Below are 144,179 nucleotides of genomic sequence, written 5' to 3'. Positions count from 1 at the left end.
ACTGGTTGCCAGCCGATTGCAGGCGTAACTATCATTTGGAGTCAAATTTTTGTTTCGATGTCAAGGGTCAAAATTTAACATATTCCCCCTAGAATTTACAATAAATTGTATGAAAATTTATGCACACAATGGCACCAAAGTTCTGCACTGACCTACTGCACTGAAAAAACATACGTAAAAAAAACATTGATTATTTTATGCAAGCTATTTTTTTCATTTAGCATCTGGTTGTCTTTGCTTTAAATAATATTAGCGAAGCCTTATTGTCGGATATTGTTGAGGTATTAAGTGCAGATAAATGAATGCAAAATTTTAATAAAAAGACATCAACTGAAAATGTAAATAGTGTTAAATTTTCTCAATACAAACAATTGACCAGCAGTGTATGTGTCTCAATGTCAGTATTTTGGCCATTAAAAAAATAATTAAAAAATTAATTAAAAACATGAATTAAAAATAATAAAATAAAGACTGAAAGACGACCGAGGATCATTTCAAATATACCTTTCACTTAATTCATTTGTAAAAAAATGAAATTTATTAGGCAGTATGAGGACGAAATTAAGAGAAGCAAGTGGAGTATTAAAATCACACACACAAAATTTTGAAGCTTGTCACATGATCAAGTGCATGTAAAGTTAAAATACAAGAATAACTTTGTGACATTATGAGAAAAAAATTGTCATTTTACGCGAGTAAAGTCCTCATATTACGATTGCAAATACGTAGCCGGCTTAAAATGAAGACTGTTGAGAAGCTCGTCAGATAAATGTGAGAAACCTGCACGCGCTGAAATTGTCATTTTTCAATGTGAAATATTAAAATATTTACAAACGGCTTGCTGGTCTTTGACAGCTGCGGAAAACATTAATGTGGGATTTTTACATGCACTAAAGTAAATTCACAATTTTAACCTTATAACTTCATTCTTGTAATATTACAATTTCATTCTTATGTTATGACTTTTCCTTATCATATTACAAATAAATTCTTGCATTATTACTCCTTTTTTCTTGTAATACTACAACATTATTCACCTAGCGTGACAACTTTTTTTCTGTTCCTAGCGATCTGATTCCATTCTGGCATCATTTCAACTTTATAAGTTTTTTAATAGCACAAATTTTCATCATAATATTTGAACTTGTTGCTGTTTTTTTTACTTCTCATACTGCTGCAACTTTATTCTTGTGACATTCCCCGTGTTATCTTTTTGTTTCAATTTATTGTGGCACTAATATTGCTTCCTGCTTTGTTCCTTATTGATTCACTTTTGTACGTAACTCAGCCTGAAACGGGGCAGCCGTGTGTCTCCATCCTCAAGTCACAATTCATTTTCACTCCCTCGACACATTTCCCCATACGAAGCGAATGTTTGAGAAAATATGAACGTTCGCTGCTAAAATTCACCGTCTGTGCCACCAGGCAGGGTTACTTCAGGTCAGAACCGAACAGCCAGCCAATCGCAGTTACGCTTTCTTAGTACAGTAAAGCCTCGGTTCTCGAACGTCCTCGTTTTCGAACGAAAATTTCAAGATTTTTTTGCTTCTGTTTTCGAATGAAAATCAGTAATCGAACGCCCCTGACAAAACCCGGAAATAACATATTGCGCGCGGCTAGACCAGCTGACCCACGACGTGCTTTGTTGTGAATTCCCAAGCCGCCGAAAAAACCCGGAAATAAAATAATGCGCGCGGCGCAAGCAGATGACCCAGCCACGACGCCTTTTGTCATTGTCAATTTGAACGCCCTCCGAAAAAAAAAAATTGGAAATGACATAACGCACTTTTGTTATTCTGTATAACGCAGCCTCGTGTCCCGGTAGTGACTGTTGTTTTTCTTCTTATCGAGGACTTTAACCCCCAATCATGGCTCCAAAGAAGGCAAGTTGCTTGTTTAAAGTTATTCTGCACTTTTGGAAATAAAAAAAGTTTCCAAGGCTGGGGGCCGAGTCGCTACAGATACGGCAATGCACTCCCAGCCTAACGTACTCTACTACTGAAGCATACATTTTAAGCAAAAAATAAATATATTTAAAAAATTATGTTATGATATAAAATATTTAAACGATACATGTATTTCTACTATGCAGTTTATTATCAGGAAAAGCTAAAAAAATGCTTTAAAAGCCCATTTTTTTAAGGCTTGGACCGCATTATTTCTTTTCCCATTCATTGTAATGGGAAACATCGATTTGGTTTTTCGAACAAATCACTTCTCGGACCGTTTTCTGGAACGGATTGTGGTGGAGAACCGAGGCATCACTGTATGTGACGTCACGTGACTAAGAAAACGTAACTGCGATTGGCTGGGCGTTCGGTTCTGACCTGAAGTGACCCCGCCTGGTGGCACAGACGGTGAATATTAGACAGCGAATTGTAGCCAGTTGAATTGTGAACATTGAAAAGTTACACTGAAATACAACGATTAAAAATGTTTACAGTTCAAGTTCAAATCCCGTTTTCTGTGGCATTTCAAATTCAAATCCTGGTGGCACATATTTATGTCCATAAATATGCCCCCCCCCAAAAAAAAAAAAAAAGAAAACAAACTCAATTATTGAAATATTTAGGAAGCAAACAAGAAGTTATTTCTAACTAATGCTGAAACAGAAGTATGGTCGCATGGGTTTTTACGCTCGTGGCAATGTATAAAACGGTGGAAAACTTGGTGCTTGTAAGACTTTACACGTGAGCATCCACACTTTCAAGCGCCTTTCGTATAAAACCCGTGTGAGGCAAAGTTGACGACGAGCTGGCTCATTCTCCCTCTCAAGCTTCACAGGAACATTGTGAGAAAACATGCGTGAACATTTTTGAAGCATTTATGTCAACAACAGCAAAGTCTGTCACAGCTTCTTTGAAAAAGTCACTTTCGTCGTTGCGCTGTGTAGTGCACAGTTTGTGAGGCGGATCACAACCGACTCGACACCCCCTCCCCCAACGAGAAACAGAGCGGCTTTGGAGAAAATACAAGTGCGGCGCCGGATCAAACGGCGCCGTAAAGATAATATGCACATTAGATTGCAAAGTGAGGCGTTGATATACTGCACAGTGAGAAGGATATATACAGTGCAAGGAGCTCGAAGCTCGGATTCACGGACTGGATCGACGCGGGAGGCGGCACACTTGCACGGCGGTCTGTTTAGTTAGTCAATTCTTAAAATAGAGCAAACAAAGCCGTGTTCATATTGTCATACCAAATTTTACAACTCCTTTGTTAGCGGGAGATGTCTGCTCGGGGGCTGCGTCTTCCTGCACATGCTTTTTGATACAACCACACCCGAAAGTGCTGGCACAGGATGTGGACACCTGGACTCTTGGCATTTTTCTCTTGCCAAGTTGCATCTTGTTTTTGTTTTTTTTTCCCCCCCCGTTAATTTTTTTCCAAAGTAAAACATCTGTTTCCTTCAAAGCATAAACAAGAATGTCAAAGGACGCAGTGTGCTGTGGTTACCTGCTTACAGAAACGTTTATTTTTATAGTTGCTATCGTCTGTCATCAAACGATTCCTTTGTGATCAAAAGAATTTAGATACACAAGGTAAAGAGAGAACATGTCAGTGCATTTTGTTTGGGGCTTTGGTTAGCTTACTCGTTATTCCAGGAGCTCAAGTCTTGTACTTGTTGACCTTTGAGAGGTTGCAATTTAGCTGTTTGAACTGTGGTTTTGAATCATTTCCGCTTTGTGTTCCGAGATCGTTTCGTGACATTTCAACACTGACGCAAAGCTGACGAATGCAACACGGGCCGTTCCTTTCAGGAAATTGATTGGGATCTTCTTCGCCCCGTGGATCCCTCTTCAAGGTTTTGAGAGGAAAAAATAACATTACATTACATTACACAATCTTTAAAAACAATACAGTATCTTTGTTTGAACGCCATAAAATGATTCCCATACAGAATACCGCAATTCCTGGCCTAAAGAGCGCACCTGGTGATAAGACACGGTACACAGAAAGAGTTTAACACTAGCGCGGTGGTGCTAATGCTAACGCGGTGGTGCTAACACTAATACGGCGGCGCTAATGCTAACACGACGGCACTAACGCTAACGCGCCGGTGTTAACGCTAACGCGGCAGAGCTAACGCTAACACGGCGACACTAATGCAGTGGTGCTAACGCTAATACAGCGGCGCTAATGCTAATGCGGTCGTGCTAACGCTAACGCTAACGCGGCGGCTGTGAAAAAAGTCAAGGCTTGTAGACCGGGAATTATGGTAAGAGAAATGCAAAATATCTGTTCTAGGGTCAAACGTGTATTCAATAATTATTAGTTGTGCCGCAGATGTGCCTCACAGATCTTTTTTAAACAGTGTTAATTATCACGCGTATGAGTATTAATAAGCTCCATCAAAGACGCATTTACTACATACAGTATTATGGTTTCTTATGATGTAGGACTTGAGTGTATTGTTGGATTGTCTGCATAGAGGAAATGTTTTAAATTGAAACCACTTTGGCGTCGTTACCTTGGCATCACAGTGCTTTTAGGAGTAGCAAAGGAAATGTACATAAATAATAGCTAGTAGATAGATAATGGATAATGGTTTTGCTGAGGAGCATCCAAAACAGCGTACATCAACGGTATTTACGGACTGCTTCAGCCTATTCAGCCGAAGCCGTGAAAAGCTGAAGTGAAGACTTCGCTTAAAACTTTCATCTCGCATCCTGAACTAGCAGCTCACTTCCCCACTGACCGCCGTTCAACGAGATGAATGTCGAGGTTTGCCTGCGGTCGTGAATCTGAATGGTCTCGATGCGCCAGCCCTGTGATTGACAGGTAATCAGTTCACGATGCACCCCGCCTCACAGATCCCCCCCTGGGATAGCCTTCAACCCTTCGGGACTCTGTACAAGATCAACAAACTAGATAATGGATGCATCAACCTTTCGATCCATTAAAATAGACTGTACGTTATTTTGTATTTTCACCCAAGCACATGCGCTAGCAGGCAAAAGCCCACCGCTAGCTTTGTTGTTTTAATTAGCTTTGACTACTTTAGAATAATACAGTAAAACTCAGGACAGCAGGGCGGAATAAAAAAACATTTTATACAGTAGAATGTTAATAGTTGAACACCCCTGAAGTCCAATTTGCTAGGTTTGAACACAAAAAATAAATGCAAAGAATTAAAAATATTATCAACACAAATATTGATCGTAAAATCAAAAAATATTTTAAAATATGTTTTTTAAATGAGCAGGATGAACAGTTTACAGTCTCGGTAATGAGTAAAGTTGTTTCAATTAATCAATCGATTCAATGAATTGTTTGTTTTGTTGACACTGACGTCCCACCTCGGGAACAAATGTCTTTCCTCGCTGATTCTTATTAAAAGTTTGACACTCCACTTTGGGCCACGGTGGGCCTGGATAGAAAATACCAAAATACGCAAACTTGTGACTGTCCTCACTGGTGTTTATGCATAGAAATCGACTCTTTCTATGGATTTCCACTTTGTCTCAAAGTTCACTCCTGTCTTTTGGAATTGCTACTGATTTATTTACACATCTCATCGTAGCACTGCGCAACTTTAAAAGTCAGTTTGCTAACAATGACTGCTAGCTTACTCATTATTTGGTGTGCAGGTGCTGACTAAATCATAGCTTAAATCTTCCATCCATTCATTTTCTTGGCCGCTTATCCTCACGTGGGTCGTGGGAGTGCTGGAGCGTACCCCAGCTGTCAACGGGCAGGAGGCGGGGTACACCCTGAACTGGTTGCCAGCCAGTCGCAGGGCACATCGAGACAAACATCCACAATCACACCTCGGGGGAATTTAGCGTGTCCAATTAATCATGCATGTTTTTGGGATGTAGGTGGAAACCCGGAGAAAACCCAGGCAGGCACGGGAGAACATGCAAACTCGACACAGGCGGGGCCAGTATTGAACCCGGGACCTCAGAACTGTGAGGCCAACGCTTTCCAGCTGAGCCACCATGCCGCTAGCTAAATTTTTCTAAAAATTTTGGCATGTATTGTATCGCTGCCCCTCTGGAGAAATCCGCCACTGCTGCAGTCCTACAATATGGAATTTGACAAATGATTGGGAGAGAAATACTTCTGAAATGACAAAATACAAAACTTAAAATTCCAGAAACAAGGACGAGTTTTAACAAGAGGTGTTAAGATAAGAGCGACGTGAGACTAAAAGAATAAAAACTAGAAGTTGTGTTAAGTGCACTCACGATGAAAGCAGCACGATGCTCGCATGGCAAACGTATGACAGTTGTGTGAGGCACAACTCCTACGTGACGAATCCAATAAAGGCTTTTACGATGGCAACGTTTTGACCCAGAAGATGATCTCTTGCATTTTCGTTATTTTCTCTGAGAACTATTTTATGACGCCGCAAAAACAATGACGAACAGGCTCTTCGGACTAGTCCTGTTTTGTTCGTTTTTAGGGTCCTTCTAGTCAAGTATTTGGGATCATTATGCTGACCTCCGACTGAGTCCAAGCTTTCTGACACTGAGCATCGTAATTTCGCTTCAGTATACCTTGATAGCCGTAAAATTGAATTGTACCCTGCTCAGATTCTAGACACCCTGCGCCAGATGCAGTCAAGCAGCCTGAGAACGTAACCGCGGATCTGAAAACATGGAGCTGCCCCCCCAAAAACCTCAGTTTTGCCTCATCTGTGCAAACGACCTCAACCTCTTTGTTGCTCGTTATTTGAGTAACCGCGGGGTTTTTCTTTTCTTCATTGAAAGGGTGCCAGCAGTTCTCTCCACGTTTCTGTACGGTTCAATACAGTATTATTGCACACAACCTAAATTATTATGCTAAAGTTGAAGCAGTAAAGCTTGGCTGTGACACAAAACGTAGTCATGTAATTGTCATACAGGAACCAGAAGGAAGAACTAGAGTTTCCCAACGCATTTAAGTACAGTATTTGATCAATTATCTTGTTTGGTTTATGTCGTAAGTGAATCATGTGTACAGACATTCTAACGACTTTATACTATTTAAAGTGGACAGGAAGCATTGGAAAGTAATAAGGTTCGTTTTTGTTTTGTGTCGCTGCCTTCCTGAGTTGTGTGACCTTTCCATGTGTTAGTGTGCTGCGGGAGGAAATACCTAAACACATTGTTGTCTGACACAAAGTAAGACATTGTTTTCGTATGTTGTTTTTCATCGATAGGAGGCAAAGCTTTGAGAGGGCTCGTTTTTTGGACATCCTATTTTGTCCACTGTATAAAACCTGCTTGTCCACTGTATCCATGTATAAAATCAGTCTGTACACAAATGTAATGTTTTTCCCCCCAGATTGGCGAGTTTCAGTGGAAACAGCTTTTTCCCTGGCTTTTATCCCATTGTCTTCGAGAGGAAGTCTCCTCCGACTCGGACGGGAGGCGAAGAGCAACAAGAGTAACGGCGAGATATGTGACAATGAACAAGGTGTGCCATAGAAGTTCAAAGACTACCTTTAGTGTCATTAACTAAAACTTCAAGGTTTGGGCCTTTAAGAATTCTCCTGGAGTCAAATCGGTACAGAAGGTACACCAGCGTGATGATTTTTTTTTTTTTTTTTTTGGGGGGGGGGGGGGGAGCAGGAACTGTCAGATGCTCTGGACATCATGAGCAGCCCCCAACTCTCCCCTCATCTTGTGCACTGAATGAAGCCGAAGCTGCAGGATCTCTTTGTAGCCATGTTGGGTCATCGCTTCGTCTGTATTGAAGCGAGGAGGAGAAAGATGGGAAATGGGAATTTTAATTTGCAGTTTAGATTTCAAGCAGCGTAATTTCCGGCCTACAAACCACGACTTTTTTCACACGCTTTCAACGCTGCGGTTTATGCGGTGATGCGGCGCTAGCGACAGTGCGGGGTTAGTGCAGCGCTGGCGTTAGCGCACCTGGTTATAAGCCTCGGTACACAGAAAGAGTCGCGCTAACGTCAGCGCAGCGCTCGCGTTCTGTAGGCCGGGAATTACGGTATAACGTTCGCGAACACAGTCCTGGGACTTTTCTGACACACCTCGTCTTATTCACTGATGGGGGAATTTCGTGAAACTATGCCGTGCATAAACCGAAGAAAGGGCAGGCTCGAAAAGGACTGGAATTCACAGATGGCATCAAAGAAATGCATTTTCTTCTTTTTTTCCACTGAGGTCAATTCATTTTGCTCCCGCCACCATCTCTTGTCATAAACCCTGTTTTTGTTAGGCACAAAATTATCCAAAACATCTTCTACAGTGTTGTGTCAAAGTGATGTGCTGGCTACTATATCAAGAGTTAGGAGAGCAAACAAACGGTGAAACAAATTCCTGGTTTGGAAGGAGGCCATTGTTCCTTCTATCACTCCGACTGCTCCCCTTTCCCGCACGACGTCTCTGATTGTGAGAGGCCGTCCTCATCTTCTATAGCGGGCGCCTCGTCACTTTTATCAAAGCATTCCGACAAATCTTCCTCCTCTTTGCTTGCTTGCTCCTCCTCTTCCTCGTGAATGGCTGTGATTGGGTCGGATGAGGCGCTGAGACAGTTGGGTTCCTCCTTCAGGGCATCCTCCTGGGCCTCTGCGGAAATGACTCTCTTCCACATTTCGTGGTTCTCCACAAGGTGCTGTGTGATTTGGCAGAACACTTTTCTCCTGCTTTCCTTCTTGGCCTTTTGCCTCTCTGTAAGACAGAAAGAACATGACACAAGGTTTAGATCATGAAATTCCAATGACCTTCTTTGTCGGCTTCGTAGGGTTATCTGCTTCACTGAGCAGTACGGTCTGGGGATGGCAGTGGACAGGCGAGTTGAAAGCCCTCTGTTGCTTGGCAGACTGGAAGATGAGATGCTAAAAACCTCCAATTAGCGATTAGTCGAGGTTAAGATTTAAATGTCAATCATCTTCTTCTTTTCTTTTCGGCTTGTCCCGTCAGGGGTCACCACAGCTTGTCATCTTTTTCCATCTCGTGCACCTTCCTCTCTAACACCCACAGTCCTCAAGTCCTCCCTCACAACATCCATCAACCTTTTCTTTGGTCTTCCTCTCGCTCTCTTCCCTGGTAGCTCCATCCTTACCATCCTCCTATCAATATACTCACTGCTTCGCCTCTGGACATGTCCAAACCATCAAAGTCTGCTCTTGTCTCCAAAACATCCAACTTTGGCTGTCCCTCCAATGAACTAATTTCTAATCCTGTCCAACCTGCTCATTCCAAGCGAGAACCTCAGCATCTTCATTTCTGCTACCTCAAATTCTGCTTCCTGTTGTATCTTCAGCGCCACCCTCTCTAATCTGTAATCTTAAAATTTAAACGTCAATGAAGAGCATCAACGAGGGCTCGTCGACTCATTGGTTCAACCCCAAGAGGAGAGCTACCATTTAGGAGAGGAATTCCAAACTCCATAACGCCATATGTATACAACGCACAAGAAGAGTTCTGTTCAGAAAGGATTAATATGTTGACCTCAACAAGAGGTGGACAGAGAAGAATTTGAGAATCGCAATTTACTGGACCCCACAAGTTGCCTGAAGCAATTCCGCTCCCCTTAAAGCAGTCTGACCCCACCATAAAAAACGTGTTGTCACTTCTTGTCAAAGTTAGGGCAGCAATTTTTTTAATACTTGTCCATTTAGTTTACATTGGACTCCCGCTATTCACGGGCAATACAAACGGGGCTCGACCATGAATGAATTTGATGCCCGATATAATTGAGTTTTAAGAAAAACAATTATTGAAGAAGCAGGGACAGACCGTTAATCGCTGATTGAAACCTTTCCAGGGTTGCCCCATCCCCATACTTAACCGCCATTTAACCACACTTTCCAAAAAGATCTGGGTTAGCGTCACTAAAGACTAAATTGTCCATAGGTGTGAACAGACGTCTGAATGGTTGCTTGTCTATATTTGCCCTAAGATTGGCTGGTGACCAGTCCCCGGGTTTTCCCCTGCTTCCTGCCCAGATCTTAGTTGCAGGCTCCACCTCACCCCGCAAGATGAACTGGGATTAACGATGCAGAAACTGGACCAATCAAAAGATGCATTTATTTCCCGAGTTTCAAATGAATGAAGCAGCTCGACTGTGACCTGGTTAATTGAATTTCCTGCACAATCAGATTGAACAGGAAATTAAACACAATAACACAATCCAGCTGCCAATTAATGAATGGCAAGGCAGTTATTGAAAACTTACTTGCAATAGAAGTAATAACTGGCAACGTAAAACTCACAATAAGCAGATTGCAGAGGAACATAAACGAATTTGTGGTTTTACATACGGGAATAGTCAGAACCAGGAGATGCGGCTTCCTTCCCCAAATCTTGCTCTTCCTCGTCCATATTTTGTCCCTCTTCTTCTTCCGGCAGGTCGACCCAGTCACCCGGCATCAGAGCGGCCGAATCGTACGAGGAGCAGAGGGGTCCCACGATATGAGTGATGAACGACTCCTGTAGTTTTGCGAGCTGTGGTGCTGACCGGTCCATGAATGGGCTGATGGGAAGCCCCAGGCTTGCTTCCTCATCCCCCTGGAAAGGTGAAAACTCGTATTACCCGAGGTTCGCCCAAATGTGGGGAAACAGTGTGTCTATATACAGTCTGCCTCACAATTTTTAATCCCAGCTCAGACTGCTTTATGAAATCTGGATGTTCTCTCATGCTATCATGGGTTCTCGGGGGCGTGGCCAGGTCTCCAGCAGCAGCATTGATACGAATTAGGCCAGCCATATATGTTGCCTTGTACGTTGCATTATCAGTGGACAGTTCTTTTCTGTCACGAGCAAGCGACAAGGGGTAGGACCCAAATGCAGGACCGAGGGAGGGACATGATTTTCGAGGGTAGTTTAATTACGCCAGGTGGGCCGTCCAAAAAGGCAGAAGCACAAAAAAACACAAGGCAAAAAGGCAAAGTCCAAGACTCCAGAAACGAAACAAAATTTGAAACATGAATAACGCAAGATTTGACGAGTGGCACAGAAACGCTGTAAGTTTTGCGTCACTCTTAAGCGTGCTAGTAAGGATGCTATTATGTTATATCCATCCATCCAATTTCTTAGCCGCTTATCCTCACGAGGGTCGCGGGGAGTGCTGGAGACTATCTCAGCTGTTAACGGGCAGGAGACGGGGTACACCCTGGACTGGTCGCCGGCCAATCGCAGGGCACATCGAGACAAACAGCCGCACTCACAATCACACCTAGCGGCAATTTAGAGTGTCCAATTAATGTTGCGTGTTTTTGGGACGTGGGAGGAAACCGGATTGCCCGGAGAAAACCCACGCAGACACGGGGAGAACATGCAAACTTCTAACGGCGGGTCCGGGATTGAACCCGGGACCTCAGAACTGTGAGGCCAAGGCCACTGTGCCGCCAGCTATTATGGTATACCATCATCATAACACTTATCCTCACAAGGGTTGCGGGAAAGCTGGAGCCTATCCCAGCTAGCTTTGGGCTAAAGGCGGACTACACCCTGAACTGGTCGCCAGTCAGTCGCAGGGAAGATATCGACACCATCACTGAGCGGGAATCGATGCCACGCTGCCCGCACCTAAGGCAGGCATGCGTACCACTACATTATCCGAGACAATTATTATGTTACATACTGCTATGTGAATCATTTGTATAAAAAAAAAATAATAACAAATGAATCAAAACATTCTACAAGGATGCAAAGCAACGCATTGGCTGGTTAAAACTACAGTCGGTAAATCTTCGTAAATGTTATAAGATAATGTTAATTTCCCTATTTTATACTTCTTAGCTTTATGAAAAGCTCTTGAAAAATCCATAATGAATTTTTATAATTTAACATCCACCCTGCACCACTAACAACCCAAAATACAACAACCGTACATATGTTCGACACACTGAATCACGTGGATTATGATTTGAAAGGACGCGCCGCACGCCAAAAACAATTCAAAGTTCTGGAGATGTTTGTCGTTCATTTCTTTGCTCACTTTGTACTCTGTCAACAAAGACGTGCTGCACAATGGCTGCGTCTTCATATAACCATTATGGCTCCACGTGAATGGAAAATATTATTTTTTTTCCCCAATGCGAGATAAAATGAATCACATTATTATTGAAAAAGGAGGTATTATATTCTGAAGATTTTTTTTTTTTTAAGTGGAACCATCCTGCATCCTTTCCTCACTTTCTCACCAAAGACATGCTTCCATATTGTCACTATTTTATTTCTAGTTATTCAAATTTTCAGGTGAATTGAGTTTGTCCTGTGCTCAGACTGCCACGAGTTATTGTTTGCGCTACTCATTTAATGTGAAGCATTTAGTTTTTTCGTTACGTCAGTGAATTCAGAAGCAATTAATATGGAGAACGTAAAGGCGAGGGCTTGATCGCTATGGCAACCAGAAGCCTGGATTTCATCACTGCACACACAGACACACACACGGCTCACGTTCGAGCTGCGTTGTGTATAATACACAATATATAGTGAAATATATGGTGGGTAGTATTGGATATTAAAGTGGATTGCAGGGGATCATTTCAATAAAAATTGATTTATGCGGCCACTTTATATCTGTTGGATCAAGGACAACATACAGCATTTGGGTCACTTGAGTTCAATTATTTGAAGAGAAAAGTGCGTGCTGTACTGGATCTACGTCCTCCGCTTTCTTAACAACAACAACGATGTTGTGCAAACTAAGTGGATGAAAAAAAAGCATTTTCACCGCTGTGATGATGACAACCTCACAGGGTTGTAGTAGAAGACTTTACAAATGGCACTAAGCAAAAAATGGCACAGAAAATATGAATACAAGGGGGCATACTCGAGGGGAAAAAGGTAAGAATGAGAACGGTGGAATGTATGTACCGAGGAAGTGACTTTTACCGGCCATGTTAGCGCTGTGCTAGTGTGTTGCAGGCGTGTCTCAGTGATATTTACAGGTAAGTTTTATTTTAACCGGCGGAAGTATGTCTTATGACCATATTTAGTCATGTATGCACAATTTCCTCGTGTCCTCGCTCTGCTCTGTATTCAGATGTGTCCTTGAGTGATATCCGCAATTCTGCACGAAGGCTAACCTTGCTGAATTGTATACTGGACACTTTGTAATAATCCATTGCCAGCTAGAACCCATTGAGACAGAAACCCTTTGTATAAGTGGAAAGCCCCGATGTCATGCCACAGGTTTGATACCGCTCACAGTACGGTCAAGATAAAGGATGTGACCTTTGCACTTGTGATCTGCTCTCTCCAGCCATTGTCTGTAACTCATAAGTGCACCGGAATATTCCTTAAGTAAATGCTTCAAAGAAACTGTTCATCGTCTCCAGCCTTTATTTGGATCACCAACATTCTCACTACCCGTAATGAAATGAACATGCGGAGGGAAAAAAAACAGCCTCCAACACGGCCCTTTTAGCGTTAGCAATAGCTTTAGCGCGCTTTAAATTCTGAAACTGACTTTCTTACGTGATTTTAAAATACCTGTAATGTCATTTACTCCAATAAATCAAAACAAAAATATTTAATGTATGTGTAATGAACTACGTCTGAAATTTGCCACAGTCACGTAGTCCTTGATACGATTGGTGCTCACGAAGTAGCCCTCAGCCTCAAAAAGGTCAGTGTTAGCGCCGCGCTAGCGTTAAACTCTGTATACCGTCTTTCTTTGTAAATATCACGCGTTTCAATGTGGGCATTTGCGGCTTTTTACACAGCTGCCGCGTACCGTACGTACCAAACGGTATTTCTTTTACAAATGTTCTCGGTGAAGCTTGTAACCAGGTGCGCTCTGTAGGCCGGGAATTACGGTAATTATTCCGTTTATCAATATATGTTGATGCCATAGATAAATGAAGGTATTTTTTATTTAAAGGGGAAATCCAGTGCACCCGGAGAACAAACAGGTCAAAAACCAATGTTGGGTCCAAAACCAACGTAAGTTTGCAGCTGCTACCACTTACCCACACACGAAGCTTTTTCTTTGGAACGTCTACCCTCAGGGATTTTCTGTAACAATTTATAGAGTTTACTGTATTTTACGACAATAATGCCTTTGTTCAGTACATTAAAAAGCAAAATTGTCTGAAAGGGCCATTTGTAATGTAGTGCTCTTGTGCTAGTCATTAATCAATTCACAACAACTATGTGACTGACTGATTAGTGATTTGTACAGTGTATAGTCCTCCTTTTGCTCTAATTCAGTTATACATACTCGAGTTTATCATCCTGAACAGGAAGTGGTAAATAAAAAGGTCGGACTTATCTCAATCATAAGTGCTTTTTTTTATTTATTTTAATCATCCGTTGCTAAGCAAATAATCACATCTCTTTTGTGCTCTTGACTCTTCATCAGCCAACTGAAGTAAACCAATCAATGCGGTTTTTGCTTGACGGCAAGATTTGTTTCAAGCCATATTCAAACAAAAATAGATTGGAAATGAATTTGTGAGCCTGCAGGTACATTTTATGTCCCTCTCTGCAAAGGTAGCAGTTTCACATAGTCTTAAGAATGTATGTGTACTCACCAAACACTGCATTAGATATACAGTGAAGAAAATAAGTATTTGAACACCCTGCTAAGTTCCAAGTTCTCCCACTTAGAAATCATGGAGGGGTCTGAAATTTTCAGCGTAAAACAGAAGGACTTGATGGTTTGAAATCACGCATGGCACGGAAGGTTCCCCCTGCTGAAACCAGCACATGTCAAGGCTCGTCTTAAGCTTGCCAATCACCATTTGGATTATACAAAGGAGTCATGGGAGAACATTTTGTGGTCAGATGAGACCAAAATGTAACTTTTTGGTCATAATTCCACTAACCGTGTTTGGAGGAAGACGAATGATGAGTTCCATCTCAAGAACACCATCCCTACTGTGCAGCATGGGGGTGGTCGCATCATGTTTTGGGGCTGTTTTTCTGCACATGGGACCGGACGACTGAACTGTATTAAGGAGAGGATGACCGCGGCCATGTATTGTGAGATTCTGGGGAACAAGCTCTTTCCCTCAGTCAGAGCATTGAAGATGGATCGTGGTTGGGTCTTTCAGCATGACAATGACCCGAAGCACACAGCCAGGAAAACCAAGGAGTGGCTCCGTAAGAAGCATTTCAAGGTTCTAGCCAGTCTCCACACTTAAGCCCAGTAGAAAATCTTTGGAGCGGGTTGAAACTCCGTGTTTCTCAGCCACAGCCCAGAAACCTGTCTGATCTAGAGAAGATCTGTGTGGAGGAGTGGGCCAAAATCCCTCCTGCAGTGTGTGCAAACATGGTGAACAACTACAGGAAACGTTTGACCTCTGTAATTGCACACAAAGGCTACTGTACCAAATATTAACACTGGTTCTCTCATGTGTTCAAATACTTATTTCCTGCTGTATCACACAAATAAATTGTTAAAAAAAAATCATACATTGTAATTTCTGGACTTTTCTTTTTCGATTATCTCTTTCACAGTGGACATGCACCTACAATGAAATTTCAGACCCCTCCCTGATTTCTAAGTGGGAGAACTTGCAACATAGTAGGGTGTTCAAATACTTATTTTCTTCACCGTACCTGTGTAGTCGTATTATATCTAATACAAGAGCTGTATCAGAAATTCTGCCGTCACTAAGAAGCAACTTATTTTTCAAAGGTGTTAATAGTATTTCCATCCATCCATCTATTCTCTGAGCTGCTTATCCTCACGAGGGTCGCGGGAGTGCTGGAGCCAATCGCAGCTGTCATCGGGCAGGAAGCGGGGTACACCCTGAACTGCTTGCCAGCCAATCACAGTGCGGCATAACGAGTGTTATTTTCCCCTTCGTTATTGCACCGCATGGGGGTCCTCCTGCGATTCTTCTTTTCCTTTCGGGCTTGTGGCGTTCGGGGTCGCCACGGCGCGTCATCCTTTTATCGCTCTCCTGCACCCTCCTCTCGGGCACCAACTGCTCTCATCTCATCCATCAACCTTCCCTTCGGTCTTCCTCGGGCTCTTTTGCCCGGCAGCTCCGTCCTTCGTCATCCTTCGACCAATATACTCACTCTCTCGCCTCTGGACGTGTCCAAACCATCCAAATCTGCTCTAACCTTTGTCTCCAAAACATGTAACCTTGGCTGCCCCTCCGAAGAGCTTATTTCTGTCTCTCTCCAACCCGGTGACCCCCCAGAGAGAACCTCAACCTCTTCATTTCCACCATCTCCAGCTTCCCGTTGTCTCGTCTTAGCCGCACATCATTGCTAACCTCATAAAAACTTTGCCCTTCATCGTAGCAGAGATTTTTCCGTTACATAACACACCTGACACTTTGCTCCTCCCATTCCACCGAGCACAGATTTTTCCAAATTTCGCAAATAAGATACAGTATGTGAAATAATGTATGTCATGATGTACATATCTGCAATAACGGCTAATTATGAACATTATGGATACCGTAATTCCAAGCCTTCAGAGCGCACCTGGTTATAAGCCTCACCCAGTACTTTTGTCAAGGAAATACCATTTGGTACATACATACGCCGCAGCTGTGTAAAAGCCGCAAGTGCCCACATTGAAACACGAGATATTTACAAAGAATGACCGTACACAGAGAGTTTAACAGTAGCCCTGCCATGCTAATGCTAATGCTAGCGCTGCGCTAACAAGGCCGGTTAAAAAAAAACCTTCCTGTGTGACGGTCTGAGCGCTCCCCCATGCTGAAAAGTCTCCTTGTGATGAATGCGCATGCGTTGCTAACAGGGGAACTCTGGGCACGTAGCAGACGCTTACTGGGAAATCTCCCGGTCTCATCGTTCCCCTTCTTCTGGAGAGAGGGAGCTAACATATGCTATAACCTAACCCTAACCTAACCTTATAACAAAAGTTGATGAAAAAAAAAAAAAAAGATATACACATATATGTACGTTCGCTGTGTTCGTCTTTCTGAGACGTCCATAGCGAACATGAACACTTGGCGACAAGTTGTAGAATGGCACAAGACTGCCCGGAAGTTTACAAAATATACGCGCATGCGCATTACTTACAAAGAGTCTTTGCCGCACCGGGAGCGCTCAGACCGTCACACCGGTTAAAAAAAAAAAAAAAAAAAAAAAAATCACTGAGACACGGCAGTTACACGCTAGCGCAGGGCTAACAGGGCCGGACCGGTAAAAGTCACATCCTCGGAACGTATATTCCACCGGTCTCACTCTTACCTTTTCCGCTCGAGCGCCCCCTTGTGGCTGTTAGAAAAAATGCACAAATTACCGCATAAACGGTAGGGTTGAAAGCGTGCAAAAAAAAAAAAAAATCACGGCTTATAGGCCGAAAATCACAGTAAATACAGACACAAGCGCATATTTGGAACATACATTTATGCATAATAAATTGTCCTCCTGGTATTTTTTTTTTTATTTGTCCACTGATAAACAAAATGTTTCTATTTTTTGATGGTGGTCTTATTTTAACTGTGAGCGACCAATCAATAAAATTTCATTGTACGTCGGTCTCGGAATGAATGATTTATTAATTAATTGCATCAAGTTATCCTGTTTTTCCTGCTAAAACAAGGGGTCCTCAGTTCATGACAGAAGTTACTACTGCCAGAATTTTCATGTATTTTATGTTACAATGTGTCATTCACAAAAGGTATAGACATTTTGAAAATATAACCTCTAGGACATAAATATACGACAATGAAACTAAGAAAGCACGTCTGTCCTTCATGCTTCAGGCTCGTCGTGAACGGAGAGCCCCCTGTATTCTGAAAAAAAGTACTAAATATCTGATCTACGGTTAAATACGATAAAAGAATCCACGGATTGCGGAGATTCAGAACCATACTTGTTCGTAGAACTCATTGACGATGCCCTCAGTCCACTGCAAGTGCAGCTCCTTACACTTGAGCGGTCCGTTGACATCGGCGAGCTTGATGCACATCTGGCACACCAGCAAGCGGTCATTCTCGTTTGCCCAGTCGATGCCAGACGCTCCGTCGTCGCCCACCTGGGCGGGCACACGGATATGGACAAAAAACGCAGGTAATCTCTGACGTTACTCGGGTCACGTAGGCAAGATTAAACGGTTATCTCCAAATTGAATAACATTGTCCAAAAACGTGTTTTACCTTGGCGTTAAACTCTGCCAGGAAGTCAAAGTGCTTTTTCAGGTCCGTGGCCAAGATGGCTTCGATGACGAGGAATCGGAAGCGTTTGAACTCGACGTGTTCGAGGTTCACCAGGAAGTTGTACTCCGGACGAGACATGAAGAGGTTCCACGCTGAAGCGGCGTGGTGGTTTTCCAGGACGGAGCGGTCGTTGTATAGGAGAGCCTACGGTGGGCAAAGAAAGAATTGGGAATAACTGGGAATAATATTTAGCGCCTGATAAGGTTCGGCATGATGGGTACGGCGCATCCATCCGTTTTCTACAGCGCTTGTCCTCGTGATATAGTTTACTTACTCCATATTTGCAAGGACATTTTTTATACAATGTATTTTCTTTATTATTCTTAAGCTATATAAAAGTGAGTCATGACTTGAATAGAAGAGAAAATGCGGGTGCCAGGTTAGCGACTGAGAGACTCAAAAGAACTTAACGTGTGTTTTTTTGAATGTTGGAGGAAAAATCCATGCAAGCACGTGAAGAACATGCAACCTCTACACAGGAAGAGATATTTGAACTCCGGACCACAGAACCTAACCACTATATCCATCCATTTTCTTAGCCGCTTATCCTCACAGGGGTCGCAGGGACTGCTGAAGCTTATCCCAGCTATCAGCGGGCAGGAGGCGGGGTACACCCTGAACTGGTTGCCAGCCAATTGACCCCTCCGTGGATATTGCGCAATCCGCGTCACTGACCAATCAGAGGCCAGAGATCTGCATAACCAAAGCCCGTTTTTGCTCCCGCCATTTTCTCAGACAACATTGCATGGTCCAGTATAGGGTTAGTTAGCGTTTTATCGCGTATTTGGGTTCTTTAACAAAAAATATGGTTAAGAAGTGTAGTCACGGACTTTGTAATAATGACGACAGGTATCCTGAAAGGCTAGTTGGTGGAGTTCCATTCGTACCCTTTCCAAAACCGAAGACCCAGTACGAAAAATGCCTTCGATGGATCAAACTTTGTGGAAGACCGCACGTGGCGTGATGTCACTTCAGGAGGCGTGGTTAAGTGCAAATGTAAAAATGGCAAATACAATACAATACATTCTTAACTGAGAGAGACGCCATGCTTCTGATTTCATTCAATCATTCACACGTAGGAATGTTATGCTAGCGGAGAACGTCTCATTCATTTATACGAGACGTGTATTAAAAATCAAATTTAGGGCATATCTTCGTGCAAACACAGTCTGGTTAAGGTTCGGCCGCGAGCCAGCAAGAAAGCGACACGTTTGTGCAGTCCGATCATCGCTAAATATCGCTCAACAAAGAATAAGTGTGTCAATCGTTCAGACGCAGCAGTGTTATGCTAGCGAAGAACTTCAAATTCATTTATACGAGACATGTATTGAAAATGAAATGTAGGGCATACCTTGACATGTGTTCCGGTTGATATTAGATTGATTTAGTTGATGATGCGGTCTTCCACAAAGTTTGATCCATCGAAGGCATTTTTCGTACTGGGTCTTCGGTTTTGGAAAGGGTACGAATGGAACTCCACCAACTAGCCTTTCAGGATACCTGTCGTCATTATTACAAAGTCCGTGACTACACCTCTTAACCATATCTATTGTTAAAGAACCCAAATACGCGATAAAACGCTAACTAAACCTATACTGGACCATGCAATGTTGTCTGAGAAAATGGCGGGAGCAAAAACGGGCTTTGGTTTATGCAGATCTCTGGCCTCTGATTGGTCAGTGACGCGGATTGCGCAATATCCACGGAGGGGTCAATTGCCCCTAGGTCTGATTGTGAGTGCAGCTGTTCGTCTCCATGTGCCCTGCGATTGGCTGGCGACCAGTTCAGGGTGTATCCCGCATCCTGTCCGTGGACAGCTGGGATAGGCTCCGGCACTCCCGCGACCCTCGTGAGGATAAGCGGCTAAGAAAATGGATGGATGGGAAAAAAAAACCATGCCCAGCACGCCGTACACGCTTGATGATTTCACTGTGTTCCGTTCTGTGAAAGGCTGTTCAACACTTTCTGTGAGAAAAATGAAGGTGTGGGAACACCCTCAGCCCCCAGGGATGCGATGCCTCCTTACTGGTGTCCAAAGCAAGTACCGCAGAGTTCCCTTTATTCACCTGCGGCGCACTGGTTGCTACGAGGAAGGCGTTGGTTCTCCCGGGATGGTCGTAATCGTGCATGGCGGCGGCTACATACAAGGCCATCAGCTCCAGGCCCGGAATGAGGCCAGACAAGGAGCCGTAGCCTTCCTCCGGCAAAGAGCACGTCTTGGAGGACACAAAGGCCGTCGCGCCGGGGGTGACGCCATTTGCCGGGTCTACGGGCGGAGAGGCCAAAATAAAACGGCGGCGTGAGGAAGAGCGGATGGCGAGGAGATGCCAACGCTTCTCACCTTTGTGGATGCCGTTCTCGGTCGGGAGCCTGGGCAGACTGGGGACCGGCTGAGTGGTGAGGTACCAGACTGCGTGCAGCACGTCAGTGGCGTGGATCCTGTTGTGATCTGTCACGAGCAGCAGAGGGCAGTAAATCCAAGAGCTAGCATCCCATGCGTGCCCAACCGCCTCTCAGCTGGCCCAGCTTTACCTTTCTATGCGTTTGTATTACAGAATTTACTCTTATTTGGCAAATACTTGCAAATATGTAAAGAAAAAGACAATTTTAAAGCACTTTGTTGATGCAGAAAGAGGCTTGCGAAGCTTGCTAAATTCCCCATCCAATGTCAATATTCACATAATGACATAAAGTCCCACGGTTTTGATTTTATTTCACAGATGAGGCAATTCAAACAATATTTATCAGCTATAATACAACAAAACCATATACGGTGCTCACACGGGATGTCTCTGTAACCGTTCTCCAAAGCGTGAAAGTAGTTCATGAACTCGGTCACAGGAATCTTGAAGGTCTCGAACAGGCCTGCGTCTTCGAAGAGCCTGTAGGACACCTGGGACGTTTCACAAAAAAATATATAAAAAAAAAAAACCAAAACATTTTTTTTTTTCATTTCATCAACTGTTGTAACCTTTTTCAAGGAAATTTTGTTGTCGAAGCGCATCCTCGAAAAATGTGCGCGAGCTGGTGAGATGCAAGAAAAGATCGACCAAAACAAAGTTAATTTTTTTTCTAAAAGTAAGAATATTCACGTTTTGATATGAACTCTCGGTGAGCCTTAAATTTAGCAATATATTTATTATTGCGGCGGTAGCTCTCTGACCCGCTTAGTGGAAATTTACAGCATTATAATAAAAGCATTTATCTATTTTCGTTCCCATTCTGTTCTCGTCATGTTCACTAAGTGGTTTTGTGTTTTTGCAACAATAAAACCGACTATCAGACTTAAGACAGAGACGGTTTGATGTGTATCTCTAAACTTTCAATTTTCAATAATGTGAACGTTTCTTTGTTCGTTTTTATGACCCCCTAATCCCTCATATCAACTGAAAACACTGCGTCAATTATTTTGTTTATTTATCTGCAACTTACTGGTTAAAAAAAAAAAAAATCTGTTCTTAATTATGTCGGTCTGAAAGCGCTCCGCGCGGCATTTTCCTTCATATTTCATACTACAGCTACTACTTTCTGATTCTCTGCCTGTACGTGGGACTTTCAGTCAACGCACACATTACATATTTCTGTCCAGCAGTATCGATTAGTTGTCAAGTTCTCTAACAAATTACTACTGTAAAAAGTTAAAATAAATAGGGTGGCAATTAGGTTGTAGGTTTTCTTTATACAAGGTGGTGGAATATTTGTTAGTGTGTGCCGAATTTATTTTCTTTTGGAGGGGTTTGTATTTAAATGCATTTTATTAATTTGCGAAAAGAAATACTTTTGTCTGTCATTTTATTGTTGTAACCAGTGTTTCAGAACGTGTTGAGGAGACCCAGAAGAGAGAAAGAAAGATGGAAGAAGTGCGAAGTACTAGAGGTTGTTTGAAGAAAAGAAAAGTTAAGGGCGGACATTTATCAACATGGATCAACGTGTTCGACAAGGACTGTTGGTAGTTTAATTGCGATAGCGTGTCGTGTGAGTGGACTACTCGAATCGGGCCGTAACGTGGTGGCGTTAGCCGCTAATACAGAGTTGGATCCATTGAACTTTGCTAGGACGCTAGCGAAAAGCTAACGCCAGCTAGCGAGGCCCGTGTTTCACCACGAGGAAGAAGACGAGGTCGCTAGCGACGAGCAAACGCTAACGAGGCCTTTGCAACGGGTCGGACCACGAGGACTTGGATGAGGCCGGACCGTTGGACACAACCCTCGATGTTTGTCACTCTTGCCGTTTGAAACACTGCAGCGACGTTGGGGTTCGAATTTCTTTTGTTTTGCCGGCTATGTTCATATTTGTATGGACCCTTAAGTTAGCTTAGCTTAGCTCATGTGCGCATTGTGTACCTGGTATGATGACTTTGTTTATTTGACTGTTTGCTTTGTATATAGATTTGATTTTCCAACCTTTATATTGTTATTAAATGTTCACACTTTTTGTTCCATTACCGGGTCTATTATTCGACTACCTGCAAGAGTTTATTTGGTAGCTTGGTTATTTAAATTAGGATAACCTTAACTCATAAGGGGAAATATTATTTCAGAGACCTTTTCAGAGGGATTAAGTGAACAAGTAAAGAGTGAAGTTCTAATAGACGTTTAGAGTAATTACCATTTAGTTAACTGATTAGTTACTAATTTTGATCGAGGAAAGAACTCAGGTTTATTGGTTAAATGCCGCAAAAACGCCAGAGCTAATCGAGTCCTTACCTGGCTGAGAATGCAACCTGTTTTCCCGTGAGTCCTCTCCACAAGACTGAAAATCGGAAAATTCCATTTGTCGAGTTGACTCATGAGAGGTTCCAACTCCGGAATCACCAGAGGCTCCGGAGCCAGGATTAGCTTGTTCTGCGGGGATGCGGGCAAAAGAATGAATAATAAAAAGCTACTTTTCCAATTACAGAAATGATAGCCTTCATTATCTGTAACAAAGCTCACAATCGCATCTGGAATTAGTCTACATCCGGACTCTTCCACCTCCTAAATAAGATGGCCGCCGGGATACACTGTGGTTATCTACAACCGCGTCATTCCAGCTTTCCATTCACCACCACGGATATAAACCTGTACATTTTCCCAAGTAAATCCGCTGTCCCGGAGTGTAAACCATCAACAGCGGCGGTGACAACATGCTCGGCGGGAGCGAAGCATACAAATCCTCTGGACAGAATTCGGGGATAAATATTTGCCTTAGCTGACACTTCCGCCTGTCCTAAATCAATGAGCCTTGTAGTTATTCCAGCAAAACAGATGCCCACTGTTTGTTGCTGATGTTGAACAGCCAGCAAATATTCCAATACTTCCTGCAGCAAAAATATGTCTCGGTGTTATGACGAAGCATACCGCACGCGCAAAAATGAAGTTGTGAATGTACTGCTAGCCGCAGTAATGTCTCTTGACGTGAATTGGAAAGTTGAATTGATTATACATTATATATCCAAGACACAGCAGGATGGATCAGGATGAACCAGATGTGCACATGTGCCGCCAAGGTTGTAATCAAACTCATATTTTGTTTCAATTCCACAACCACGTCATCAGCTGAAAATATATTGGCCAATATTACAACTTCACTGACACAGAATGTGGAAGCACAGCTGGTAAAGCGTTCGCCTCGCAGTTCTTAGGTCCCGGGTTCGATCCTGGACCCGCCTGTGTGGAGTTTGCATGTTCTCCCCGTGCCTGCGTGGGTTTCCTCCAGGCTCTCCGGTTTCCTCCCACATCCCAAAAACATGCAACATTAATACCGTCCATCCATTTTCTCTGCTGCTTATCCTCACAAGGGTCGCGGGGAGTGCCGGAGCCTATCCCAGCTGTCAACGGGCAGGAGGCGGGGTACACCCTGCACTGGTTGCCACCCAATCACAGGGCACATAGAGACAAACAGCCGCACTCACAATCACACCTAGGGGCAATTTGCAGTGTGCAATTAATGGTGCATGTTTTTGGGATGTGGGAGGAAACTGGAGTGCCCGGAGAAAACCCATGCAGGCACGGGGATAACATGCAGACTTCACACAGGCGGGTCCGGTATCGAACCTGGGTCCTCAGAACTGTGAGGCCAACGTTTTACCAGCTGATCCACCGTGCCGCCGCAACTTTAATTGGACACTCTAAATTGCCGCTAGGTGTGATTGTGAGTGCGACTGTTGCCTGCCTCCATGTGCCCTGCGATTGGCTGGCACCAGTTCAGGGTGTTATCCCGCCTCCTGCCCATTGACAGCTGGGATTGGCTCCAGCGCTCCCCGCAACCCTTGTGAGGATAAGCGGCTAAGAAAATGGATGGGCGGATATCTAAAATTAATAAAACTTAATACATTCATCCAGGGAGCCTATCATAGTTGACTATAGGCGAAGTACACTCTGGGCTGGCCGGTCTTATTCACACCTACGGACAATTAAGTCTTCACCTAAAGCAGGAAGTTGGCGTACACCAAACAACAACCCAAACAAATACTGGGAGAACCGAAACTGAGATTCAAACCCTGAACCTCAGAATTGTGCAGACGTGGTACATTTCACAGTGCTGCGCAGAACTAAGTTAAATAATCAAATCAAATCAAAAAATGTTTGGCCTCACTACCCAACGAAGCTCGTTTGCCAACCTCAGGTGATGGCAAGAGCGGGTGTAGAACGACGTTCTCCGACGGGTACTCCGGGCGGCCTCCTTTCGACTCGGACGGCTTCTTGCCCGCTTCAGCCTCTTCCTCGTTCTGTGCAAAGTCGCTGCTGTCACTGTGGTTGGTCTCGTAAGTGCTGTCGTAGGTGCTGTCGTAGTCCGACGAGGCGACCGCGCGCTCGTCTGATGAGAACACGGAACGCGCAGTCAGCATCGATCTTAATAAAACTGGTTAGTAGGAGTGATTATTAAAAGTAGTAGGAGTAGTAGTCGTACTTAATAAAAGCAAAAACTGCTTGAGGTTTTGTGAGATTCCTGCGTAACATTCTAGGCTCGAGAGTATGTGAAATTCATGCGGTTTTGAGCCAGCTGTTTACCTGGTCGGGGTATTCGGTCTACCTTGACAATAGAGTCCACCCCGTGGTTCAGTCGATTGTTGAACGGCCTGCCGCAGCTGATAAAAAGAGAGCAGAAGGACGGGCATTATTTCATCCCGATCATTCTCTGATTACTGACTCATTTCCTGTCCTCTTCACGCAGATAAATCAAGTGACTCATTTCCTCCCAGACGGCCGTCGTATTCTCATTTCGAGATACCGTCGTGCATCTGTTCAGCCTTTGTCGCGGCGTTAACGGCGTATCGGTGCACTTTTTAAGCACTGGTAGTGGGAAAAGTTTGCCGCCGAGTGGTTAACTCAGCTTATACTTGTACGGCAGTCGAGAAGATCCGGGATCGAACCCGGGTCCTCAGAACTGTGAGGCCAACGCTTTTCCAGCTGATCCACCGTGCCGCCGCACCTTCAATTGGACACTCTAAATTGCCCCCGGGTGTGATTGTGAGTGCGGCTGCTTGTCTCGATGTGCCCTGTGATTGGCTGGCAACCGGTTCAGGGTGTACCCCGCCTCCTGCCCGTTGACAGCTGGGATAGGCTCCAGGGCTCCCTGCGACCCTTGTGAGGATAAGCGGCTAAGAAAATGGATGGATGGATATCTAAAATGAAGTTCACTCTGGGCTGGCCGGTCTTATTCACACCGACGGACAATTAAGTCTTCAAGTAAGGCAGGAAGTTGGTGTACCTGGACAAAACCCTAACAAATACTGGGAAAACCAAAACCGAACTTCAAACCCTGAACCTCAGAACTGTGCAGACGTGGTAGACGTGGTACATTTCACAGTGCTGCCCAGAACAAAGTAAATAATCAAATCAAATCCAAAAAAATGTTTGGCCTCACTACCCAACGAAGCTCGTTTGCCAACCTCAGGTGATGGCAAGAGCGGGTGTAGAACGACGTTCGGCAGTCGAGAAGATCCGAACAAATACTTGAATGAGGCACGACTGCCTGCACTGTGCATCATTTCATTGTGTTCTTTAGAAGGGAAAATGCATTCCATCAAGTTCTGGAAAAACATGGATGAAAAAGATGAACTTCTCGGTTGTTTGTTTCATCTTTCCGCATGCTTGGTTGCGTCTTTCTTTAAATTGGTGGACGAAATGTTTCCGCGGTCTTTAGAGTACAATTTCCTGCTGGATCAAAAGAATATAGTTAAGGAATCGCAGAAAAGTCACATATGCCCAAACCATGACTTTACCTCCGTTGCGGATCGGGAGCACAATATTTTTTCAGTCCGTAAAACATTCTCATGCTCGTTTTTGTACATTTTGGCAAATTTTAGCTAAGCTGTCCCATTCCTCTTGTTAATCGTCGGTTTGTATTTCACTAAAACTTGTTTCAGGGTCCACACCAGTGGTTTATTTCTTTTTCAACACATTCTAAACGGTTTTATTGTCTAAGGTCAGTGTTTGGGAACTATATCTGCTTGATTTCCATATTCTCTTAGCATCATAATTGTTTTTGACTGGTAGGTTGTTCTGGTTTGGTTGCACTTCTAACTAGTATAGCTTAACATGTAAAACCCTAATCTGAAACAGAGGGTAGATATTCAGTCACATGTTCTAAGATCTCGAAGGGAAAGCCAGGATACCCTGCGGAGGAAACTCATTTCGGCCGCTTGTAGCCGGGATCTTGTCCTTTCGGTCACGACCCACAGCTGATGCCCATAGGTGAGGGTAGGAACGTAGATTGACTGGTAAATTGAGAGTTTCGCATTTTGACTTAGCTCCCTATTTACCACAACTTAGAGATAGGGTGAGAAGCTCGGTCATCAGGGAGGGGCTCGGTATCGAGCCGCTGGTCCTCCGCATTGAGAGGAGCCAGACGAGGTGGCTGGGGCATCTGATTCGGATGCCTCCCGAACACCTCCCTGGTGAGGTGTTCCGGGCATGTCCCACCGGAAAGAGACCCCAAGGACGACCCAGGACACGCTGGAGAGACTACGTCTCTCGGCTGGCTTGGGAACGCCTCGGGATCCCTCCGGAAGAGCTGGAAAAAGTGGCTGGGGAAAGGGAAGTCTGGGTATCCCTGCTTAAGCTACTTTGACCGCGACCCGACCCGGAAAAGCGGTGGATAATGGATGGATGGATGTTCTAATAATTTTGCCCACGTGAAAAATGAGTGGGTTCAAACAAAATGTGCTCGTGTGTAAATTGTGTATCTGATCCAGAAGTAAATACCCAGAAATCAAAGATGAAAATGTGATCCCTTGTCTCATGTGTCAAATGTTTTCAGTCCACAGTGATATTTAAAAAAAAGAAAAAAAATGGCCTCAATTTTCCAATACCGTACTTTTGGATGAGAGTGTTCCGTTCACCTTAGCGTTCCAAGTTATTCCTTACCTGCTACAGAGTGCCGGCGGTCGCCAGTGAGGGGTGGTGGAGCTCGGCGCGCTCTGGCTGTGGGTTAAGGCTCGGTGGTGACTCTTGGTTCCCACACAGCCAGGGGTCTGCTCCGTCAGGGGCCCGGCAATTTCAGGAAGCTGAACGGAACATGTCTTGATAGTCGGGCTGGAGACCGGAGTACCCTGAACGGGAGGTGACGGACACGGAGATCCCAGAGGCGATATGTTGGACTGGGTGAAACCTAAAGGAGAGATTGACACATTTCATATGGGGCAACGTCGACTTCGGGACGATCAATATCAAACAATAAACAAAACCTCGAACCTCCGTCTGCTGTACAGCAATAAAGCTGTCATAAAATTGGTCGTACAGTAAAGTTGGGAGCACAGACTTGTCCAATCCCAACTGTCTAATATTTCAAACTCATTGGTTGTTTTGATCACATTATGAAGACCTGTTTCTCAATACTTATGTCATTATCAGACAGCTATAATAATCCTTTATTATTCCTGAATTCTGGACTACATATTATTGTAGCTTGACCTTTCCACCCACCTGCTCTCCCCAGCGATTTGCTGTAGATGTGGTTTAATGTGACGGACGCGGCGCAGGAGGCAGACATGGAGCGGCTTTTTGAGATGGTCGTCATAACTGAGTTTCTCCATGTTTCACTGGTTTCGGGAAGAAAAGCGCAAGATCATCATATCAATTGTTCCATTTCTAGACGTCACGTGAAATTTGCCGTTACCTTTCCGTGGTGTATTTGATGCTAGCTGAACGGTCTCTTCGGACGGGTCCGGGTTCTATGGCGGGTAACCCGGTAGCCGACGTGGTCGTGGTCCACGTTGACGAGATTCGCCGCAACAACCCTGGAGGAAGGCTCCGCCGTAGACGCTGCAGTACAGTACAGGTAACACCTCAAAAGATGAAAACCCAAATACTGACGCATCTTAGACTTCAATAAACACTTTCTGTTTGCCCTCCATTGCTTGTCAGTCAGGTGTCGGCAAAGTGTGACGAGTTTTACTTTATTTTACTTGAAGATTAGCCGGAGTAAAACAGAATATATGTGCGTGTATGACAGGGGTGGAAGGGGAAGAGTGAGGCTACAGGGAGAAGAGATAGCGAGGGTGGACGACTTCAAATACTTGGGGTCAACAATCCAGAGCAACGGTGAGTGTGGTAAGGAAGTGAAGAAACGGGTCCTAGCAGGTTGGAACAGCTGACGGAAGGTGTCTGGTGTGCTTTGTGACAGAAGAGTCTCTGCTAGGATGGAGGGCAAAGTTTATAAAACAGCGGTAAGGCCGGCCATGATGTAGGCATTAGAGACGGTGGCACTGAAGAGACAACAGGAAGCTGAACTGGAGGTGGCAGAAATGAAGATGTTGAGGTTCTCGCTCGGATTGAGCAGGTTGGATAGGATGAGAAATGAGCTCATTCGAGGGACAGCCAAAGCTGGATGTTTTGGAGACAAGATTCGAGAGAGCAGACTTCGATGGTTTGGACATGTTCAGAGGCCAGAGAGAGCGAGGAAAGGTTCTGAGGATGGAGCTGCCAGGCAAAAGACCAAAGAGAAGGTTGCTGGATGTTGTGAGGGAAGACACGAGGGCATTTTGGGGTTCGAGAGGAAGATGCACGACATCGTTTTAGATGGCTGTGGTGACCCCAAACGGGACAAGCCGAAAGGAAAAGAAGAATGCAAATGCAACATACTGTAGCGACGCACATTCAACAATATTTATGTTTCTGTCCTGGAAGTGCAACAAGATCAAGATCAACACAAATAATAAATTGTTACTTGAATTACCGTATTTTCCACACTATAAGGCGCACCGCATTATAAGGCACACCTTCAATAAATGGCCCATTTTAATACTGTTTTTCATATATAAGGCGCACCGGATTATAAGGCGCACAGAACAGACGCTACAGTAGAGGCTGGGGGTACATTATGCAACCATTAGATGGAGTTCCACTAAAAGCTCAATATTGATCTATATATAAGGCGCACCTCATTATAAAGCGCTCCGTCGGCTTTTGAGAACATTAAAAGCTTTTAAGTGTGCCTTATAGTGCGGAAAATATGATATTTGAAAATGTAAATTTGTACACAGGTTGCCTGGTATCCCAGAACTTGTTGTCTTAGACCTCAACACTATTAAAAGTTCTAAAATTGTGTATGGAAGACAAGAACTGTCTCAGTAAATCCATCCATTTATCCATTTTTTGATAAGGATTTTTCGAGCAAGCTCCCGACTGAGCTGGAGCCAAACCCTGCTGACTTTGGCTGAGAATAACAATATTACCCCATTAATAAGGCTGATATTGGCTTTATAGCAAAAGGATCCTAACAAAGCTCTCCCCTCAAAGCACTTTTATTCAACACTTAGTCAACAAGCGGAGTCGTGAGATTAATTTGGAACTTTTCCCCGGTGCTAAGTGAGAAACCACATCCAGAAAATTCTCAGTGAGCCAAAAACCAAGCAAGATCTCATTGCGCTCCATGTTTGTGTGCACCCATAAAGTGTTTAAAGCCTCTTTCCTGGTAGGCTATTGTTGCCTTGTAGCATACGCATGTTTGTATGATGATGATTGTGAATCCATCCATCTTCTTTGCTGCTTATCCTCACGAGGGTCACGGGGAGTGCTGGAGCCTATCCCAGCTGTCAACGGGCTGGAGGCGGGGTACACCCTGAACTGGTTGTCAGCCAATTGGAGGGCACAGAGAGACAAACAGTCACAATCACACCTCGGGGCAATTTAGTGTCCAGTTAATGTTGCATTGTTTTGGGATGTGGGCAGAAATTTGAGTGCCCGGAGGAAACCCACGCAGGCACTGGGAGGGCATGCAAACTCCACACAGGTGGGGCCGGGATCGAACCCGGGTCCTCAGACCTGTGAGGCCAACGCTTAACCATCTGAATCACCGTGCCGCCCGTCTATTAAATATAGTTGTCTAAAAAACTGCTTCTGTCATTATTCTGGCATTCAGCAAAAATAATAACGGAAATAATATTGGTAATATTAACTGACCGACCACAAGAACAATTTGTACCAGAAAGTCAGTGGGGGAAAGCACGTTTTTTTTAAATATAAAAATACATATAGCCGACGTATGCGAAATTGTATCGATTTTTAGAAGTCTGAACACTTACCAGGTCTCAAGTCCAGATTCTGTCGGGTTTATGTGGATAATAAGAGGCAAAAGCTTTACAGATACGATTCAAGTCATCTCGAGTTCACTGCCATAAAGATTAATTTACTTTCGTGAGTATTAATAAAGACAACTGCTAATTACGTTTTGTTTCCACGTTCATAAGTTGAGTAGGGCGAGGAAGACCGGGGGAAAAACACTCACCTTCGGAATGGCGAGTCTTTCCACTTTGTCGGTCCCGTCCTCCGAGTCGGAGCAAGCGTGAGCGACCGGCGGCGCGTGGGGCCGGTGGAGAGGCTGGAGGATGATCTGGGTGCTGAGGAGGCTGCTGACGGCCTTCAGGGAGCTGCAGGTGTTGGGGGGCAGCGAGGGGTCGGCCAGCAAGTCCGATATCAGTCCGTGGGCCTCCCCCATCACCGCGATGTCCAACACCACGCTGGTGCCCGATGACTTTGAAAACAGAACGCAAACGAAGTCGGTCAGTCGCGTAGATGTCACGACACCCTGATGGAGGAGATATCTTTGAAAAATGAAGAACTGTCACATCTATCATGCAAACGTGGATTCTGGATCGAGACTACAGAAAAGCCTAAAGCGAGCGAACCGATCACTGACGGTAAAATCGGGTTCAAGTGTACAGCGATGGCTTCACTTTTGAGTGTATTTCCGTCGGCATCCAGGCAGACTGAAGAAGGGCAAGTTGACAATGTTCTGTTTGGTCCACGTTTGAATGTCAAGTCTATTCATTCGTTTTCCGAGACGCTTATCCTCACGTGGTGTCACGGGACTGCTGGAGCCTATCTTAGCTGTCAACGGCCAGGAGGCGGGGTACACTCTGAACTGGTTGCCAGCCAATAGCAGGGCACATCGAGAAAAACAGCTGCACTCACAATCACACGTAGGGGCAATTCCATCCATTTTCTTTGCCGCTTATCCCCATGAGTGTCAGGGGAGTGATGGAGCCTATCCTAGTTGTCAACAGGCAGGAGGCAGAGTAAGCCCTGAACTGCTTACCAGCCAATCCCAGGGCACATGGAGGCAGACAACAGTCGCACTCACAATCCCACCTAGAGGCTATTCCATCCATCCATTTTCTTTGCCGCTTATCCCCACGAGGGTCGCGGGGAGTGCTGCAGCCTATCCCAGCTGTCAACGTGCAGGAGGAGGGCAACACCCTGAACTGGTGCCAGCCAATCGCAGGGCACATGGAGGGAGACCACAGTCACACTCACAATCACACCTACGGGCATTTCGATCAATCCATCCATTTTCATTGCCACTTATCCTCATGAGGGTTGCGGGGAGTGCGAGAGCCTATCCTAGCTATCAACGGGCAGGAGGCGGGGTACGCCCTGAACTAGTTGCCAGTCAATTGCAGGGCACATGGAGGCAGACAACAGTCGCCCTCAAAATCACACATAGGGGCAATTCCATCCATCCGTTTTCTTTGCCGCTAATCCCCACAAGGGTCGCGGGGAGCGCTACAGCCTATCCTTGCTGTCAACGGGCAGAAAGCGAGGTACACCCTGAACTAGTTGCCAGCCAATTACAGGGCACATGGAGGCAGACAACAGTCGCCCTCACAATCACACCTAGGGGCTATTCCATCCATCCATCCATCCATCCATTTTCTTTGCCACTTATCCTCACGAGTGTGGCGGGGAGTGCTGGAGCCTATCCCACCTGTCAACGGGCAGGAGGTGGGGTCCGCCCTGAACTGGTTGCCAGCCAATCGCAGTGCACGTAGAGACAAACCGCCACACTCACAATCACACCAAGGGGCAATTTAGAGTGTCCAATTAAGATCAGTGTTTAGAGCATTGGTTTGGTAAACCAGGGGTCGTGAGTTCGTATCCCACTGGGGCCTCCACTCCCCGAGAGGGGTTGCGTCAGGAAGGGCATCCGGCGTAAAAACTGTACCAAACAAATATGAGCGTTTATCTGAGATCCAAATGGGACAACCCGAAAGAAACTTACTTATTAATGTTGGGGATGTGGGAGGAAACCGGAGTGCCCGGAGAAAACCCACCCAGGCACGGGGAGAACATGCAAACTCCACGCAGGCAGGTCCGGGATTGAACCCGGGTCCTCAGAACTGTGAGCCTCACGCTCCAACCAGTTACCCCACCATGCCGCCCGTCAGATATCCATATATTGTTAATAACCGGCTAACACTCGGTGCAACTTGAAAACATGTTAGTAAAACCAAATATAACTCAACAGAAAACAAAACAAAATCTTCGCACCTGGAACTCAGACGATGATGAGTCATTTTTAAATCGGGGACAGAATAATTCCGTTGTGGAAATAACGAGTCTTTTGACCTGATTAGATCTAACATTTAATGGATTCCCACCCGTCGCGCACGTACTCAGTTTCATGGAAGTCAATTGTGTCATTGTTTTGAAATGCAATAGAAAAAAAAAATGAAAAGAAAAAATGAACAATGACAATCAAAACAAGATTGCTCGCCATCACACTTTTGGAGCAATAGCCGAACGCTCAAGAACGACCGCCACTGCTGTGCCACCTTCGCTAATCTAATTTTAGCTATCAGCGATTCAAAATATTCACTAGATAAGCCCCAAACACTTGTCAGTGTCAAAGGTCAATCATGTGTGGTTTTGGGAATGGATTCCTCTGTTAATGAGAAAAAAAAATGTGCCAATCAACATATCTTAGTTCATTTGGTGTCCCTCAAGGGTCAATTCTTGGACCCTTTTTGTTCAGCTGTTATATGCTTCAAGCATATCTCAAGGCGCCACTGTATTTTACAATATTAGTTGGAATTTTTCCACTTACAAAGAATTTTTTAGCTAGTGGGGTGATACAGGTTAATGGTGTGTCCGTTCATTTCAGTTCTGAGGACCCGGGTTCAATCCGGGCCCCGCTGTTGTGGAATTTGCATGTTCTCCCTGTGCCTTTGTGGGTTTCCTCCGGTCACTCCGGTTTCCTCCCACATCCCAAACACATGCAACATTAATTGGACACTTTAAAATTGCCCCTAGGTTTGATTGTGAGTGCGGCTGTTTGTCTCGATGTGCCCTCTGATTGGGTGGCAACCAGTTCAGGGTGTACCCCACCTCCTGCCGACTGACAGCTGGGAAAGGGTCCAGCGCTCCCTGCGACCCTTGTAAGGATAAGTGGCTAAGAAAATGTATGTATGGATGGATGGATGGATGGATGGATGGATGGATGGATGCCAACAGCACTTGGGGTCCCTCAAGGGTCAATTCTTGGACCCTTTTTGTTCACCTGTTATATGCTGAAGCATATCTCAAGGCACCACTGTATTTTACAAGATAGTGTACTTTGAATTTTTTCGCTTGCAAAATATGTTTTAGCTCGTGGGGTTTACAGATTAATGGTATTTCAATTCATTTCAATGGGGGAAATTGACTTATGAGCTTCGCCACGGAACAAATTCAACTCATAAGTCAAGGTACCACTTTATTATGTATACAGAGGAAGTACCTCTGCTACTCGTCTGTGATTTTTGCCAACTAGGATGTGGACCAAGCAGGAACATTTGCCCAATTTACCTACCTCACAAACTCATGCTAGCTGTTTTTCATTTTATTCGGTATGCTAATCGACACTCCAGTTCACAGATAATTTATTTGGGGAATTGGAAATGAAAGCTTCCAATGACATTTATGTCATATGCACAAGTAACCAATGAGTAAAAGTGTAAGAATACATAATAGCAAGGAATAAAGACATTGCTTAAATGAAATGGTTCTCAAAAATGCTAAAACAAAGCTATTCAAGCCAGACCAGATGTTTTGTCCCTCTTCCCTCCACCGCCGAGGCAACACGAAGGAAACAAGCACACGTGACGCTTTTATAAGTCTTGGCTCCCCCATCTGCCTCACCCCGAGGCAACTTCGCTTTAACTATCTGTGACCAACTTTTTAACTTTACGGCCCCGCAGTGCACAGGGGCTAGCACGCAACAATTGGCAGCTCCCGACCGGTCATTGGACCATCTGAATAACTTCTGGCAATTTCAGACGAGTGGATTTTCCAATCTCCGAGGCACTCTTCCCTCACTCCCCCTCTTGCAAAGTAGGTGAACGGCTGAAATCAGATGACAGAGGGAGTTGTACTGCATCTGTTTACTGTTGGCATTGTTTCTAGAATTAGCATTCCCAGTCTACTAATGTCAAAAATGTCTCTTTGTTCTTGTTCTTGACAGTCAGCGGGTTTGTCACCGTGAAATTAAATTCAAAAGGAACACTTCTTACAGCAGAGATCGTAGTTTGTGCTCATCTTGAGGAAAAAAAAGAAATCCAGTGCCTTGCATGAACAGTGCATCCAATAGGTCATGTAATATGTACCTTATTTTGACAATGTGATGCTAAATTTTGAGAAGATTTTTGTCGACATTTACGAATTTTCTGGGGCGCTGCCATTTTCGCGATTCACATGATGTACGGGGGCGTATGTGACGTGTACTGTGCTGTTCCAAACGCTGGATTACATGGGACACCATTTATGCCCAGCGCTAATCTCTCGGATCTATCCTCATCTGATGAAGAAATAGCAGTATCGGTTGATCGGGAAGACGGAGGAATACTTCCATACAGATTGGAACCTGTGGCTGTAATTAATCTCGATTATTCGGGTGGTTCTTCGGGCAGAATAACGCGGAGTCTGACAAGTTGGAAGCCTACACGCGATTTAAATGCATAAACAAAGGCCCCCGGCAGTCGTGGATGGTTCTTTGGACGGGAATGACGCGGAGTCTGACGAGTGAGCTCCGGCGGCGGCCGCGAGCCGAGCTTTCAGGTAGTGGAGGCCTTTAGCTAAGCTTCGGTGGTGGCGGAGGCCTTTAGCCTAGCTTCAGCATCTGGGGCTAACGGCCACTGCCGCCTGGAACCGAAGCTAGGCTAAAGGCCTCCCTGGACGTTGAAGCTCGGCTCGCGGCCTGCCGCCGGAGCTCGTGGCCCGCCTTCGCTTTAGCCTAGCTTCGGCGTCCGGGGCTAACGGCCTCTGCCGCCTGGAACCTTGGCTCACAGCTCGCTCGTCAGACTCTGCGTCATTCCTGTCCGAAAAACCATCGGCGGCTGCCGGCCCTTAGCTCCCGTGGGCCTTTGTTTACGCACTTATGTCGCGCGTAGGCCTCCGAGTAGTCAGACTCCGCGTCATTCCCATCCGAAGAACCATCCGAATATTCAACATTAATTACAGCCAGAGGTTCAAATCTGTCTGGAAGTATTCCTCCGTCTTCCCGGTCAACCGATACTGCTATTTCTTCATCAGATGAGGATAAATCCGAGCCATGACGCATTGGACACAGTGTTAATGCAAGCACTGGATTTCCCCTTTAAATGCAACGCAACATTTTAACACCAATAACGTACAAGCTAGCAATAGAAAAGAACTCCGCTGACACATTTACAATCGGCTAACCTGGCTGGATTATACCGGTGACATCATCGCACCAGTTGTGTCCAAGCTAGTTTGACTTAATTAGTCACAGTAATGATTTCACACATTGTCACGGACACGATTTACATTTCAACTCTGCGACGCAAAAGGTAGAACACAACAAACTGTGTTATCAATTAAAGTGCATTGATACCTTTGATAACTTCTTTTTCATAAAAAAAATGTAACACTAGCAACGATAGCCACTCTGTGGCCGGGGATTCTCGTATCCCACTTTCGAGCGCCGCCCGCGTTAATTCTCCAAACATGTTTGCCGATGAGTAAACGCCATCGAGCATATTGGGAGATTGTTTCCTGGAAGAGCGCGTGACAGCACAAGTGCGCGTGGGCGTGTGCACGTGTCACCTCAACCTGAACAAAACCCATTAGGCCACTCCAGAGCTTTATGACATCCTGCTATTGTGACATTCACCCATTACCTGGCAGTAATGGACTCTCTGAGCTGACAGGGGAAGCTTTCATGTGTGTGTGTGTGTGTGTGTGTGTGTGTGTGTGTGCGCGCATGTGGTGGTGGTGGGGGGGGGGGGTTCACTTCTGTTTTTGTGGGGGGATTCACTTCTGTTTCGTTTTCCACGTTGCAATTGAGAGCACTTTTTTGTAACGTATAACGTAATATTTTGACTAGCGCTAATGTATAAATGCAAGGCAAGGCAAGTTTATTTGTTATAGTAGTCGATAATAACCCATCCATCCATTTTCTTTGTCGCTTAGCCTCACGAGGGTGGCGGGGAGTGGCGGAGACTGTCCCGGCTGTCAACGGGCAGGAGGCCGGGTACACCCTAAACTGGTCGCCAGTCAATCACAGGGCTCATAAAGGCAAACAGTCACACTCACAATCATACCTAGGAGCAATTTAGAGTGTCCAATTAATGTTGAATGTTTCTGGGATGTGGGAGGAAACCGGATTGCCCAGAGGAAAGCCACGCAAGCACGGGGAGAACATGCAAACTCCACACAGGCGGGGCCGGGATTGAACGCGGATTCTCAGGACTGTGAGGCCATTGGTTTACCAGATGATACACTGTGCCCCCCTCAATACTAATGCATAGTCATAATCAATGGGGAGTTTTTCCTTTGCAGCGGTAATTGGGGTCATCACTCCTGAGAAGGTTCACCCCTGTTCCATAATTTTTCCCAATTGAGGTTAATGGCTCTCCTCATGGTTCACTGGAATGCAAAAGATTTAGGAATATTTTAAGGATTAGGATTGTGTCATTTTTGTTGCAGCTTTTTTCGCCGTTTTGTTCCACTTGATTTTTTAAGACAGGTTCCGTTGAAGTGATGTCTGGATTGAACAGGTCTGAAAGGTAATCAGACTTGGTTATGAACAGTGAACATGAACCAAAATTTATCTGCCACAATTACTTTATGATTTAACAAGTGGTGAATTACTTTTTCACAAAGGACCAGGGTACTTAGAATTTTCATCCATCCATCCATTTTCTTTGCTGCCTATCCTCACAAGGGTGGCAGGGAGTGCTGGAGCCTATCCCAGCTGTCAACCTGCAGGAGGCTGGGTACACCCTGCACTGGTTGCTGGCCAATCACAGGGCACATCGAGACAAAAACACAATCACACCTAGTGGCAATTTAGAGTGTCCAATTAATGTTGCATGTTTTTGGGATGTGGGAGGAAACCGGAGTGCCCGGAGAAAACCCACGTGGGCACGGGGAGAACATGCAAACTCCACACAGGTGGCACCGGGATCAAACCCGGGTCCTCAGAACTGTGAGGCCAACGCTTGACCAACTGTCCCACCGTGCCGCATACTTACAATTTCATGATATTTATTTCTCTTTTTGATGACAATCAACAAAGTGCAGGAACTATGCAAAAATACAAGAATTTGAGAAGAGGGATAAGAAGAGGGATTTTTCATGGCACTGATTGCCTTTTAAAGGGAATGAGAGGAGCCACTTTCATTGGACAGAAATGAAGTTGGCTACGATCACCACCGCAGCAGTGTTGGCGACCCGCTTTTAAATGCACTGGGATGCACCAGTACACTTCCTTGAAGTTGGATATGAAAGCCTTTTCCATGTACATGAGAAAAGTTCACTCACAACCGAGAAATAATCCACTGTCGAAATTGGCAGGCTTGGTCGCGACAGACTCTGGATTTCAAAAGAAATACAAGCCACAGAACGACAGAGCAAAACATGTCAATCGAGGCGATTAAGTTGCGGAAGAATTTAAAATGGTGCCAAGATAAGGTCTCAACGAGTGGACATTGTTCATGGAAAAGAGGATATCTTAGCATAATTCGTGAGCCAACTCTGATTTCTTTGGAATTCTATCACGACCAATTTAGCAGCAAACGGCTTGAAATCCACTATGCTAATCATGTTTCAGGACACAGCTCCAGTACATCTTGCTACATTACAAATGTAAGGGTAATTCATAAATCCATCCATTTTCTTAGCCGCTTATCCTCACGAGTGTCGACGCGAGTGCTGGAGCCTATCCCCGCTGTCAACAGGCAGGAGGCGGCGTACACCCTGAACTGGTTGCCAGCCAATCGCAGGGCAGGTAGAGAGAAACAGCCGCACTCACAATCACACCTAGGGGCAATTTAGAGTGCCCAATTAATCTTGCATGTTTTTGGGATGTGGGAGGAAATTGGAGTACCCGGAGGAATCCCACGCAGGCACGCGAAAAAACATGCAAACTTCACACAGGTGGGGCCGGGATCGAACCCTGGACTGTCATGAGCAAGAATGGACCACGGCCAAGAGGGGCGTGGCCTGGCCACCGCTTTGGGCGGTCTCATCTCTGACACCTGTCAACGGTCCCAGCTGTTTTGCATGAGGCCATTAGACTAAGTATTTAAGTTGGAGTTTTGTCACTGGTCTTTGCCAGTTCATTGCCTTGAGTTAGTGGGTTGCGTTCACTACCAGCAGGAATCTCCACCACCGAGAGAAAGTGTAGTGTGAGCTATCATCATCACAGCGATTCTCTGCTACCGTAGTTTAGTCCCATCTGAGTTCATGTTTCCAAGTTTGCTTCCTCGTCATCAGACCTCGCTTCATGTTTTTGGAATTTGCTGATAGCCTAGCGTTGTTGCGCCTCTGCCTTCTCGGACTGCTTACACCGTGCACGACCTCAGCTTTGAATAAAACTAGGCCTAACATCATGCCCTCGTCTCGGAGTCCTGCATTAGGGTCCAGCCCCGCACTGTTGGTTCTGTGAGGCCAACGTTTTCCAGCTGAGCCAGAGTGCTACCATTAGTTTCTCCTCAAATATTTAATGGCATCATGTGTACAAATGAGAGGACATTACGCATCATACATTCTCACCATTTCTGTTTTATTTACACATTTTATTATATTGCTTGTGCACAATAACCCCAGTAAACCACAGGGTAGCCTTCGTACAGTCTATGGATATTTAATATTTTTCCATTTTCAATTAATCTTCATGTTTTTGGACTCGGGGAAGAAACAGAGGGGAGAACATCCAAACCAAGCAAGCCTCAGATGAGATTCAAACCCAAAACCTCTCGCCTTTGAGACAGTCATGCTAATCATGCTCCATAACTGCTTTATTCCTTCGAAAATAACTAACATGGTCTCAACTCCAACCTTGCTTTTTACCTGTCAGCTTGTTTTCAACTCTGAAATACAATATTTGTCCCGAATTGTTATTAAATATTAATGATTAATTCACTGACAATATAGGGCACAATCTGGAATTGTAGAAAAATGTAATTACAGCCATTGACCCAGAGCTACGTGATAATTTTCCCTTTGTTATCCAGTAGAACTTCGTACCAAAGTGTCCCGGATAAATACACTTCAAAAGTCCAACAAAACGCGTACAATTGTGCAATTTACTGTACTAAAAACGCGTGTTACTTTCCTTTCACAGCGACTTCTAGTGCAGGAGAAAATATTGATTGTGAGCTGTATAACACTTTCGCTTCTCACAGCAACTGTATCGCTACCTGATGTCGGTGTCTCCATATTGCACTGAAGCAAAATGCCAAATAATTAATGATTGACAATAAATGTCGCTTCACAAAAATATGTTCTTCCATTGCAACAGTCGTCACGATTGCTGTATCACGACAGTTTAAATGATCCATCTGTCCATCATCCAACCATCCAACTGGCCACCATCCATCCATCCGTCCGTCCATCCACCCACCCAACTGTCCATCATCCATCCATCCATCCATCCATCCATCCATCCATCCATCCATCATCCACACACTCATTCATCCATCCATCCATTCAACTGTCCATCACCCATCCATCCATCCATCCATCCACCCATCCAACTGTCCATTATCCATCCATCCACCATCCATCCATCCATCCATCCAATGCTCCATCATCCACCCACCCATCCATTCAACTGTCCATCATCCTTCCATCCATCCATCCATCCATCCATCCATCCATCCATCCATCCATCCAACTCTCCATCATCCATTCATCCATCCAATTGTCCATCATCCATCCACCATCCATTCAACTGTCCATCATCCACACATCCATCCTTCCATCCACCATCCATCCCTCCAACTGTACATCATCCATCCATCCATCCATCTACTCATCCATCCAACTGTCCATCATCCATCCATCCATCCAACTGTCCAATTGTTCATCATCCACCCACCCATCGATCCATCCATTGATTCCATCCATCCATCCATCCATCCATCATCCATCCATCCATCCATCCATCCATCCATCCATCCATCCATCCATCCATCCACTGTCCATCATCCGCCCACCATCGATCCATCCATTGATTCCACCCACCATCCATCCATCCATCCATCCATCCATCCATCCATCCATCATCCATCCATCCATCCATCCATCCATCCTCCATCCATCCAACTGTCCATCATCCGCCCACCCATCGATCCATCCATTGATTCCACCCACCCATCCATCCATCCAACCAACTGTCCATCCATCCATCCATCCATCCATCCATCCATCCATCCATCCATCCATCCATCCATCCATCCATCCATTTTTAACAGGTTCACAGACGATCTAGTCACCAACCAATGGGGGGAAACGTATCTCAAACCCCCGAACCTCAAAATTCCGGTGACCAGCCCAGGGTGTACTTTGCTCCTCACCTTAAGCCTGCTGAGATCGGGCTCCGACTCATTCGCAACTCTAACGGGGTCAAGTGCAAATAGAAAATGGATACATGCATGAAAAGAAATGCTTTGAAACTGGAACTTTCAAGTCAACCGGTCGGTCAACGTCACTGATTGTTTATCGTGGAAGGTTCCGCGTGACGTTCTGTATCTCGGCACACGGATGGGAACTTCATCACATCAAACAAACCTCTCCTGCTCACTCCGCCTCGAAATCCACGGCAATGTCAAATCCCTCTTGGTTCTCTTCCTCCTCCTCCTCCTCCCAAGTCAGCCATTTCCAACTATTTGAGTTTTCCCACTCTACCCAGACCCCCCCCCCACCCCTATCCCAGCTAACCCCCGGTCTTCTCCCGAGACAGTAAGAAGATATGTAGGCATATCGGGCATAAAGGCAGATGGTGAGAGCGGAGAGATAAAGCGAAGAGAAAAGGGAGAATGAAAGAGAGGAAGTGGAGCCGAGTCCAAAGGCAGGCTGTGATCAGTCAAGTGAAAACGGGAACGGCTCACTCGAGAAGGCCAGCTGAGCTCCTCCGCAATATTATCGACACCGACTGCACATTCTATCATAGTCGTTTTTAAAAATGGTCACAATTTAAAGTAAATCTGTACAATATAAATATATGTAAATTATTCCCAAAATAATAATGCACAGTTTAGTTTTGGATTGAAGTCATTTCAAGGGATTTGGGTCACGGCATCCGCACTGTGTATGCCGCAAAATGTGCAGGTGTACCCGAAGAAATATCAATTCATCACATAATGCCGTCATTCCTTCTGTCTTTCAAAATGCATAGCACGGCAGAGAAAGTTAACAACCCCCCCCAAAAGCCATTTTCATCTTCTGGATCAAAAAAAAAAAAGCCAACAAGAGTTACGCACCATTGCAGGATTGCAGAGGTCGAAAAAGTGTACACAAAAGATGCGTCAGTTTTGGAGTGAGGACAAACCGGGCGTTGAGTGAGTTTCCCGGGTCGTTTTACAAATAAGATAGTTGTAGAACAAATGTGTTTTAAAACAAGACTTTAATAACCTCCTGAGGGGGGAATTCAAAGCCATCGCGTTCCAGCAAGAAATCACAAACGTGAAGCCGTGCAGGGAGAATTTCGTGTTTCCTCCGAAATAAGATCAAACTAAACACAGCCGATCTTACGGCCGTGAAAGAATAATATTGACACGAAATCTCTCAACAGCCGTTTCACTCTCCTGCTTACGGACAAGCAAACGCTCCCACGCATAATTGACCTAAAAACCGAGCCGTATCGAGCTTAAATTTAGACATGGCTTCAAGTTGTCCCGCGTCCCCATTACTAATTTAAACGGCTTTCTGATTTTCAGCACGCGCGAACGCCGGGAACAGGTACATGCACGCGCCGTCCGTAAAGTCTTCAAAGTCAACAAACGCTGTACCTGCTTGGCAGGATGCGAATTGTCCGGGTGGCATCCCATCATACCCGATGAATGCCTCCTCTGCATCTTTTGTGTTGGGTCTTAGGCACGAGAATTCTTGCCGAAGCAGCCCCCCCGCCTCCTTGCAGTGATCTCTGTCCTAAACTGCAGTTCAAATGGCACAGGAAGCTCGATCGAGAGCAAGTGACATTTCACTGGTGCAGCCCACCAACATTTCCTTGCCCTCTCTGCTCATCTGTTTCTCTGCTCTCCGCTGCCGCTACATGAACCTCCCTCTGCCCTGTCACCCCACCCCAACCCAACCCCCCGCCGCCCCAACGCATCTGCCCCATTGCGAGTGATCGCGGACGGTCCAGCGACAGGAAGACCTGCGATACGCTGAAACCCCGGGGATTGAAAATATCTAGTTGCTAAGAGACATGAGGACAAAGATCAAAGTGAGTCATCGATGGACCATAAACTACCGGTAGCCGTTCGGGGGCTCAGTTGGTCACTCTAATACTACGCCCACACCTGCCAGACTTGTTGAGGGTTTCCTGTGATAGCAGGTCGTGCACGACAACCGAGCTGCAGGTAGTGTGCGCTACATCGTCAGAACACACGTACCTAGATGGGTCGTTACAGTGAAGAAAATAAGTATTTGAACACCCTGCTATATTGCAGGTTCTCCCGCTTAGAAATCATGGAGGGGTCTGAAATTTTCATCATAGGTGCATGTCCACAGAGAGAAACTAAAAAGAAAAATCCAGAAATCACAATGTACGATTTTTTAAAGGATTTATTTGTGTGGTACAGTTGCAAATAATATTGGAAGACCTGAGAAAACCATTGTTAATATTTGGTACAGTAGCCTTCGTTTGCAACTACAGAGGTCAAACGTTTCCTGTAGTTCTCCACCAGGTTCGCGCACACTGCAGGAGGGATCAGACAGGTTTCTGGGATGTCGCCGAGAAACACGGAGTTTCAGCTCCCTCCAAAGATTTTCTACTGGGTTTAGGTCTGGAGACTGGCTAGGCCACGCCAGAACCTTGATATGCTTCTTACGGAACCACTCCTTGTTTTTCCTGGCTGTGTGCTTCGGGTCATGATCATGTTGAAAGACCCAGCCAGCCACGACCCATCGTCAATGGTCTGATTTACAATGCATTCCTCCTGTCCCATGTGCAGAAAAACACCCCCAAAGCATGACGCTACCACCCCATGCTTCACAGTAGGGATGGTGTTCTTGGGATGGAACTCATCACTCGTCTTCCTCCTAACACGGTTAGTGGAATTATGACCAAAAAGTTCCATTTGGGTCTCATCTGACCACAAAACTTTCTCCCATGACTCCTCTTTCAAACCATGACGTCTTAGTGTATTACCAACAGTCACCTTGGAAACGGTGGTCCCAGCTCTTTTCAGGTCATTGACAAAGTCCTGTCGTCTAGTCCTGGGCAGATTCCTCAGGTTTCTAAGGATCATTGAGACCCCACAAGGTGATTTCTGCCATGGGGCTCCACTCCACAGTGGACCTTTTTTTTTTTCACCAAGCTGCTTGGCAATTTCCCCATAGCCCTTTCTAGCTGTGTGGAGTTGTACAATTTCGTCTCGGGTGTCTTTGGACTGCTCTTTGGTCTTGGCCATGTTACAAGTCTGAGTCTTACTGATTGTATGGGGTGGACAGGTGTCTTTACACAGGTGCATCTGATTCAGGATAATACATGGAGTGGAGGTGGACTTTTAACGGACAAATAACAGGTCTTTGAGGGTCATAATTCTAGCTGACAGACAGGTGTTCAAATACTTATTTGCAGCTGTATCACACAAATAAATCGTTAAAAAGAAATTGTGCATTGTGATTTCTGGATTTTTCTTTTCAGATTATCTCTCTCACAGTGGACATGCACCTACGATGAAAATTCCAGACCCCTCCATGATTTCTAAGTGGGAGAACTTGCAATATAGCAGGATGTTCAAATACTTATTTCCTTCACTGTATAATAAATATCACAAAATAAATTCCAACAGTATTTGTCATGATTTCATAGCTTGGGTCGTAGGTCGCCCAACTTCCAGTCGTGTACAGTATACGTCAATTTCTTTTTATTGATTTATTTTTTCCCCCTATAACGCTTCAGTTTCTACGTGTTGCCATGTAAACACAATCTGCCCAAGGCCTTCAAAATCCCGAGTGCAAGTGGCAAAGACACACACATATACACGAAAACCTCTGAAAGGTTTGGAGTTGTTTGGAGGTGATGTATTAGAAGGTAAAGGTAACTGTTTATTACCTTAGTAATAACAGTATTATTCATCCTCAAATATGTGAAATGCATCTCAATGCCAAACTAAGTTTTTTTTTGTTACACTCAGACTTGTGCATCTGCTGTGCAAAATGAGGAAAAAAAAGAGGTAACTTCATTTGCTCTCTTCTTTCCTTGCCCTCATCCCTCCATCATTTCCTCAACCCATCTAAAAATAAAAAGAGGAGCAGCAGCAGCTACTGATGAAGAAAACAACTCATCACTTTCCGTCACTACCTAGGGTTGACGTGCTTACAACTCACCATCCACGCCACGCCGCCTCCCCCCGGCTGCAACGATATTACAACTTTCTTTCCATAGCGGTCAAACGATGAGAATGAAAGTGGCTTTCTGAAGAAAAACCTCGGACGGAGTTACTTTTCCTTCCTGCGCTGCAAATTAGCGCTAAACTCAAAACAAAGCTACAGTAGGTTCACAGTGTAGATCATGACGTGTTCGGATGCACTCTTGATTGTTTGCACTATTTTGGCAGAACATTCCATCCATCCATCCATCTTTTTTGCCGCTCATCCTCACAAAGGTCGCGGGGAGTGCCGGAGCCTATCCCAGGTGTAAACCCTGAACTGGTTGCCAGCCAATCACAGGGCACATCGAGACAAACCGTCGCGCTTCCAATCACACCTAGGAACAATTTAGAGCGTCCAATTAGTGTTGCACGTTTTTGGGATGTGGGAGGAAACCGGAGTGCCCGGAGAAAACCCACGCAGGCACGGGGAGAACATGCAAACTCTAAAATATATTTATTGTTCTACAATACGATGTCAATATTCAATATTCTTAGAATCAGATAATAAAAGTGACTTGAGGGGGAGAAACATGCAAACCCCACACAGGTGGGGCTGGGATCGAACCCAGGGCCTCAGAACTGTGAGGCCAACGCTTTCCCAGCTGATCAACCATGCTGCCGTGTTCAATTTATTTAGTATTCAAATTGAGTCAAATGACTTGACTCAAATCTCGAGTTGGCAGTTTTATGACCTGCGAAATGCTTGGCAAATACTTAAGACTTGACTTTCGACTTTGTAGCCAGGAAATTTGATCTCGTTTAAAATAAAATAAAAAACATGCCTTTTAATTTCTGACATTTTTTTTTTTTTTTAAAAGAAATACACATTGTGGTGGGGGTCTTTTGCACCAGCCTGGCAACACAGTCTGCATTATTGCGCACTTACCAGTGTGACGTAGACACCTACACGAACAACAATCGAAGGAACTGCAAAGATTGTAAAATGTGGATTCAGAACTATATTTACATTAAATTTACTTACATTTAGTAAGTCAGCAAAAAGAGGATGGCAACATGTAAGGTTTGCAACTCGCGCATTAAAGACACAATAACAACGACGATCTACATAACCACTCCAATATACATTGAGACTGAAGCAAGATTGTTTGTCTCGACTTGCCAAACCAGGTAATCGCTTGACTCGACTCGCTTTAAGTTCAGTTGGAACTCGACTTGCTTAAAAATAAATTCAATCTAATGTTAAAACAAAATACTGCATCAGGTATCACCTCTGAGCCCCTTCCTGTTTGCTGCGGTAATGGATAGGCTGACAGATGAGGTTAGACTGGAATCCCCTTGGACCATGATTTTCGCAGATGATATTGTGATCTGCAGGGTCAGAGGGGGAAGAGTGAAGCTTCAGGGAGAAGAGATGGCGAGGGTGGACGACTTCAAGTACTTGGGGTCAACAATACAGAGCAATGGTGAGTGTGGTAAGGAAGTGAAGGAACGGGTCCAAGCGGGGTGGAACAGTTGGCGGAAGGTGTCTGGTGTTCTATGTGACAGAAAAGTCTCCGCTAGGATGAAGGGCAAAGTTTACAAAACAGTGGTGAGGCCGGCCATGATGCACGGGTTAGAGACGGTGGCACTGAAGCGACAACAGGAAGCAGAAATGAAGATGTTGAGGTTCTCGTTCAGAGTCAGCAGGTTGGATACGATTATGAACGAGCTCATTAGAGGGACAGCCAAAGTTGGATGTTTTGGAGACAACGTTCGAGAGAGCAGCCTTCGATGGTTTGGACACGTCCAGAGGCGGGAGAGGGAGTATATTGGTCGAAGGATGGTTGGTAAAACAAAATATTGTCCAATGCCCTTGAACAACCCTTCCCTGTGACATAGACTCAAGCAGAGGGAGAAGGAGAGCCAGGGGTGGCCAAGAATTAAATTCAGTCAATCCAATGTCCCCCAACACCCCCATGTGTGTTTTTGTCGCAAAATTTTATTTCAGTTCTGATGAACCACAAGACACCAAGGCAGAATGAAAGAAATTCGATTTACATCCCACTGCTCCGTTGAAGACGTTGAAGAGTTGAGACTACCTGTGTGTTTATTTCCATCCCTGTGTGGCTTCAAGTGAGCGTGAACGAGAGTGGCCAGTACGACGACGACGACCCCGACCCGCCTTCCTCCCGCGTCGTCGTCATCGCACAAAACCGCATTAGTGCCGCTCGCGCTTGTGCTAAATGTTCGCAATACGCATCTCAGGAAGCCCCGTGAAACCAGACCGCACTGGCCGTTGCTTACTGATCTAATTACGCGCTCATTTCGTGTGTGTGCGATGAGACAAAAGAGTTCCCAGGAGAAGGCCAAAGAGGAAAAATCACCGCGTAGCCCTTCAAACAAAGTGCGGTCGGGGAGCGCACTTGAAAGCCTGCACCCGCTAAAATGTGAAGAACCTTTCTGACAAGATAGCGGAATGCACAAGGAAGTTTAGAAAGGTACATGAGCGTCATTATTCATGTTCATACTAACGAATCTTTTGATTTGTTGGTTGAATTACGACTGCATTACGACGAGCTAGCGTATCGCTAATCTACCGTCGGACTACGGCGACAAATTCGCAGCAAACGCACTTCACCACAATCTACTGCATTTTATGAATGATTAGAAAGAATTATTAGTCACATTCAGAAGCTGCGCCGTTCATGTAGCGTCACTAATAATATCGCTTCCGAGTACACCGTGACGTTCGCTTTCCATACACGAAACGTAGCTAAGACGTAGCGTCATCGCAAATGTAATCCGGTGTGACGCCGTTAGCCGTGATGGCTCGTGAATATCGTCGTCTAACACGGGCTTTACTTGACACACATGAGGTCGACATGATAAATAAATGCAAGCCTTTTCGTCCACAGGGATGCCACGGGGGCAAAATTCTCCTGCAAGAGCACGCAAGACTCCAGAATGACAAATGCAGAATGCTGCCAAAATAACAACGGACACAAAATGCAATTCTAAAGTTCCTTTCCAGAAAAATATAGTTTTTATGGCTTTTCAGTAAAATGTAGATATTGTATTTAAATGAGATGTTTGTGGTTTTAACGTTAGATTTTTCTATTGCAGTATTAATTCATTTTCAGTATTTATGATCATATGTCTGAGATTGGGAGACTCTAACTTGGTCATAGGTGTGAGTGTGACTATTTGTCTCGATGTACCCTGCGATTGGCTGGCGACCAGTTCAGGGTGTACAGCTGGGATAGGCTCCAGCACTCCCCGCAATCCTCATGAGGATAAGCGGCTGGATGTCTGAGACTGCTGGAAATGGCACTACTCCTCTTGAGAGGGGTTGGACTGTGTTCCACTCTGGTGTTGCCCACGGTGAGAAAGGCCGAGCAGGCGTGGGTGTACTTATCGCCCCCTCCCGGTGGTAAAGAAGGGGCTAAGTCAAAAGGCGAAGCTCTCAATTTACCAGTCGATCTATGTTCCTAACCTCACCTACGGGCACGAGCTGTGGGTTGTGACCGAAAGTACAAGATCCCGGATACAAGCGGCCGAAATGAGTTTCCTCCGCAGGGTGTCCCTTCCAGATAGGGTGAGAAGCTCGGTTATCAGGGAGGGGCTCAGTGTCGGGCCCTTGCTACTCCGCAGAGGAGCAAGATGAGGTGGCTGGGGCACCTGATCCTCCTGGACGCCTCCCTGGTGAGGTGTTCCAAGCATGTCCGACTGCAAAGAGACCGCGGGGACGACCCAGGACACGTTGGAGAGACCAGGTCTCCTGGCTGGCTTGGAAACGCTTGGGATCTCTCCGGAAGATCTGGAAGAAGTGGCTGGGGAAAGGGAAGTCTGGGTATCCCTGCTGAAGCTGATTCCCCCACGACCCGACCCGGAAAAGCGGTAGAAATTGATTGGATGGATGGATGGATGGATGGAAATCGCTTAACGTTGTACCACCCAGCCTCCTGCCCCAAGATAGCTGGGATAAGCTCCAGCATTCCTGCAATCCTTATGGGGATAAGCGGCTCCTCTCATTTAATACATTGCTTACATACATATTTTACATTTTTCAAATGAGAAAATATGCAATACCAACATTTAAGCAATCACACTACTATCGTGACACTTAAATTGTGAGCTGCATAATTAATTATCTGAAGTTATTTTCTCCTCTCTTCGCTATGAATTTTTTTCTTTTTTGCGTGTTTGCAAATTTTTGGTTGTGTATTGTGTTGTGTGACGGCCGTTGATGGTGTTACTTATTTTGTCAAAAATATGTTCCTTCTTTGAAAAATTGCGTGTAGATAAAGATGAAACGTAGAAGTATGTTTGCACCCTGTCACGTGGCAAGAAACATTTATTATAAATAATTTAAAATGGGAGTCAACAAACTATTTATATTCCCTAACCCGTAAATGAAGAGCTCAGAGGAAGGGGAAAGATAAAAGGGAGGGGCTAAGGGGGAGGGGCTAACTGTGATTGGCCCAAACTTTGACCTCAAAACAGATGTCTTCGAAACATGACAATGAACTTCAAACTAAAATAATGTAAATAAAAGCCACTTGCAATGCTGAAAAGTAACACCGTCAAGCAAAGGTAATGCATAGGGTGAAATGAAAAAGGTGATGAAAAAAAATTCTGGATAAATATGATATGTATATGACAGGGTGGAAGACTGATTAGCACAGCTGCCTCACAGGTCTGAGGACCTGGGTTCAAATCGGGTCTTACACCTTATTTGTGTGCCTGCGTGGGTTTCCTCCGGGTACTCCGTTTTGCCCAAAAGATGTATTGTAGGTAAATTGAAGACTCTAAATTTCCCATAGGTGTGAATGTTTTATTTGTTTATATGTGGCCTGCGATTGGCTGGCGACCAGTTCTGGGGGTACCCGGCCTCTTGCTCAAAGAAAGGTGGGATAGGGTTCAGCATGCCCGGAAACCTTGCGAGGATAAGCAGTATGAAAAATGAACGGATATATGGGATACATCTGTGAATTATAGTCAGCAATACTTGCTTGTATTATTCATCTTCGTTTCTTCACGATTAGTCGTTTTCCTCGTTTTTAGGACTCCACGGTAAGTAAAATTCAGAGAAGGGAGTAAAATAAATCACTTGAACACGAGCGCCTGAAATTCCCGCGATAAATAGTTCGCAGATACATTTGCCACGACCGAAGGCTAATACAATTTTGAATAATTCATATCCAAATACATATTTTTAGGGAGCTGATATTCACATCACAATTCCATCCCCGCCCTTTTGTGTCCGCTTTGAATGGATTGTGTTGATGGCGGCCACGGACGGCGCCTCTGGCAAGTGTGCGTGTGTGTGTGTGTCACAGTGAAGTTGCATGACTAAGCCTTTGCATGTAATGTCAAATAAATGCATGCATGCATCTGTCAGCAAATGTACAATTCTGCATGACTTTTTTACATTCTCCCTATGTTGTGTGATACATGATGACCTTTTGTTATTACTATAGTGAGCGTGGCATCCATTTTCTTTGCCGCTTATCCTCACGAGGGTCGCGGGGAAAGCCGGGGCCTATCCCGGCTGTCGACGGGCAGGGGGCGGGGTAGACCCTGAGCTGGTCGCCAGCCAATCGCGGGGCACACGGAGACAAACAGTCGCGGTCAAAAATCACATCTATGGGCAATTTAGGGTGTCCAATTGATGTCGCATGTTTTTGGGACGTGGGAGGAAACCCACGCAGGCACGGGGAGAAGATTCAAACTCCACACAGGCGGGGCCGGGATCGAACCCGGGTCCTCAGAACTCTGAGGCGAACGCTTTACCAGCTGTGCTTCCACATTCTGTGTCAGTGAAGTTGTAATATTGGCCAATATATTTTCAGCTGATGACGTGGTTGTGGAATTGAAAGAAAATATGAGTTTGATTACAACCTTGGCGGCACATGTGCACATCTGGTTAGAGCATTAGCCTCACAGTTCTGAGCTCCTGGGTTCGATTCCGGACCTGCCTGTGTGGCGTTTGCATGTTCTCTTTTTGCCTGGGTGGGTTTTCTCTGGGCACTCAAAAACATGCATTCATCGGAGACTCTAAATTGCCCCTAGGTGTGATTGGTTGTTTGTTTCTATGTTCCCTCCGATTGGCTGGTAACCAGTTCAAGGTGGGTAAACCAAAAGGTGCCTGGGATAGGCTCAAGCAGCCCTGGGACCTTTGTGAGGATAAGCGGCTTGAATAATGGATGGATGGATGTTTAAAGATTTTGCCATTGGGCTTTTTGTCATCTCTTCATTCAAAAGAACGTTTGTGAGGTCAGGGCTCACTTGTGGTACTGCATCGCAAGGTACATGGAAAAAAAAATGTTAGCCTAATAACAGTGCTGTCATGAACAAGAATGGACCACGGCCAAAAGGGGCGTGGCCTGGCCACCGCTTTGGGCGGTCTCATCTCTGACACCTGTCAACGGTCACAGCTGTTTTGCACGAAGCACTGTGATTGGACCAAGTATTTAAGTTGGAGTTTTGTGACTGCCTTTTGCCAGTTCGTTGCCTTGAGTTAACGAGTTGCGTTCAGTGCCAGCAGGAATCACCACCACCGAGAGAAAGTGTCGTTTGACCTATCCTCGTCACAGCGATTCTACGCCACCCTAGTTTAGTCCCGTCTTAGTTCATGTTTCCAAGTTTGCCTCCTGGTCATCAGATGTGTTCATGTTTATGTTTTTGGATTTTGCTTATAGCCTAGCGTTGTTGTGCCTCTGCCTTCTCGGACTGCTTACACCGTGTATGACCTCAGCCTTCAATAAAACTACACCAAACATCATGCCCTCGTCTCGGAGTCCTGCATTTGGGTCCAGCCCCGCACCCTTGGTTCACGACAACCGCACATTCCAGCCATCATGGCGTCTACATTTCATCTTGCCTTTGCCGACTAAAACGCACCAAGCGCTACCAGGTCCTGCAATGCACGAAGCTCATTTGAAATTCACACACATCATTTCCTCCGAGAACCTCCCATCTCTCTCCCCCCCAACCCCGCCCGCCCTTCACGACTCCCCCTGCTAAGTGGAGTGCTTTTACCGCACGTTGTTGTAGCCATGTAAGGCTACTGACGCCAGCTCGTCATCCTACTCCGAGGACTGCAGGAGCCGAGTGCGTCACGGCTCCCATAACCCACTTCCCTCTGTCAGCTTTCTGCTCTCATTGATTGACATTGACAGTGCCGAGCATTTCGGGTCCAGACCGATGGAATACTTTATCCGAAATTAGGAGCTGCTGCACGCTGGCATACAGTCCATTCTCTGCCTTTGATCTACTTATGTAATTGATATTCCTTTTTTATCGAACACTTATGCGCACACACGAGGCTCAGAATATTTTCTTTCCTTTGAGGAATAGTTTTACTAATTATTTCATTCTTTAGGGGCACACCTTTCTAAATTTCAGAAGATTTTTTTGCAGCCTATACACATACACATACACATAATATACAGTGAAGAAAATAAGTATTTCAACACCCTGCTATATTGCAAGTTCTCCCACTTAGAAATCATGGAGGGGTCTGAAATTTTCATCGTAGGTGCATGGGTTAGGGTTAGAGGTCAAATGTTTCCTGTAGTTGTTCACCAGGTTTTCACAGATCTTCTCTAGATCAGACAGGTTTCTGGGCTGTCGCTGAGAAACACAGAGTTTCAGCTCCCTCCAAAGATTTTCTCTTGGGTTTAGATCTGGAGACTGGCTTGGCCACGCAGGGAACCTTGATATGCTTCTTACGGAGCCACTCCTCGGTTTTCCTGGCTGTGTGCTTCGGGTCATTGTCATGTTGAAAGACCCACCCACGACTCATCTTCAATACTCTAACTGAGGGAAAAAGGTTGTTCCCCAAAATCTCACAATACATGGCCACGGTCATCCTCTCCTTAATACAATGCATTCCTCCTGTCCCATGTGCAGAAAAACACCCCCAAAGCATGATGCTAGCACCCCATGCTTCACAGTAGGGACGGTGTTCTTGGGATGGAACTCATCATTCGTCTGCCCCCTAACACAGGAATTATGACCAAAAAAAATTAAATTTTGGTCTCATCTGACCACAAAACTTTCTCCCATGACTCCTCTGTATCACCCAAATGGTCACTGGCAAATTTAAGAAGAGCCTTGACACATGCTGGCTTCAGCAGGGGAACCTTACATGCCATGCATGATTTCAAACCATGAAGTCTGAGCGTATTACCAACAGTCACCTTGGAAACGGTGGTCCCAGCTCTTTTCAGGTCATTGACCAAGTCCTGTTGTGGAGTCCTGGGCTGACTCTTAACCTTTCTAAGGATCACTGAAACCCCACGAGGTGACATCTTGCATGGGGTCCGCTCCGATTGAGACTGACCATCATGTTTAGCTTCTTCCATTTTCCAAAGATTGCTCCAACTGTGGACCTTTTTTCACCTGGCTGCTTGGCAAGTTGAGTTGTACAATTTTGTCTCTGGTGTCTTTGGACAGCTCGTTGGTCTTGGCCTCGTTACAAATTTGAGTCTTACTGATTGTATGGGGTGGACAAGTGTCTTTATGCAAGCTAAAGACCTCACACAAGTGCATCTGATTCAGGATTATACACGGAGTGCAGGTGGACTTTCAAAGGCGGACTAACTGGTCTTTGAGGGTCAGAGTTCTAGCTGATAGACAGGTGTTCAAATACTTACTTGCAGCTGTATCACACAAATAAATCGTTCAAAAAAATATACATTATGATTTCTGGATTTTTCTTTTAAGGTGATCTCTCTCACAGTGGATGGATTTGCACCTACGACGAAAATTTCAGACCCCTCCATGATTTTTAAGTGGGAGAACTTGCAAAATAGCAGGGTGTTTAAATACTCATTTTCTTCACTTTACATACAAATAATATGTATGATATATATGAAGAACAATGAATCATACGGTTTCTGTTGCACAACTTATGCAGGTAATAAATTCGAATAAATATATTGTGATTCATTGAGATTCACGGGTACCTCTGCACACAAGTATGTTGTATAGTACATAAATCAATCATGTTTCCCACCCCTCCATAAAAGGTCAACTTGTGTCACATCAGACCTAACTATTTACATAAACAAAAATGTGCTTTTCACCTGGATTAGGATGGTATTCCAGAGAGGGAAAAGCAGATTAATAAATGTGATATGACATCGCGGGCCGACTGTGTACTGCCGCCACTCCGCGTATTTCACCAACGTGCGACTGCAACATCTGTGAGTGAGACACGCACCTGAGCATTATGAGCCATGACGGAAGAGAAATCAAAGCGCTTCCAGATGCACGGGATTCAATTATGCGCGTGATTATTTGATTGGGTAATCTACGGGCAAGTTGGACAATCCTAGACAAACAATGTCAGTCGACTGTCGACAAGAGTACAAGCCACGAGGAAGTACCGTAACTCCGAGCGTGCAGCCACACACAAAACGTCTTCTGTGATGCATGGCTGCTCAGTAATAGACCCGCAGTAGGAACACATGGTAGCATTTGCAATAAATATTTAGCTGATGTGTGCTCGCGAGTGCACTCCGAGTATACAATAATTTGCTATGCTTGATTGTTTATGCTGTACATCTCTCCGAGAAGGAAGCACTAAATAGAGGACCGAATTTGCACTGAACCATACTACAAAGAAATCTTTTTCTACTTTAATTAATTGCATTAGACAGAACAGTAAGTATTGTTGCTCTTATAGGTTGTGAGTTTGTGATGGACCCCAGAGCACGGAGCAGATGTCGGAAGGTTTAGAAATTCTTTAAGGTCCAAAACAACTTGCAGGAACGGCTATTCATAAACTAGCCAGGGAGACAACATTCAGCAAAATCTAAGGGTACGCTCAAAAGGTAAATACAGGGAGTCCTCGGGTTAAGACGGTCTCGACCCAAGACGTTTCGACTTTACAACGCCCGTCGCCCGTCCACCATTTTGTCTGGCTAATACTTATCCGTGTCTTTGCATTTTTTTACCCTCCTTTTTAGACATTATCGCCCCAAATAAGAAAGCCGTGTCTTCTGCAGCCAAAAGAAAATCCATGACCATGGAAACGAAGCTCAAGATCATGAAACGATTGGAGAAAGGAGAGACGCCAACAACACCAAGGCTTCAATCGGTTGACCGTGGTGACAATTATTAAAGACAAAGCCCGTATTTTAGCACATGTGAAGGGTTCCGTTCCCGCGTCGGATACAATGTCCACAAATCAAGGTTCTTTGGTATTTGTCGAGATGGAGAGGATTGAGGACCAGGTTCCTTGGCAATAGCTAAGGACGGCATCCCCTTCGTCTTCTTCATCCACATCTTGGCAGTAATGCTAAGTACGTCATTTTGTTTATTTCCATGTATTTGTTTTTTTTTTTATACAAAGTATCTTGATGTAAATTTTGACTTTAATGGTGGAATCCTACTTAAGCTGAAATTCAGGTTAAGTCGCCACTGTAGGAACGGATCTCAGTCGTAGACTGAAGACTCCCTGTACAGGTACTGTAAAATAAAGGAAAAAAATCAAAGTTTGACCCTCTGTAAACATTTGAAAGCGCATGGACGACGGTTGTGTTTCACTACATCTTGCGCAATTTACTGTTTTCTGAACAGAAGGTCAACAGCAAAATTAACAAAATTGACGATTTTGTATTTTCAGTTTTTTCAGTGGGTACGATTGCACCGTCTTTGGTTATTAGCTCCATGAATGAACCCTGAATAAGTACTGAAAGTAATGAAGTACTAGCGAGTTGACATTCGGTTCCCGAACTGGTGCCAACAAAATCGAGGAGGCTCCGACCTGCACGACCGTACAATAAATAAATCCTGCTGAATTTGGACCGAATGTTGTGAATGTGTGACCTGGGACGCCCCTGGTGACGACTTCAGTGGACTAAAATCATCATCTGTGTAATCTCAGTACCCAAATTGGAGCCGTATTCGTTCGCGCTGAAGCATAAACGTGAATGAAATTATTTTCACTTTGTGTCACGATGACATCACCGACGATCAGCAAACCCTTTAGATCATAACGGCACCGCCACTTTGTTTATCCTCCTCCACGAGACGCGAAATTTATCTGCCCCTTTTGTCAACAGCTCACCCTCAGCAGAGATCTTGGCTCAACTGCGACATCCTCGTCATGTCATTCAAATATCGGGACGGTTGCCGCTTGACTGAACGGAACAGGAGCGAGATTGTGCGGGTGTAAAGATGGATATATGGATGAATTTACAGTAGATCCGGCACGCACGCGCCCAGACGAAGCCCGCCCGCCTCTCACCGAGCATATTTTGGAGCTTAAACACACCTTTGAGTAAGTAACAAGGCAATCCTTGTCCAAGGCCACCAAACCTCAGCCGGACAGCCAGCAGGGAAAGCCACTATATGTTTGTGAGAGTGTGTATGTGTATACACGCCAGGTTAAAAGTGTTTGCTGCTGCCTTTTCAGAAGCAAGCGGCAGCAAACTTACTTTCACACTTTTTTTTTTTTTTTTTTTTCCGGGGCTGGCCTCTCCACGAGAAAAGAGCCACGTCCGCGTCGCCCGGTGACAAAACGAACGTAAACAAAACCCGAGGCCCGACAAACAACGCGCGATTGAGGGTAAACTCTCTTCGGCGCCGTTTGTCAGAGTCCGGGCGAGTGCTCGAGAGCGATATGTTTAGTTTGAGCGCTGCGACCGGCTCGTTGTCCTTTTGCCATCAACACTTCTGCTGTGCTTGGCAGCCGACCGCCGCCCCCCCCCCGTTTCCTCCCTCGTCTTTCAACACGTCGCCTTTCCCCTAAACCTCCCTCGTTCCAAAATCCTTCCCCCGTCGTGCAGGACTTCTATGCGAACGTCAATATGGCCACTAACAGACTTTGCTGTTTAATAGCAGCTTCAGACGGAATGCACATTTTCATATTTTTGTTCTTACAGTTGCTTTCCAGTTTTTATTATTATTTGTTTGTTTAAGGGCGGCACGATGGTGCAACTGTTTAGAGCGTTGACCTCACAGTTCTGAGGACCAGAGTTCAAATCCCTGCCTGCGTGGAGTTTGCATGTTCTCACCGTGCCTGCGTGGGTTTCTTCCCACATCCCAAAAACTTGCATTTAATCGAGATTCTAAATTGCCCGTAGGTGTGATCGAGAGTACGACTGTTTTCTGTCTCTATGTCCCCTACGATTGATTGGCAACCAGTTCAGGGTGTATCCTGCCTCCTGCCTTGATGACAGCTGGGATAGTCTCCGGCACTTCCGCGACCCTCATGAGGATAAGTGGCTTAGAAAATGGATGGATGGATATTATTATAATTAATTGATAATTATAAGTGATTTGTGAAGATGTACTTTTTTAAACTTTGGTTTTACTTTGCGATTACAGCAGAACAGCGGTGTGTCAGAAGAATTTAAGGTGGCGGTGGGACTTCATGAGGGATCAGCTCTGAGCCCCTTCCTGTTTGCGGTAGTAATAGAAAGGCTGACTGATGAGGTTAGACTGGAATCCCCTTGTACTATGATGTTTGCAGATGATATTGTGATATGCAGGGAGCAGGTGGAGGAAAAATTAGTAAAATGGAGGCACGCACTGGAAAAGAGAGGAATGAAGATTAGCCGAAGTAAAACAGAATATATGTGCGTGAATGAGAGGGGTGGAGGGGGAAGAGTGAGGCTCCAGGGAGAAGAGATGGCGAGGGTGGACGACTTCAAGTACTTGGGGTCAAGAATACAGAGCAATGGAGAGTGTGGGAAGGAAGTGAAGAAACGGGTCCAAGCGGGGTGGAACAGCTGGCGGAAGGTGTCTGGAGGTCAGCCATGATGTACGGATTACAGACGGTGGCACTGAAGAGAGAAAAGGAAGCAGAACTGGAGGTTGCAGAAATGAAGGTGTTGAGGTTCTCGCATGGTGTGAACAGGTCGGATAGGATTAGAAATGAGTTCGAGAGAGCAGACTTCGATGGTTTGGACACGTTCAGAGGCGAGAGAGTGAGTATATTGGTAGAAGGGTGCTGAGGATGGAGCTACCAGGGAAGAGAGCGAGAGGAAGACCAAAGAAAAGGTTGATGGATGTGGTGAGGGAAGACATGACGTCAGTGGGTGGTTAGAGAGGAAGATGCACGAGATAGGCTAAGATGGAAAAAGATGACACACTGTGGTGACCCCTAACGGGACAAGCCGAAAGGAAAAGAAGAAGAAGACGTTTTACTTTGCTATTAATCATTGTTTTATCATTCTGTATTATAGGGGAGAGTGTATTTTTTTTCCCACATTTGAATCATTTCACTGTTTGGGATGCTTAAAATGTCAGAAGGCATATTTTTCAGCTTTTGCTTATTCCTTAAAAAAAAATCATACACTGAATCTAATATTTGCATGTATCAGATTTAGTTTTCCCCTGCAATTCCATATGTTTTCATATTTGTGGCTTTCAAGAAAGGTTCCAAAACGGCCTACTTTTCTTTTCCTTTCACAAATTTGCATGAAGTATGGTGTCCGAAATCGTGATGTACGTGTAATACCTTGGGATATACGTATTTATAAATATTAATGTCTGGATTTGACACACACACAACTCACATGCAAGATTGATTGTGAGATTTACTGTAACAAGATGCCAAAAGGTAGCCAGATGACAAAATGTTGTTCGTCACATTTGTGGTATGAACCACGGCAGAATGTACTGATATTTTCTGCAAGCACCAAATATAATTTTTTTTTTAATGAAAATCCAAAACATAATCTCGCGAAAAGCTTTTGCTTTGATGATTTCTGGCATGTCTTTCCTTCAGACAGTCGAGAATATTTGACAGATCTTAAGTTACTTTGAAGCGCGCAGCAACAGATCATTATCATCATGAATATTTCAGAAGCACCTTCACAAAAGATGCGAGACACGACTGTACATTAATACAGTGACTGATGATCGGTAAATGTTAATTTTGTGTAATTACGCCCCGCTCGCGAGTCACAAACTCCGTTCAAGGAATGCGTCGAATGATTTAAGGAAGCGTTACAGATCCCCACGTTTATCCCATTAATTCAAACGTTATTGGCTTCCCATCAAGCAGTTAAACCCTCAAAATGTTGTGTATTTATTTGAAAACGAAGGCCAATTTTCCTCAGCGGTCCCCGAGGAAGCGCTAATAAGCCTTGATGAACTCGGCGCGCTCTGGAAACCGGAACAGGTTTTGCGTCTCTCAGGAAATTCATTTGCGTCAAAGACAGAATGTGGGCCTCCCCTCAAATAGACTTCTGAGCACACGTCTTTGCTTTAAAATCTTCCGAAAGTCTCCCTCCCGCCCTCCCTGACACAGATACTGCAAATGATGTGATGATGAATATGTTATGCAACAGAGCGTCGCCTTATCTGAGATCTGACCTCTATTTGTAAAGGGTTAAATATTGAAGAGAAAAAACATTTACTCCTCGATTGTAACGTTTTTCTTACAATTAAAGTGCAACCTCAAAGGCATTGATGGACCTGAAAAGGCGGTTAAATCCATTTTTTAAAATGTTTTCCTTATTAAAACAACAGCTGCCTTCCCTCTAAATCGTCCACTCACAAATATGTACTTTCATGGGGCGTTATCGTTATTAAATGATGGGAGAAACAGTGACATCAATTGACTGTCATGTTCTTATCCATGGCGGGGGATGCAACTGCCTCACAGTGCTGAGGCCCTGGGTTCAAATCCCGGTCCTGCCTCTGTGGAGTTTGCCGTGGGTTTCTCCAGGGACTGCGATTTCGTCCCGTGTCCCAAAAACGTGCATGGATATGAGAGGAAAAGCTAAGTGTGAGTACTAAAGTGACCCTTGTGAGGATTAGCGGTTCAGCTATGGATGGATGGATATATATATTTTTTTCAAACGTTTGTCCGACTATGGTCTTCCATCCCGCCCCATCATTTCCGTGGTTACGTAGGACAGTCAAGTCCTCGGCTCCAAGTTTCACTGAACCAAACCTTTGATGAGAATTTGGGGATTGGGATCATCAATGATCGCACAATATGAAATCTGGTGATGTTTGGCTGTTCAAAATTAAAACTGTGATGAAACTAACTAAATAAATACGAGAATTTGAAGGACATCAAACATATCTCCCACATACCTCCGGTACGGGGGCTGACCAAAATGCAGGACTTCGAGGCGGAGGGATAATGTTCAATGTAGTTTATACTACGCTCGGTGAACACGCAAATCTTGTTAACATCTTAATGGAACCATGAGGGGCAATCCATATTTGAGTTTTTTTCGTTTTTTTTTAAATCAGTTTGTATTATCGTTCATATTGTATGTGGTGTAGGAATGACCAACAAAGCGCACTTGTCACTTGATGATCCCGCCACTGACAAAAACCCAAAACCTGGTGTACCTCGAATGACCTGTAAAGAGCAGCAACGGTTTCACGCGACATCCAAACTGCCAGAAATACAAAAGAGGAAGTAGTACTAGTAGTAGAAGAAGACACAAGGCTAAATGTTTGCTTATCGCTTCTGTTTGTGTAGCCCGGCAACATCCTAAGCTTCAGTTTGCAACCTGAGTGACCGTCGTTCCATTTCACAGCACCATTACAGAGCTTTTATGTAGCATTATATTTCATAAGAGGAGGAAATGTCAAAAGGTGAACATTCTGTAAAAAGTGAAATATGGTATGATGGTTATTTTCAAGAATTGTCCTAACATTGGCACCAAAGCTAGGAGTTACACCGAAGAGTTGTGAAACTTTAGCACAGCATTCCAGACAGTCTACTAGTTTGGTAATCTAGGATCAGGATACAAGATACTTTGACAAAACATCCATTTTCTTAGCCGCTTATGCTCACGAGGGTTGCATGGAGTGCTGGAGCCTATCCGAGCTGTAAACAGGCAGGAGGCAGGGATGCACCCTGATCTGGTTGCCAGCCAATCGCAGGGCACATGGAGACAAACAACTGCACTCGCAATCACACCTACGGGCAATTTAGAGTGTCCAATTAATGTTGCATGTTTTTGGGGATCTGGGAGGAAACCAGAGTGCCCAGGCAGGTGGGAGAACATGCAAACTCCACACAGGCATGCCCGGGATTGAACCTTGCATCTCAGAACTGTGAGGCCAACGCTTTACCAGCTGACCCACCGTGCCGCTCCCTTCTACATAATTTAAACACATTTGTACGCATTTACACGTGATTTTTTGTTAAAAATTGTTACTCAGCGTTTGATGAAAGGACTCACTCGCTCAAATGTTTCTCCAAACAAGAGCCAAGCGTGCTTGCTTCAAGTTATTTGTCACTCTGAACCAAAGTTTACTGTAAAACTGTCACATTCAACAAAAGTAAACATCGTACTGTATCGTCAAAAACCCAAAATGTTGAATCAAACCATATAATAAAAACAGTCTGTTCGCTCTGTGATTACCCAATCGGCGGGCAAACAAATATTGACACACACACAAAAAAAAAAAATGTAAACTACTACTTTAATACTGGAGACTTCCATCTATAAATTGAAGTTATTTACATATAAAAATCAGGTAAACAGTGTAGGAATTGTAATGGGTAATGTATAATCAGTCACTGTGATTTGACAGGCATGTATGCGCCCACACGCCATCGCAAATCTGCACAGTTGAGCGCGAAAAATCCCGCGCGTAAAATTTGTTACAAGTAGAAATAGATAGATATTGAAAGACCTCACTTATTTTGCATAGTTTTGACCAATATTCTCTCTAAGCTGCCCCACTGCGCAATTGCGCACATGAAAACCGATCCAGCGCAGTGAACCACAGCCTGACGTCTTTTTTTGTATTTTCAACCTGGAAGCACACGGTCTTTAACAATTAGCTGCTGTTCTGCCTACTTCTACTTCCTATTTTACCTGATACCGCCCCCCTCTGCTCTTAAAGGGGTACACTCATAATTACCAAAAAAACACACACTTGCAACTTTATGTCTGCGGCCATGACTGGTGGACCACACCCGTAACTTTATATCTGCGGGCATGACTGACCACACCCATACATTTTTCAAATATGAGTGACTGGTCTATGCTTCCCACATTTTAATTAGGCCAGCTAGCTGCTCGCTAACATCACATAGCCTTTGGTTGAAAGCAAATATCTGTTATCGTCAAAATATAGCCGTCAAATACAGCAACCTGTATTTGTTTTATTTATCCATCCATCCACTTTCTTTGCCGCTTATGCTCATGAGGGTCACGGGGAGTGCTGGAGCCTATCCCAGCAGTCAACGAGCAGGAGGCGGGGTACACCCTGAACTGGTCGCCAGCCAATCGCAGGCCACATGGAGACAAACAGCCACACTCACAATCACACCTATGGGCAATTTAGAATGTCCAATTAATGTTGCATCTTTTTAGGACGTGGGAGAAAACCGGAGTGCCAGGAGAAAACCCAAGCAGGCATGGAGAGAACATGCAAACGCTAAGATATATTTATTGTTCTACAATACGATGACAATATTCATTATTACTAGAATCAGATACATGTGACTTGATCCCAAAAATATCCAATACCAGTGTCATAAAAAGACATCAGCGCTGCGATCGTTTCTCGTGATCGTTTTTGGAAGAAAAAAAAAATACAATCGCCCGAGAACATTTGCTATAGTGACGAGGCAAAACGCACAATCTCCTGGACGAGAACCAGAGCAACGGATAACGAAAAAAATACACACATATATATATATATTCACAAACAGCGTAAGTGCTCTTTTATACCAACTGCCAATAAACAACCGGCTTCCAGAAAAGATAAGACGATAAAGCGCCGAACCTCAGTCGACAAGTTCTAAGCTTGAAAGGAATGTCAGCTCGGAGACAAAATTTATATTCGAGGAGAGACAAGAACAGCCAGTTCCTAGGAGGTATGCGAGTAATAGCGGCAAAGTATCTTTGAAGAGGGCTTTTAAGCATGAAACTCAAAAGACGCGCTCTCATCTGACATCAGATGTTATCGCTTCATCTTAACAGTCTATGTATCCCGTCTGACTCGAGCCCGCGCCACGTGGCCGACTCAAGTGGACCGTCGCCAGATGAGTACAACAAATCGACAAAATAAATTGCAGTGGGCGACGCTCGGCCGCGTACCGAGTGATTGATCGCCGCGCTCCCACCCGACCGCGTGCACAAAAAAAAAAAAAAAAAAAAAAAAAAAAAAAAAAAAAAATCGGGGTTTGAGGCCGCGCGTGCGACGTTGTACCGTTTTATTTGTACCGAACCGCAAAAACATGGCTCCGTTGTCAAGCGAGGAGCGGCTGGCCACGGGAAAGAAAATGGCCAGGGAGAAGGAGAGAGTGGAGATATTTGGAGTGTCAGCGATGATCGATTGCTCCGTTCAGCGACTGCGCACGTGCAATTTCGGCAACAGAGTCTCCTTGCTTTGCTTTCTCGCCACAGGTATGTGAAATTAGAGATAGAATTGATATATACACTCATGTAAATATGTATGGACCATACATACTGCATATTCAGCATCACGCGTATGTTTGACAGCACTGTGGATGAAGATTGGAATTTTGAAACTCCTTGTCAAATCGGTCATAAATCCAGCCATTTTCCTTTGCCGCTTATCCTCACCAGGGTCGCGGGGAGTATTGGAGCCTATCCCGGCTGTCAAAAGGCAGGATGCACCCTGAACTGGTCGCCAGCCAATCGGAGAGCACATCGAGACAAACAGTGACTCACAATCACACCTATGGGCAATTTGGAGTGTCCAGTTAATGTTGCATGTTTTCGGGGATGCGGGAGGAAACCGGAGAAAAACCCAGGCAGGCACGGGGGAAGAACATGCAAACACCACACAGGTGGGTCCGAGATCGAACCTGGGACCTCAGAACTGTGAGGCCAACGCTTGCTTTTACCAGCTGCTCCACCGTGCCGCTTAATAAATAACCCAATAATGAATCTTTAAAAAAAAAAAAAAAGTTAACATCGGAGTTCTGAAGACAATTTTAATCCATATAAAATCTTCAAAATTTTTTCAACATAAAACATAATTTTGCTCACTTATGGGATGTATAGTTACTCAGGCATTCATATTTCAAATTATGTCATTTTTTTATATTTATCCCTATTAAACACTGCAGGCTGTCACAAGCCACGTCAATTTCGATTTAAAATGAACATTTATAGTCACAGCAAAGTCTCTCTCCTGTTTTGTTTCTAAATACATTAAATATGTTTGAAAGTAAGTTTTTTTTGTGGCCTCCTTTTCGTGTCTTTAAATACATCAATTAACCATTAGGATGCAACACTCGAGAACAGCAAGCAGACAGTCAAACCGGCGCATGAGTCATAGTTCTGACTTGTACTTTTTTCTACTTTTACTCTGAAACCAGCCCTGCACACAAGGAGAGGATAAATGTCGTTTCGCCGCTAAACTCCAACGATAAATGTCATGCATCGCTTTTAAACCATGCACATAACTGGTCAAATATGCCACTGTGACCTCTGCGCGTATCCGCACGCAAAAAAAAAAAAAAATGTACACGTCGTGTATATCAAATAATACCGTAGCATGTACTGTATCCGCATGAAGGCTCGAAGTGAGCCCAGCCCGACGCGGATGACCACACGGAACAGCAGCGGCGGAGCGCAAGTGAACATCAGGCAGGCAGGCCGGGTGTAAGCTGCAAGTGACGCCCCCCAAACATGGATGCTCGCGGTGGGCCAGTCGGTGATACGCGAATCGTTACGGCGCGCTAAACGCGCGTCCCGCGGCTGCAAGTTGCACACGCGTCGCGGCGTCTGGAAGGTCATCACGTCCCCCCCATTTAAAGGTCGCGTCCGCAAATCAGCTTACCTGGTCCCGCGGAATGCAAGGCAGCGAAGTCCTGCGGTGGGACTTGCTGTTGCTCTGGCTGTGAGCCATCATCTCCGAGGCTGCTATGGAGCTGGACCTCCGTCTCCGCTTGAAGACAGGGATGTCCTCCTCCTTCGCCCCGGTCACTGAGCCACAGCACCCCGTCCCGCTGGTCCCTGGGGCCGGCAGGAGCCGGTCAGCATACCGCGTAAGCAAAACACCCAGCAGGCAGGCCAGGTAGAATCTTCCAGCCGGGCTGGACTCCTCTCACGCAGGCGAGGAGGAGGGGGGGTGGGGGTGGGGGGGGGGGGGGTCGACGGCGGCCTTTGGTGGAAAGTGCCCCTGTCGGACGAGGAAGAAGGTGCTGGGCTCAAAGTGGCGCACTGCTGGACCAAAAACAGCGGCAGGACGACACCGATGCGACGAGCGACGGTCCGACCCCAAAGAAGGCACATAAAGACTGTAAACACGGAGGGCGGGGACCGAGTCGGCGACGCAAGACTGAGAGCACGCGCACGCGTCCGACGCGCGCACAGCCGCAAACGGACCGCGATGCTCCTGCGCCAGACGGGACCAGAGTCCGGCCGCGACGGCCTGACACGTGTGCTCGCCACCCGCCCGCCCGCGGGGGGTTGGGGGGGGGGGCGTTCGTTGCTTGATGAGCTTCTGGAGCCGTCGTCCTCCAAGACCGGCATCCCCGCTCGAGAGCGACAGCAGTGCTGCCAAATCAAACATGCACGGGATAGCAGTTGGAACGTTGACTCGAGATTCTTGATCGTCAGCTCCAGCCTTACATAATTGGGTCATGTTGGACAGCAATAAAGAAAACGAAATCTTCTGGAGTTTCCTAAAGGTGAAAATATCTAGAAATCCTTACAGGTGCAACAAATTTCCAGTTCACACATTTGCGCATTTCCGCAGAAACGTGTACCTGTTAGTCTTGAAAGGGGCAAAGAGGAATTTGTAAACCTATTTTTACGAGGCAGTTGGGAGTTTGCAACACTCCAGAGAACGGTCTGTGTTTTCACTAAGTTTGCACAGGTTCCTTGTTAAATGTGCAAGTTGTGGTCTTTGAAAGATTATAGCCCATGGGGAATCTCAAAACATTTTAAATACAATGCAAGATCCTACTTTCTCACTTTAAAATGTTTGCGCTTTACGCACAAATGAGGTGTATCAAACATAAAATCCGTCACTAACCTCCGGTGCGGGGGGGGGGGTGACCCCAAATGCAGGAATCCGAGAAGAGGGCATGATGTTAGGCGTGGTTTTATTCAAAACTGAGGTCACACACACACACAGTGTAAGCAGTCTGAGAAGGCAGAGTTACAGAAACGCTAAGCTAAGCAGGATCCAAAAGACATGCAGCGAGGTCTGATGACGAGGAGACAAACTGGGAAACATGAACTAGGACTCGACTATGTAACATAAACTAGGACAGGACTAGACTGTGGTGGCAGAGAAACGCTGTGACGAGGATAACTAAACACGATACGCTTTTCAGTGGTGGAGATTCCTACTGTCAACGACTGCAACTCACTAAGTCAGTGGAACAACGAACTGGCAAAAACTCCCAACTTAAGTGCCTGTCTAATTACAGTCCCAATGTGAAACACCTGTGAGCGGTGATTAGGTGTCACCGCCCAGAGCAGTGGTGTGGCCACGCCCCTCTTGGCAGTGGCCAAGTCTGGCTCGTGACAAAAACTGCACATTCTCTTTTATGTGCAACATTCGTCATCTGTGTTTTAATATCGAACAGGCTGTTTGTGAATTTTCAAAAGATCTGTAAAACATCATTTGAAATAGACAATTATCAGAAAGACACTCTCGGAACCTGGAACATAATTTTTATGCATAGAAAACGAAGAGTGTCTCGGGCTTAAGCTCCAAAAGCAGCTGCTGGTGAGTGTTTAACAGGTAGAGCTTGTAGTACACAGATGACAGCCAGTGCACGGTTTTGCCTCAGTTGTAAAACATATAATAATATAATATTGTCATTTTCGGCCTACAAGCCGGGACTTTTTTCACACGCTTTCAACCCTGCGGTTTATGCGGTGATGCGGATAATTTGTGCATTTTTTTTCCAACGGCCGCAAGTGGGCACTCGAGCGGAAAAGGTAAGAGTGAGACCGGTGGAATGTATGTGCTGAGGAAGTGACTTTTACCGTATGTTTTTTTTAACCGGCCCTGTTAGTGCTACCGTGTTGTTGCTATGTTCAGCTAAGCTAAGGTATTAAAAGTTTGAAAACTCTTTCTGTGTACCATACTGTGCTAGCATTAGCGCTGTGGTAACGTGTTGCTGCTGTGTTACTGCCGTGTCTCAGTGATTTTTACCGGTATGTTTTTGTTTTTTTAACTGGCCCAGTTAGCGCTGCGCTAGCGTGTTTCTGCTGTGTTACTGCCGCATCTCAGTGATTTAGGTATGTTTTTTTTTTTTTTTTTAACCGGCGCAGTTAGTGCTGTGCTACCGTGTTGCTACTGAGAAGCTGTCGGAGCTGTTCTTTTTTTTTTTTATTTACCAGTATGTTTTATTTTTTTTAACCAGCCCTGTTCGTGCTACTGTGTTGTTGCTATGTTAAGCTAAGTTAAGGTATTAAAACTTTGAAAACTCTTTCTGTGTACCGTCTTTTTTTGTAAATATCTCGTGTTTCAATGTGGGCACTTGCGGCTTTTACACAGGTGCGGCTCACGTATGTACCAAATGGTATTTCCTTGACAAAAGTACTGGGTGAGGCTTATAATCTGGTGCGCTCTGTAGGCCGGAAAATACGATAGTGAGACCAGAGCATTGTAGTACATAGGCTATGTATATCAAAAACTGCTCAAAATAGCTTTAACTCAAGCAGGTAACTATTATGTGACATGTGTCTACTAGTCGAGCTGAGTAGTGTTACTAGTGCACCACAGCCACGTACTAGGAATGTTTAGTTGGCTATTTGTTGGCCAAAAATGGCACTAGTACCGGGAAAAACGTTATAACTAATACACAGCCGTTACACTAATGCTCAAAAGTCATTCTACTAGTGCACTGAATTGTCATACGAGTAAGGACAAAGACATTACTTGTAATTGGAGCATAAATTGAATATCAATTTTTCTGAACAACTGATGAAACGGCGTTCCATACATGCAGTCAAGAGTGAGGATAGGAACTTTTTTCAAGTTGATTAACAATGCACGAAAAACCCAACAAACAGCCACAAACTTGTCCTTGTCTTTGCGTATTCGGGTCGGGACGGGCTAAACTGAATAACGATGGGATGAGGACTGTCCAATGGAAAAATAATCAACAATGGATTCATTGTTATTTTAAAAATATGGAGCTGTAAAACTAATGCAGATTGGCAACAGCTTAATTGGCGAAACTGCAGCAGGGAGCGAGTGTCGCACTCGTCACTTGCTCGCCGCCGTGTGTTGTTGTTTTTCTCGTCATTTTGTCGCGTCTTGTTTGATATTTTATTTGAAGAAAAGAAGAAGAAAAAGAAAAGAAGCTGAAAGTGCTGCAAAAAAGAGGAACATAAACAAAATATTACAGTTTTGCCTTCCATTTTTACTACACAGTGTGTGGAAAGTACATCTGTTCTGATGTTTTTGTCCATACCATGCGCAAAACCCCAAGCGACCGATTACGACTCTCAGGGAATTGCCTGGTAATTCCCGACATATTACAATGAAATATACACAAGAAAAACTGAAAAATCATAGGGAAATAATCATGCTGTCTGTGATTTTTTTTTTTTTTTTTTTTTTTTTTCTTGTACAGTTCCCAGATTAAAAATCTAATTCATGCTCGGTGTCTGTTCAGGCAGACTGAAAAAAAAGGGTAAGTTGACAACGTTCATGCGCTTGGTCCACATTTGAATGATAAAATCTATTCATTCATTTTCATTCACTTTCTGGGCCGCTTATCCTCACGTGGGTCACGGGGAATGCCGGAGCCCATCCCAGCTGTCAACGGGCAGGAGGCGGGGTACACCCTGAACTGGTTGCCACCCGATCGCAGGGCACAAGGAGACAGACAACAGTCGCACCTATGGGCAATTTAGAGTCCCCAATGAATGTTGCATGTTTTTGGGTTGCGGGAGGAAACCGGAGTTCCCGGATAAAACCCACACAAGCACGGGGAAAACATGCAAACTTCACACTGGCGGGGCCGGAATTTGAACCCCGCTCTTCAGAACTGTGTGAACGCTCTAACCAGTTGCCTGATAAAGTCTAAAAAATTAAATTGTGCTAAATAGCAATACAGTAATAAGTGCACCTACGTCATAAAATTACGTGACTTTTGTTTACGTCGCCATATTGCCGGTCAAGCTAAGCATTGCTCAATGCTAAGTCGGTTGAAGACGACACAGAAATGTCTTGTAGCACGACGCCCAGAGTCTTGTACGATACCGTCAGACATTTAGAAGGTGAAAATAAAGGACGGTACGTGGAAAAATGAAATAAACTCGGCATAGAGGACCCGTATTTAATGCCGAAGTCGATGTTTTCTCCGATAAGAAATTGGAGTGTTAATTCGCTTCCGCTTGTCTTGGACAACTGGATCTACGCATGGATCTGGTGAGGAAGTCGTCGAGATTTACACGGAAGAGTTTGAAATCGTGTTAAAGTCTGGACGCATACGAATACTTCGTTGCTGGATCTGTTCTCAATCAGGAATAAATCCCACACAGTGACGGTTTTGACGGCTCGTGAACGCGGAAGCGCGTTTGGACACGCGTTAACCTGTGCCAAAATCCATCAATCTTTTCAGCTAGTATTCAATACAAATACCAATATTTAAATAAATGACCCCTGGTTTTACACAAACCTGCATTCATTAACAAAAAAAAAAGTGAGAACAGAGGCGATTCCACGGAACGTACACGGAAGCGATTGCGGCCACACTTAACCTGCGTAAACCTCGGTGACAGTTTTTTTTTTTTTTTTGTATATGCATCGAATGAGCCAATTTGGCATTATAAATACTTTTTGGTAATTTGATATTGAGAAGAATAATTCCTACCAGTGCTACAGGCCAGTTTAGCAAATCTGTGCCCGCCCTAAACAGCGCATTAATCTGTACGACAAAAACAGATAAACTACCGTTATTTTCACCAAAGTGTTTTTCACGCTATATCGATGGTGACCAAATATACAGAAAACATTCCACTGATTATGTTCCAACTCAGTGTGACTTTAATTCTGCTGTTGACACCCTAAAATATATTTAAAAAAAATGTTCGACCACATCAAATCATTTCCTCACGGTCGTAACTTTGAACAAAAATAATGTCTCGCCTTCATAATTTATAGCGCATCGGAATATAATAAGCGCAAACTTTAAAGCCGGCTGAAATTTCAAAAAGGAGTGTTCCCAAAATTATAGACTGACTCATAATGATAAATTTTAATGCTGTTATTGTTGACTAATTGGCTCTGTCACGGTGAACTATACCTTCAGGCTCTGCGGAGTGCGAGAGAGAGAAAAATAAGAGAGGAAGTCAGTGGTAAACATTTGAAAAATCTAAAAATAGCAATCAACCACTGAAGAGAGTTGTAAAAGCACGTATGCTTGATCACCAACCATTGATTTGTTTGATATACTATAATCATCTTGCTATGATAAACAAGATTTCACACGAACTTTATGGCTCCTAGCAAGAAACATGAATCATTTTTCCATTTTGCTGGCAAGAATAGGTGTCAGAGTGATGGAGCACACGGGTGCGGTTGTACCCCTGAGCTGCTCGTGAGGGTTTGGTGCCTGGCTGAAGGGCACCGAGACAACAAGAGTCCAAGTCCTTGAGAAAGGGATGTAAATACGGCTTGAGGTTGCGTTCCAGATCCGTTTTGACTCAGGTCCTGAGATCGTTTGGGGCGGTAAACTCTCATGTGGTTGTTGTTGTGAGGCTGATCGCTAAATCAGCTTTGTAAATGACAAATAATAAATAACCCATCCATCCATTTTCTTAGCCACTTATCCTCACGAGGGTCACGGGGAATGCCGGAGCCTATCCCAGCTGTCAACGGGCAGGAGGCGGGGTACACCCTGAACTGGTTGCCAGCCAATCGCAGGGCACATAGAGACAGACAACAGTCGCACTCACAATCACACCTATGGGCAATTTATAATGTCCAATTAATGTTGCGTGTTTTTGGGATGTGGGAGGAAACCGGAGTGCTCGGAGAAAACCCACGTAGGCACGGGGAGAACATGCAAACTCCACATAAATCCGTCCAGAACTGTGAGGCCAACGCTTTCCAGGTGAGCCACCGTCTTCTTCTCCTTCTACTTTTCCTTTCGGCTTGTCCCGTTAGGGGCCACCAGAGCGTGTCATCGCAGATGAACGGACATTTGTTTGGCACAGTTTTGACGCCGAACTCCCTTCCTGACGCAACCCCTCTGCATTTTAGCCAGGGGAGAGAAGCTGACAGCACCTGGTATTCCCATCCAAGTACTAACCGGGGCCAAACCCGCTTAGCTTCCGAGATCTGACGCGATCGGGCGTTCTCTGGGTAGCGTGGGTGTAAACCGGGTGAGGCACCGTGCCGCCTAATAAATAACTCAATAATGAATTTTAAAAAACAAAGGACACAACATAGTTAACATGGCAGTTCTGCAGATTTTTAACCAAACTGTTCTGATTTGTGGCAAAAGGCTCTCTTGCATTGTGTTTACTGTCTTTGTTAATAGATAATACAGACAGGATTATACATCAATTTCCTCATTTGTATGCATGTCATGCGGGTGACCTTAACGTATTAAAAAAAAAAAAAAAAAAAAAGAAATGTTGGGAAAAGGAGAAAAATGTTAGCAGGATTTATACCTGCGCTCCGCTGCTTGTCTCAGTCCAATTTATTTGTGTGAGGTTTCCCCATCGTTCTTTCACTCCTTCAATGCAGGCACCTCTGGTTGACCCTAAATCTCTGGTTGTCTTGCTAACTACCAAGTGTGCATCCACTGCGATAAGACTCGTACACACCCACACACACGCATAGATGAGCTACTTATTCCAAGACTCATCCAAAAATGCGGTTTGAGAAAATAAGTATTTGAACACCCTGCTATTTTGCAAGTTCTCCCACTTGGAAATCATGGAGGGGGGTGAAATTTTCATCATAGGTGCATGTACACTGTGAGCGTGATAATGTAAAAAGAAAAATCCAGAATTTTTAAACTAATTTATTTGTGTGATACAGCTGCAAATAAGTATTTGAACACCTGTCTATCAGCTGGAATTCTGCCCCTCAAAAACCTGTTAGTCCGCCTTTAAAAGTCCAGCTCCACTCCAGGTATTATCCTGAATCAGATGCACCTGTGTGAGCTGCACAAAGACACATGTCCACCCCATACAATCAGTAAGACTCAAACTTGTAACAAGACCAAAGAGCTGTCCAAAGACACCAGAGACAAAATTGTACAACTCCACACGGCTGGAAAGGGCTACGGAGAAATTGCCAAGCAGCTTGGTGGCAAAGGTTCACTGTTGGAGCAATCTTTACAAAATGGAAGAAACTAAACATGACGGTCAATCTCAATCGGAGTGGAGCCCCGTGCAAGATATCAACTCGTGGGGTCCCAATGATCCTTAGAAAGGTGAGGAATCAGCCCAGGACTACACGATAGGACTTGGTCAATGACCTGAAAAGAGCTGGGACCACCGTTTCCAAGGTGACGGTTGGTAAGACACGAAGACGTCATGGTTTGAAAGAGGAGTCATGGGATAAAGTTTTGTGGTCAGATGAGACCCAAATGGAACTTTTTGGTCAAACCGTGTTAGGAGGAAGACGAGTGATGAGTTCCATCCCAAGAACACCGTCCCTACTGTGAAGCATGGGGGTGATAGCATCATGCTTTGGGGGTGCTTTTCTGCACATGGGACAGGAGGAATGCATTGTATTAAGGAGAGGATGACCGCGGCCATGTATTGTGAGATTTGGGGGAAATCAGACCATTGAAGGTGGGTCGTGGCTGGCTGGGTCTTTCAACATGACAATGACCCGAAGCACACAGCCAGGAAAACCAAGGAGCGGCTCCGTAAAAAGCTCATCAAGGTTCTGGCGTGGCCGAGCCAGTCTCCTGACCCAAAACCAATAGAAAATCTTTGGAGGGAGCTGAAACTCCGTGTTTCTCACCGACAGCACAGAAACCTGTCAGATCGGGAGAAGATCTGTGAGGAGGAGTGAACGAGCACCTATGATGAAAATTTCAGACCCATCCATGATTTCTAAGTGGGAGAACTTTCAATGTAGCAGGGTGTTCAAATACTTATTTTCTTCACTGTACTTGGACTCTATGCCGCAAAGCTACTATGTCCTGTGGAAGCATCAGGGAATCATAAATAAATTGATATGCGGAACCCCCTCAAGACCGCCTCCCATCTATTTGCGTCCTGCTGGATTCTCCCAGATTGCCTGTTGCTTATCATCTTGACACCTTCCCATAGGAGACGTCGACTCACAGAAAAAACGGCAGCGAAGGCGAATCACGAAAGAATATAGACTCAACTGAAGATTTAATGCGCAGAACACCCCCAAGGGTCTCATTTTTATAGTATTTTTTCGGCAATAATCACAAGGGATGTTAAAAATAAGTAGCTATGGAAAATCCACGTCATATTTTGAAGATCTACAATAAAGTGCTAAGAGTCCCTCTGTGACGCAAACCACGTTAATGTATATCAAATACATTCGGGGACTTCTCAAACGTGACTCCGTACGAGACAATCTGTCCAAATTGTGACGTACCAGGATTTGTGGGAAAAGAGGAGAAGGACCTCCTATCAGTGTAACATATTGGATGCAATCCCAAATATTTTCTCACTCCTTTAGTTCGCTGTTCGGAGAAAAAAACAAAACAAAAAACAGCTCGTCGTGAAGTCATGCGTTTCCCACTGTCCCCGGAGTCACTTCCATATGTATGTGAATTTTGCCCATTGTTTTGATTTTATTTTAATTTTTCCCCGGGTCTCACAGAGCCTCCGGCAGGATGTTTTCATCCCTCATCTGAAGTTTTGCTTTGACCACATTCCCCTTTGCACAATAAATGATCGTGTTGATGTGAAACCAGAAAAAAAAAAAAAAAACAACATTGAAATAACTTGGGGAGACTAGAAATCATTTTCCATGGAGAACAGCCCAAAAACATGAATGGTGGGTTCATTCCATCCACCCATTTTCTATGCAGCTTATCCTCACGAGGGTCGCGGGGAGCGCTGGAGCCTATCCCAGCTGTCGACGGGCAGGAGGCGGGGTACACCCTGACCCGCTTTCCAATCAATCGCAGGGCACATCGAGACAAACAGCCGTACTCACAATCACACCTTGGGGCAATTTAGAGTGTCCAATTAATGTCGCATGTTTTTTGGGATGTGGGAGGAAACCGAAGTGCCCGGAGGAAACCCACACAGAGGGGGCAGGGATCGAACCTGGGTCCTCAGAACTGTGAGACCAGCACTTTACCAGCTGTTCCACCGTGCCGCCATGTAGGTTAATGAAAATCTCTAATTGACCCTAGGTATGAATGTGAATGAAAATGGGTTTGTTGTCTATGTGTGCCTTGCAAATTGCTAGCGAACTGTTCAGGGTGTACCTCGCCTCCCGCCCAGAGTTCGCTGAGGTAGGCCCAGTACTCCCGTGACCCTAGTGAGGATAAGCGGTAGAAAAAAAAACCAATAGATAGGTGCCGTATTTTGTGCAAATAAATGACAACAGAGGTGCTGCATATTTTCACTGAACCAAGTCTGATTGATGCCTCGAGATCAAACTCATATTTTAATTGCTTGGATGAAGTTGTTTCTTACGGAAGCGTATTGGTGTCACACACACACACACACACAACACACACACACACACACACACACGTGCGCAAAAAAATCCTATTTTTAGGGCAATTTTTTTCTGTTTTTTTGGGCTATTTTTTCCGTTTTTAGGACTAATATTTTCCCCCCTGTTTTTCGGACATTTTTTCTCCGTTTTTTTTTTTGGACTATTTTTTTCTCGTTGTTTTTCGGGCTAATTTTTTTTCCCCGCTCTGTTTTTCGAGCAATTTTCAGGCCTTTTCAAAGTTTTTCCACAAATCTTCTTTGACTGCTGCTATTTCTACGCATGTGCTCGTTCCTGATTTATTTTATGTGTTGCCGTATTTCTTTATTGTGTTTGGACAAACGTAATCACCCTGTGTGTGTGTTTGTATTACTGTTGAGCAGAACATCACATTATGCTCCCTCCGTCTGTCCTTTCGCCGGAAAGCTCCCTCATGCGGGCAACTCTCATCCGATGCCAGCGTTGATGTCATAAGTGGCCCAATTTCTCGGCAGCCGATTGGCCGATCGGCCGTGACGCCGCTCTCCTCTTTCGCTGTACAGTTAACAAATTCACGTCACGGTGGTAAGTGGTCTCCTTTCCCTCGACACTTCTCCCTCTCCCTTCACCCCCCTCGCCCCCCCCCCCTCACCTCTTTTCACTCTTATGTGCATGATGCGCTCTCCTCCAACTGCGGTATAAGGAAGCATCCAGTGAGCCAGCTGCTGATTGGCTCAGACAAAAGCGGCCAGTGATGCGTGCAGCTGTCAGGAACGGGAACAGGACCTCAACACAAGCAGACTTCGGCATCTGCATGTCGGTGCGTGCGTGTGGCTTGACCCCACCGCCATTATTGATGGTCAGACATTACGAGTCCTGGTCTGATTTAATATTCCATATTACCCAATGTGCGTCTCTACAATTTCAAAGATTTCTCAAATGTTTTCTAGAAATACACATTAGTACTGCACTATATTTGGCAAATAAAATAGAGGTAATTGTTGTCTTACAAACACACGCATCGAGTTGTCTATTAGGCAGCGTAATAATTGCTCGAATAAATGCCAAAAGCCATTTTTTTTTGTATTTAAAATGCTTTATTTTAAATGATTATTGTGACAACCCGCAGTGTTAAATAGATATATCAAAATGCAAGGTGTTCAAGAAATAAATGACATCATTTGAAATATGAATACTTGAGTAATTACATCACAAAGGTGAGCAAAAATGTTTTATGTTGCAAAATTTAAAGATTCATGCATTAAAATTCCAATAACATATTTAAGCGGAAATAGATTTTATAAGGGTGGCACGATGGATAGGCTGGTAAACCGTTGGCCTCACAGTTCTGAGGGCCCGGGTTGGATCCCGGCCCCGCCTGTGTGGAGTTTCCATGTTCTCCCCGTGCCTACGTGGGTTTTCTCCCGGCACTCCGGTTACCTCCCACATCCCCAAAACATGCAACATTAATTGGGCACTCTAAATTGCGCCTAGGTGTGATCGTGAGTGCGGCTGTTTGTCTCTATGTGCCCCTGCGATTGGCTGTCAACCAGTTCAGGGTGTACCCCGCCTCCTGCCTTTTAACAGCTGCGATAGGCATTCCCCGCGACCCTTGTGAGGATAAGCGGCTAAGAAAATGGATGGATGGATGGATGGAAGGATGGATGCCAACAGCATTTGGGATCCCTCAAGGGTCAATTCTTAGATCCTTTTTCTTAAGCCGTTATATGCTCAAACATATCTCAAGGCACCACTGATTTTACTATATAATTTGAATTTTTTTTCCATCCATCCATTTTCTTTTGCCGCTTATCCTCACGAGGGTCACGGGGAGTGCTGGAATGTATCCCAGCTGTCAACGGGCAGGAGGCAGGGTACGCCCTGAACTGGTCGCCAGCCAATCGGAGGGCAAATGAAGAAAAACAGCCACCCTTGAAATCACACCTAGGGGCAATTTAGAATGTCCAATTAATTTTGCTTGTTTTTGGGATGTGGGAGGAAATCGGAGTGCCCGGGGAGAACATGCAAACTCCACACAGGCGGGGCCGGGATCGAACCTGCGTCCTCAGTACTGTGAGGCCAACGCTTTTTCTTACCAAAAATGGTTTAGCTAGCGGGGTGTGACAGGTTAATGGTGTTTCCGCTCATTTCAATGGGGGGGAACTGACTTATGAGCGTAGGCACCGAACAAATTCAACTCATAAGTCAAGGCTCCACTTTATTATGTATGCAGAGGAAGTACCTCTGCTGCTCATCAGTGATTTTTGCAAACATGAATTAAATTACAACGAGAACCTTATCAGTTTTGTTTATATGTGCTGAACAAATGTAATAGAATGTATCACCTAATGCAAGGTTTATGTTACAGTTGCCATTCATTGAAAACAAAATGACTCCTTGAATCAAGATTTGTCAAATGTTGAGTATTTGCATGATTTATGAGGCAAAAGAATTAGTGGTTGAATGTCATGCTTGAATAATTTCTACATTCTGAGAGAAGCTGTGTGAATTGGGACACGGTTGGGTATAAAAAGATGAATTCAGTTTGAAACAATAATATATTCGTGTTCAAAATGGCAAAACGTTGACAGCTGGGAGAGGCTCCAGTGCCCCGAGACCCTAACAAGGATAAGCGGCATTGAAATTTGATGGATGGATTGACAACGCACTGAAAATGATGTAATCCGCATTTAGTCTGGGCTATTATTAGTTGGTTGGAACGGTGTAACAGCTGTAGAGCGTTAGCGTTGCAGTTCTGAGGACTGGGGTTCAAATCCCGGCTTCCCCCTGTGTGGAGTTTGCATGTTCTCCCCCGTGCTTGTGTGGGTTTTCTCTGGGCACTCCGGTTTCCTCCCACAACCCCAAAACATGCAACATTACTTGGAGACTCTAAATTGCCCCTAGGTGTGGTTGTGGGTGCGGCTGTTTGTCTCGATGTGCCCTGCGATTGCCTGGCGACCAGTTCAGGTTTATTCTATCTTCTGTTTAGCTTAATTCACCTGAACAAAGTTTTGTCTACGGTTGTTGTTGTTCACTGTTCACTTTCTGCTTCACCTTTATAGGCCGACGTTTTTTTCCTCAAAAAAAGCAATGTCAATATTTTCCCAAATTTCATCACTGGATAAGCAAGAAAACACATTTTCTGTGAAATTTTTTGATGAATTTCGTAATACAGAACTCTGCAAATTTTATTTGAGTTTCAAATGCGAGGAAACAAGTTGAAATTTTCTGTCTGAAAATAGGACGTTGCAGAGACAACAAATGAACTTTTAGCGTTTAGCATGTATTTTCCCATCATGAGTCCTTATTTATGGAACTGATTGACTTCAAATTTAATGTTTTTATAACAAAAAAAAAAAATGCTTAGTTATTTTGCTATGTTGTGATGATACTGCTTCACAGCGTATTTTGGGAAAAGTTAACGTCGCGGAATTCGGTTTAGGTTTCTTGCTAGTCACAGTGTTCTGTCTTTGCTTTGCACTTCGCCTTTTTTGGCTTAACAAATCAAATCAAAAATCCTTCATGTTACCAGAACTGACAAAAATGTCAAGCTCTCACACGACCAGTTTTAATTCTACATGCCAAACTTTGAGGAAACCCCCCGCCATAATCCAACCTGTAAACCATGTCCTTCACGAGTTTTGGGAGTACCAAGATGGCGGCCAAGTGGCAGTGGCTGAGCCTCAACTGGGAGCTGGCTGCAGGCTCCACACTGAAGAAACAGGATGATGCTTCCACCTAGAGGAAGAAAAAATGTGGGTTTTTTTTTTTCAGTAATTTCAACCGTGAGTCCAATTCTCATCTGCAAACTACAGAGAGGTTTTTTGAGGTAAGCAAGCAATGACTAATGGAAATAGACAGACTGTATTTTGTCAAAATAATTATGTCTTAGGAGGAATTTTGTGTTAGACTGCACTAAATGGGTATATTACCACACAAAAATGGATAAAATAGACCGAGGGTAAAAGTACTTGACCACAAGAGGGAGATACAGGACAAAATAACTTAATCAGTCAGACCGCGCGCATCACTGGACTGAATGTTGATGTTGTTTCTACTGTACTTTCCGAATCATCCGTCCATCCATGTTCTTTTGCTGCTTATCCTCACGAGGGTCGCGGGGAGTGCTGGAGCGTATCGCAGCTGTCAACGGGCAGGAGGCGGGGTACACCCTGAACCGGTCGCCAGCACATCGAGACAAATAGGTGCACTCATAATCACACCGAGGGGCAATTTAGAGTGTCCAATTAACGCCCGGAGGAAACCCACACAGGCACGGGGAGAACAGACAATCTCCACACAGGAGGGGCTGGGATCAAACCGAGGTCCTCAGAACTCTGAGGCCAAGGTTTTACCCGGCGAACCAACGCGCCGCCCTCCCCCAAACACACAGTTGGTTTATTTTGAATTTCAAGTCTTGATTTCTAGAGCGTGAAATCCCGATTCAGCAAACGCCATCTCACTGCAGTCTGAATATGAAGGAGGTCCAAGAACGTGCCCCTCGTTCATTCCAGAACCAACCGAATTTAGCGAAGAATTTTGCAACTCGTCTGTGTGTTTAGTAACTATTTTTGAAATTATTTCAGACGGTAAATAGCCACCCTCTAATTGGAATATTCATTGGGTACACTTGCACAATCCGCTGAGCTCGAATGAAGGCGTTGCGTTCATTTGTCTGCTTTAACAAGTATGATTGATGACACTGATGCTGCCGGTGGGAATATTTGACTCAATAATGTATCACTGCACCATACTGCGTTCGCGGAATAATTCATTTACAGCCTCGAAGCCTCTGCGTACACATCCGACAGACTGGATGGCCAGTGGCATGTTTATCAGTCTCAAGGCAGGTGGCAGTGACTCCTCATTTTATCGGCTGTGGTAATTGCTACTTAGCTACAGATGGGGTTGCCTTCCTCCCTTGAGCCCCCCGAATACTCCCCGATTGCATTTCCACGCTTAAATGCACCTTCGCGGTAAGCCGAAGCACCTCCCGTAATTTTCATTGCCTATTTAAAGATAACACGCTTTAATAACTTCCATCCATTGTCCACACTGCGTATTCCCCGTGCTTGGTAATTGGGCGTACATCCTGACACCAATTCCCGTAATGTCGCCCGTGACTTTTCTTCACACGCTTTCAACCCTGCGGCTTATGTGGTGATGCGGCTAATTTGTGCATTTTTTTTCTGACGGCCGCAAGGGGGGGGGGGGGGGGGGACTCCAGCGGAAAAGGTAAGAGTGAGACGGTGCAAACATTGTGGCGAGGAAGTGACTTTGGCCGGTATGTTTTTTGTAAACGGGCCTGTTAGTGCTATGCTAGCGTTAGCGCTGTGCTAGCGTTAGTGCTATGCTAGCATGTTGTTGTGTCTCGGTGATTTTTTGATTTTTTTTACCGGTATGTTGTTTTTTTTTTTTAACTGGCCCTGTTAAAAAAATCAAGTTGTCTATTAGGTGGCTTAATAGTTGCTCGAATAAATGACAAAAGCCAATTATTTTTTGTATTTAAAATGATTTATTTTAAATGATTATTGTGACAACCTGCAGTGTTAAATAGATATATCAGAATGCAAGGTCTTCAACAAATAAATGACATCATTTGAAATATGAATCCTTGAGCAAAATCGTTTTATGTTGCAAAATGTAAAGATTCATGTATTGAAATTCCAATAACATATCTGACTGGAAATAGATTTTATTAGGGTGGGACGGTGGTTCAGCTGGTAAAGCGTTGGCCTCACAGTTCTGAGGTCCCAGGTTCAATCCCTGACCCGCCTGTGTGGAGTTTGCATGTTCTCTCCGTGACTGCTTGGATTTTCTCCGGGTACTGCGGTTTCCACCCACATCCCAAAAACATGCAACATTAATTGGACACTCTAAATTGCCCCTAGCTGTGATTGTGAGTGCGGCTGTTTGTCCCAATGTGCCATGCGATTGGTTGGAAACCGGTTCAGGATGTACCCCGCCTCCTGCCCGTTGACAACTGGGATAGGCTCCAGCACTCCCCGCCACCCTCGTGAGGATAAGCGGCAAAAAAACATGGATGGATGGATGGATATATAAAAAGACTTTGGATTATCTTCTGACATCAGTCAGTCAATTTATTTTTGGAGCTACAATTGTGCATTGTTCTGGCCCAAATCATCTAGGATGACTTCCCAAACATCAGTTTTTTTCATGAGTGTTTTGCGGGTTTTCTGGCCTGTCAAGGCATTCGTCTCCAAGCCACGCAGCTACAGTATATAAAAGTACACGTTGTTTACAAAAAACAAAAAAATGTTTACCTATCATTTTAAATTCCAAATACCACCGACCCAATCCGAGTGAAGACGAGACGTCATCATTTCAGTGCTGACAGTTTTGGCGAAACCCTTTTCCGGTCGCGCGCTTTGACTCAAATCACGGTTCGGAAACCGTGGATAAGAGGACATACGTATTTATTCACAAAAAGAAAGGAAGTTCAGAACCCCCGAGACCTCCGACGACGAGTGAACGAGATGTTGGAAAACTGTAAACGGTTCACCGTTTTTTTTTTTTTGTAGCATAGTGCTCCAATGACCGTGGAGAATCCAGGTATTGGACGACTCCATTAGCTTTTACAATCAGCCCCTCGTACTAAGCACATCTATCTGTTCAAAACAAGGCCATATGATGTTGTTTTGAGTCTAGCAGAAGAGCCGATGCCGCGACTATTGCCCTGCGGAGCGTGCAGCCAAGCGAACTGTTGCTCCTTTCCGCCTCATTACCTTGACTTTTGTGCTACTAATTAACCTGAGGTGGGCGTTGCATTAAGTCAAATAGATACGGTGAGGTTGTTTTTGTGACAAACCTGCCGCCAGGATGTGGCTAAAAATCTTACCCGGCATTGCGTTTGGCGGATGAAAACAACTTTTGTGTTACACAGGAAAGGACGGCTCTCTGCGCGGCGCTCAGACTGCATCTATTCTTTACAAAACAATGGGAGTCATCCCTTGTGGCGTTTAAATATTAAAAAAAAAAAAGAGAATTGGACTTCTTCTAAAGAAAGGACAACAAAGCATTATAGAAAGCTGTCTTGGGACAGTAAAATTTAAGTGTGATAATGTGTAGGGAATTCCAGAATTGGGGCAAAATGTAGACACCAACTTTTTTTTTTGAAAAAAAAAATGATTTATGTTTATAGTATCGAGGGATAAAAAGGTTTTAATTGCAATTGTATGTTCAAAGTATAATTATTTCTAGTTAAAAATGTGATAAAGTGGATGAAAAAAAAATTGGAGGAATATGTAACAATATATCATACAAAAAAAATACAGTTTTAAAATGGATTTCACTTGCATAAGATTTGAGGAAGCATTGCTTTTCAGGTGTGCGTGGTGGTTAAAGTGTTTTGAATGTCTCATTTCTAACGCAAATGATCTTATCTAGATGAAAATATATATAAATATATGCTCAACTGTTCCATAAAATGCATATCCTGTTGTTGCCTCTGACGTCACAAATTCTGGGATGGGCTGTTTTGGAACGACGATAAGCTGGGAGTCTCTTGTATTCGTGCCGAAAAAAAACCCGTTTGTTTCGCAAATTCCTCAGTGATCGGAAGCCAAAACCAATCCGTAAAAATGATTTATTATTGTTATATTCTTACTTATTTGTGAAAATATACCAACTTAGACTACATTATCGGCTTCTGTGTGTTTTGGTGCAATCATCAGCATTTTACACGCAAAGTAGTTGCCGCTGGTGTTGCGTACCAAATCACCAAATACACGGAATTTGCATAATTTCAAAACAAGACCCAAAACTTTGTGTATGCATTCAGGATATCGAAGCCTTTACTATTTATCGCTTTATGACTAACTAAACCGAAAAAGAACTTCACAAAAGCTTCTCAGTTGATATTTCCAACACGCGGCATTTTCTCCACAGTGGGTCTGTCGGCTTATTCGTGGCCAGCTACTTCGTCTGAATTCGAAATCTAACTTGCTCAAATTGATAACCTTTAACGCCTTCATAACGCTCATATTTTTCACCGTCTTCGCGGGATCCTTCAGAATAATGTTCATCGCTCGGATTATCGGAAAATTCATCATCGTTCTTCCAGTGTATTTCCATGGGATCCATGTTGTTGTCACAACGTCCGACGTCACGCCCCTGATCGACTTTCTCTCCCACGTTTTCGTCCTTTTTTGCCGGCTACAGCAATATGCGATCGTTTGTCACGGATAATCGAAAACTAAAAATGTTTCCTTCGGAACGGATTCAAGATTCAGCATAAAAACTGTATAATATTAGCAAAAAGGTGCATTGAGGCCCTTCCATTCCCTTTAAAAGCTTCTTGCTGACAGCCATCACAGTCCCTTCAGATTTTTGATTACCCATCCATTTTCTTGGCCGCTTATCCTCACAAGGGTCACAGGGAGTGCTGGAGCCTATCCGGGCAGGAGGCGGGGGTACACCCTGAACTTTTTGCCGGCCAATCGCAGGGCACGTAGAGACAAACAGTCGCACTCGGAATCACACCTACGGGCAATTTAGAGTGTCCAATTAATTTTTTTTTTTTTTTTTTATTAGTAGTTAAAAAAAAAAAACCACAACAACAGTTGGTGATTGATCATTGGGGAGAGAATGACCACAACACATTCAAGGTTGCAGTTACAAATTATGAGATTAGAAATTAGCATTTTTTTTTCAAATTAAGTCATAGATATTGTATTTGACCACCTTTCACCGTGGTAATCACCTTTACAGTATGTCCCGTCTGTTTTCATCCATATTAATTTATTTTGTCCCATCGGAGCACACGCTGGGGTCAAATTCAACATCTTATTTAATTAGTGATAACCTTATCGGCCTTTCCCCGGTAAACACACGAACGGCATTAGCGTGGAGCAATCCGTCATCATTCGCAATCTGTTTTTATGTCGTTTTGGACGTATGTTTGCGGCGGGAATAACCATATTATTTATGCGCCTGGAGCTAAATAAACCATCACGTTATCACACACAGGATTGTAATTCCCAGTGAGAACGTCGCACGCCCACAGCGTGATCGGAGCTTGTTTACAAAAGACTGAGTCAGCCTTAAATGGCATTGAAACTGACATGATTTATGATGTATTCTCACATGTGTGTGTTTTGGGAAAACGGCATCCATTTTTCCCCCCGACACAATATAATGTTAACCGACGACTCTGTTGCACACATACAGTATCTTTTTTTTCAAGTTTTATGGCTTACGTAACATGTTTTGATTAGTGAAACACAGATAGAGCAAAAGTCTCTATGTCTCAGAAAAAGATCCCAGTGTTGATCTGTACGGACATTTTTTTTTTTATACTTCACGGGCATAGAAGAATGGGAAAAAATATAGAATAACCACAGCTAATAGTAACACGTAGAAACAAAGTTAGGTGATTGTTGAAACAACAAACGAACATTAAAACATCAAAACCTTTGCTTCACTTTGATAACAAGCGACAACACGTACCGTGTGGTGACGGGAGTTTTATTGGACAAAATACTACAATACGTCATGTGCTTGTTCAGCTTTTGTCCTATTTATACTCTGCCGTTCTCGTTAATTTCGTTACCGGATTTTGATGTCTGATGACTTCCCCCTTTTTGCAAAAGATAAAGGAAGATCGGTGGCCGCGGATCTGGAAATATCTCATCAGTTGGAGGTCTGTTAATTAACTTAGTACTGATCTGATATTTTGTTTGCCTGGTATGTGTCCAAGGCAGCCAAAAAAACTTAACAAAACCGAGAATACTACCCTGCTTCTTCCAAGGTAATATAACGTTGAATGTGCGTTTTTTTGGACAAGAAAATGAAAGTAAATTCATGATTTTGAGGATGTAGAGTTCGTGCACGTGACGTCACCATTTTCACGGCGCCATATTGCCGGTCAAACAGAGCTGCTCGACCTTGTGGGAGACATTGAACCAGAGGACAATATTTACAATACCCGAGACCTGTTGGTTGTCACAAAAGATGAGACAGATTTTCAAAGAGCTCATTCTAGGGAATATCAGTAGTATATAGTATAGTTAATGAATGCGAGTGTGTGTAAAACCAGGGGTCATTTATTGAAATATTGGTATTTGTATTGAATACCAGCTGAAAAGATCGATGGATTCCGGCAAAGGTTAATGTGTAGCCGAACACACTTCCGCGTTCACGAGCCGTCAAAACCGTCACTGCGAGGGATTTATTCCTGATGAAAACAGATCCAACAACGAAGCATTCATATGCGTCCAGACTTTTATAAGCTTTCAAACTTTTCCGTGTAAATCTCGACTTATCAGATCCATGCGTAGATCCAGTTGTCCAAGACAAGCAGAAGCCAATTAAGAGTCCAATTTCTTATCGGCGAAAACATGGATTTCGGCATTAAAGTTTATCTAATTTTTCCACGTATCGTCGTTTATTTTCACCTTCTAAATGTCTGACGGTATCGGACAAGAATCTGGGCGTCGTGCTACGAGACGAATTTCCGTTTCGTCTCCAACCGACTTAGCATTGAGCAATGCTTAGCTTGACCGGCAATATGGCGATGTAAACACAAGTCACGTGATTGTGTGACGTAGGTGCTCGAGTTCCATCCCATGAAGGTACAGATTGTTCCACATTGTCGCTTTAATTAACCCATTCGTGGGCAGCGTCTCATTTTTGGGACGTCATGATTTTCACGCATTATATCCTTCAGTGTATCAAAATATTGAAGTGTTTTAATCTGAAGCCATTTTGGTATCGGGAGAGGATAACTCATCGGTCAAAGTTAGCACGGAGTTATGTCCCTTTCCTTCCTGACCCAACATGGCTGCCTCAAGTTATCACATAACTTAACCATAAACCAAAAAGAAATTTTATTTCCTTGATTGAGGCCTGTTAGGAGATTTTTATCTCACTAAGGCAAAAAAATTGCCACCCTGCCCATGATTAAAAATTAGTTCCCATAAATCATCAGAAGCATGAAGTATATGTACGGTTAACAGCGTCGTCGTTCATCTTTTTTAGTTTTGAAATAAGAACCATATTCCCATAATGTAACACACAGATGACGTCACACTTACCATGTAAATCATTTTTATATCTACTCTGTACTATATAACCACAAGTTGTGCATTCACCTGTGATTCATTATAAAATGTCACAATTGAATTCAAATTAGTTCACAAAGAGGTGCGCCAATCTAGATTCCCATCATTTCTGTTTAATCATCCATCCATTTTCTTCTCCGCTTATCCTCACCGGGGTGGCACGCGTGCGCCTCGTTTCCCGGCACAACGACAAGTGTCATGGAAAATATTTGGAATTTGTACATATTAGTTTGAACAACTGCATCACAGCTGAAACTTTTTGCGTCACCGCGTTGTGTGAAATACATACTCGAAAGATCTGAGTGGGCACCGATTCCTCTGGCCCTTCATGTCGATTTGCCGCAGGTAAATATGTAACAATAAGAGATGCCGTGGGATTGATAATCTTCTGTTTTGAACCGGCAAATATTGGCACTCTTGGGATAAAACAAAGGTCACGCAGTAGGACCGCGTTGCCTATTAGCATGAGCGCCTTTCCTCACAAGGGGAAGGGACACTTGTAAATCATTACCCGCCACATTTGTTATTCGGATTCAAACTACCGATTCGCCTCTGCCCTACGAACGCCCAATCGCCCTCCCCGTAAAACTGAAATTACCTTTTGCAGGTGGCGTTGTTGTCCGTGTCAACACGCTTGCGTTCAGACGCCGTCGACTCGCCGCCTCCAGGCGAGTCCGCCGCTGTTTACTGTAACATTTTAATGGCGGACACTCGCGTGGAAAGACATCGAAGCGGCACGCGGCACCTTAGGAAACTCTGCATAGCGAATTCAACAAGAGTCGAACGTCCATTAGGCAGGAAAAACAGAGCGGGTTGGCCACCTTACAGGAGCTCACTAGGATTTGGACCCGGCCCAGCACAAACAGACTGTTAATTGCATCTTTTGTCCTTACAAAAGCTACGAGAGATTTAACAAATATTTCACAACATGCCGCAAATGTCCTTTTAATCCACTTCTGATGTTCCAACCGGGATCTGATCACAAATTTTCCAGCTGACGATGCAATAAATGATTCCATAAAAGCATTCTATGTAGTAAATGACAAGTTTACCGTCCCTCGTTTTTATTGTCACATTACGGTGACTCGACCTGCTGCTCCACTTTCGCCCAAATTGCTTTTATCGTCGCATTTTATATTTGCCTTTCACTTTCGCCGCAGACTGCGAAACGACGGCTGTGACATTTTGTTGATGTCCGAGGGGCCGTTTTTGGCCGTGAGTTCTTTTCTCTGTCTACGTGCCTCCCAGTTGACCCAGTTCTTTTTCGTCCCCAAAAAAATGAGTGCACATTTACACATCACGCTCGACGAGACCGGCGATGACGTGAGGCGTGACATCCGGATGTTTCCTTGAGAACGCGACAGGAATAGCGGGGGTAGGCCGCGCCGCTCGGTCGCCCAAATGAACACGACAACCTGGGACATCTCTTACAAACCCATTTGTACCACTTCATCATTTAACTCCTATGTCGTCTATATCTTTTTCTACTTCCTCTTTCCATTTCTCGTCATATTACCATGTGGCGCAACATTATTTTTCATTCATTCGTTTTTCTGTTTAAGAGTCTGCAGAAGCACACGATGTCTTTCCGCCCGGCCTGCTTTATCTGATGTAAGCTTTCCTGATGGCGTTGATAAAGATAAGAGGCCTTTCAAGATCTTCCAGTTGCACTTTTGCTTCTGTTCTCTGCTGTGCATTTTTTTTGTTTTTTTTTTATAAATCATATAGCGTTTACAGTGCATGAATCCATTGTCAAAACTTATGTTTCTACTATAAGGCTCAAAATGGTGCATTGTTGTCAGTAATCACAAGACTCTGAACACGTAACTGGGTGTTTAGTCGACGACACTCGATTAAACTAGAGTGCGAAAGAGTTCCACTTGTGGGTTTTACAATTCAACATTTATGCTAACCACCCGGCAGGAAGCGAGACGCTGTTGAGGAAGTGGTTTTGTACAAAAGTGTGCAAGCGGTGCAAGAATGATATCATTAGCTGCTTTTGACCTTTAAAAAAAAAAAAAAAGCAGTCACCTTGATAGATACGGTGAAGAAAATAAGTATTTCAACGCCCTGCTATATTGCAAGTTGTCCCACTTAGAAATCATGGAGGGGTCTGAAATTTTCATCGTAGGTGCATGTCCGCTGTGCGAGAGATAATCTAAAAAGAAAAATCCAGAAATCACAATGTATGATTTTTTTTTAACAATGTATTTGTGTGATACAGCTGCAAATAAGCACCTGAGAAAAACAACGTTATTTGTACGGTAGTCTTTGTTTGCAATTACAGGGGTCAAATGTTTAGCGGAACAGTGGTGAGGTGTGCCGTTGGTGTGTCAGAAGAATTTAAGGCGGAGGTGGGACTGCATCAGGGTTCCGCGCTGAGCCCCTTCTTCTTTGCGGTAGTCATGGATAGGCTGACAGACGAGGTTAGACTGGATTCCCCTTGGACCATGATGTTCGCAGATATTGCGATATGCAGTGAAAGCAGGGGACAGGCGGAGGAACAATTAGAAAGATGGAGGTACCCACTGGAAAGGAGAGGAATCAATATTAGCCGAAGTAAAACAGAATACGTGTGCGTGAATGAGAAGGTTGGAAGGGGAAGTGTGAGGCTACAAGAGGTAGCGAGGGTGGACGACTTCAGATACTTGGTGTCAACAATACAGAACAATGGTGTGTGTGGTAAGGAAAGGAAGAAACGGGTCCAAGTGGGGTGGAAGAGTTGGCGGAAGGTGTCTGGTGTTCTATGTGACAGAAGAGTATCCGCCAGGATGAAGGGCAAACTTTATAAAAGAGTGGTGAGGCCGGCTGTGATGCAATGATTAAAGACGGTGGCTCTGAAGAAGCAACAGGAAGCAGAACTTGAGGTAGCAGAAATGAAGATGCTGACGTTCTGGCTCGGTGTGAACAGGTTGGATAGGATTAGAACTGAGCTCATTAGAGGGACAGCCAAAGTTGGATGTTTTGGAGACAAGGTTCGAGAGCGCAGACTTCGATGGTTTGGACATGTCCAGAGGTGAGAGAGTGAGGAAATTGGTAGGAGGGTGGTAAGGATGGAGCTACCAGGGAAGAGAGCGAGAGGAAGACCAAAGAAAAGGTTGATGGATGTTGTGAGGGAGGACAAGAGGACAGTGGGTGTTAGAGAGGAAGATACACGAGATGGGCTTAGATGGAAAAAGATGACACGCTGTGGCGCCCCCTCACGAGACAAGCCGAAAGTAAAGGAAGAAGAACAAGTTCTCTTATAGGGTTCCTTCATTTTGCTTATCTAGACCAATGCTTCCTAACCACTGTGCTAAGGCAGATGAGTGTGACATCATCGTGAGTGCCGGTGCAAACTATCCAATTTCACTTCTTTGCGTTTTCAAGACAAGAATTTCTTTATGATAATATGCCAGTGAAGCAGGGCATAGAGCAGAGGTGTCAAACTCATTTTTGGCCCGGGACACATCTTGGTTCCAGTTTCGACTGTGAAACCATAAAAATCTTTAATCGTCTTGAACTTACACACAAAATTTCTGATGTAAAATGCTGATGTGTTTTTCAACTATTGTTCATGTTTGGTGGCACAAAAAATGCAAATAACATCTAGATGTAATCATTTATGATATATGACTGTGAAATGTTGAACAGATTCACAGAAGTTGATTTGCCACCACGGGCCACGTAACATCATGATCAGATCTGGCCCCCTGGGCCTTGAGTTTGACAGCACTTAAATTCTCTTTCATTGTTAAATGATGCTCTAGATGTTATTGGCAAAGGTAAAGGAAGAGAGTGTGTGTTAAATTAGGCCTCGGTAGAACGTTCTGGCTGATAAGTGGACACATCTGCTGGATCACAGACACGTTGGGAATACGTCACACAACCACTGCAAAAACACAGCGGGGAGTCACCAACGCCAAAAAATAGTGTGATTTTTTTTTTCTTTTTTTTTGTCATCCTGCTTTAACCTCTAAAGCCACTGAAAGCCACAATTGTGCAAGCATATTGTTCACATGAATTGCAGCAATTTGTTGGAAAAAAAAAAAGCCTCGGCACAGTTCCTGTTTGCTCAAAGTGTGCAGCAGTGTCATGGTGACGTGGAGGGAAAGGCCATCGCCAGTTATGACGACCATTTTTCTTCTCTCTCAGGCTGGAGTTTAGTGGGCATCACTTATAATAAACGACGCAAATAAAAATAACGATTCAAGATACTGTCCGTGTTGAAGCAAAGCAAATTTATTTTGTATCGCGCATTTCATACACGAGGTAACTCGATGTGCTTTACCCGATTAAAGGCGTTTGAAAACAAAGAGATAAAACACTTAAAACGGGATTAAAAACAATAAAAATGACAAACAAAATATTCAAAAAAAAAAGACAGTTGCAACCGCATATAGTGCAAGTAATATGATCAAAAAGTGTATATATTGTAAAAAGCATGAGAGTTTTCATGTATTCAGGACCTAAATCATTGAGTGATTTATAGACCAGTAGCAGAACTTTAAAATCTATTCTAAAGCAGACTGGAAGCCAGTTCAGGGACTTTAGGATTGGGGTTCTATGCTCTGACCGCTTTGTTTTGGTCAGAACGCGAACTGCGGCATTCTGAATGAGCTGCAGCTGTTTAATACTCTTTTTAGGGAGTCCAGTCAGAAGACTGTTACAATAGTCAAGTCGACTTGGGATAAAAGCATGCATGAGCTTTTCTTGGTCTGCGTGACACATACAAGACTTGACTCTAGACATGTTCTTCACATGGTAGAAGGCAGTTTTTGCGATTGATTTGATATGATTGTTGAAAGTCAGGTCAGAATCAATCAGAACACCAAGGTTTTGGACTTGGTCTTTGGGTTTTTAAAGGTAGAGAGTCCAGGTGTTTCCTAACAGCAATTCTCTTTTCTTCATTGCCAAAAACAATTGTCTCTGTTTTGCTGTGATTTAGTTGAAGAAAATTTTAGGCTCATCCAGTTATTGATCTGATTTAGACAGTGAAGTCCAACACACTCCATTTATGGCTCTGGACCTCGGTGATAATGTTGTCCTGTGCCCTGGTGTGACGTCAGTCTTGGCCACTGGTGCAGAATAACAAACAGGCGCAGTGTGCTCAAGACCGGCATCTTTGTTGTACTTCCATGACCTCATCAACACATTTAGAAGCAGATAGACCCACCAGCCATATTGTGTGTGGTTGTGTCTGACTGGCAAACACATTTTCTGTCCCGCCACCGGGTTCCTTTGGGCTAGTTTTTTCTTTGTACTTCTAATCCCCATTCAGGCTCCGCCACCCCGCGATTCTCACAGCGGGCGACGGTGCACTTTGAGCGGCCACATTGGGCCAGCAAGACGCTCAGTCCCACAGCCGTGCCCTTTACTTATCATTCTTGAAGCTGATTGGCTGTTGGAAGGTGATTCGTGGCTTGTAGTTCGAATTTCCCAAATCCATGCGAAAGTTTGCGCGCTCACCCCACTCGGGTCGTGTCAAACTCGTCAATACACCAGTGTGACGGTCTGAGCGTCGAATGCAACACAAGGACGGGATTCGACGAGACCTGACGAAGTAGACGTGGAACTTTGCACCCAAAACACAAGAAAATCTACATACACTTTGTTGGCAAAATAATCTCATTCAAACACGTTTAAACGTCCGATGCTGCTTGCTTTGTTGTTGTACTAGCGACTGAGTCGGAGTAAAACAAAAATCGAAACCTTCGGTATCGTTCTGCGTTTAAAGATTTAGCCTGTATTTTAAATAACGCACCGAACACTTGAGAGCACACACCGCCGTAGTCGAATTTCAGGAAGACCTCAGCGTCAACAGGAGACTAACATTATACAGTGTCCAAATTTCGTCACCTCCTAAACATCACATGGATACGGATATTAGCTGACATCTATAGCTGCATCGGTATTGTACCTACATTTAAAACGAGGTAGATACTTGTCAATACTAAACAATTGAACACGTACGTATTTACTTGCTACCGCAGCCAATTGAAAGCTGTACCGGGTTTTCAAAGCAGTCCTCCGAGAAATGCTTGGAACTTATTACTGTCCACTTCGATTTGTAAGTCCAACGCACCCGCTTTGTCTTCACAAACCCGGTCCATAACCTGCCTAGCCGTTCATCTTTCCACCATTCATGTAAGCCGAATCCGTCGGCGTTTGACGCAGAACAGCCGTATGCGACGCACTTCCTCACCATCTTTGCTAGCTAGCTCTGGCTAAATGTTGTCTAGGTATAAAGTCACCTTCCGTAGAGAAATCTGAGCGGCATTTCGAACAAAATCTCAAGACTGACTTTGACGCTCATTTATTTCATTTCTGTTGTGTTGAGAATTTTTTAATAAAATTTTAGCCACATTGGTATGATAGGCAAATAAAATGCATTTCCTCTGGATTAGACCTCTAACAACTCCACTTTTGCACATTAAAATTGTTCCAGCCCAAAAAGCATACAAATCAACCATTCTACATGGCCATACAGCTAATTCGGACAGATTTAAGAAAAAAAAAAATCAAATTTCCATCATATATCCTCTTTGAATAAGATGAAATCATGCTTTTTTTTCTTGCCAAGACACTCATTCTTTTTCAAAACATCTATTATGTTTTTCTACTCCATCATGCGGAAGTGTTTTTCCTGCTATGTCGCGACAGAGGCGAATAAATTCCATCTATCACCATTTTTTCTACAACGGGTTTTGGCTATTTTAGTAACAGTGTGTCAACACACCGGGTGTTTGTTATCTCGGGTCACTGACAGTAAAGTTCCCACGTCTTCCCATTTTTCATGCACCGGCTAAATGATTGACCAGTATTTTCATCGACAGAAGTCAACACGCGACGCGACGCGTTATCTTTTTAACTCGCTCTTCTTCGCTGGTGCCAAATATCGCTCCCCAAAAATTGACAGTTTAAGGTGAAGCACGCTCGAATGAAAATCAAGAGGCTTTTTTTTTCATCTCTTCTTCGTTCTTTTCAACTTGCCAAAGTTTGTTGTGTCTCCTAAAACTTTGCTGGCAGTACAGGTATGTCGGTGACAACAACCGTCGCTATCTAAAAATGTCAGTAGGTAAGAGATCCATCTTTGGTCTCTGCCTACGTAATCCATTTCCATTTGTCTGTACTGGCCCAGATTCTGATAAACACGCCGTGTCCACGTGGCCGTCTATATTTGACCATGTTTTGTACACATAACAAGGCCGGTACGTCAAAACGGGACGAGCCAAAAACAACCGACAGTCCATTTGTCTCCACGCGCCTCGAATCTTTTACACACGCTCACAAAATGAATCAAATCATGTTGAGATAAGCACAAAACAATAAATAACAAAATGAACAACTCGGTCTTGTTCTTTATCCAGCAATTACTCATTTACATGGAAATTACCTTGTAGAAAAAGGAATGAAACAGGATGAAATGTGTTACGTGTTCCCTTTTGTAGCACACATTTTCGAACTCACTATGGCATTGACGCCATCATCCCAGCGGTCACCAACGTGGTGCTCGTGGGCACCAGGTAGCCCCCCATGAAGCTCGTGAGTAGCTGCAAGGCCTGTTCTAAAAATAGCTCACGAGTGGTTGGAAATGCGTGATTTTCTTGTAATATTGTAAAATTGATCATTTGCAATTTGCATGTTCTACTTGTGCGCGTTTCGTCTAATTTCTTCCCACAGTCCCAAAACGTCCATGGATCACCTATACATGTACCGTAATTCCGGGCCTACAGAGCGCACCGAGTACATTTGTAAAGGAAATACCATTTGGTAGACAAATCGGCCGCAGCCGTGTAAAAGCCGCAAGTGCCCATTTTTTAAACTGACATTGAAACACGAGATATTTACAAAAACGGTACACAGAGAGTTTAGCGCTAGCGCCGCCACGCTAACAGGGCCAGTTAAAAAAAACACATACCGGTAAAAATCACTGAGACACGGCAGTTACATGCTAGCGCAGTGCTAACAGGGCCAGACCGCTAAAAGTCACTTCTTCGGCACATATATTCCACCGGTCTCACTCTTACCTTTTCCGCTAGAGTGCCCCCTTGCGGCCGTTAGGAAAAAAAAACATGTTGGAGGAAACCAGAGTGCCCGGAGGAAACCCACGCACAGACACCTGTTTATTATTTGTACCTGTAATAGGTGTAAAATAGGGAACAACTGGACTTTGTTGGCATGGGACCACCGTTCAAAGAGGCTCAATTGTCTTAATGGTTGTAAATGGGGTGGCACAGTGGATCAGCTGGAAAAGCGTTGGCCTCACAGTTCTGAGGTCCCGGGTTGGGTTCGATCCCGAACCCGCCTGTGTGGAGTTTGCATGCTCTCCCCATGCCCACGTGGGTTTCCTCTGGGCACTCCATTTCCCTCCCAGATTCCAAAAATATGCGACATTAATTGGAGACTCTAAATTGCCCCTAGGTGTGATTGTGAGAGCGATTGGTTGTTCGTTTCTATGTGCCCTGCGATTGGCTGGCAACCAGTTCAGGGTGTACCTCCTGCCCGTTGACAGCTGGGACAGGCTCCAGCACTCCCCGCGACCCTCGTGAGGATAAGCGGGTAAGAAAACGGACGGATGGATAGTTGTAAATGGTTCTTTGTCTGTGCGTGCCATGCAAATGCCATTAGATAAGTCAGATGGGATATGCCCCAACTCACTCGCGTCACAGAAAATGAATATTTATTGAATCATGTTTTGTATTAATATCATACAAATAAATCATCATATTCTAGTGTAGTCATACAATTGCATCTTTAAAAATAAGAATAATATGTTCTGCGGGCTGCTTCTGTGCCTTTTTTTTTTTTTTATTTATTTTTATTTTTTGTCCAGTGTACCTGCTGATGAGGGTGGGAGGGGTTGGACTCGAAGGGAGGCGTTTCCGTTGAGCATTTGGAGCCTCATTTTTGCACTCCCAGGCAGCTGCTGTAGTCTCTCTCTCTGGACACATCGCAAAAAAAAAAAAAACGATGAATGCACTTGATGTGAGAAGTAAAACGGGAATTTGGTTGCGTGCTTGCGCGCGGCTGCGGTGTTCGCGGATTTAGGACAAATGAGTCTAAATTGTGTCCCTGTCAAAAACGCGCCGTGATCATGCTGGATTGGCTCGTGTTGCTATGCGTCGCGGCGCTGGTCGCAGTCATCTGGTCCGGCTCCAAAGTTTCTGGTACCGAGAAGCGGACGAGCGCCGCGCCGGGAAGAGCGAACGGTCCGCTGCGAGGCGGCGACTGCAGCGTGGAGCTCATCTGCAAACGTTCGGCCCTGGCCAACTACCTCGTTAAGAACTGCTCCACTTTCAGCAACTACTCGCCGCGGGTCGGCTGGACGCGGCGGCCCAGCGCCGTCCTCCAGAGCTTGTACGAGGCGTGCCGGTCCTCCGGCAAGACGGTCCACTTCGTGCGGGACAACCTGCAGCTGAGCGACGACGGACTGGTGGCTCTGGACTGGGCTTATCCCTCCTACCAGAAGAGACGCAGGACCGCCAGCCACTCCACCAGCCCGGTTCTCCTCATCATCCCCAATTCGTTCGGAAAGATCACCAGGAATGTGCAGCAGGTAAGGCGCCCGTCGTGCATTTGCACAACTAGAAATCCGCACCAATGTACAATTGGGGTTGAGCTTTGCAGTATTCTGTGTCTGCATCGCATTATCCACGATGAGAACGGTTCCGAGCATTATTTCACACTCGGGATACGAAATAACGTTACCAAAAATGGGACACAGTGCGGCTATTAACTGCCTCTGTGCAAGTCATTCAAAACTCGGCTTAATTAATTACATTCCATAAAGGAACATATTTCATGAAGTTTTGGCGTTTGACTTTGCTGCTGTGTCATCGCCGAGCTCGTGACAAAAATCAAATCGAGAACATTTTTAATACTCTCATTTTATTACCAACACCCGCACCAATGCAGTTTTATCAGATATTAGATCTCTGCCATACATGTTACGTAATCATCGTGATAACCGCGTTCATGTTTTTGCAGTGTTCATTTCGAATAAACTGAGCTTGCATTTATCATGCTCAAGTATGTTTTAAATATTTTGGTGACCTTATATTGCAAAATGAGATGCAAAACCCCAAGTAAGTATTTTTTTTTACCTTTAAATTATGTTTTATTATAATTGCTAAATGATTTTGACCATTCATTTTTGTTCGTGTGTCTGAATTGTGAAATGAATATGGTAAAGTTAAAACTTTGCTGAGTTAAATATGTCCGGAAGAATATAAAATAGCACTTGAATTAAAAATCATGATGCTGCTGTTTCAAACAAAATGTGCAGAAAATGACATTAATGCTCATTTTCAATTGATGGCCCAGAAGATCAATTTAATTAAAGATAAAACTACTGAATATGCAATGAAGTGGCCTGTAAGAATACTGTGAAAAATTTCGTATCGTTTAAGGTAAATTATTTTCACTGATCCTGTAAATATATGATGCATACTTTAAATTATTATACAGGACAGTGAAATGGTGAAAAATTACTGATTACAGCATCTTGCTTGGGGGGGGGGGGAAATACATGATCACTGCTGCCAGTAAAGTATTGTAGTTTTTACTGTAATTTAATTTTGCAATAATAAATACAGTATATTGATTAGTTTTATCCAATATTCATCACCATTGTTACTGAGGATGATCATTTATATATCATATGTAGACACATTGCTCAATCTTGTGATCTGATTGGTTAGTTTTTTTTTTTTTAACTCGATTTCCCCTAAAAAAAATTTGTGTAGAGCACGGGTCTCAAACTGGCAGCCTGCGGGCCATTCGCGGCCCGCAAGATGATATTTTGTGGCCCCCACCTTAATATGAAGGTTCAATATTAGTGCGCCCCCCGAGTTTTACATGAAAGGCACTTTTATCGTGTTGTGTGCAGACCTCCAGAACCTACCAATCACAGTGGGTTATATGACACTCGGTGGCATGACATCAGCGAGCGAAAGTTGCAGCAGCGTTGCCATGGAGAGCTCTATCAGTATTTTTACACACAACCTGTTTACAGGCTTAACATTGACATTAAAGTGTTGCAAAGATGGACATGTGCGTATGATGTAGCCAGATAGTTGATGTTATTTAATCTCAGTGTTTAGAAGCTCAGTGAAATAGAAATGAGTAGACTCAAAGAAACAGTACAAATAAAAAAAAAAAAAAAGAAGGGGGGGGGCAGATTGATGCAGCGGCATTATCGGCCATTACACTCTTCTCCCAATACACGGACGGACTGAGTTAATTGAATGAGTCAACATAAAGCATCCCTTGACTGGGGGGGGGGGGGGGGTGGCTACCGGAAAGGCAGCCTCGCGCCGAGCGAATCGCACTCGGCTGACACTTTGGACGCCTGCCACCGCGCGAGGCTCATTACCTTTTCACAACATGCGTCGGCGATGCAAACGGGAGGCAAATGTCCAAAAAGAACAATGGCGGAGGAGTGATAGGTGCTGGAAACGAGGTACAAAGAAGAATCCAGACAGAACTGCGCTGGGTCCTTCCTGTGAATTGTGGATTCCACCGTTAAAGTCAGAATTTACGTCAAAAGACTTTGTATACAAAACAATTACGTTGAAATAAAAAAGATGATGTGCTTAGCATTACTGCTGAGAGGTGGATGGAGGAGAAGAAGAAGAAGAAGAAGGGGAGGCCGTGCTTAGCTACTGCGAAGGAACCCGGTCCTCAATCCTCTCCATCTCGACAAGCATCGAAGAACCTTGTTTTGTGATCATTGGATCCGACGTAGGAACGGAACCCTTCACCTGCGCTAAAACACGAGTTTTCTCTTGAATAATTGTCACCACGGTCGATCGACTGAAGAACCTTGGTGGTGTTGGCGTCTCTCCTTTCTCCAATCGTTTTATGATCTTGAGCTTCGTTTCCACGGTCATGGATTTTTTTGGGGGCTGCAGAAGCATTGCTAAAAGACACCGCTAAAAGACTTTGGGGCGATGATGTCTAAAAAGGAGGGCGAAAAATGCAAAGATACTCCCCGGCGCACAAACACGGACAATTATTAGCCTATGAGCATTAGCCAGGCAAAATGGCGGACGGGGGACGGGCGTTGTAAAGTCGAAACGTCTTAGGTCGAGACCGTCTTAAGTGGAGGACTCTCTGTACTTTGCAGTAATCCATATCCACCGACAATGGGCAGCACATACGCCACATTTCCGGAATTGTTACGTGTTTGAACGTCGTCGGCATGGGCTGTTGGTGGTTCCATCCACAGCAAGAAAATAAAATAAAATATCCTCTCGCTCGGTGTGGTTGGATGCCGGTTACGGAGATACTTTATTGATGCCTAGGGAAGGTATTCAGTAGCAGTAATAACAAAAACAGAAACCACACCAAATAAATAACACTGAAAAATTATACAGTCAAATGTTTAAAGTAGGGTGGCATGGTGGATCACGTTGGCCTCGGAGTTCTGAGGTCTGGGTTCAATCCTGGATCCACGTGTGTGGAGTTTGCATGTTCTCCCCGTGCCTGGGTGGGTTTTCTCCGGGCACTCCGGTTTCCTCCCACATCCCAAAAACATGCAACATTAATTGAACACCCTAAAAATTGCCCCTAGGTGTGATCGTGAGTGTGGCTGTTTGTCTCTATGTGCCCTGCGATTGGCAGGCAACCAGGTCAGGGTGTACCCCGCCTCCTGCCCGTTGACATCACTCCCCGCGACCCTTGTGAGGATAAGTGACAAAGAAAATGGATGGATGGATGGATGGATGGAGGGATGGCTTCACTTGGAATGAAGATAAGGTAACCAGTTCAGGGTGTGCACCGCCTCCTGCCCGTTGGCAGCTGGGATAGGCTCCAGCAGTCTCCGCGACCCTCATGAGGATAAGCAGCTAAGAAAATGAATGGATGGATGGATGGAATTTTAAGATGGTAAAAGAAATGTTGTTGAAATAAATAACTGTAAAAGTTACACAATTAATTTGAAAAACTTGTTTCCTTAATTTATATTGAGTTGCGGCAAAAAAAAAAAAATCTCATGAAATCATTTTTTTTTTTTTTTTTGCATCATGTGCATCATGTGCATATGACATGCTGGGTGATCATTATAATCAAGCAGCGTTATCATTGAAATTGTATGTTTTTTGGATGTGATCCGAATACTGCCGAGTCACCAAAAACGAGAAAATTGATCACAATTTCATTTCCAATTTCTATCATAACTGAATCTGTATGATGTTAGAGAAACATATCTTCAGTAGTCTCGGAGTCCCCCTGTAAGGAATTTATCACCGAGCCGAGAGTCGAGCAGTACTGACTGCGATCCCGCCGTCGTCTTTTTAGTTTGTCGACACAAGCTGAGACTTGAATAAGCGCAGCACTGATGCAGAGCCAGCAGCGGGTATCATAAATATATTTCTGACAATTTTAATGCCTAAACTATACACAAATGGTAATTCGTACCTGCATAACATATTTCGGATGCCAAAACGTATGAAAAAAAACAAAAAAGACGACTTGTGGGCTGATTTCCAGGAAGGCTGAAACATTTGTGTTATCTAAACTTCACCAGTTGACAATCTCACGGCATCCGAAATCCATTTTTGTTGTTTTTATCGTTTTGTTATTTTTGGACGCAGTAGTAGCTTCTTTCTCAATGACAAATCTCACAGGTATTGTACAGTCTCTTATGGAAGTATTCGAGCCCCTTGAAGTTTTTCAACCTTTCGCCACATTTCAGGCTGCAAACATAAAGATATGACATTTTTTTGGTCAAGAAGTGGAACGAAATTTATTGGAACTGTACTTCTGGAGTGAGTTTGCTGCACTGAAAGTACAGAGCCGAATAATATTGCACACCCCACTTTTCGTTTTTTTTATTTGTTAAAAAAAGTATCAAATATGCAATAAATTTTGTTCCACTTTATGATTGTTTCCCACTTGCTGTAGATTGTTGACCAAAAAAATGAAAATTTTATATCTTTATGTTTGAGGCCTAAAATGTGGCGAAAGGTATTGAAAAGTTCGAGGGGGCCGAATACTTTCACAAGGCACCGTTTGCCGCCATCAGCTGGTAAAGCGTTGGCCTCACAGTTCTGTGGTCCCGGGTTCGATCCCGGACCCGCCTGTGTGGAGTTTGCATGTTCTCCCCGTGCCTGCTTGGATTTCCTCCGGGCACTCCGGTTTCCTCCCACATCCCAAAAACATGCAACATTAATTGGACACTCTAAATTGACCCTAGGTGTGATTGTGAGAGCAATTGGTTGTTCGTTTCTATGTGCCCTGCGATTGGCTGGCGACCAGTTCAGGGTGTGCCCCGCCTCCTACCCGTTGACAGCTGGGATAGGCTCCAGCATTCCCCGCGACCCTCGTGAGGATAAGCGGCAAAGAAAATGGATGGATGGGTGAGTGTATGTCTGCATAATTGGGCTTTGGAGTAAGTTTACTTGCATGGAACGTACAACGTTTTTGCTATGAGCACAAGATGAGCCTTGTTGTGTGTGTGTAACAATGTCGAGCTCGACCTTCACGTCTGACCTTTCAAAATGTGGATCTGATTGCAGTACGGCCAATTAAAGGCGATGAGAGTCAACATTTGTTAATCAAGTGAACATTTAAAGGCGGCGACAGTTCATCGTCATGAACTTTTATTGGGGCCAGCTTGTTTCCATTTGATTTAAAAGGAGCCCCGAGAATGGAACAGAAAACATTTCATTGGATCCAGGGGAAAATCTCCTGTACGAGATCTAAAACAATTTTTTTTTTTTTTTTTTTTTTTTTGCTGGTTGATTTATGTCAGTCACTCACATTTAAAAAAATGTACAGGTGCGGGCAGTCATGCCCGCAGATATAAACTTGCAAGTGTGTGTTTGGAATTATGAGTGTACCCCTTTAAGAGTGGAGGGCGGTGGTGTCAGGTAAATTTGGAAGTAGAAGTAGGCTGAGCAGCAGAGACCGTGTGCTTCCGTGTTTAAAAACTGCGCTGGATCGGTTTTCATGTGCGCCGAGAGTGTGCGACAGGTGCGCAATTGCGGAGTGGCGCAGCTTCGAGGGGACATCGGTCAAGACTGCACAAAATCTTCGACGTCTTTCAATATCTACGTATTTCTACTCGTAAAAAATTTGACATGCAGGATTTTTCGTGCTCGACTGTGCAGATTTGCGGGTGCGTACGCGCCTGTCAAATCACAGCGACTGAGTATGTTCGATGATGCTCTACATTGATCGTGTCAGGGGGCGGTGAGGGTTCAATTCCTGGCCAGGGCACCCAATACAACAGGCACCCGATGTGATGTCAATAACAACATCGATGATGTTGTAGAATCTCTTGCTGAGAGGAAGAATTGACCAAAGAATGAACTGTGAACTCCTTTATTTCCAGTTCCCATCCTTGGGATGAACCCGCGGAGCTGACAGCCGCATTTTTTTTTGTTCCTCCCGCAGTTGTGCCAAGCCGCGCTTTCCCACGGTTACCTCCCCGCGGTCTTCAACCGGCGGGGCCACAACGGCACTCCGCTCACAACCGTCAAACTGCAGCAGTTCGGAGATCCCGCCGACCTGCGAGAGGCCGTGCGCTACATCCGCTACCGCCAGCCCGCCGGCAAACTCTTTGCGGTGAGCGAGAGCACCGGCTCCGGCCTCCTCCTCTCGTACCTCGGGGAGTGCGGCTCGTCCAGCTACGTGACGGCGGCCGTCTGCCTCTCGCCCGTCTTTCGCTGCCAGAGCTGGTTCGAGAACGGACTCTGCTGGCCCGTGCAGTGGGCCTTGGTGCTCTACCAGAAAATGTGCCTCAGCAGGTATGGCGGGGGAAGGGCGGAGATAAGACAATTGATCAAGAAAAAAAAATAAATTATACCCAAGTTTTGTTTCCTTTTTTAGTTGAAAATGAAGAATGGGGTTCATTCATTTATTTAAAATCAGAATAAAATTGTACAAATTTGGCAATCATACTCATAACATAGTTGATTAAACATTTTGTATTCAGAAGAAAAAAAAATCTGGATTTTTATCCACCAAATTGTTTAATAAGGAAAGATAAACTGGTTAAAATATGTTATATGACATACCAAACCAGAAGCTGGAAAATTTGGACATTTGTAATAATATTAACTAACCATCCATCCATTTTCTTAGCCGCTTATCCTCACCAGGGTCGCGGTGTGTGCCGGAGCCTATCCCAGCGGTCAAGGGGCAGGAGGCGGGGTACACCTTGAACTGGTTGCCAGCCAATCACAGGGCACATGGAAACAGATAACAGCCACGTTCACAATCACACCTATGGGCAATTTAGAGTGAGAGTTTAGAATTCCATGTTTTTGGGGTGTGGGAGGAAACCGGAGTGCCCGGAGGAAACCCACGCAGGCAAGGGGAGAGCATGCAAAATCCACACAGGCAGGGTCGGGATTGAACTCGGGACCTCAGAACTGTGAGGCTGACTAATATTAATAATAATAATAATAATATAATTTTTTTTTGTAATCGAGTAGTCGGTGGCATGGTGGAGCAGCTGGTATCACAGTTCTATGGACCCAGGATCTATCCCGGCCCCGCCTGTATGGAGTTTGCATGTTTTCTCCGGGCACTCCGGTATCCTCCCACATCCCAGAAAGATGTAACATTAATTGGACACTCTAAATTGCCCATAGGTGTGATTATGAGTGCGTATGTTTGTCTCTATGTGCCCTGGCAACCAGATCAGGGTGTACCCCGCCTCCTGCCCGATGGCAGTTGGGATAGCCTCCAGCACAACTGTGACCCTTGTGAGGATAAGCAGCCCACACAATTAATTACCAATAGCAGTTCCATCGTTTTAACAGTATGTTAGCTACTTGGTGAAGGTACTAAATTCCCATTTTTCCATTACACATATGGAAAATTGTTTTTTTTTCTACTCAAAGTGTACTGACATATATTATTTGTGTTGAAGGACAGCATTGATTTTATTTTTTATTTTTTGCTGGGGTGGGGGTGGGGGGCACAAATCCCAATACAAATCTACTTGCGGGAAGCTAATATAATGATGTGTCCGACCAAAATCAATAGTGCAGACGGAGGCCATGCAGGATATTAGATGCGCTTGTGTTGGCAGAGGGAAGGATCAAATGAGACAAAAGATGATAATATAGTATATTGTTTGTACTGTGTTTGCGGGTTGTTTGTTTAATCATAGCAATAACTAAAGTCAAAATGGGGAAATTGTCAAATATTGCGAAAAATTATGTCAGTACCATTTTTAGGGGCTCAGTTTTATTTGGACGATTGAAGTTGTCGTGGCTAAAACCTCAAATATTTCACACCCGATGGACCTTTCCGATGGCGATCTTAAGCTCCGCCCCCTTGGACATGTCCCACAAGCTTCCAAAATGGCGATTGAACAGAACAGGTTTGAAGTTGATTTCTCTATCGCGTATTCCAGATAATATTGCGGTATGTTTTTTTTTTTTTTTTGCCAAATGCGTCAGACTTGTCCGAGGGAGTTCTACAAAGAGGTCTCAACTATTTCACGCGAGGATACTTACACGGAATTCAGATTTTGGACGGAGCAGGACGCAATGTCAGAGTTACAACGAAACGTCGGCGATCGATGCCAAAAAAAAAAAAAAAAAAGGTTTGACGCCTCACAAACTTCATATTGAAATCCAACAGGATAAAATAGTGGAATCGTACTGCGCATGTAAAGCGGGATGAGTACTTTTTACGCTGAAAGATCACGAGTAAATGAGTATTGTAGTTTTTATAAGTGAGTTAGGTTCGATTTTCTAGACATTATGTCAACTCTCTTTTAGGCTTTGAAAAATGAATCATCTGGGCTGAGGACCATTTTCTTCGTAACATTAACTTTTCCAAGCGCATGCTACTGGCAACCAGCATTACTCATGGGCCAATACGGGGAAAGGGGCGTGTCAAGCCAGGGGTTAAAACGATGCGGCCGTCTGATTGGCTGTTATTGTTCGAGTGTTTGACAGGTCGGAAAGGGTCCATTGTCCTGATATTTGCCAAATTCTTAACAATCTTCCCCGGCGATAATTTGCCAGGACGTAACGGCGGCCTCGCTTGTTGCGTCTTTTACGTGCGCTCACGTTTGTCTTCAACAAGTGCAAATCCGAACCCAGAAGACTGCAACAAAATAAAACACACAATACAAAAATACATTTGATGATTCCAAAAAAGTTTTCCTCGACGAAGAAAACAAATGACATGAAGATTTTTTTTTTTTTTTTTTAATGCTCTGCAGAAAATAAGCGCGTCTTTGTCAAAATCTGCAATTGAGTGACACATTTATGAGGTATTCAAGAAGGCGGCAGAAACGTGTCACGTTTGAACTTGTGTCCATCGTGGAAAGACAAAATTACAGAACGGCGATTTATGAAGACACAATCATCAAAATCTTTTTTTCCCAAATCCAAAACTGTATCGACTAACCACTGCGGGGTTAATCACAAGCACTATATAAATAGTCAGGTTACTCTGGCAACCAATTTGTCTGCTTCGTGTCACTATTGATTCCGAGAAACGTCGTGACAAAAGAATCGCTTCTCCAATTCCGTCCTGTTAGCATTTTGAAAGCCATCTGCTTTTTTTTTTTTTGACGTGCGTCCATTTTGTGTGTCGTGTTCAGATACAAGACGGTGTTGAGTTCCATCGTTCACACGGACACCCTCTTTGCTACCAGTTCTCTGCGCAACCTGGAGGAAGTTCTGTTCTGTCGCACAGATCAGGTTAGCTGCGCGTCGGCGGCGCCGGCTGGGACCGGCGGCGGCGCTTCGGGTTCCTGGGAAGCTTACTGGGAGCGCAATGAACCCTTAAGAGATGTGGACGAGGTGGCGATTCCAGTCCTGTGTGTCTGCGCTCGGGACGACCCGGTCCGGGGAAACACCCAGTCCACGGTACCCTGGGAACTATTTGAAAGCAACCCGCATTTTTTCCTCCTTCTGACAGACCGAGGTGGCCACTGCGGTTTCCCCGCGACAAGCGAAGGGAATTCCGCCGGGCCGGCTAGCCGGCCGGCAGCTGGGCCCAGCAGTGCGACTGCCAACTGTGGGAACAACTGGAGCCACCGGGCTCTTTTGGAGTTCTTCAGGGCTACCGCGGACTTCTTTGCCGCAGAGGAGAGAACGAAACAGCTCGCGGCAAAGAGGAGGGTTCTGGGCGGAGGCGCGGGAGGGAGAATCTTCCGGCACCGGAGTGTCAGCACGTGTAAACGAGTGCCGGCGTGCTCCCACAATATCAACGCCATTTACAACTGGCAGAGGTCCTACACACGCTGAGGGGACTTTGTGGAATTTGACACCCACGTGCTTGTTCGGTTCCAAAACGGGATGATGGCGTAGTGGTTCACCTGGCTGACGTTTATGCCAATTGTGATTTGCACTCACGTTCAGGTTTCGTCTGCTGGGATTTCGGTCCCTCCCCCCACGAACGCTGAACAGGATTAGAAGCTGAAAATGGGCGGAGCTATATTTTATGACATCGCCGAAGTGTGCCGCTTTTGTTTGAATGAAAAAGTTCACATTTTTCTTTCTCATTGCTAGCTGTCTATAACATATTCATAGATCATCACCACAACGTTGACGTGGAGAACTGAAAAACCTGCCAGAAGTCAGATCCCAAATGTTTGATCCTCTGAATTCACAGACAAAACAAATTCTGTTTGTGTCGTAAAATATAATTCTATTTGCCATGTCATTATCCAAAGCACTTATCCTCACAAGGGTTTCAGGAAAGCTGGAGCCTATCTCAGCTAGCTTCAGGCGAAAGGCGGACTACACCCTGAACTGGTCGCCAGTCAGTCACAGAGCGGGAATCGATCCCACGGTGCCCACACCAAAGGCAGGCGTGTGTACCACTACACCATCACTGACACCTATGGTTGAGATTTTCAGCCATTAATTGAATAACATCCCAATAGTTCATTTAAAAAAAAATTAAATTGAAAATCTTGACCCCAATCAGGCGGCACGGTGGATCTGCTGGTAAAGAGTTGACCTCACAGTTCTGAGGTCCTAGGTTCAATCCCGGACCCACCTGTGTGGAGTTTCCATGTCCTCGCCGTGCCTGCGTGGGTTTTCTGCAGGCGCTCCGGTTTCCACATCCCAAAAACATACAACATTAATATGACGCTCTAAATTTCCCCTAGGTGTGATTGTGAATTCGACTCTTTGTCTCGATGTGCCTTGCGATTGGCTGACAATCAGTTCAGGGTGTGCCCCGCCTCCTGCCCGTTGACTGGCGTGATCGGCTGCGGCACTCCCCGCGACCCTCGTGAGGTTAAGCGGTGAAGAAAATGGATGGATGGATGGATGGATGGATGACCCAACCACAGTTGAGAAAGCAACCTTACAGTTATTAGTTTCATTTTTTTTCCAAGTCATACTCTATATTTACCACCTGCATTGTATATCCTATTGCAGTAGTTCTATGTGAAGGACCGACATAAAACACGACGATATTTGAAGCGCGTTTTGTTGTATTTCTCATTTGAATGCACTCGCTCTCTTCTGCAAGCTCAACAAGACGCCCAATTATAGCGCAGCCCCCCGCGGCCATTTCATGCTCGGCTCGCCCGTGCCCATTGAGAGTTATCGACTCGGACAGCCGAGACACAGAAGTACACACGGAATGCCGGCAGACACAATGTCCAATTGTCTAATGACCAAATTCACTCACACACGCGAATGAGATGTCATCAACGACAAAATGCAACCCAAAATATTTGGCGTGAGTACTGTCAAGGGACTTTTTGGCGACGCTTTTCTCATGTGGTCGCGTGAAATGAATCATGGATGGAATTCTCCCCATGTGACCAAAGAGAATTCAATGTATATTCAGGAAATAAAAGATATTTGGCATTTCCGTACGTGTGTTCCTTGGCTAATGCAGCACATTAATTCACTTTTGACATGCACACACACATTTAAAAAAAAAAAAAAAAAAAAATCATCCATCTCCCTCCTTTTCAGGAAAGTCAGCGCTGGTTAAAGTTGAAACTAAGAACCAGACTGCTTAGAAGTCCAAACCAGTTTTTGCATTGAACTGATCGTGAAGGGATGATTGATTTGGAATCGATATCACGGATGACGTGTTTGGGGCCTTCTGTTTTGAGGATTTCTGCATTTACTTCAAGCGCAACACTCTGATGCATTTCACCCCCAAACGCTCTCCTCGCCAATGTGGACTGAATGTCAATCCGCAGTTCTTTGAACCAAGCTCACGTGCGTCCCTTGAGGTCCTCCCGGCGCCTGGCACATTGAAAAATTTCTTGCCGAAATCCAAATGCGCTTTATGTGCAAAACAAGCGAACAAAATGCTTGGGCTGAATCGTAATTGACGAGTCACTCTTGTTTTTCTTTCGGCTTGTCCCGTACGGGGTCGCCACAGCCTGTCATCTTTTTCCATCTCGTGAATCCTCCTCTCTTAACACGACTGTCCTCATGTCCTCCTTCAACCTTTTCTTTGGTCTTCCTCTCGCTCTCTCTTCCCTGGTAGCTCCATCCTCAGCACCCTTCTACCAATATACTCACTGTCTCGCCTCTGGACCTGTCCAAACCATCGAAGTCTGCTCTCTCTCGAATCTTGTCTCCAAAACATCCAACTTTGGCTGTCCCTCTAATGACCTCATTTCTAATCCTGTCCAACCTGCTCACTCCGAGCGAGAACCTCAACATCTTCATTTCTGCCACCTCCAGTTCTTGTTCCTGTTCTCTCTTCAGTGCCACCGTCTCTAATCCGTACATCATGGATTATCACACCAGTTTTATAGACTTTGCCCTTCATCCTAGCAGAGACTCTTCTGTCACATAGAACACCAGACACCTACCGCCAACTGTTCCACCACGCTTGGACCCGTTTCTTCACTTCCTTACCACACTTTCCATTGCTTTGTATTGTTGACCCCGAGTATTTGAAGTCATCCACCGTCGCCATCTCTCCTCCCTGGAGGTTCACTCTTCCCCCTCTCTTGTCATGGTGCAAAGAGATTCCATCTTTCTTATTGTTCTTCCACCTGCTCCATGCTTTCACTGCAGATCACAATATCTGCGAACATCATGGTCCAAGAGGATTCCAGCCCAACCTCATCTGTCAGCCTCCCTGTCACGACCCATCGGAACGGAGGGTGGACGGACCCAAATGCAGGACTCGGGAGACGCAGAGGTAATTCGGGAAAAAGGTTTATTAATCCAAGGTCGGGGATTGGGCAGCAGTCAGGTGTAGCAGCGGTAATCAGGACGTCGGGCGTAGAGAGCAGATCAGCGGGCAGACAGGAGTCGGTACGCGTGAGATTGATCAAGGAAGGCAGAAGTGTCAAAGGAGTCGGGCTTATGTGGTCGGTTGGAGAATAGGCGGAGGTCGGTCCACACATGAATGCGATCAGAGATATGGGGGTGCTGGAACGGGGCGTGAACCTCAATGATCTGACGGATGACCAGTTGTCAATGAGTCTTATAAGTATCGGGCGTAATCAGCCGATACAAAGTGCAGGTGTGTGCCGACTAATTGGCTGGCCACGCCCATGACACTATCCGTTACTACCGCAAACAGGAAGGGGCTCAGAGCGGATCCCTGATGCAGTCCCGCCTCCACCTTAAATTGTTCTGACACACCTACGGCACATCTCACCGTTCTCTTGGTACTCTGCCATAGGCTTTCTCACATAAATATTAAAGTGTATTTTTTTCATATTAAAAAAAAACAAAAAAACGGACGTGCTTTTATTGTACCTATTTCAGATGAACAAGTGAGAATATCTCAGAGCGGTTGTCTCGGCCCGTCCCGAAATATACTGAGGCACATACGGTGCTGCGTATGTTTACAATAGAGGAATTCTTGGCTATTTTATGTTTACACCAGAAATAAAACACCAGCGATAATTCTCAGGCAGTAAAAGAGGAAGACACCCGCTGCTTGACTTTATGCGGATGCTTTATATTAGGGATGGCAAACATTGATTACAAGAAGCATGTGACCCCTTGGCTAACCCCCCCCCCACCCCACCCCCCATGTCGGTTGAGTCTTAACTCAGCCTTTATAGGAGGAATGTTGGCAAGCTCGGTTTTGTTGCAGCCCACATCGGAGTCGTTTACCTCGGAGTGCCGTTATGAGCGTGACCACATGTAAATGTATCATAACATGTTATTACATAATAACAAAAAAAAATTGTCTTTCTTGGCTGGCGACCAGTCCAGGGTGTAGAAGATAGCTGGGATAGGCTCCGGCACTGCCATGAGGCTTGTGAGGATAAGCAGCTCAGGATATAAATGGATTGTAACATACTCCTTTTTCTTCTTTTTCTTCTTTTCCTTCCGGCTTGTCCCGTTAGTGGGTCACCCCCAGCGTATCGTCTTTTTCCATCTAAACTGAAGATGAACGCTCACGTAAATGCTTGCAATCTCCCCAAATTATAAAAAGTGAAGACAATTTGCAATTTTGGTATTTTAGCAAGAAATGTGAAAGTGACGCAGATGATTTGTTTTCTGGGGGTCGCATCAAATGATGTGGTGGCTCACAAATATATATAGTACTGGATAAAAAAAAAAAATCAAAGAAAAAAATTGTATTGCGCATTTCATACCTAACTCAATGTGTTAGACTTTTAAAAATAAAACATTTTCAACAGAGAAGAAATTAAAAATAATAAATAAAAATAAAAGTATAATTAAAACAGCCTACAGTTGCAAGAATGATCATTTAAAAGTGGAAATAATAATAATAAGAGTTTTTAATCTGGATTTGGAAACATTCACGCTTCGGGTTGACGTCATCTTTGTTGGCAATTTATTCTATTTTTGAGCATTTTTAATAATTCTTTTCATGTTAAAACTTTGAGAAGCACGTCTCTACATACAATTAGCCTCGTATTACATATATTGTGGTTAACTAATGTTTTGAATGAAGGTCGTTTGTGGACCTGTATGTTCAATATCATTGAATGGCTTGATGGCTTTTAATTGAGTTGTTCTTAAATTGTAATTTTTTTAAAAGTGATTTACAACTAAAACAGATTAGAATTCAGTTAATCGGTCCAAATATTGTATTCATTGACTAATGTTTTTGTTTAGCGACGAATAATGAGAGGCAGAGCAATAAAAAATGTTCCACTAGATGGCAGAAGAGGCCGCTTGTTTTTCGTCCCCCAACAAAATAAAAGCCTTTGCTGTTTAAGTCAACCACATTTGAGTGCACCAATTTGTGAGCAGACGGAAACAAAAATCATCTTTTTAGTACGTATAGGTGATATTTTTCTTGGTTGATGTGCCATGAAATTTGAGTGAAATGTTTGCCTTGGCTCAATTAATATTTGGGATTTTTTTTTTCAATCGTATTTTCAGTTTTTGTGGGAATCTTTTGTTTTATTCCCACGCTAAAAGAGTATTGTCAAAATTAGCCGATAAGCAATAAATTTTGAGACATTGTTAATTAATGATGTCGAGCAACACGGTGTCATACGGATACTTTTGACCTCATGTAGCCGTATCTGCCGAGCAATGAATACAGCAACTGGAATAAATAGTTATACAAATTCCTGGGAATTAGAAAACAGCCATCAGAAAATTATTGAATTTTGAAATTTTGCTGCAACTCGATGTAAAAAAAAAAAAAAGTAAAAAATTCAATCAAGTTCGGTGGCATTTGTATAGCATTTGTAATCCTTTAAAGGGGAAGTCCACTCATTGAAAATAACAATGGATCGGATCGGTCATGTCATTGGTACCGTAACTTTGAAATCAAGATTTTCATCCGATATCATTTAAGGTTGTTTATATCGGCAATTTTGAAAGTTCCCGGTCGCTGACGCGTCAGGTGCTTGGACACTTTCCTACACAGTTATTGTCAGCCCCGATTTCTCGGATTTATCCTCATCTGTTGAAGAAATAGAAGCATCGGTTGATCGGGAAAACGGAGGAATATGTCCATGCGGATTTGAACCTGTGGCTGTAAAAAAATTGTTGAATATTCGGATGGTTCTTCGGACGGGAATGACGCAGAGTCTGTGTAGGAATGTAATCTCAACAACCTTAAATGATATCTGATGAAAAGCTTGATTTTAAAGTTACAGTACCAATGACATGATCTATCTGATACGTTGTTGTTTTCAGTAAGTGGACTTCCCCTTTAAAACTTTTACCATCAAGCAGAAGCAAACATATCTTAAAAAAAAAAAAAAAAAGGTACCTGTCTGATCATGTTATTATTACTTTGTGCTCTTATACATGCATGATTTTTTGGTGATTTATTTTTTCCACACTTTTTTTAATACAAACAAAGACAGAAAGAAAGAGAAAAAAGAAAAAAGGGAGAAAGAGGAAAAAAAATACAATTAATTTACATTCATTAATAGTGCGATGATAATAATACTATACCTTGATAAATGAATGATGACTCTCATCTCCAATTATCTGATCTAGTAGGTCATCCTCAACCAAGTTCAAACCCGCAAGTGAGCAAAGAAATTAACCTTAAAGGGAAAACAATAACAATAATCATAGTTGTTCAAAAAAAAAAGCAGAAAAATGATACAATAATACTTACTATGTATGATCTTTTAAACAGGTCTGAATCCCTCAGATTTGCTTAAACAGTCACCCTTGAACCCTCCCACCCAAAAATGAAAAAGAAAATCAAGATGACGAAACTTCAACCGCGTGCGTCATCGAAAATTTCCACGGAGTCCCTGTAAGCCCCATAAGTGTCCAGGAGATGGCAGCATCGTCAAGTTTGTTTTTTTTTTTGTCGCGGAATGTTCCATGCGTCAACCTGCTCCGGCGTCACGCCGCCAGACACGATGACGCAGCTCAACTCTGATTTTGGCTCGGAAACTGTCCTTATATTTAGCACCTCGTTTAAAATTAGACTTTTAGCACTCGGGGAGGGATTAAATTTAGCAATCTGCTGAGTCAAAGTGGAACTCGCCCGCATGGTCGCTAATACTGTGGAGCCCTGGCAGGAGGAGGGTTCAACGTTTAAAGGCGATGAGGTCAAAGGTTATTTGTCGCCTATTAACTTACCGATAAAATTGTTCTTCTTGTAAGATATTTCCATCCATTTTCCCCCCAAAGCGCGTACTGTAGTACCTCGCTAAAGTTGACCAAAGATTCCTGTGAACATTCTCATTTATCCATCCAGGTCGTGAACGGATTGCAACTGGACTCTTCTGGTTCGTTTTGGGCGATTCTGGACCTTTTCAATCCCTAAAATGAGTCCCAGAACCCCCCCCCAAATTTCACAGATCTTGATTTATTTTCTCCATGTATAATTTTTAAACAATCCAGAAAGTTCAAAAAACTACATTAGACGCTAGTTACATCATATTTTAACAAAACTGCAGAAGCCCCCCCAACCCCCACCCACCTCAGTCCCCCGACAAGTCAATGTTTATGTTTTTCGATAGTAATCAGTTGATTTTTTTTTTTTTTTTTTTTTTTTTTTTTTGAGATGTAGTAAACCGGCGGCACGGATCACCTGGAAACTGTTGGCCTCACAGTTCTGAGGTCCCGGGTTCAATCCCGGGCCCCGCCTGTGTGGGGTTTGCATGTTCTCCCCGTGCCTGCGTGGCTTTTCTCCGGGTGGGTTTCCTCCCACATCCCCCCAAAAAATGCAACATTAATTGGACACTCTAAATTGCCCCAAGGTGTGATTGTGAATGCGATTGGTTGTCTGTCTCTATGTGCCCCGCACTCCCCGGGACCCTCATGAGGATAAGCGGCTAAGAAAATGGATGGATGGGTGTAGTAAACGGGCGGAACAGTGGATCTCTAAATTGCCCATAGGAGTGATTGTGAGTGCGGCTGTTAGTCTCGATGTGGCCTGCGATTGGCTGGCGACCAGTTCAGGGTGTACCCCTCCTCTTGCCCGTTGACAGCTGGGATAGTCACTCCCTGTCACCCTTGAGGATAAGCGGCTAAGAAAATGTAAGAAAAACATACTGAGGTCAACCTTTCAATTTTTGGAGGCTAAAAGATTTCCCCCTAATTCTATTTGTAATATTAAATCACAATTTTAATTTTTAGAGCAAATTAAAGTTGATTTTAGAAAGGTTACACTTTGTGCACTTTCATTTCAATAAACTTGCTCCACTCGTACAATTATTTATATGAGCAGAATAAACGAACGAATAAAATGCAAAAGAATCCAAATGTTTGGAATCGTGTGTGCAAGTGCAATAATGCGAAAATATAATACAATAATCGCCGGGATTGGCTTTCAAAATGTCCCCGAAGTTGGAAAAATATGGAATGAAACCAACATTTTCTTGTAAAAAAAATTATATTTGAAAGTAAGTTTACACAAAACCTCTTGCATGACGTTATGGGGACCACAAAGGATTAACTTCGGTAGTTTGCTCTGTTGTATTTATTCATTTATTGATGAATTTATGTGTGATGATGATAATGTATCAGAGATGACCCCCCCCCCCCCAAAAAAAAAAGAAGCTTAAACTGAGGCTGCGAGTATTTGTAGGTAACCTGCAGCAAAATTGCTCGACTGTCACTTTACATCCAAGGTGAAGCCGGGATGTGAGTTTGTTGTGTCCACGAGTTGCTGTGCTTTTTGTGACTCTGATTGGTCCTGGGAGGAAAATGAGATGAGACAACATGGGGGGGGGGGGGGGGGGGCATCCCTCTTTGCGTCGTTGACATGGAAGTGCGAAGGTGTGGGTTGTGTGTCTGTGTGTGCACGTGTGAGGTTAAATATGTATGTGCCTGCTATCTGGGTTTTATACATGGTGTGTATGCAAAGGTTTCAAAGTAGGCTTTGGTTTTCATAGTAGGGTTTTAAAACACCGTTCAGGTTTCAGAGGAGGGTTTTAAAACAGGGTTAGGGCTTCAAAGTCATTTTAGATTTTCAAAGTAGGATTTCAGGTTCAGAATTCAAAGTAGGGTTTAAAAACTGTTCAGGTTTCAAAATCTTGTGAGGGTTCCAAAAGAGGGTTTTAAAACATGGTTAAAGTTCCAAAGTAAGGTTTTAAAACACAGTTAGGATTTCCAAGTGGGTTTTAAAACAAGGTTAGGGTTTCAAAGTAGGTTTAGGTTTCCCTAGCAGGGTTTTGAAAAAGGGTTTGGGCTTCAAAGTAGAGTTTTAAAACGGGGTTAGGGTTTCAAAATAGGATTAGGTTTTCATAATAGGGTTTTGAAACAGGGTTTGGGTTTCAAAGTAGGGTTTCAAAATATTGTTAGGGTTGCAAAGTAGGGTTTTAACACAGGGTTAGGGTTTCAAAATAGGGTTATAAAACATGGTCCAGGTTTTCAAGATAGGGTTTTAAAACACAGTTAGGATTTCCAAGTGGGTTTTAAAACAAGGTTAGGGTTTCAAAGTAGGGGTTTAAAACAGAGTTAGGGTTTCAAAATAGGTTTAGGTTTTCATAGTAGGGTTTCAAAACCTTGTTAGAGTTCCAAAGTAGGGTTTTAAAAGATGGTTAGGGTTTCAAAGTAAGGTTTTAAAACATGGCCCAGGTTTCAAAAAAGGGTTTTAAAACAGGGTTAGGGTTTCAAAATAGGTTTAGGTTTTCATAGTAAGGTTTTAAAACAGGGTTCGGGTTTCAAAACCTTTTTAGGGTTCCAAAGTAGGGTTTAAAACATGATCAAGGTTTCAAAAAGGGGTTTTAAAGCACAGTTTTGGTTGCGCATGATCTTGTGTTGGTGACTTGAGCTTTCTTCCCGATCAGGACTTCCCCTTCAGGCCCGAGTCAACTAAAGTTTTGCCGGTTTTCTCAAGTCCCTCAAATTTTGCTTGGTTTCTCCATGTTAATGTTTACGATCGTCAAAGAGTTGTAAATATCAGACAATACAACCCACTGTGAATTTAATATGCTGTTTTTTAATCGCGAATTTCATTTAAAAAGCATTATCAGGCTCTGTGTGAAAAATTAATTCCCCCCCCATTAATTTTCACTGATAACCCAGACCTGTTCAAATCAAGTCAAAGTACTTGAACAGAATCTATCCCGATAAAATCAAGTCAGATAAAAGATCTAAAAAACAAGATTACGTTGAGACAAAGAATTTCCAGAACAGTCGAGAAATAAAGTAATCGGCACGTATCAATCGTTCTGGAAAGAATTACAAAAGCCAATTTTAAAGTTTGGAACCGAGAACTGAGGCACACTCGAGTTCTGCACCAGGATAATGATCCAAAACGCATAGACAAAAAAAAAAAAAGGTTTTAGAGTGAACGTCAGAGTCCATCCATCCTTCCATTATCTGAGCCGCTTATCCTCAGAAGCGTCACGGGAGCCCTGGAGCCCATCCCAGCTATTTCCTGGTCGGTGTCGGGGTACCCCCTGAACTGGTCGCCAGCCAATCGCGGTGACAGTCAAAGTCCAGATTTCAATCCACTTGACATGTGACCTGAAAGCGCCGTTCATCCTCCAAAACCTTCCTTTTTTTTTTTGCTGAATACAAACAATTCTGAGAGGAAGACGTTAATATGATTTTTAAACGTTGTTACAAAACGACCCTTGGAAATACCCGTAAAAAGCAGTTCTGAAAAAAGAAGAAAGGATCATGTTTTAGGAATCTGTAATTTCTTCTTTTTCATCTGGGTGATATATTACAGTTTGTTTCCGTATCTCTTTCTCTGCTCGTGCAGGATTCAGACTTGTGTTCAAGTGGCTTCAAGCCGCCCGAGGTGGAGGACGGCGAGCAGCGGGGGTCATCCCAAGCGGTCCTTGACAGTCACAACTTTCCTCTCTTATTATCTCCCGGGGACTCACTCGTATTTTCTCTTTGCTTGTCCTCCATCTTTTCGTCACTTGTGCCTCAGACTGTAAACGGGATCCGAGAAACATCTCATCGGCGAAACGTTTGGATCTTGGATGAAATGACGCTTTAGTTTCACACTGTGGTGGGTTCGATTCCTGCGTGGGTCTTCCCCGGGCATTCCGGTTTCCTCCCACAACCCAAAAACGTGCAACAAATTTCCCCTAGGTGGGATTGTGAGTCTCTATGTGCCCTGCGATTGGCTGGGGACCAGTTCAGGGTGTACCTCGCATCCTGCCCGTTGACAGCTGGGATAGCCTCCAGCATTCCACGCAACCCTAGTGAGGATCAGCAGCAAAGAAAATTGATGGATGGATGTACTCTTGTAAGGCGGTACGGTGGTTCAGCTGGTAAAATGTTGTCCTCACAATTCTGAAGACCTGGGTTGGATCCCTGCCCCGCCTGTGTGGAGTTTTCCTGCGTGGGTTTATTCTCAGGCACTCCGGTTATCGTCCCAAATCCCAAAAACATGCAACATGAATTGGACGCTCTAAATTGTTCCTAGGTGGGATTGTGCGATTGGCGAGCGACCAGTTCAGGGTGTACCACGCCTCCTGCCCGTTGAGAGCTGGGATAGGCTCCAGCACTCCACGCGACTCTAGTGAGGATAAGCGGCAAAGAAAATTGATGGATGGATGAAATTGCCCCTAAGTGTGATTGTGAGTGTGGCTGTTTGTCTCCATGTGCCCTGCGATTGGCTGGGGACCAGTTCAGGGTGTGCCTTACCTCCTGCCCATTGACAGCTGGGATAGCCTCCAGCATTCCACGCAACCCTAGTGAGGATCAGCAGCAAAGAAAATTGATGGATGGATGGATGGATGAAATTGCCCCTAAGTGTGATTGTGAGTGTGGTTATTTGTCTCCATGTGCCCTGCGATTGGCTGGCAAACAGTTCAGGGTGTACCCCACCTCCTGCCCGTTGACAGCTGGGATAGGCTCCAGCACTCCACGCGACCCTAGTGAGGATAAGCGGCAAAGAAAATGGATTGATGGATGGATGTACTCTTGTAAGGCGGTACGGTGGTTCAGCTGGTAAAATGTTGTCCTCACAATTCTGAAGACCTGGGTTGGATCCCTGCCCCGCCTGTGTGGAGTTTTCCTGCGTGGGTTTATTCTCAGGCACTCCGGTTATCGTCCCAAATCCCAAAAACATGCAACATGAATTGGACGCTCTAAATTGTTCCTAGGTGGGATTGTGAGTCTCTATGTGCCCTGCGATTGGCGAGCGACCAGTTCAGGGTGTACCTCGCATCCTGCCCGTTGACAGCTGGGATAGGCTCCAGCACTCCACACAACCCTAGTGAGGATAAGCAGCAAAGGAAATTGATGGATGGATGGATGGATGGATGGATGGATGAAATTGCCCCTAAGTGTGATTGTGAGTGTGGCTGTTTGTCTCCATGTGCCCTGCGATTGGCTGGCGACCAGTTCAGGGTGTACCTTACCTCCTGCCCATTGACAGCTGGGATAGGCTCCAGCACTCCATGTGACCTTAGTGAGGATAAGCGCCAGAGAAAATAGATGGATGGGTGGATGGATGTACTCTTGTAGACACACACAGACAAATGCACGTGTATTAAAAAAAGTATTTGACCCCAAGAACCCTGAAGTGACCATCACATACAAAAAAATACTCCATTTAAACTATAAAACTATTTTCCGTCTTGGATTTTTTTTTTTTTGTAATCATAAACAACATGAAAATATTTTTTCAGTGCAATAAATAGTGCATCTTATGGATATCAAAGTATAGATTTGACCACGCCTGTCATATGTATGCCGACTGGCAGAGAGAAATTCCTTGTGTGTTTTTACACACTTGGCCAATAAAACGGATTCTAATTCTGATTCTGATATTTTTATTTATCCAATAGATTCCTGTCAATAACACGCTGTTCTACCTGAATAGCCCCTGAGGAAGATAAAAATGAATCTGAATCTGAATTTTACAGTGATTTCCCAACCAGCCGCGGGCAGCTTCCAAAACTCCGATACTGTGTGTCGGCACTGTGTTCATGTTGACGCTGTAAAGATTCGCATCCAGTACACTTTTTCCCTAAGGAAATACTGACTTTGCAAATCATCTGCTGACGTCATCAAATCTTAATAATAGACAGACATTTTTAAGAAGCCTCGTAACATTTCAAAATGTCACGAGTGGACAAATAAGTTAACCAAGTGTTTTAAAAAAAATCAACAACACGTGAACGATGCTTATTGAACAAATTGATTCGCTTCAAAGCTTTTAACTTTTCACTAATGTCACGTGTATGATTAAAAAAAAAAGTGAAGTAATGTTCATAGCAAAACAGAAAAATGAAACTGCTTCAAGTGTGGGGAGGCAAAAAGTGATGACTATCTATCTATCTATCTATCTATCTATCTATCTATCTATCTATCTATCTATCTATCTATCTATCTATCTATCTATCTATCTATCTATCTATCTATCTATCTATCTATCTATCTATCTATCTATCTATCTATCTATCTATCTATCTATCTATCTATATCTATCTATCTATCTATCTAAATATGGAAGTAAATATGTGCCACCAGGATTTGAATTTGAAATGTAAAGTGATCACATTTTCAATCGTTGCTAGAATTCGGTGTCTGAAATCCAAGGGGCTACAATTCGCGGCTACTAAAGCATACATTTTAAGCAAAAAATAAAATTTCTTAAATGATTTTATTATATAAAGTATTTAAACTATACATGTATTTCTACTATGCAGTTTGTTATCAGGAAAAGATAAAAAGAAATGCTTTAAAGAGCCCAATTTTTTTAGTTTGGAATGCATTATTTCTTTTTCCATTCATTATAATGGGAAACACCGATTCGGTTTTCGAACAAATCACTTCTCGAACCGTTTTCCGCAACGGATTGTGGCCGAGAACCGAGGCGTCACTGTATGTGACGTCACGTGACTAAAAAAGCGTAACTGCGATTGGCTGCGTGTTCGGTTCTGACCTGAACTAGCCCCGCCTGGTGGCTGAATTTCAGACAGCGAATTGTAGCCGGTTGAATTGTTAACCTTGAAACGTTACACTGAAATACGACTATTGAAAATGTGATCACTTCAGATTTCAAATTCAAATCCTGTTTTCTGTGGCATTTCAAATTCAAATCATTCATACATGTCATACATTTCTAAATTTTTAATTCAGCATGACCTTGGCGACAACTTAAGACACTCGAAAAAGCAGGAAAAATCCATTTTTACTTTCAAAGAAAGCTCAAACACGGCATTTCCGTTGTTTTTACCACGTTGTGCTTGATTTGACTCCATCATTTACACACAGATGAGCAATTTTCTTCAATGGGCTCGGGGGGGGGAATTTTCCTTCATGTAAAGATATGTCCTCCATAAGAAATTGCTAACTTGTGATCAAGTTACAGCGTAAATGTCATTTAGAGAATCGGACAAAAAAATGACTCATTGTAACTTCCTGTTTATCCAAACTGGAGGCTAAAGGTGTTCCATGAACTTGTACATATCGCACCAAAAAATAGTCTAAGTCCGCAATAGGCTACGTGATTAATGCGGGATAGAATTTGGATAGGAAGGTAAATCGTGCTTATGTAATGCTGGAATTGGTATGTTGGCCTTTGTGCTTAAAAGTGCAGCAGGCAATACTTTTTAAACGTGACATTTTCTATGAATTAATTAGCATACTGTAGTGCAGAGTCAGACAGGTTCATGTGGCAGAAAAGCCGAACGGCGTTCACCTCACTCGTTTTAGTACCCTGTCAGATCTTACGATTGGAAACAGCTAATCAATCCTCAAATATGAGCCAGTAGTCATAAAAAGGGAGCCCTCGGGTTAAGACGGTCTCGACCTAAGACGTTTCTACTTTACAACGGCCGTCCCCCGTCCGCCATTTTGTCCGGCTAATGCTAATAGGCTAATAATTGTCTGTGTTTGTGCGCCGGGAGTATGTTCGCATTTCTTGCCCTCCTTTTTTAGACATTATTGCCCCAAAAAAGAAAGCTGTGTCTTTTAGCGATGCTTCTGCAGCCAAAAGAAAATTAATTTACCATGGAAACGAAGCTCAAGATCATAAAAAGATTGGAGAAAGGAGAGGCAGCAACACCACCAAGGCTTGATCAAGTTGATCACTTGCCTTTTATTTAACTGATTGTACAAATCTTGGGAAGGAACCCAAAACCGATCCCATTAAACCAGGAACGTTTCATGTTTTTTGAAGTAGTTAATCATGAATAAGTTAGCCCCCCCGCTCCCTCCACCTCCCTTCCATACACAGACACGTCCTCGGATGATTGGATTTTCAACGTAAAGATATACCCAACCACCCGTACTTCTGGACTAGATAAGAACTGGAAAATTTGTTTGTCAGCACCCCCACACCATCACCGCCTCTTGTTGACATTTAACCAGCAAGGGGGGGTGGGGGGGGGCACATTGTATGGGTCCGGGGGCACCACCTAGGAGCGTCGCATAGGGCGCCACTGCCACGGATCACAGCATCGATACGTCAGGCAGTGGGACGGAGGCAGAGCGGTGAGAAGGCAAAATATTCAGTGGGTCAACGCATTCAAAGCCTCGTCACGTTGCAGTGAGCTGCAATCTCCCCTCCAGTCCATACCGGGAAGGTTACATAAGTAAATTTATTGATTTCGTGAGCGTGAGCGTCAGAATACCGAGTGACAGTCAGGGTTGAGCCATCCTGCTGGCCCGAATGCCTCGTACAGTACATGTCGCATCGTGTCACTGCGTAAAAAAAACAACACAGTGGGCGTCACAGTATTAGCGCGAACAGAACGAAGCAACGGATTTGTATGACATTAATAATTTATTTAGGGTGACTATTTGGGGGTTTCTGGAACAGGATAAAGGAGGAGTGAAACATGACAAGGCAACAATGGCAAAATAACAGATCACATGATAATAATCTTGTCAATGGACTCAAAGCAGAGAGTACAAAAGAAGAGCATTTTCATTTTCCAATCAAACTGAATTTATTCAAACAATTGTGCACGTGAATGTGAGGAACAACTACGTAACGCAAAGCAGATAGCCAAAAAAAAAAACCTACAAAAGGATCAAATAAATAACTCGGAGGACAGGAGAAAACGAAAAGAGGTTGGACGGACCCTGCGGGAAGAGGACGTCAAACGAAAGAATCCACCCGCAGATTCTAAACTAATCGAGGAAAAAGACACACCAAGCAAACAAAATGGAAATTTGCATTTTCAATTGTGCTAGAAAAATGTTAACACAACTGGAGGGTTACGATGAACTATTGACAAGGAAAATATGTTGTAATTACGCAGAGTTGATAGAGTGTCTCCTGTACAAAAATAGCCAGATCATTGTCACTGTGGTGTAGAAGACCCTGCTAAAGAAATCCTCTTTTGGTTTCCCTAGCTTAGAGAAAACGGGTGAGTGGATGTTGCGGATGAGGGTCAGACCCCTTGAACCATATTCCTATGTCATGACCCATCGAAACGGAGGAGGACCCAAATGCAGGACTCCAGAGACGCAAAGGTACTTCCGGAAAAGTGTTTATTCGGTCCAAAGTCGGGGATCAGGCAGACAGTCAAGTGGGGCAGCGGTAATCAGGACGTCGGGCGTAGAGAGCAGCTTCGCGAGCAGGCAGGAGTCGGTACACGGGAGATCGATCAGAGATAGCAGGAGTGTCAAAGGCTTGCGGGTTTCGGTCGGAGAACAGGCAGAGGTCGGTACACACGGGTTCACAATCAGAGATACGGGAGTGCAGGAACGGGGCATGAGTTGCGACGATCTGGCAAAGACCAGCCGTCCCCTGGGTCCTATATATACCAGAGTCAATCAGCCAGCATGAGGCGCAGGTGTGCGCCTCCTAATCACTGCGATTGTGCGGGAACCCGCACAGCCCGGGCTGGACCAACAGAACCATGACACCCTACCAGCTGGCAAGATACATCACACCTATGTCTCTCCTTCTGGAGTCACAGAATCAGGCAAAGGAAGAGGACGTACTACCAGAGAACTCAGCAGGCGGATGGAGACTAGTTTCAGGAGAGAAAGTACACCAGCCAAGTCTTGAGGTGGGGAAGAAACAGAGTCCATTTTAAGAAGACCAATCAATTGTGGACCTTTGTCGCCGCAGCTAAATGCAAATCTCTTGCGGATAGCCGAACCTGAAGTCCACGATATTAAGAAGGAGCCAGACTCCTTTGGCAGTCTGTGTGGCAAGTTGCCAGTTGCGAGAATTACAGGACAGACCAGCACAAGTGTCCCGCCAAACGTGATGCACATACCGGAGATGAACGTGAACCAACGGAATGGAAATGCAATTTATTGTGATGGAAACAGAAAAGCCTTATAAATATAATCAGTCTTGACAGGTGACATAGCTGTGTTTGTGGAGGCGAGCAAGGTGTGGGTGAATTCTGAACATGGGAGGCGGGAGGATCAGGACGAAGGGTGCCAGTGGCAAATTCAGTACAGTACAGTGCAGATTCAAATTCCAGATTCAGCCACTCGGTCTGGCCGCTGAACTGTGGATGATTATCGGACACAAGGTAGGACTAAGACCCCAATGCCTTCTAGAATCCCCTTCAGACCTCGAAGATACAACCAAGGGTCCCTTACCAGATACCAGGTCACATATAGATATTGATAAATAGATATGCAGCTTCCAGAAAAGAACAACTTGGAAAAAGTGTTCTCTAGACAAAATGGCAGAACTCCTGCGGGACATTGGAAGACCAATGATGGGGTCCAGGCCAATAGTCTTATTTGAGTGCTGGCCACCAAAACCTCTGAGTAATCAAAAATCACGAATAGCTGACTCCTGGATGACCCAACACTGTTGCCAGAAAGTTACTGTAAACTTGAATTTGAGGAATTTACTTATTGGGGGGCTGCCATGATTTCAAACAAAGCCTCTGAAACCAACCGTAACAGGTCAAGTGGTGAGCAAGAAAGCCTGGTTCACTGTCCAAACGAAATCAGCCCAAAGCTGTTCTACCAGGTTGAGGCCAGGATTCTGTGCCAGTCAGGTTCATCCACACCAAAGTCTCTTGTCCAATGTGCATTGGTGCACAGCCGTGCGAGAAATGGAAGAACTGTTCCTAAAGTTGGGACCAAGGAACTGTCCAAAATATTGGCCACTTAGTTGCAGTGAATGTAACTGAAAGATTCAGGATCCCAAAAGCTTTTGGACGATTCATTGCCCAGTTTGGGCATTTTAGAAACCTGGATAGATACTTTTATAGATCCTAGAAAATGAAAAAGTGGAACAATTTTAATGGCGCAAAATTACAAACCCCTGGACGGTACCACACAGCGAAAGATGGGATTTCCGACACCCGCTGTCACTTGCCACAATCCCGTCTTTGGGAAGACCCCCCTATCACAGTGATGTCATCACTTTCAGCCACCGCGGCTCTGCCAGCCCCCGTCTCCACCAATTAGCTTCAACATAATATCTCTATTCTCGTTATATTGTTGTCACTTTTTATTAAGTGAAAGGTCTTTTTCTATTAACATCATCATTAGTCCTTTTCAAGTATGAGACAAACAAGGGTGTTTGGAGAAATTGGAGGCTGGGATCAGGCTCTCTCGGGATCATTTGTTCCCTTTCCGCCACGAGCAAGGCAAGCGGGCCTAAACCACGTGGAAATGCTCCAGTATTATGAAAATATCTTTGAAAAGAAAATGATCTGTTGCACAAATTTAACGTATCTGAAGTATAAAATCATATGGCGCATATGTGGAAAATGTTCAGTGCTAGCGTTTAACAGGGGTGTCAAACGCATTTTTGTTCAGGGCCCGCATTTGCCCCGTTTTGACCTCAACTGGACCAGAGCAGTCATTTTGCAACTCAATAAGCTAGAAATAACTTGTACATTTTCTCCAGTTAAATTCCATCTATCCATTTTCTGTACTGCTTATCCTCAGTACGGGGCACACCCCGAACTGGTCGCCAGCCAATCGCAAGGCACATATGAACCATTTCTTAGCCGCTTATCCTCACAAGGGTCACGGGGAGCGCTGGAGCCTATCACAGCTGTCAATGGGCAGGGGGCGGGGTACGCCCTGAACTGATTGCCAGCCAATCACAAGGCACATATGAACGCTCAACTATTCGCACTCAATTAATGTACGACGCATGCAGGTTTGGGGTTTTCTCCACAGTACCTGGCGAAAATATTTTAAAAAATGTGGTAGTGCATGAAAAATTATAAAAACAACTTAATTTGAATTAAAGCTATTGAGTGACAATTCTTCATAGTCTTCAATACATTACAAATTAAAAATATTAAAAATGAAAACCATTGTCGGGCGGCACGGTGGGTCAGCTGGAAAGCGTTGCCCTCACAGTTCTGAGATCCCGGGTTCAATCCCGATCCCGCCTGTGTGGAGTTTGCATGTTCTCCCCATGTGCCTGCATGGGTTTTCTCCGGGTACTCCGCTTTCCTCCCACATCCCAAAAAACGTGCGACATTAATTGGACACCCCTTGGTGTGGATGTGAGTACGGCTGTTTGTCTCCATGTGCCCTGCGATTGGCTGGCGACCATTTCAGGGTGTACCCCGCCTCCTGCCCGTCGACAGCTGAGATATGCTCCAGCACTACCCGTGACCCTCGTGAGGATAAGCGAATGGCTGAAGGGTGTTGTCCTTCCCCACGGACCAGATTGAACCCCTTGACAGGCCCTGGTCCTGGCCCACAGGCTGTACTTTTGACACCTGTGATTCAGAGCAAGGGTCACCAACAAGAGGCCCAAAAGATTTGCCCATGACAGGCCTGTTCTAAAATTAGCTCGCCGGTGAAATTAATCTCCCGATATCATACCAATGATCCAGAAATCATTTAGATCAATGTCATTCATTGTTTACTAGTCGATAATTAAAGATAATAGTATTTTTTTTTTAAAGTATGTATCAAACTGGTAGCCCTTGACTGTAATTGTCAACGAAGAAGTTTCAAAAAGGTTGGTGACCCCTGACCTTGATTTGGAGGAATGAGTTTAGCTGTCTCAACACACTTGACAAGATTATGAAACCGCTGGGTGTGAATTACATGAATCATTTAGGAAATTGCGACTTTACTTTTAGTTGTGGGGGGGATCCCCAAGGTTCAAGTAAGAGAGCTTTTACTGGAACAAACAATCACAAAGTGAAACGGCGACTCGAACCGAGGGCGGCGGTTACTGCTCCCTGAGGAGCTCGACGGGCACTTTGGACCGTCGTGCAATCTACAGCTGCGTTTAAAAAAAAAAAAAAAAAAAAAAAAAAAAAAGATACTTTTATCTGAGATTGTCAGCAATTATCCGGACGGCCGTCGTGCACACTCATACCCAGAACTGCGTGTCCAGAAATGTAAACTGCATTGCGCAATCCTATTGTAATTAGATACTTGGCAGTGGAATTTCCTGGTGAAGGGAAACTATTTCGTGAGGAATGTGAGACATCAAACTGAGACTCAAACTTCCTTTTTGGACATATTTTAAACAGACTACTTTGAATGTGTCTCACCCAAACTCTATTTACAATTTTCTAGCTGTTTATTTTGGAATACTGTCATCAAAGTCGCAAAGCTGTCTTACCTGTTGCCAGTGTGGCGTAAATTCCCCCCTCGAGGGCCCAAGCTGTAAACGTTAATGTCAACGATTGTTTGCCTCCGTGTTCATTATTTATCGTATCCCCATTCATTGTTACGACATACGAAAGCTGTGATTGATCCTGTGATTGATATTTATTTATTCTTTTGCAGTTTCTCATTTACACCGACTTGGGGGAAGTTTTAAGGATCAGCGACTTGCCTGAGGATACTTCGACAGGGGACGGTTTGACCTGGGATTCGAACCGCTGACCCTTGACAGGCGACAGTCAGATAGGATCGGCTCCATCCTCCCATTTACTCATTGTATGGCGGTAGCACCCCTTTATTCAGCCAAACATAGTGTATATATCGTTATATTTCTAAAACTGACAACCACAATATCATCTGCGAAGATCACGGTCCAAGGGGATTCCAGTCTAACCTCATCTGTCAGCCTATCCATTACTACCGCAAACAGGAAGGGGCTCAGCGCAGAACCCTGATGCACTCCCACCTCCACCTTAAATTCTTCTGACACACCGACGGCTCATCTCACCGCTGTTCTGCTGCCCTCATACATGTCCTGTAGTATTCTAACATATTTCAGACTTCTGCATGCAGTACCACAGTTCCTCTCTTGCTACTAAAAGTCACTTTTGCATTGACGCATATGCTGAAAAAAAAAAAAAAAACGTTTACTCATCGGACCAGCACGACAAATGCGCATCTATCCACACATAGACATAACACAAATGTCATTCTGAGCAGGGAAAATAAGTAGGTCAAGACTTCAGGATACATTGTACACACTTGGCCTGGTTAAATGCGATATAATTAACTGTAATTCATACAAAATGTTCAAGGGTAGCGTTAAATCTGTTCATTTTGGTAGCGTTTAAGGTTCTAGATCAGGGGTGTCAAACTCATTTTTGTCGCGGGCCACATTGTAGTTACGATTTCCCTCAGAGGGCCGTTATGGTGAAACCGTAGAAGTCCTGAATCGCCTCATCAAATTTACACATGAAATTTATGAACTTGGAATTGGAAATCAAACGGAATGGGGTTTTTCAACCATTGTTCGACACAAAAATGCTGATGCTCGCAACATTATCATTTATGAAATGTTGGGACATATTTTCACAAGAATCATGGATTTTGACACTGATGATTGCCCTTCGCAGGCCACATAAAATCATGCGGCGGGCCGGATCTGGCCCCCGGGCATTGAGTTTGACACCTGTGTTCTAGACGCTAGGACGGAGAACAATGCTCTGATGACATAAAAACTCGTTTTTCAAATTGCATAATTTAGGCCACTTTCAGGTTAAGTCAACGTAGATCGGAATGGAGATACTTGAAAGTAGCTGAATCAAAATATTTCATACAGTATTTTTAATTCTGATAAATTTGAAAAAAAAAAAAAAGGATATCATCTTGCATCGTAAGTTTCACAGTAATGATGACATTTATACTGACGGTCGTACTTATGAGCCGCACATTTATTTTTGCACTTGTATAACACGTATGACTGCTCAGTGGTACTTTTTTTTTTTTTTTTTTTTTTTTTGCATGTGCACTTGATAAACGTTTGCGGCGAGCCCTGGAACAGACTCTCTGTTTCCATTGTTTCCTTCAAAAGAAAAAAAAAAAAATCCTCTCCACGTTTTTAGACTGCTGCGGTCCACGAGCGCGCGAGAACAGACTGTACCTCAAAGGTTGAACTGTAATTAAAAGTGTCAGATTATGAATTATTATGTCACCGGTAGCGTTTGGTGGTACAACATACCGGCGTTAAGACAGTTTATAGATGCCAGCGGAGCTTATCCAAGATGGCGCTCTATTTCTCGACAACAAAAACGGTCAAATGTGTGTTAAAACTCAAAAGAAATGAGTTTGGGATTCTTTTTTTGGGGGGGCAGGGGGGAGTGTAGCTTTTTATCATTGCATTATCATTCTGCAAAACCTGCCAGGGCCGCATGCTTGACGTGCTCTTTACAAGACGGAGAGAAGAGAGAGCGCATACCTGACCTCATTTCTCAACCGTTTTCTCCACCTTACACTTTTTTTTTTTTTTTTTAAACATACTGGCCCTTTAAATGGCTGCAAATTGTCATCTCGCAGCACGCAACTTTGCTGAGTCATCGGGTTCAAGGCTTCTTCTGCAACCGCTCCTCGTTGGGTTCGGCTTCCGCCGCTACGCACAAGCTGGTTGGCCGCCAGCGTGACAAATCACTTTCTTTTGACCGTGGGAGTTCTTTAAAGTGACAGAGGCAGCTCCCTCGACTCCCTCGACTCCCTCGACTTCCCTTTGGCTGACCTGTGACTGACGGTGAGGGCGCCTGGGTGAACCGCCGTCACGCAGCACGTGCGTTACTCCTTGCCAGGTCCCTAAAATAATCTGCGTGGTATGCGTGCAACAGAGGAAATATACCGTACTCGTGTTTCTGCCACTGGAGGAAAACCATTTACATATGACCCCAAATCATTCATTGCTGAAAACATGCAAAGACTGAGGACAATTTAATCCAGAATTGTTGAGATGTATCTAAAAACTCCTTTTCACCATCTCAGCTGGCTAAAAATTGGGTTGCAGCTTGTTAACTGATCGCTGGAATTCCGCGTTACCTAGAAATAATAGCTTGGCCTATTTCTAGCACAAAGCGTTACATTATGCAGCTCGCCATCACGCTCCGACTACAACCCGGAAAAATGCGTCTTCCCCTCAAGGGTTATGTAACGTTTGGACTGGCGTCTCTGTTGTGGTGACTCGCACGTGGCTCGTAAAGCGAGTTGGATAGCGCCACGGCGATCTGGCCTGCTACTCGCAAGCTAGTATGAGTTGCTGGTGGGTTTGCGGACCGGCGGACTGGCATCGACTGCGTCAAGTGCTCCAGAGCCTTGCTGCATGACAGACAGATGACAGGTACAGTGAAGAAAATATGTATTTGAACACCCTGCTATATCGCAAGTGCTCCCACTTAGAAATCATGGAGGGGTCTGAAATTTTCATCGTAGGTGCATGTCCACTGTGAGAGAGAGAGAGAGAAAATCCAGAAATCACAATGTATGATTTTTTTTAACGATTTATTTGTGTGATACAGCTGCAAATAAGTATTTGAACACCTATCTATCACCTGGACTTCTGACCCTCAAAGACCTGTTAGTCCACCTCCACTCCATGTATGATCCTGAATCAGATGTACCTGTGGGAGGTCGAAAGCTCTATAAAGACACCTGTCCACCCCATACAATCAGCAAGACTCAAATTTGTAACTTGGCCAAGACCCAAGAGCTGCCCAAAGACATCAAAGACAAAATTGTACAACTCCACACGGCTGGAAAGGGCTACGGAGATATTGCCAAGCAGGTTGGTGAAAAAAAGGTCCACTGTTGGAGCAATCATTAGAAAATGGAAGAAGCTAAACATGTCAGCCAATCTCAATCGGAGTGGAGCCCCATGCAAGATATCAACTCGTGGGGTCTCAATGATCCTTAGAAAGGCGAGGAATCAGCCCAAGACTACACGACAGGACTTGGTCAATGACCTGAAAAGAGCTGGGACCACCGTTTCCAAGGTAACTGTTGGTAATACACTAAGACGTCATGGTTTGAAATCATGCATGGCACGGAAGGTTCCGCTGCTTAAACCAGCACATGTCAAGACCCGTCTTCAGTTTGCCAATGACCATGTGTATGATACAGAGCTGTCATTAGAGAAAGCTCTGTGGTCAGATGAGACCAAAATGGAACTTTTTGGTCATAATTCCACAAACCGTGTTTGGAGGAAGACGAATGATGAGTTCCATCTCAAGAACACCGTCCCTACTGTGAAGCATAGTGGTGCTAGCATCATGCTTCGGGGGTGTTTTTCTGCACATGGGACAGGACGACTGCACTGTATCAAGGAGAGGACAGCCTTGATCCTCCTGCGACCTTTGTGAGGTTAAGCAGCTAAGAAAATGGATGGATGGATGGATGGATGGATTTCAGACCCTAATCTTACATACATGCTGATTTATTTGTTTTAATCCATTCAAATTTGGTAGACTATTTTCTGTAGTGTATCAAATTTTTAAGACACTTTTTTGGGGCGTCTTTGGTTCCTCTTTAAGTCTTGCCGTCCTTCTTTTTAAAAGTAACGATTGCACTTCATGTTGTTTTTCATACCGATAATTAAGTTACATAACTTGAGGCTTGTCACATTGGCAGCAACCGTTATACAAAACTGGAACTTCAAAGGGCCATCACGCTGATCAACGTTTGATTTAATTTAAAGCAATTTCTGGGCAGAGGGAATAATGGATTTCATTTAGCGCGCCGTACAAGAACCTTTAGTTTTCGGTTTTACATGTAATGTTTTGAAGCTTTTAAAAAACAACAACAAAGAAATGTACCTTATCTTTGATAACGAGTGATGACATACTTCTCTCACATGCTTCTTCTCATGACACCTCTTATTGAGTCTGGGCGTTCATATGGAATAAGTGTTACACAAAAAGCCACAAAATACCAAAGGAAACATTTGATGCTCGCTGAACAGGGTTGTTTTTTCTTCTTCTTAAGGTGCACTGACATCCAGCACACCTGATTATTAACAGTAGATGATTAATTAACATAGTTAGGTATGTGGACATGGATGCCATTCCAAAGTAACTCGCTGCCTTCAGGTTGTCTATAGAGCTCGTGCACCGACGTCATAAAATCACGTGACTTTTGTTTACGTCGCCACATTGCCGATCTAACAAAGCAATTTTCTATGCTAAGTCGGTTGGAGACGACGCGAAAATATGTCTTGTAGCATGACGCCCAGAGTTTTGTCCGATACCGTTAAACATTTAGAAGGTGATAATAATAAATGAAGGTTAGAAAAATGAGAGACACCTGTCATAGAGGACCCATATTTTTCGGCGATAAGAAATCGGACTGTTAATTCGCTTCCCTTTGTCGTGGGCAACTGAATCTACACATGGATCTGGTGAGTAAGTCGTCGAGATCTACACGGAAAAGATTGAAAGCGTATAAAAGTCTGGACGCAAACAAATAGTTCATTGGAATAAATCCGACATAGTGACGGGTTGACGGCTCGTGAACGCGGAAGCGTATTCGGCTACACGTTAACCTTTGCCGGAATCCATCGATCTTTTCAGCTCGTATTCAATACAAATACCAATATTTAACTAGGTTTTACACAAAATTTCATTCATTAACTATGATTGGAAAAAAAAGAGGACAGGGAGTCGGCTCATCCGTACACGGAAGCGTGTTGCGGCCGCACACACACACACACACACACCTGTAAACCAATCTATGACAGGCGTTTTTTTTTTTTTTTTTTAATATGCATTGTTCTCAAATGAGTCAATTTGGCATAAATACTTCGTAATTTGAGATTTAGAATAATTCTGACCTTTAATGTATGTGTGTCTATTTGGTTGGGCACCAGCTAACACGTTTAATTGGCGAAATCCTGCTATCTTTTCTGGTCTTTTCAGCTAATATACCACAGAATGATCTCTTTGAATATCTGTCTCGTCTGTTGTGACAACCAACAGCACGACAGGTCTCGGGTATTGTAAATATTCTCCGGTTGAATGTCTCCCACAATGTCGAGCAGCTCCGTTTAACCTGCAATATGGCGCCGTGAAAATGGTGACGTCACGTGCACGAGCTCAATACCCTAAAATGACTTCCTTTTTGTTGTGAAGCAATTGTCTCTGTAAAAAAATCTCATCCAGCCTTAACGAGATTTAAATCACTCCAGACAAATTAACACAATAACGCTGCCTAATGCCCAATTAAAATATCGACCTCATTTTATGGATTAGATTAGCAGCAATGCAGAAGGCGGCAATTGGCTGGCAAGCAGTTCAGGGTGTACCCCGCCTCCAGCACTCCCGTGACCCTTGTGTGAAAATGGATGGATGGATGGGTAATGCAGAAGGAAGTTTTTCATTTCAATTACGTATCTGGGGGAACATTCCTTTCGGGCTTTGTGAATGTACCAACGTAAACCGAGGCAAGGGAGAAAAGCTGCGTCACTGTGCTGAGTGTGTATTGTGTAACTCCAAATCGCAGTAAAAACGGCGACGGGTTGTTAGTGATCTCCATAGCTTTACTGGTCTGTGCACACGCGAGGTACAATTTCAAGTGCAATAATCATTGTGTTTTTGTACCGTAAGAGTTTTATGGCCTTGTCTCTCAGAACCCATAAATGGGTGTGTTGTGGAGTGTACAGAATTCTTCTTCTTTTCCTTTCGGCTTGTCCCGTTAGGGGTCGCCACAGCGTGTCATCTTTTTCCATCTAAGCCCATCTCGCGCATCTTCCTCTCTAACACCCGCAGTCCACTTGTCCTCCCTCACAACATCCATCAACCTTTTCTTTGGTCTTCCGCTCGCTCTCTTCCCTGGTCGCTACGTCCTTACCATCCTTCTACCAATATACTCCCTCTCTCGCCTCTGAACATGTCCAAAACATCGAAGTCTGCTCTCTCGAACCTTGTCTCCAAAACATCTGACTTTGGCTGTCCCTCTAACGAGATCATTTCTAATCCTATCCAGAACCTCAACATCTTCATTTCTGCCACCTCCAGTTCTGCTTCCTGTTGTTTCTTCAGTGCCGCCGTCTCTAATCCGTACATCACGGCCTGCCTCATCACTGTTCTATAGACTTTGCCCTTCATCCGAGCAGAGACTCTTCTGTCACATAGAACACCAGACACCTTCCGCCAACTGTTCCAACCCGCTTGGACCTGTTTCTTCACTTCACCATTGCGTTTTGTTGTTGACCCCAAGTATTTGAAGTTGTCCACCCTCGCCATCTCTTCTCCCTGTAGCCTCACATTTCCCCCTCCGCCCCTCTCATTCACGCACATATATTCTGTTTTACTTCGGCTAATCTTCATTCCTCTCCTTTCCAGTGCGTGCCTCCATCTTTCTCATTGTTCCTCCACCTCCTCCCCGCAGATCACAATATCGTCTGCGAACATCATGGTCCAAGGGGATTCCAGTCTAGTCTAGCCTCATCTGTCAGCTTATCCATTACCACAGGAAGTCACATAAAATCGTCGCTTACCGTAAGCGCAGGTGTAATTGTCATTCAAGTGTAAAAATTCAACTGGTTATCTTTAATATGAAGATATATATTTTAAATACAACATTCAGACAACTGTAAAAACCAATGATGCATTGCGTTGTTAACATCCTAGAGGCAGTAAACATGATTCCACTACGCTCACTTGATCGAACTTCCATGTTTAATCTTCTTCTACTGTTAATTTTTCACCCACCAATCCTTGTTGCAGGCGGTCCACGTTTTCCACAAAACACCGTTGAAGCCAAATATTTACAAGCATTATATAAAAACATGGACTTTTTTTCCTCTCACTGCCTGACATGACTAACACTAAGTCTAAAAGACTTAAGTCTCTAAGACTAAACTTTTCCAGTTTTAGGTTAAATAGTATTATTAAAATAATTTGTATTTGCTGAATGTTAGAATAATGACGGAGGAATTTCGCAATCCTCTTCCTCATATCTTGGCTGATTTCTTTTGACTTCCGTACGTTACACAAAGAAGGCGTGTGTTTCAGGTGTGCCTTGTTTAAATACATCCGCAGGTGTGCTTCAAATTAACTCAAATGTTGTCAATAAACCGACCGGAAGTTTGCAAAGAAATGACATCATCTGTGTTATCCCAAATTCTTGAAATGCTTGGGAATGTTACTGTTTGTGAACTTGCGACGTTGAAGAAGCTAATGTTTAATGTTGCTGTTTTCTGTCTCCGTGCGCCCTGCGATTGGCTGGCAACCAGTTCAGGGTGTACCCCGCCTCCTGCCCGATGCCAGCTGTGATTGGCTGGCTACCCTGTTCAGGATAAGCAGCTCAGAACATGTATGGATGAATAAAGAACCTCCAGCATGGCCTTGGCTTGGTTCGCTTTGAGTCCTCCGAGCACTTAACCTGTACAATTTGTGTAACCTGTGCCATGTAACCCAGTTGTCGCTCCCCCCCCCCAAAAAAAAAAAAAAAATTAATAGAAGATATTTAAGAGAAAGCTTCTGCAGTTGGGATCGTCACTTTAACAGCAAACAATATACTATTCAAATAGAATTGCTTAAAAGTTAAATTTGGTCTTTGAAAAAAACACATTCTGTGTGACCTGATAGTAAAATGTTATCAAAAGGATGTTTAGAAAAATAATTTTCCCTCTCTGGGCCAATGTTATGGGTCTAATTCAATTTTAATAAGTATTTTAAAACTTGACCCACCGCGACACAAAAGTCTCGAAGAGAGACCAAAGAGACGTTAGCAGCCTTGCGCAGACTTTATTTGTCTCAATTATTTACCTCTGGTTAGCAGCAATTAATAAGGGGAGATAAACAGACGTGACCATCGACATTTGTACTATGCGGGTCTCCTGCACGTTCATGTTAGTGAGGGGCGTGGCTTTGGTCAGCAACGTGAGGCCTGGGGGTGGATTCATGTGAGGCTACATTCAAAGCGGACGAGCAGTTTGACAACTGCAAACTCCACCTTTGAGTTACATCAGCCAGTACTAGTGATTATCAAATTACCGCTGACCTAAAAAAAAAAAAAAAAAAGACTGGATAGCGCATAAACATGAAGCTGTGTGTCGATTGGTTGAAGCCAGTTGGCCCCCATCTTGGTACTCCCAAAACAGGGGGAGGACATGGTTTAAAGTTTAGATTCTGGCCGGTTTTTTCCTCAACGTTTGGCATGTAGAATTAAAACTGGTCGTGTGAGCTTGACATGTTTTCAGTTCTGGTAACATGAAGGATTTTTAATTCGATTTGGTAAGCCAAAAAAGGCTCAGTGCAAAGGAGAGACAAAGAACACCGTGACTAGCAAGGAACCTAGGGCCCTATTTCTGCGACATGTTAACTTTTCCCAATATACGCTGTGAAGCACTATCATCATAACATAGCAAAAAACTAAGCATTTTTTTGGTCATAAAAACATTTAATTTTAAGTCAATCAGTTCGATATATTTTTGGAAATAAGGACTCGCAATGGGAAAAGACATGCTAAACGCTAAAAGTTCATTTGTTGTCTCTGCGATGTCCTATTTCAGGCAGAAAATTTCAACTTGTTTCCTCGCATTTTAAAATCAAATTCAATTTGCAGAGTTCTATATGATGAAATTCATCAAAAGTTTCACAGAAAATGTCTTTTCTTGCTTATATACTGATGAAGTTCGGGAAAATACTGACATCGCTTTTTCGCAAAAAACCCTCGGCCTGTAAAGGTGAAGCAGAGAGTGAACGGTGAACAACAACAACCGTAAACGAAACTTTGTTCAAGTGAATTAAGCTCATCAGAAAATTAAAAAAAAAAACCTTTACAAACAAACTTTAACAGTATCAAAGTAAATCTTTCTAACTTACTGGCAACTGGCTATTAACGCAGTTAATCGCTGTTGCTGCACAGGTCGGAATGGTTGTTTTGGGAGTATCAAGATGGCGGATGCCGACTTCAGTTTTGGTGGCCAATGAGCCGTGCAGTCTTTTTTTTTTTTAAGATTAGTACTAATTACCATGACTTGGCAACATGTAGCAGCTGAACTCTGATTGGGTAAAACGTCCACATAGTCTACTGGAATCTGTCCAGTAAGAAAAAAGGTACAAAAATGAAGAGACGGGACGGTTGGTTGTACGTTAACAGAATTTCAATAAAACAAATGAAATTAAAATTTGGGTTGTAAATACAAGTTAGTGCTTCTGTGTCAGCGTTTTAACGAGAAGAGAAGGCCCTGCTGGCCCTGACTGCTTACCACTGAATCACGGTAGCGTATTAGTAATGGGAAAGTTGCTTTCAGCAATAAAAATTCCATATTTGTCCTCCCCAAGCTAAGCTTTGATGATGTCAACATTTTTCCATCCTCCGATTGGTCGGTCCGAGCAAGCAAGTTAGACTAGCGACACGCGATGTTTGCAATCCGCACACATGAATACATTTGGTAATCGGCACCTCTGGTAAGCACGATGGCTTTTATTTCAAATATTAACGTTGTCATACATATTAGATAAATATAATATGATCCACATGACGTAACTTCCATTGTTCCACCTTGTCATGTTGCATTTTTGTATTAGATTGACGGTTTACATAATTGTGATGTGATAGTGGCAATATTAATAGGTGGATTAAGTTGAGCGAGTCCCCGCTGAGCGCGTGTCACTGCAGCAGCTGCAATTTTGAGATTCATATTTCCTATACAAAAGACCAAATGCCGACAAACCATAAATCCATGTTTATGTTGCAAGAGGCTACGCAACCTATTTTGTTCACCACAGTATTTTCTTTGCCAACTTTCCAAAAAAAGGTCCGTTTTTGATTGTGTTCAATACTTATATGTGACACACATAGAACATGTAATCATATTTCTTTGTATAAATAAAGGCCTGTCCATAATAACCAAGCTAACTACCCAATAGGAGTCCATCCCCATTGTCGGGAGGAAATTGTTGTTATGCAACGCCGTACCAGATGTTTGTATGACACAAAAAAATAATTTAAAAACCATTTTACAACACACAATATGATTCCTCCAGCTATTCAGGAAACTAGACTGAGATGGATCAGCATTCTGCAGCCTGATCATGTGGGAAAAGTTCCCAACATTTTCACGTAACAATCGCAGCAACCCAATAGGTCAGAGGATGAAGCGCCTCCTCTGGGCGGAAGCAATATGATTGGCCGTCTTTCCCAGAGCCCGCCTATTTTTGTTCCTTTCCGCCGCCGCGATCTACGCAGCCATTGGTCGAAAGGCCTGTCCGTCAAGACGCCGACGACGAGGGCGTGTGCGGTCGCTCGCCCTCTTCTCTCTCCCGATTGGCCGCCGGGGTGTGCTGACGTCACGAGCCTGCCAGCTGATCGAGCAGAGAAGCCGGTTTTGAAGAGACGAGTTGGAGCGGAGGGAGAGACCGGGGAGGGAGTCCCGAGGAGCTGCGAGCAAGCACGGGGTGTGACTGCTCCGTAGGATACTCGTTTTTAGCCTGTGTTGGGTTTTTTTTTTTCCCCCGGTGGGAGGGTTTTGTGTTTATAAATGACACCGTTATCGCGTAGAGAGGGACGAGCGTTGTCACCGCCGAGCGCTCGGCACGCGAGAGCGCAAGCCGCGGAGAACTTGTGAGCCCTCGGCCTTGTCGAAAGCTCTGGAATTGTCAGGAGAAAGTCACTGTGAGAGAGAGTTTAAGGTGTGGCTGTCAGGCGTCCGCGTTTGGAGAAGCAATGATACAAAGAAAAGAAGCTGGTGGTCGTCCGGGTTTCGGCCCTCCTCGTCCTTCCCCACCACGCCGAAGCGTTTAGACGCGTTCGGGCGTTTTTCTTCCAAAATCTTACATAACGAGACCGCCTTGCCCGCCCGTCTTCTTCAACTTGACCCCCCCACGGAATCAATACCGCGCTAAGAGGTGGCCCTCGTTGGGGGTGGGGGGTGGTTTGGTCTTGTCTTTTTTTTTTTTTTTTTTTTTTTGGAGTGCTCCACCGGGCTTTAACGAGGCCCATCCAGAAGGTAACGGACGTGGCAACTTTACAGTGGAGAGGGGCCGCAGGGCCAACTGGGCGTGGGGTGGAACCGGCCCGAACGGATCAGCTGCGCACATTCGCTGTCAATGGGGTGGTGGTGGTGGGGGGGGGGGAACCGGGCGGATTGACCTCACTCAAAGTAAGTGTGGAAAGCCTTTTTTTTTTTTTTTTTTTTGGAAACTTTAAAGCAGCAGATAGCGATCGTGTGACTATCTTGTCGGGATTTTGTCATTGTCGTGATTATATTTTGCTCTTTATGACTAGAAATTACCGGTAAATACCCCCCCGACCGCGTCACGTTCCGTATGCATTCATTTGTATCATTCGGGACATATTGTACTATCATGTCCCGGTCCATGGGTGGAGGATGAAGCTAAAAAAGCCCCGAGAGTTTCTTCTTAAAGCAGTTGTCATAGAAATCAAAGACGACAGACACACGGCATTGCTAGATCATAATTCAGTGCACAATCTCGTTGAAAAAAAAAAAATGAGTTTTGAGTCAAGTGAAGCAGATTTGAGTGAATTCTTCAAGGCCCCACCCTTTGCAGTTCAAGATGGAGGTGGGGAGTTGCCCCTCCTCCACCTCCTCAGTCATTTATTTCCCCCTTTCAAGCTTGTCTTTTGCTGACCCCGCTCCCTCCTCAAGCCCCCCCCCACCCTCATCTTTCATCTTTCCAGGTGCCCCCCCCCCCTACATACACTTGCTAAAGGCCATTTTGATTTGCGCAACGGCAAGAACCAGGATTTACTTCCAGGAGTCTGCAAGGTGATGGCTGACAGGTGGGCGGCTGCGTTTTATCAACTTGTGCCACTTTAATGCTGTTTTATTTAGTTTTTGTTTTTTTTGTCTGAGCCCCCCCCCTCCCATATTTCCTTTTTCTTCGTATGTCATCATTTTGCTATTGTACATACCAGTGCTACCTATCAACCTGTTGCAGGTTTTGTTGCATAACAAACTGATTAATTACATAATCCTATCGGTGGTGGTCAGTGCCTCTGATGCCTGTGTATGATTTTTTTTTTTTTTTTTTTTTTTTTTTTTTTTTAAGGCTGGCAAATTAATGCAGTGGATGACTCCTCCCCCCACCTGCACCCAGCATGCCAGCCCTAAAATGGCTCTGACCTTGTCATCAAATCACTTCTCGAGGCTCGTGATTTTACAAGCCCCGGTTTTTCCGCCACTGATAACTTTAACCTCTCGCGTCGAACTGTTTTGTATCGACTAAAAAGCAAAATAACCGCAGGCGGGAAGATGCTCTCAACTTGTCGCCTGGCGCTAGCTAACTCACAAATGGCGCGTTTGTAACGTGCCACTTGTTGACCGTGAGAATTTTTCACGATGCAGTTTGGCTCTGGCTGACGTTTTTTTTTTTTAAGACTGTTAGCGTTAATCGTGTGCCGTGTGGGAGGTTCTTTCGTACCAAAGGTTAAAATGACACATTTTCACTGAAAAACCGGGGTCTGTCGTTATTTACTGAGCTGTAACTGGCGGTTGTCCTTCGTTGCTCAAATGTGTGGTGTCAGTTTTGTATTGTAATGGAATCTTACAGAAAGATTTGTGTTATTTTATTGCCGGCTTTGTCGTGTCCTTGCTTGGAACGTTGCATGCGGGCTTCTTCGTGGTTGCTCTGTTGTGTTATTCCTTCGTCCCTGGATGTGATTAATACTGTCATCCAGTAGTGACGTCCAGTGAGCCACTCCCTAGACGCTCGTTCGGTGGTGCGCACTCTAAAGGCCGTCCTAGAGCGGAGTCGCATTATTCTGAAATATTCCTTGAAATGGTGAACCCTTCCTCAATATGTCTTGATTTATTTGCGTGCGGATGATGATTCATCTCAACGAGGAAATTGCGTTGTGCGTTTTTTTTTTTTTTGTGTATTGGTCAGCAAATTGGAAAGCATTTAGTCAGACCCAACTCGTCCAAACTGGCCGCGGCGAGCTCTGGAACCGCATTTGGGCCCCGTCAGCATCGCTGCCATTTATCACAACCAATAAACATAAAAGTGTTGTCATCCGCTGAGTCACTTGTTCCGTTCCAAGCGGCGCCCCGGTGAGTGACAGGCCCACAGAGTGGTCCGGTTGCGGATTCAGGTTGGACCGTTATCGACGGAGTGTGGTGGAAATGCGGTGGCTGCAGTGAGGTTGCACATTTGGGACGGCCACGCCTTGACGGACGAGCAGAGTTGCTAGCTTAACCGTGTTTCAAATCACGTAAGAGCAATTCTGCTCTCTGGATTTTTGCTGCTGCAAAATGGAAGACCACTTGTTGACACTTAACCAAGTTAAGGTGTGTTATAAAATCCCTCCGCATCCTGTAGCTTGTCATTTTTTTACGACATGCTCCTGTTCCATTATTAGCGGCCTGGCATATAAACGCGCGCAGTGTACCTCTCCTGCGGTTTCCAGCCGTCCCACAAAGGTTACATAGGCTGCGACTGTTTCCTCTGCCGTCTTATCGGCGGAACATTCCACTCCCCCCCACCCCATCCCGTCCCTGTGCCTTTTGAACAGAAAGGGAAGTGTGTAATAATAGCGCATTAGCGCCGTGAAAGGGGCTGCTGTTTGCTTGCCCAGTGGGAAGGTTTTGATCAATTATGATTCATTTAAAAGCAAATCAATTGTTACTGTTTTAATGAAAGTAAAAGAAGTTACTTTTTTTAATGATTTTTGCAGTTGGCCAATGTAGTTTATAATAAAATAAATGACAATTTACCTCCTTAGCTAGTTAGAATAGTGCCGAAATGATTGCTTCTATCCAGCATGAGGGACTGGGTCCTTTTGGACCAACTGTTCGTACATCTGTGATCGCCTACGAGTAATCTTGGGGTGCGTTTGTTCTGTCGTCGCTCTAAAATGTAACCATTCTGTTCTTTTTGTGCTTCCAGAGATGAATCTACTTTCTGCCGCTTCACACCTTCAGCAGAACGCTCCGTTCCGCAGTTTGAAGTCCAGCCCGGCCGACCTTTTGGGGCCGGGGAACCGTCTCGGGACTGCAGAAATGGGGAGTTCCTCCGTGCGGCAATCGCGCAGCCGTGGGTCGTGAGTCAAACCCAGGTGGGGCTAATTGTGAGTTACCACTCATGCGAGACTCAAGTGATGAATCAAAGATGGTTGCCTTTTGGGTTCCGTGTTTGCACGTCAGGATTTACGGAATTATTAGCATCCAGGTTTTGGTTTTCCACACGAATAGTGACCTAGATAACAAACAAGGGCTGTTGTGCCATGTGTGTGTGCGTGCGCTTCCACAAGCACGCCTTTCGATAGCATATATATTTTTTCAAAAAAACTAACCACCACTTTTCGAATATGCAGTTAAAAGACCGAAACAAAACAAGCTTAGCGTAGGTGAGGACGTAACTTATGGCAATTAATTCATGAGGCTTTTCTAAGATTTAGCCTCCTGCTAGCATCCAACGGCGCTATATAAAGATTATTTTAGGCCGCAGCACACATCGCTTTGGGTCGGTGCGTGTGCCGAGCCAGCGGTGAGGAGGAGTGGGCCTCTCGGCAGACATGCTGGAATGTGGACCATATGTAGCAGACATCCCAAGAATGTAACTCGGCCTTGCTGAACTGACCAACCTAAAGATACACAGAGCCAAGGCGGAGAGGAGGAGAGAAAGTCTTCAGATAAAATCGAGAGAAGGGTTTTAAAAGCACACACAAAAAAAAAATGGATCACTTGCTGGGAGTGGCAAGACCGCAAGATGTAGTCAACGAGAATGTGAGAGAGAAACATTCCATTTAATTAGTGACTAATGCCTGAAATGTAACAGTCGATGGGTGCTAATGAGCAGTAAAATTAGAAAACTGTACATATATAATTATCGATGCAAAGTCTAGAGAGCCTGTTCATGCATGCCGAGACACACACCATGTCCCCCCCCCCCAAAAAAAAGAAGTCAATTATTTATTTTTTTTTTTTAAAGCTGCTTGTCTAGACCCTTGTTGCTCATGTGTTCCTAGAGATGTCTTAATCAGTTAGGGACAGGAAATTAATGAATTGAGAAGATTTTAACAACCAGTCAGGGTTGTTTGTACATAACTGAAGTTGACAAAATGTACCGTATTTTCCGCACTATTAGGCGCACCTAAAAGCCTTTAATTTTCTCAAAAGTCGACCGTGCGCCTTATAATCTGGTGCGCCTTATATATGGGTCAATATTGAGCCTTTAGTTCAGTTCCATTGAATGGATCCGTAACGTAACTCCAGCCTCTAGCGGAGCGTCTGTTCTATGCGCCGTATAATGCAGTACGCCTTATATATGAAAAACCTTTTGAAATAGGCCATTCATTGGGGGTGCGCCTTATAACGCGGAAAATTCGGTAATTGATCCCCTCCATTTCCATCTTGAGAATTTTGTGTATATTGTATTCTTCTGATGCTTTAATAGTTGATTTACTGCACTCTAGATGTATGATCATGATTAAACATGTCACCTTTGCCGTCATCACCAAGAAAAAAACAAAAACAAAACATGATTGTTGGGCTAATCCATTGTGTGCGATAAATTTACTTTTAGTTGCGATTTCACACACGGTGACAGCGCCGCTCCTGAGGCCGCTTTGAATATTTTGGTGAAACTTCGTATGGTGTGATGTTAAACTTCCGAGGTCCCACCGTAATTTAGCATATAATGGAGAAAATGATTTCATCTCATTTTCTACCCTAGGTCAATGTAAATTAGATTGACTCAAGACCAATGTTCCCTCTAAGCTGCGCAACTGCGCGTTTCCGCACTTGTCGCACACTCTCAGCGCAGAGGAAAACAGATCCATTGCCGTGAACTACAGCCTGATGTCTTTTTTTTTTTTTTTTTTTTTTTTTTTAATATATATTTTAAACAGCAGCACACTGGCCACATCGGGCCACACACACTCTACTTCCTAGTTTTCCTGACCCCGCCCCCCTCTGTTTTAAAGGGGTACACTCATAATTACAAAAACCAGGGTATGTAAATAATAGAAGAAAAAGTGGTGAAACTGGATGAGATTTTCTTTTTTTTTTTTTTTTGGAGTAAAAAAAGGTCTGGTCTGAAGCCAAAGTAGCAAGTGCAGGATGAGATGGTGAATAATGTTAAAATTCTCCCTTGGCACAGCCTGATTGAGGATGAAAGCACAGATGATACAGTGCCCAAAAAGCTAATTCTGTATTTTAAATCTAGAAGGCAACATAACATGAACCTTAAAACTGTTTGGGAGCATCATTCAGCTTTCAACATGTATCACGAAAGATATTCTGCAAGCGGTAATTCAGTATTACACTGAGAAAAACAGACGGGGATATCATTGTGGTTTAAAAAAAATGAAACAAAGTTGGAAGTACTTGTATTGTAATGTATTTTTTTGTTTGTTGACCATTTTCAGTGTAAGTTTGCAAAAACACAAAATTGTTTCTTAAAAATGTTCAGATGCGAATGTAATCCGAATCTTTTAATGAGGCATGTAAGGCACAGTGCATATATGTGTGATGTTGCTCACAGTGGTCAAAGGTGGCGCTCATGGCCTTAGTGTATTTGCTCAGACGCGTCAAAAATTAGAGGGGACGTTGCTCAAGACTAACCTAGACATTTATTCAACAGGTGTTAGCTGATGGACGGTTGTGGGTGTATACAGGTAGATTTATTAATGTAAATGCAGTGGACTGCGAGGGTCTTGCTACGTGAGACCACAGTGTTTTTTTTTTTAATGAGTATTTTTTCCGCTCACTACCTCGGGGTGAACGTGTTGTTCTCATCTCCGTTAGCCGAGCACGCCGTGCTCGCAGGCCATCTGGGTACAGCTGCATCCAGCACGACAGGAAACACCCGCCCACACTAGCGGCGATGGTGCCATTTTATTCATCCAGCATACCCGGCTGTACTCCCTTCCGTATGTACGCGTACCCCCCACCCCCACCCTCCAGTTTGGAGTGCGTGGATGAGACTGACAGAAAAGGCATCTGACCTCTAATTCAGCTTTAATTAATTTTTCCCTTGACAGTTATTCGGTTGAGGTAAAGAGTCATCATCTTATCATTTCATCGAGGCGTGCAGCTCTTAATCCTTTTTTTAGTTAAATGAGAAATTCAGTTCATAAACTCAATCAGCAAAATGAGTACACTGGTGGGGTTTTGTTGTACTCTGAGAAAGAATGCGGTTACTAAATTTAGGCAGTTTGTCAAATCCCGAAGATTGCGTTAGTTTGGAATTTGGGTGAACGCGTTGAGATAGTGTCGTATTTGTGAATTAATGTGAGCATCTGTGGAGTCGGATCAGAATGTGCGTGCGTAAAGCATCACACGTTTGGTGCTCTCATTCATGTAGCAGCGAGTTCGGTTTTGTGGGTTTGGATATGGATGCATTTTACTGGAAATTCTCCAGAGTGCACAGGGCCAAACTTCCTCTCCTTCACCCTTTTTTTTTTTTTTTTGTCATCTGCGTGCATCTCAGGATATTGCATCTGAGTCATCCTTGCAATATTGCCTTTGTCTGTTTTCGATCTGACTGTATTTATGTCCGCCTTGCCTGCCGTAGTAAATCAAAGCTAAATCTTTGGCGAAAGGATGTTTCGTTTTTTGGGTTTTTTTTTTGTTTTGTTTTTTAAGAGAAGGGTGAGAGCGTTCGCTCCTAATAGCAAACATGACAATGAGCTGTGGGGCGAACTCTCATGCAAATGTTTGAAATAGAACTCTCATGACAGTCAAGACTGCGAGGGTGGAGGCTTGCAGGGAAAAGATGAAACTGAGTAGATTTACCAGCATGGGCAGCTCTTATTCCCTTTTGCCCGGCCGACGTTTCCTGTCTTTCAGTTAAGAACTGGACTTGTGCTCAAGGAGGGAAGGGTCACCAAGGATATTATGGATACTCGCGCAGACACAAGAGGATGGACTTGCGGGGACACATTTTGCTAGCGCAAAGGAGCGACACAAAACATAAATAAAATGAAACAATGTAGTCTTTGACACACTTCCTAATGGTAGGAAGGCGGCTACTAGACACAGGAAGCTAACAAATCTTTATTCTTTATGGTCACATCCTGTCGTCTACGCTTCGGCGAGATGCCATTAACGCTTCACACTTCAGTGTGTGGAAATGAAATGTCCTTCGCGTGAGCTTACAGCAGATGCAGACATTCATACCCAGACGCCTTGTCATGCCGCATCCTCTTCTTTTCTCTTCGCAGCACGACCACGTTGTTGTCTGCTTCTCGTTTCATGACCTCATCGAGGCAGAAACCGACCTGTTTTGGTATGCACACCTATACGCATGTGCGCATATTTCTGCATTCCTGGCTCCAGATGCGCAGCATTAAGACCTGAAAGGGTCATTTCCGTTTTCCCACCTGCTGACTTCCTGCCAGCTAACGTCATCTCTTCCGAAAGTGAATTCCATCTAGCACTTGTAGGTAATAAAAACTAACAGTGTCTCCCAACATCTCAAATTAATAAATATTTTAGGTTGGTGTGTACGTTTCTGTTCCAGCGTTTGTTGTTTGTCTTGTGCTCCTGGTCTCGGTTTTGGTTGAATATTTTACGCACGCCATCTGTATTCTTACAAGTGTTAAGACAGAAAAGACGTCGTAGTAAATCAAATGTCATGATGTTTTGGATGACAAAGTTCTCGTTGGCACACAGCTGCTGCTTGTGCATCCAGCCATCCATCTTCTACCGCTTATCCGAGGTCAGGTCG

At 44.2% G+C, this 144,179-nt stretch overlaps 2 protein-coding genes and 2 long non-coding RNA genes across 9 annotated transcripts; 3 read left to right on the top strand and 1 right to left on the bottom strand.

Moving 5' to 3' along the window:
* The first annotated feature begins 3,819 nt into the window (after nt 1–3,819).
* Nucleotides 3,820–22,468, top strand: LOC133505304 (uncharacterized). Of its 4 annotated transcripts, XR_009796208.1 has the most exons (6): nt 3,820–4,219; nt 7,273–7,404; nt 10,305–10,471; nt 17,723–17,909; nt 18,017–18,204; nt 21,864–22,468. It is a non-coding gene; the product is annotated as an uncharacterized LOC133505304 (long non-coding RNA). The 4 variants fall into 4 exon arrangements; XR_009796210.1 differs by lacking the exon at nt 18,017–18,204 and having other exon boundaries at nt 3,826–4,219; XR_009796211.1 differs by lacking the exons at nt 17,723–17,909; nt 18,017–18,204; nt 21,864–22,468 and adding an exon at nt 11,348–17,703 and having other exon boundaries at nt 3,835–4,219.
* pde3a (phosphodiesterase 3A, cGMP-inhibited) lies at nt 7,411–65,133 on the bottom strand. 2 transcript variants are annotated; one of them, XM_061828408.1, is made up of 15 exons: nt 64,842–65,133; nt 30,767–31,012; nt 28,157–28,302; nt 27,964–28,079; nt 27,406–27,649; nt 25,048–25,124; nt 24,657–24,853; nt 22,762–22,899; nt 20,837–20,948; nt 20,397–20,504; nt 20,122–20,321; nt 17,996–18,199; nt 17,713–17,874; nt 10,217–10,463; nt 7,411–8,621 (listed from the first exon to the last, which is right to left on the bottom strand). In XM_061828408.1, the coding sequence occupies exons 1-15, from the start codon at nt 64,911–64,913 to the stop codon at nt 8,302–8,304; spliced, it is 2,589 nt and encodes an 862-aa protein (XP_061684392.1). In that variant the 5' UTR covers nt 64,914–65,133; the 3' UTR covers nt 7,411–8,301. The 2 variants fall into 2 exon arrangements, with proteins under 2 accessions (XP_061684392.1, XP_061684391.1); XM_061828407.1 differs by having other exon boundaries at nt 20,122–20,504.
* Nucleotides 65,134–79,480: 14,347 nt separating this feature from the next.
* abhd15a (abhydrolase domain containing 15a) lies at nt 79,481–106,501 on the top strand. 2 transcript variants are annotated; one of them, XM_061828264.1, is made up of 4 exons: nt 79,481–79,606; nt 94,994–95,249; nt 101,093–101,445; nt 104,268–106,501. In XM_061828264.1, the coding sequence occupies exons 1-4, from the start codon at nt 79,533–79,535 to the stop codon at nt 104,914–104,916; spliced, it is 1,332 nt and encodes a 443-aa protein (XP_061684248.1). In that variant the 5' UTR covers nt 79,481–79,532; the 3' UTR covers nt 104,917–106,501. The 2 variants fall into 2 exon arrangements, with proteins under 2 accessions (XP_061684248.1, XP_061684247.1); XM_061828263.1 differs by lacking the exon at nt 79,481–79,606 and having other exon boundaries at nt 94,525–95,249.
* Nucleotides 106,502–136,714: 30,213 nt separating this feature from the next.
* LOC133504684 (uncharacterized) lies at nt 136,715–143,921 on the top strand. The gene is made up of 3 exons (XR_009796055.1): nt 136,715–137,289; nt 139,395–139,563; nt 143,674–143,921. It is a non-coding gene; the product is annotated as an uncharacterized LOC133504684 (long non-coding RNA).
* The last annotated feature ends 258 nt before the right edge of the window (nt 143,922–144,179 follow it).

Source organism: Syngnathoides biaculeatus, chromosome 8, assembly GCF_019802595.1.
Source record: "Syngnathoides biaculeatus isolate LvHL_M chromosome 8, ASM1980259v1, whole genome shotgun sequence".
Taxonomy (NCBI): Eukaryota; Metazoa; Chordata; class Actinopteri; order Syngnathiformes; family Syngnathidae; genus Syngnathoides; species Syngnathoides biaculeatus.
This window is presented reverse-complemented; position numbering and strand designations above follow the sequence as displayed.

Excerpts from the sequence above, each read along its gene's own strand:
- pde3a (XM_061828407.1), bottom strand. The coding sequence starts at position 64,913 with ATGATGGCTCACAGCCAGAGCAACAGCAAGTCCCACCGCAGGACTTCG. Across the intron at positions 27,650-27,963 it reads CAAATCGCTGGGGAGAGCAG|GTTTCACCCAGTCCAACATA; the intron begins GTGGGTGGAAAG and ends TCTCTCCTTTAG. Across the intron at positions 22,900-24,656 it reads CGCTCTTGCCATCACCTGAG|AACAAGCTAATCCTGGCTCC; the intron begins GTTGGCAAACGA and ends GCATCCCCGCAG.
- abhd15a (XM_061828263.1), top strand. The coding sequence starts at position 94,788 with ATGCTGGATTGGCTCGTGTTGCTATGCGTCGCGGCGCTGGTCGCAGTC. Across the intron at positions 95,250-101,092 it reads TCACCAGGAATGTGCAGCAG|TTGTGCCAAGCCGCGCTTTC; the intron begins GTAAGGCGCCCG and ends TTCCTCCCGCAG. Across the intron at positions 101,446-104,267 it reads CAGAAAATGTGCCTCAGCAG|ATACAAGACGGTGTTGAGTT; the intron begins GTATGGCGGGGG and ends TGTCGTGTTCAG.